General features: G+C 46.7%; 1 protein-coding gene across 1 annotated transcript; it reads left to right on the forward strand.

The window, feature by feature from the left end:
• The first annotated feature begins 62,545 nt into the window (after positions 1-62,545).
• Positions 62,546-113,404, forward strand: LOC144823711 (nuclear receptor subfamily 5 group A member 2-like). The gene is made up of 7 exons (XM_078682463.1): positions 62,546-63,200; positions 65,687-65,802; positions 70,140-70,281; positions 72,939-73,558; positions 105,658-105,777; positions 110,725-110,872; positions 112,098-113,404. The coding sequence occupies exons 1-7, from the start codon at positions 63,116-63,118 to the stop codon at positions 112,340-112,342; spliced, it is 1,476 nt and encodes a 491-aa protein (XP_078538589.1). The 5' UTR covers positions 62,546-63,115; the 3' UTR covers positions 112,343-113,404.
• Positions 113,405-144,179: the final 30,775 nt, after the last annotated feature.

The raw sequence follows: 144,179 nt of genomic DNA on the forward strand, positions 1-144,179 counted from the left end.
TAAACAACAACGGTAGATTTTTGGTTTCAAGAAATTACTTGTATATTGGCAATGGCCCAGCAGGTCCCACAACAATGACGTTTAGCATAAGCCATGACAAATGTATGCTGTAGTATTGGGTATGTGGCAAGGTGAAGTAATACTGTATTTTTTTGTTTAGTGTCGTTGAAGAGCCTGCAGATTCAGGAAACCAGATAAGTAATTTTGAGTTTGTTTACTGTTGCACACATCTCACATGCACACACCCACTGACTGATTTAGAAAAAATATTTCTGCCTTTCACGTTGGAGAATGTTTTAGAAGGAAGGATTTAGCCGTTCAGCAGAGATTGCATCTCAGTGAATGACTGCTACCCAGGCTCTAACTAGGGTTATGGAGGACAGCTATGAGACGAGATCAGATACTGAGACAGCCGACACTGAGACAACATATGACGAAGAGGAAAATGGAGCAATATCTGGAAGTGATTTTTCAGTCAGCGGATTTATATCCGATGACTCATCTTCCAGCAATTCTGAGCGACATTATGATGGCAGTTGTGCGACCCCTACACAACCACAGTCTGCAGTAGAGCAACAGACGAAGTGCTCTTTTGACAGCTTCCCAATTTAGTTCAGCCCCAAATTCTGCCTTTCATTGGCGATGCTAGATGTAAAGTCGATATGGCCAAGTTTTTGCCAATTGACTACGTCCACCTCTTTTTGGACGATGACTTTCTTGAGCAAATTATACAGAAAATATATTTGTGTGCTGAACAATTTCTGAGGGAACATGGAGGTGTTCTAGGGCCTCATTCTAGGGCACACCAATGGACTTAACTTGAGAAGTTGAAGATGTTTTTGGGCTTTCCACTCAATATGGGGTTCACACACAAACCAAGCTTGCAGTCCTACTGGTCTACTGACACAGTTTGGGTAACCCCCATCTTTGCACCACACATGGGCAGAGATTGTGTTTTGCTATTGCAGTGTACTCTGCAATTCAATAACCATCCAGGCCATTACAGGTTGTTTTAAAATCCAGCCTGTAGTGGAAAATTTATCAGCCAGTTTTCCAGGCATGTATACTTGTGGAAAGAATTTACCAATCCATGAGTCTTGATCCAATACAAAGGGCAGCTGCTGTTCAGGAACTACATTGCGAGCAAAAGAGCTCACTATAGCATCAGTGTATACAGGCTGTGTGAGAGCTCGACTGGCTATGTGTACAGCTTGAGAGTGTATACAGGGCAGGACTCCACTTTAAACCCTGCAGATTGCTCTCCTATACTAAGAGTCACAGGAAAGATTCGAAGGTAGCTTGTTCAGCCTCTCCCTCACAATGGTTATAACATTTATGTGGACAACTTCTATACAGGAGTAGAGCTGTTAAGGGAGCTGTGCAAAGATGGCACTGTGGCATGGGGTACAGTTTGTTGTTGCCACAAAGGATACCTGCAGAAGCTTGTTTGTAAGAAGCTCCTAAAATCTCAGAGCACTGCACTGCAGTCCAACAAACTACCTGCGCTCAGTCAAGTTCTCTAAGAGGCTTGATGTGTACATGCTCATTACAATTCATGATGAGAGCACTTCTCTCATCACAGTTTGGGGTCACATGGTCAAAGTTCACAAGCCCACCTGTTTACTTGATTACAACAAATACACGGGCAGAGTGAAAAAGAATGGCCAGGTTGTTTAGCCATACAATGCGAGTTGGCAAACTTGCACTAGATGTAAGCTGTTTATTTACCTGATCCAGATGACAATATAAAATGCTTATGTTGTTTATTGTCAGATCACCACAGGGAGACTCATATCTTTCCTTGACTTTCAATTGACCATCATTGAAAGTCTTACTGCTACAGAAGCAGCAACATCCACTTCATATGCTCTGCTGGGCGTGGCAAGGCTGCAGAATCAACACTTTGCTGCTCGCATTCCTGAAACAGCTAAAAAGACTCGACCATGTTGTCGTTGTACAGTCTGCTCTAAGCAAGGAAAGAAGCTGAAGAGTTGTATTGCTGTCTCCAGTGACCATCTCAGCCAGTCCTGTATTGTTCTACTTGCTTTATGTTGTACCATACAAAAGCAAAGTATTGGGAAATTGACCAAGGTGGAGCTGCTGTAAGGTAAACCTATCTATGGCAGTGCATGAATAACTACCTTCCATGGGTCACTACTTCATTAGGCAAGCATCAGCAGAATTTGTGTTTCTTTACTTGAGGAAATCATGGTCTTGCTTATAGCCTGCTCGGCACCTTTATCTGCCACTAGAATGTAGTATGTTTTCAATTTGCCGATTGACAAGTCTATTATAGTCCCCACACTGCACATAATGGTGGATAGAACATAAGCCACATTGCCCTGGACACTTCTTAGCCTAATAGACCTGCCGGCTCTATGTATTTTAATATCACCGGGGGCATTCCTAGTCTACGGGCGCACCCTGCAATTAAGCTGCCATGACCCCCACGCCCCTAATTGTTTGGCTCCTTAACGATCACACCCAATTTCACAATCCGGCTGCCGGCACGTTTACTCTAATGGCATCCCCGGTTCTTGTTTGCATCACCCCAAACGTGAAATTGTACTGCATGTTGATCGTCTCACCCAAGTAATTCACCTCGCAGGGACCACACACACTGATGCGATCGCCATGTATCAGGACTTACAGTGCTTCAAAAAGCAGCTCACCACCCCGGCATGACAGGCCGGCCCTGGCATTTATCCACATTTGCCCGCTCCGGCCCTGGCATTTATTCATATTTGCCTGCGCATGCCAACCGGCACCCCAATCGTGTGATATTACCACTCTGCATGACCATACCCCCACCGGTTTGTGCAACTCGGTACCCTCCTTGCGCCGAGTACTCAATCCCTCCTTCCCCCCTGCAGGTACACAAGCCCCTAAAGGATCATGCAGAAATGCTCCGGCCATGATTCCTAAGTGAGTATAAACAACCCCCCCCCCCCTTCTTGGGCGTAATGACTAGAGCTCCCACTGCCTCTCTGATACACGGCATTTATTTAATTTCAGACTGCCCTCCCCTCCACTGTCTTGATAAAGACCCGCCGTGACCACCGACTGCGGCACCACAGGGTCGAAACGTCGACGCTTTTCTTGGGGTCCAGCACAGCCAGGATTCCAAAAAAGAAACATAGGAAACCTTGGTCTAAAACTAATAGCTGGCCGCTTAAATTCTTGTATATATCTGTATATTTGACACTGTACATATCTTTCACCATCTTGAGCACTAAAACACAATTGTCACTAAATTACACCTATGCCACATATGTTGACAGTCTACTTATGTACTGTTGAAATATCATTGAATGACTTAATTCTGATAAAGTGATACAGTACAGCCAAAGGGACTAGCTTTTGATTTATTCTGTTAAATTATTATTTTACTTTGAAAATAATGTGTATCTGAGAGCATCCTTCCCACTGTGCATTTTTAAGCAGTCCAAAAGCAATTTTGTTTTACCCAACAGAACCAATTTCTTGTTTAACCACATTGCCCTATGTGGCAACAATTTTAAGTCTTGGCTGGTTTTTTAAGTGCTTTTTAGGGAACTTATGTATTTAACACAAGGACCACCCTGCTTGCCCCCAAGAAGCAGAGTAAGTGTAGTAAGACAAACAAATGTCCCATGGGACTCTTTCACCAATACTTCTACTTGATTTGGAAGAGAGCAAACTCAATTAGTAACTTGTATCATAATAAATGTTATTGAAAGAGGATACAGGACACAGTTTCTTGCATGATGATGAATTTCATATGTTTACTATTAAGACAATATACATTTCAGTATATATCTAAATTAGTGCAGATGACGCAGAGCTCAGAAACTGAACAAATATATATTCAACAACATAGAACAAGACAGTGAACAGATTCCAAGGTTATATATGATTTTATACTGATGAAACATAAGTGCAGATCTTGTCTGTCCATATATGGTATCTCCTGGCGATCCATAACATGTTTTGAAAGCATCTTAAGGAGGGGATGTTGAAGATTCGACCTGTAGTTAGTCTTCAGGTCTCATCAGAGCAAACGTCATCTGACTAAAGTTCACCTGGGAACTACAATAAGGCATCATGTAAGCAATATGTGCAAGAATACCTGAAGACTGAGTCTACAATGTATATCAGGCTGCTCGACTAGTTGGACAGTTCCGGTGGGGTAAACAAATTATTCAGCAGGAATACACCTTTGTATTCTGTGGAGAAAGTGGTCACACCTACACATACAGGAGTACTCCTAAACAATCCAACAATGCAATATGGGCCATTTGGTTTCTTAGATAGTCTTCTAGAGATAAATGGATCACTCGGGACAAGCACACCTTTGTATTGTGTCACACTACCAACATGATTGCAGATCCTTGCCAGGGAACTCTCATTGACCTTGGTTTGATCTGTTTCTGTAGCGGGCACTAGGCTCATCCACACAAGTGGGGCAGAGTTTTTATTACGCTAGTGGGGTAATGCTTGGTGGTAGATATTTTTCTTAGGATTCCAGAAGTTTGCATCACAGAAATGTAGGGAAAAAGCACCATTTCAGGCAATGTTTGAGGTTAGCAGGGCATTGTGGAAGAAGAAAAACTTGTGGGATCCATGTACAGCACACCACCTTGGACTCCCCTCATTGTCTATTTTTTTTAAATGCCAGTGATTTGTAGATTTGCATCGGTGACACACCAGCACAGCCCAAAAAACAGCAGCTACTCCTATTGCTTATCTCTCAATGTTGCCTTTTGTGCCGTGCTCTCTTGGCTCACCCACACAAGCGGGTTCCTATTTTTATCAGGCTATGTGTGGGAACTCAGAGTGGTAGAAAATGCATGGCTCCCTGCAGATTCCAGAAGTTTTCCACATAGAAATGTTTGGAAAATGTATGTTTTTAGTAGTTTTTCAAGGTTTGCAAGTTCTTCTGGATAAGATGACCTGATATAAGCTATGCAAATCACACACCCCTGCACTTCACTGGTTGTCTAGGTTTAAAAAATGTGCAGGTTTACTAGGTTTGCCTAGGTCCTGGCTAACCTAGGGCCTAAAATCCACAGCTACCCACTACGCAAATAACATCACAAAAATGTTATGTGTCCAGGTTGTGTTTTGGGATGTTTCATGTTGTGGGCACTCGGCCTACCCACACAAGTGAGGTACCATCTTTATCGGGAGACTCAGGGAATGCTGGGTGGAAGGAAATGTGTGGCTCCCTGCAGATTCCAGAACTTTCCGTAACAGAAATGTGAGGAAATTTTGTTTTTTCAGTCAAGGTTTGAGGTTTGCAAGGGATTCTGTGTAAAAAAAACTGTTATGAGCCACACAAGTTAAACCACCCCAGATTTCCCTAGGTCTCTAGTTTTCAAAAATGTGCACATTTGCTATGTTCCTCTAGTGGCCAGCTGAGCTAGGGCCCAATATACATAGCTACCCAATTTTCCAAAAGAGGGTCCGCTTTTGAGTGGGGAAATGTGATATCTCCATGCTGTGTTTTGGGACGTTTACTGTTGCGGGCACTAGGTTTATTCACACAAGTAAGGTACCATTTTTATTGAGAGACTTTAAGGATTGCTGGGTGGAAGAAAGTTTGTGGCTCCCCACAGATTCCATACCGTTACATCACAGAAATGTGAGGAATATATATTTTTAGTCAATATTTGGGGTTTGCAAGGGATTCTGGGAAAAAAGAACAGTCAAGAGCCACACAAGTCACTCCCCCTGGATTTCCCCATGTGTCTAATTTTAAAAAATGGGCAAGTTTGCCATATGACCCTAGGTGCCGGCTGAGCTAGGACCCAAAAGGTGGCAAAAAAAGAGTCAGTTTTGAGTGGGAAAATGTGATGTATCAATGTTAAATTTTGGGCCGTTTCCTGTTACGGGGTCTTGGACTACCACACCTATGAGGTACCATTTTTATCAGGAGACTTGGGGAAAGGCTTGGTGGAAGGAAATTTGTGGCACCCCATGAATTCCAGACTTTTCCATCACAAAACTGTGAGGAAAATTTGATGTTTTAGTCCAAGTTTGAAGTTAGCAAGGATTATGGCTAAACATACCTGGCGAGAGCCACACAAGTCACCCCACCCTGAATTTTCTCAGGTGTCTAGTTTTCAAAAATATGCAAGCTTGCTAGGTTTCCCTAGGTTCCAGTTCAGCTAGGGCCCAAAATCCACAGCTACCCACTTTGCAAAAAAGGTTCAGCTTTGAGTGAGGACGTGTGATGTATCCATGTTGCGTTTTGGGATTTTCGTGACCTGGGCACTAGGCCTACCCACACATGGTGGGGTACCATTTTCAGCAGGAGACATGGGGAAATGTTTGGTGGAAGGAAATGTGTTGCTCCCTTAAGATTCCAGACCTTAACATCACAGGAATGTGAGGGATGTGTTCTTAGTCAATACTTCAGGAGTCATTGAGATTTTCACCCACGCCGCGTTGCACTTTGAAAAGTGCTGCTGCTCCACCATGGCACGGGAAGGCTTGCAGACTTTGTTGCTGGCTGGTGGCAGGACCCCATGTCCCAGGAACCATCGAAGTAAGTGGAAAGTAAGTGGAGGAAGAGCCTAGTTTTCAACGCACTGTGTCGTGCTTTGAAAAGCACAGCTGCCCACAGCGGAGTGGGTCGCACCCGGGCAAAGCCCAGGCGAAGGGCAGGCCCGTCAAATACAGGAGGAGGCCAGGCTCGGTTCACTCTCTTGGTCTCTTGGTCCAACCCTCCCTCGACACTCACAGCGGACATTTCGTTTTTGGAGAACTGTCATTGGAGTGCTTGGAAAGCGGGCGACCATCATCCTTTTGAGGACACAAGGTGGGCCAAGCACAATTTTCAGCTATAGGAATGGGCATCTAGCACTTGACACTGTTCATGCTGTGTAGATATTGTCCCCCCCTTGCACCACGTTGCCCCAGGCAAGTTTAGTTAAGCTAAAGTTAGGCTCAAAACTAAAGTCAAGTTCACCATCCTACCTTGACACTTCACGGTTTCAACTATTGATACTGGCCTGAAAGGTATTGTGATAACTGTTCTTGGCCTCATGGGGAAGCAAAAGGTGGTAGTATCAGCTCCTGTGGCCTCTGTGGTCCCTACAATAATGACAATGGACTCTTTTCTGCAGCGCGGGTCTTAGATAAGGAGACCGAACTTGTGGCATGCTGGCTCTCTCTTTCACCAGGAAACCAACTGCTCCCCTGCTTATCCAGTCAACCAAGGGACCTAGACTTCATTTTGCGTAGCCCAGAGCCGGTGGGTCCAGTGGAGTCTGCTGAGGGGTCCCCTCATGTATCATCTGTGGGGAGGGGTCTTTTGATTGCCCTGGGCATCATGGACAACGACAGAAGGACAAACCTAGCAACACTTCAGGTTTCCAAGGAATACTGGGTAAAAAACCTGACGCCACACAAGGCACCCAGGCCTGATTTTCCCCGTGTGTCTAGTTTTCAAAATTGTGCACATTTGCTAGGTTTCCCTAGATTTTTTCTGAGCTAGGAATCAAAATACACAACTACCCACATTGCAAAAAAAGAATCAGTTTTGAGTGGGAAAATGTGATGTATCCATGTTGCGTTTTGGGCCTTTTCCTGCTGCGGGGACTAGGTCTACCCACATATGTGAGGTAACATTTTTATCGGGAGACCCTGTTGATTTCTGGGTGGAAGGACGTTTGTGGCTCCCCACAGATTCAGAATTTTTCATTACAGAAATGTGAGGAAAATTTGTGTTTTTGGTTAATGTTTGAGGTTTACAAGGGATTCTGGGTAAATAAAACCTGGTAAGAGCCACATGTCACCTCACTCTGGATTCCCCCAGGTGTCTAGTTTTAAAAATGGGAACATTTTCTCGGTTTCCCTAGGTGCCGGCTAAGCTAGGGCCCAAAATCCACAGCTAACCACTTTGCAAAAAAGGGTCAGTTTTGAGTGAAAAATGTGATGTATCCATGTTCCATTTTGGGCTGATTCTTGTCTCGGACACTAGGTCTACCCACACAAGTGAGGTGCCATTTTGATCAGAAGACTTGGAGGAATGCTGAGTGGAAGGACATTTGTGGCTCCCCATATATTCCAGACCATTCCATCACAGAAATGTGAGGAAAATCTGTTTTTTACTCAAAATTTGAGGTTTGCAAGGAATTCTGGGTACAAAAATTCTAGTGAGATCCATGCAAGAAACCCCTCCCTGTATTATCCAGGGTGTTCAATTTCAAAATTGTATAGCTTTATTAGGCTGCTCTAGGGGCCGGATGAGCAATAGTCCAAAATCCACAGCTACCCACATTGGGGAAAAAGGGACCATTTTCAGTAGAAAACATTTGATGCGTCCATGTTGTGTTTTGGGCCCTTTCCTGTCACGGGCACTAAGACTACCCACACAAGTGAGGTACTATTTTTATCAGAAGATGTGGGAGCATTGAATAGTAGAACATTTGTTATTACTGATTGGATTTCACTGCATCTCTGCCTTCCAAATATAAACCAGTGTGTAAAAAGGAAGGTATTTTGAAAAATATCCTCTAAATCATATTCTAGTACAGGTACCCACAAATTCCAAGATGTACAGATAGCACCGCTCCTAAACTCTATATCCTGTGCCCATTTCTGAAATACATAGGTTTCCTTGATACACATTTTTCACTCTACATATTTTAACTTATTAATTTGTCTATACTCGGTACACAGTGAAAAAACATTTAAAGTGCCACTCAGTTGTTGACTCTGGGCAAGGCCAGCTTTAGGGCCGTGTGACTGGTTCAGCTGCACCTCATGTTGACTTTGGTGAGGGGCACTGTATTTAAAATAACTTATGTGTATAAAAGCAGTGAACTTCCTTGTGCATCCAGCAGTTTCAGACAACAATAAAAATGTCAAGATAACTGGTGATTAATGTTACAGATGGTGAGAGATCAGAATGTTTTCTAGTGGCAGTTTTGACTCATCATAAAGTAGCAAGATGAATAATGTGCCTGCTGCAAAGAGTGTGTACTATGCAGATCACAAAACTGAGTGTGTGTCAACCATGAGTAGCGCTTTAAAATAAATAAATGTATGTCAGAGAGGGACAATGGAGAGATGAGGGGCACTTTTGGAGAATGGTAGTGAGGGAATTTGTGAAGAACTAAGACATAGGGAGGTGGGTGCTAACAAGGACTGTGACACTGGGCGCCACTAGCACTAATGCCAGCCCTGGCTCTGGGCACTTTGGGTTCTTGGAAAACATATAAACCAACTCCAAAACAAGAATGGTCTAGTGGAGGCAATGGTATATTGCTTTTGTAAATCGGCCATCGTGACAAAAAGTTACTAATAAAAACGTGACAAACAGCAGTTTTTTCCTACTCATTTTTAGGTCTCGACCTGCCAATGCGCATGCGCATTGCAGCTGTTGAGACATATAGAGGTGCAACAGGAAAGCTTACCAAGGGGCTTTTTCAATGTGGATTACGTCCAGTTCATGTGATCCAGTCGTGTGAGACGCGCGTGCACATTAAACACCATCTGCCTCGTATCAGACTTCAGAGGAATCCGCTCTCAAGCCGCTCTCCGACCCCCGCCATCAGACTTCAAAGAAAAGCGCTCCAGCTCCCCCGCACCCCTTAGCAATGCTGATAATGTTTACAAGCCCCTCTGCCGCCATCAGAGTTCAAAGAAAGTGCTCCAGCTTCCCCGCCCTCCTCCAGCAATGCCGACAATGTTTACATTGTGTTGCCATCTCATTAGGGACACAGCTTGAAAACACTCGACTTGTCTTTTCTGGCTACTGACCATTAATATGCGTTTGCAGACACCACAATAACGTGGGACATCCAGTGTAACACACCATGAAACGTTCAAAATAAATATGCACCGAACATTTCTTGTGTTACCAGTAAACATGCCCGAGGCGCTAGCCGATCACAAGCCACATGGAGACATCCTCCTAAGTTGTTGTTTCCCCTCTAACCTGAATCATGCTGACAATGTTTACATTGTGTTGCCATCTCTATTGGGACACAGCTTGAAAACACTCGACTTGCTAGCTGCAATGCTACATCTACTGTGCTTTGCCTCTAGACACTTGATCCCTCGCAAGCTGTGGTGACTCACTCACCCTAACTCACCCTCACACCCTCACCCTCTCACCCTCTCACCCTCACACACCCTCACACATCCTCACCCTCACACCGTCACCCTCCTCACCCTCACAACCCTCTCAGCCTCACTCACCCTCAACCCCTCACACACTCACACCCTCTCACACCCTCTCACACCCTCTCACACCCTCACACACCCTCACTCATCCTCACCCACCCTCACCCACCCTCACACCCCCTCACCCCCTCACACCCCCTCACCCCCCTCACCCTCACATCCCCTCACCCTCACACACCCCCTCACCTCACACACTCCCCCACCCTCACACACCCCATCACCCTCACCCACCCTCTCACCCTCACACACCCTTTCATCCTCACACACCCTCTCACCCTCAAACACACTCTCACCCAGCCGCACCCACCCTCTCACCCCCTCACACCCCCACACACCCTCAGAACCCACACCCCCTCACCCTCACACCCTCGCCATCACACCCTCTTACCCTCACACACCCTCACCCTCACTCACTCACCCTCACTCACCCTCACACCCTCACCTTCTCACCCTCACACACCCTCACTCACCCTCACACACTCACCTTCACCCTCCTCACCCTCCTCACCCTCACAGCCCTCTAAGCCTCACTCACCCTCACCCCCTCACCCCTTCACACCCTCACACACCCTCACTCACCCACCCTCACCCACCCTCACTCACCCTCACACCCTCACCCCCTCACCCTCACAACCCTCTCACCCACCTCACCCCCTCACACCCCCACCCCCTCACCCCCTCACACCCCCTCACACCCCCTCACCCTCACCCCCTCATCCTCACACACACCCTCACCCTCACACACTCCCCCACCCTCACACACACCCTCACCCTCACCCACCCTCTCACCCTCACACACCCTTTCACCCTTTCACCCTCACACACCCTCTCACCCTCACACACACTCTCACCCACCCGCACCCACCCTCACCCTCACACCCCCTCACCCTCATACCCCCTCACCCTCATACCCCCTCACCCTCACACCCCCTCACCCTCACACACCCACACACCCTCAGAACTCACACCCCTCACCCTCACACTCTCACCCTCACACTCCCTCACCCTCACACACCCTTACACACCCTCACCCTCTCACCCTCACACACCCTCACTCACCTTCTCACCCTCACACACCCTCTCACCCTCACACCCCCTCACCTCATGCCTCACACTGCTGCACGCCACACACTGCTGCATGCCTCACACTGCTGCACGCCTCACACTGCTGCACGCCTCACACTGCTGCATGCCTCACACTGCTGCATTACTCATACTGCTGCCCGCCTCACACTGTTGCCCGCCTCACACTACTGCACGCCTCACACTGCTGCACACTGCTGCATTACTCACACTGCTGCATGCTGCACACTGCTGCACGCCACACACTGCTGCACGCCTCACACTGCTGCACGCCTCACACTGCTGCATGCCTCACACTGCTGCACGCCGCACACTGCTGCATGCTGCACACTACCGCACAACTCACACTGATGCACGCCTAACACTGCTGCACACCTCACACTGCTGCACGCTGCACACTGCTGCATTACTCACACTGCTGCATGCTACACACTGCTGCTTGCCACACACTGCTGCAAGCCACACACTGCTGCATGCCTCACACTGCTGCACGCCTCACACTGCTGCACACTGCACACTGCTGCACGCCGCACACTGCTACACACTGCTGCACGCTGCACACTGCTGCACGCTGCTGCATTACTCACACTGCTGCATGCTGCACACTGCTGCATTACTCACACTGCTGCATGCTGCACACTACCGCACAACTCACAATGCTGCACGCCTCACATTGCTGCACGCCTCATACTGCTGCACGCCACCCACTGCTGCACGTCTCACACTGCTGCATACTGCTGCATTACTCACACTGCTGCACGCTGCACACTGCTGCACGCCTCACACTGCTGCACGCCTCACACTGCTGCACGCCACACACTGCTGCACACCACACACTGCTGCATGCCACACACTGCTGCACGCCACACACTGCTGCACGCCTCACACTGCTGCACGCCTCACACTGCTGCACGCCTCACACTGCTGCACGCCTCCCACTGCTGCACGCCTCACAACACCACCACATCACTCAGGGACACCACCACATCACTCAGGGACACCCCCATATCACTGTAGGACACCACCACATCACTCTGGGACACCACCACATCCCTCTGGGACACCACCACATTACTCACGGACACCACCACATCACTTTGGGGCACAACCACATCACTCTGGGACGCCACCACATCACTCTGGGACACCACCACATCACTCAGGGGCACCACCACATCACTCAGGGGCACCACCACATCACTCTGGGACACCACCACATCACTCTGGGACACCACCACATCACTCTGGGACACCACCACATCACTCAGCACCACAACAGCATCACTCAGCACCACAACAGCACTGTCCTTGCTTGCTACCAACAAGCATTGCCATAGCCAATAGGACTCGCATTAGGAAAGATTAAGGTATTGGCTTTTGTAAATAACAATGCTATTAATTTATATATTTTCAAAGCCAACACATATTTAAAAAAATTGTCATTTACAATACCAATAGCTCACACTTTCCTAATGTGAGACCTATTGCATTGCAAATGCTTGTTAATATTTCTTTAGTTCAACATTTAGTTTCTTTGGGAAATCCTTGCAGGATCTCCAAATATGACCCCTTGCTGGATTTGTACTTTTGTCTACTTTTTAGAAATCTATACCTTTTCTGGGTCACTAACAGATTTCACCCTGGTTTTTATCACAAACCAGAAGTAGTTAGAGAGCACAAAAATAGAAAAAAAGGGCTACTTCTTTAAAAAATGCCGAAACTGTGGAAAAAATATTTCTTTTTTTTACTTCACCGCTGCAAGTTCCTGAAAGCCATGAAGTTGGTGACTTTCCATGGCAAACCGTTCATTGATGCCATTTTTAGGGGAAAAACAGACACTTTTAAGAAGCGCCTATTTCCTATTTCCCCAACAAACTAAAAATGTAGCTATATTTTGCCTATTTTCTCTGTCTCCTCTTGGGAATCAGCAAACCCTGGGTACCTTTAGAATCCCCACAATGTTTGGAAAAAAAGGATGCAAATTTGGGGTGGATACCTTATACGGAAAAAAAAAGGTTAAGCAGTCTTAAGCATGAACTACCCCAAATAACCTAACAGGGCTCAGCACTTAGGGGGAGCGGAAAAAGGCCCAGAAGTTATGGGGTTAAATTGGAATTTTAAAACAGAAACATATTGCTATTGATATTTCCACCCAGGTAGTATTTATGTGGCACTTCCATTTTGTTGTTGTCATTGACATAGTGGAAAAGATGCGGTTAAAGAAACGTAAACTCTATGGTATGGTATGCACATCGGAGGGGGCTTTTTTTATCATCTGTTTGGTTCAGTATCTACCTCCCACTGTTTTGTCCATGCTGTTTTAGGTCGGTGGTGTATGCAAATATTGTTATGTTTTCAGTAACATTTGTATAGTGCCTCATACACCTGACAAAATCGTGAAGCACATCTTGGTTTATGGGCAGGTTGGTAGAGTGTGGGTTCATATTGAGTTCTGTGTGGGAACAATTTTATTGCTATGTGTGATGGTCGGAGTGGTGCTCTTATAATGTTGTGGCTCAATAGTAGCTGTCTAAGACAAAAAGAAGTGAAATATGTAACTAAACGTTGTGTTAAAATGTACTATCTTTGTGCTGGCATCTCATACATTTGTGTGACCAAGGTAGGTGCCATGTATGACGGAATTTTGTAAATAAAGATATCTCAGCCCTGCCATGTATTCCGCATCAAGGGTTACACTAACGTATTTTAGGGTGCACAGTCAAAATATCGATTCCTAATTATCGACCTACAGTAATATCGAGTTGAAAATATCGAAGGTGAAGAATATCGAGGTCAAGAATATCGTTGGACAGAATATCGACCCTAAGGTAAGTAATATCGATTTTTTGTTATATCGATGTAAGTAATATCGAAGTTAGTAATATCGATATCAAATATATCGATGTTACTAATTTCAATGTTACTAATATCGATATTTGTGTGTTGTTATGTATTTTATTATGTATTTTATATGTATGTGTTATATGTTTTTTGTTAAGTATTTTATTTGTTTTAAATTATATGTGTACTATTTTTTATATATTAAAAAATATATTTTTAATTTAATTTTATGTTTTAGTACTGGAGCAGGTTGTGGGTTTAGAGGGGAATAAAGTGGGAAGTAATTTAATGATAGTAAATGAATTATTAATTTTTAGTAATTGTAAATTAATTTTAATAAATTTTTGTGTTTAAGTTCCTCTAGCAGGTTGTGGGTTTATAGGGGAATTGGGTGGGAAGTAATTTAATCATAAATAAGTAATTATTTATTTGTTATTGGTATTGATAATTATTTTATTTCTAATTAATAATTAATTGGTAATTAATTATTTTAATTGGTAATTAAATTTTTTAATTGGTAATTAAGGTTCGTAATTGGTAATTAATTTTTTTATTTGGCAATTAATGTTTTTAATTGTTAATTAAGATTTGTAATTGGTAATTGATATTTTTAATTGTTAATTACTTTTTATTCATTGGAAATGTCTTTTATTAATTGGTAATTATTTTTTCATAAAATATATTTTTTATTTAAAAATAAATGTCTTGTTTGCCATTTTTTTATTGTTAATCAATTTTTAATTAATAATATTTTTGTTGAAAAATATTTTAGTGTTCAATATTATTTGGTAATTTATATTTATTAATTAATATTTACTGGTATTTATTGTTAATTTATTGTTAATTAATTATTCAATTGTAATTATGTTTTTAGTAATTATTAATGGGTATTTGCAAATGATGTAGTTATTTAAAAATTAAAATTGTAATTATTTTTTTTACAACAATTATTTATAACTATGTTATATTTAACTTCTACGCTATCCAATGCTTTCCCTACTGTTGCACTCTCTGGAGTGGGAATAGTAATTTTTATCCCTACGCTATCCAATGCTTTCCCTACTGTTGCACTCTCTGGAGTGGGAATAGTAATTGTTACCCCTACGCTATCCAACGCTTTCCCTACTGTTGCACTCTCTGGAGTGGGAATAGTCATTTTTACCCTTACGCTATCCAACGCTTTCCCTACTGTTGCACTCTCTGGAGTGGGAATAGTAATTTTTACCCCTACGCTATCCAACGCTTTCCCTACTGTTGCACTCTCTGGAGTGGGAATAGTAATTTTTACCCCTACGCTATCCAACGCTTTCCTTACTGTTGCACTCTCTGGAGTGGGAATAGTAATTTTTACCCCTACGCTATCCAACGCTTTCCTTACTGTTGCACTCTCTGGAGTTGGAATAGTAATTTTTACCCCTACGCTAGCCAACGCTTTCCCTACTGTTGCACTGTTTGGAGTTTGTATAGTAATTTTTACCCCTACGCTATCCAACGTTTTCCCTACTGTTGCACTCTCTGGAGTTGGAACAGTAATTTTTACCCATACGCTATCCAACGATATCCGTACTGTTGCACTCTCTGGAGTGGGAATAGTAATTTTTACCTCTACGCTATCCAACGTTTTCCCTACTGTTGCACTCTCTAGAGTTGGAATAGTCATTTTTACCCCTACGCTATCCAACGTTTTCCCTACTGTTGCACTCTCTAGAGTTGAAATAGTAATTTGTACCCCTGCGCTATCCAACGCTTTCCCTACTGTTGCACTTTTTGGAGTTGGAATAGTAATTTTTACCCCTACCTATCCAATGTTTTCCCTACTGTTGCACTCTCTGGAGTTGGAATAGTAATTATTACCCCTACGCTATCCAACGGTTTCTCTACTGTTGCGCTCTCTGGAGTGGGAATGGTAATACTAAGTTCTATGCTATCCAACATTTTAGTATTTTTATTTATTTAGCTACTTAATTTTTTTTGTATACATTTAGATAAAGTAGTATATAATTAATTTAAAAAATATTAAAATTATATTACATTTTTTTAATTTATTAAACATAATTCTTTACTTTTTATTTTTTTTGTTTTTGTTTTATGTTTGTACATGTATTTGTAATTTATAATATTTTTTATTAATTTTTAAATTAAAATAATTATTACAATTTATTGTTAAGTATGTATATATTATATATTTTCTGTATATGTTTAATTAATGTATTAATATTATATGTGTATTATTTATTAATTTTAAACATTATTAGATATTTTCAACTACGTGTATTTTATTTATTAGTGTTATTTACTTTATTTTACATTTATATTTTTACAGAAAAAAAACTATATTTTTAACATCGATGTTTTTAAAATCTATATATTTTTTCTATATATTTTTGTACTTACCATGTTGTAGATAGGATGTCGATATTCTTGCCTTCGATATTTCTACATCGATATTCCTGTAGGTCGATATTTTCTAGGTCAATATTTTGTCAGTGATCCGTATTTTAGTGCTGGTGTCAGCATCAAAGCACTAAAATAAGATAGTCATGCAAAATAGCTACGGGACCTTGAACGAGGCTCTCAATGGGGCTGCATAACAAAAGCAACTAGAGCAATTAGCTTGCTCTGGCTGACTTTGCTGCTGCTGGCTGCACAGAGCTTTAATTATCATCTCACAGCAGGCCAGGTCAGCCAAGTGCCAGAGAGTAACGTGCTGCTTCGATTTTTACTCGAGGTTTCTTCCATGATGTGCACCTAGCCTGGCCTTTGTCTCGGTGTGGACCACGTGGCCATCCAGCGACGCAACAGCTGAGTATTCAGTGCACATACATTTATTGATTTATGGATTTATCTGCACATAAACCTTCACAGAAGTCGGTTAATTACAATTTAGGGCCCTATTACGATGTCGGTGGAGTTTCCTCTGCCCGACATCGTCTCGGTCAGGGAGTGACCGACACCCGGTCGGCGATTCGACTGACTAACTAGGATGTGACCGAACACCGTTCAGTCACATGCCTATACTTTACAATGGGAGTGTTGGACCCGGCCTCGTGGCGTGGTCCCCCTCCTCCCACATGGCGGGCCCTGGACGGCATCGACCCCTGTCCTCCCCCCTGAAGCTACCCTCTCCAACCTTCAACGAGAGCCGCCACTCCTGGAGACCCCTACTCGCCCCACTCTGCTGGTCCGGTCCCTACCCCGGGCCGCCATCTCAGGCCCCGACTCCATCTTGGGCCCTCCACGTCCGGACCACGTGGCCTCGGCCCGACCTCGGCCGCGGCCCCAGCGAAGCCCCGACATCGAGGCACCAAGATCCGACCAGGTGGTAAAGCGGCCACTTGACGGATCAAGGAGAGGGGAGTTTTGATGGCCCTCCAGCCGTCCCCGGACGCCTGGTTTCGATCGCCCTCCGGCCTCCCTGGGTGCTGGCTCCACCCCCTGCTGGGTGTCTAGACCCTCTCATCCCGGCCCCTCTGACCCCCAGGCGCGAGGGTCCGGACTTTAAAGGACTCCAGACCTATATCTGGGGCTGATAAAGACTCTAAGAATCTACCCTCTTGTGTGGTGTCCCTTTGTAGTGGTGTGATTGCTCGGCTATTCCGATTCTAGGAGAGGAGCCTCGCCAAGGAGGCCTCTCGACGGCGCTTGGCCAACTCCAGAAGGAGAGGTGGGTCTCGGGGTGGTCAGTCAGACATCTTCTGCCTCCCCTGGGATCGCCTTTCTAACATTGGTGGCAGGCGGTGCGATCCGAGCCGACGCAAATCATACAGAGAGTAACTCACCCACTACTGACAGAAACACACCACAACCATGAGTACCAAAGAAACCAGACCGACCGCGGAGTTCCAGAAGGAACGGTTGGAAGAATATACCCACAAAGAATTGAAACAATTCTGCAAGGACCTGGGCATCGCTACCACTGGACTAAGCACCAAGGACGATTTCCAGCAGACCCTACAAACATGGGTGGAGGCAGGAGCGACGCCACCCCAGATCGAAGATGACACGGTCCCAGACATGCACCCGGAAACCCTCGCAACCCCAGCGGAGGAAAGAAATGCCAACGTAGACACGGGCCCCTCCCACGAAGACGACCGAGAGCGAGAAAGGAGCCGGCTCCACGAATTGGAGTTCGCCCGACTCCGTCTGGACGGAGAACTACAGCTGGCCGAGAAAAAGATAGCCCTTGAGCAACTACGGCTGCAAGGAGACCTGGAGGAGAAACGAAGGCAGAGGGACTTAGAGGAGAAGAAGCTCACGTTCGAGCACGAGCGTGGCTTAAAAGAACTTGAGATCAAGGCCAAACATGGTGAGGCCAGCGCCTCTGGGAACCGAAGCCCACCTCCTCCTGCGGACATGAAGGTCCACATCCCCAAAGATGTTGTCAAAGAATACTATAAAAACGACGACATCCAACAATGGTTTAAGGCCTACGAGGTAGCCATGGCCTCGCATCGAATACCCCAAAAAGACTGGGGTGCCTACTTGTGGGGGAAGTTCATCAGCGAAGGGAGAGACACCCTGCTAGAGCTCCCAGATGCCGAGATGACCTCTTACGAACATATGAAAGACGCCCTACTTACTCGCTATGGACTCACCCCCGAGATGTACCGGCAGAGATTTTGAGACTGTAAGAAAATCCCCGGTACTACATGGGTGGAGTACGTGAACTTCTATAGCAGAGCCCTAGAGGGGTGGATCAAAGGCAGCCAGGTCATCACCTACGAGCAGCTGTTCAACCTCATTGTATGGAAGCACCTCTCCAACAACTGTTTTGTCGAACTCAGACAGCATCTCCTCGACAGCAAGCTGACCGAGCCACATAAATTTGCCGTCGAGGCCGATCGATGGGTGAGCACCCGGGTCCCCCGGAACTCGATGGGAGACTACGGCCAAAACCCCTAGGGGCTCCCCCCGCCAGCGAGGCAGCGGAGGAGGCCAGAACAGGAACCGAGACTCCCCCGTGGTGCCGCCCCGGAGTCCACCCCGGGGGCCGCCCCCGACCCACACTTCGCCATCCCTGGCATGGCCGGGGCCCCACTCGGAAGCTACCTGCTACAAATGCCAGCGGCCCGGTCACTATGCCAGTGACCCCCACTGCCCGATGAACCAACGACCCGGCACCACCGGTCCTCCAAACCGCCAGATCGCTGCCACCGCCCTGGGAGAAGAAAGGGGCGAAGAAGAGAACTATGACGAAGACCAGACCGAGTGGGAGCCCGCCGCCATGTCCCTGGTGTGTCTAGACGAAAGAGACATGATCCCCCGGGCCCCGATCCCGGGCAACACTCAGAAGTACCACCAGTGGGTCACCATTAATGGGCGCCGGGCCGAAGCCCTCCGCGACACCGGAGCCAGCGTGATGGCCGTCCGTTGCCACTTGGTGACCCCCGACCAGATCCTGCCCAATGTGCTGTGCCCAGTACGGTCGGCGGACAATTCAGAGAGCCTATGCCAGATGGCCCGAATCCCCTTCGAGTGGGGGGGTGTCGGGCATGCTGAAAGTGACCGTCTGGGACGATGCACCCGTGGACTGCCTCCTCGGGAACGACCTACAAAGTTCGCCCTGGGCCCACGTCGAGCGGAGAGAGCATCTGGGGATGCTAGGCCTTCCCGAGTGGGTCTGTGCGATCACCCGATCCATGGCCGCCCGGGCCACCGCCCCGACTGAATCCACCCCGACCGAAGAACCGGAGTGGCCCGCGCCTCCGCCGCCCTCCGTCCCCGAAGACGTCGACCCTGAGCCCGGCCCACCCGTGAAGAAATTGCCGAGCTCGGCGACCTCCCGGAACTAGCCCCATGGCGCCAAGAAGGTGGCCCCACACGAGAGCAGTTCCATCAAGAACAGAAAGCGTGTCCCTCCCTCGAGGGAACCTGACAGCAAGCCACCGCTCAAGCCGCAGGAGACCCATCGGGGACCCACTGGGTCTATTGGGACAACGATCTCCTCTACAGCGAACAGAAGATTGCCGAACTGGGGGCCAGCCGGGTGCTGGTGGTCCCCCTCCGATTCAGAGACTTCCTCCTGAACCTGGCGCATGATGTGCCCCTTGCCGGGCACCTGGGGCAGGACAAAACCTACAGCCGCCTGGTGACCCATTTCTACTGGCCAAAAATGAGAAATGATGTGAACAATCACTGCCGGACTTGCCCAACCTGCCAAGCCAGCGGGAAGAGCGGAGGGAAGCACAAGGCCCCCCTTCAACCCTTCCCAGTCGTCAACACCCCATTCGAGCGGGTGGGGATCGACATTGTGGGGCCTCTGGAGCCCCGAACCTCTCAAGGTCACCGTTATATTCTCGTCCTGGTAGACCATGCCACCCGCTATCCCAAAGCCATCCCTTTCTGGACCGTTACGGCCCCCGTGGTGGGCCGGGCGCTGATGGGGATCTTCTCCCGGGTGGGCTTCCCCCGAGAGGTCGTCGGTGACCGGGGAACGAACTTCATTTCTCGATACATGAAGTCCCTGTGGCAACAGTGCGGGGTCACGTACAAGTTTACGACCCCCTACCACCCCCAAGGGAATGGACTGGTAGAACGTTTCAATTGAACCATCAAGGGGATGATCATGGCCCTGGAAGAGCCCTTGCGACGCCAATGGGACGTGTTGCTGCCCTGCCTCCTCTTCGCCTATCGGGAGGTCCCTCAGAAGTCCTTGGGGTTCAGCCCCTTCGAACTATTGTACGGACACCCCGTCCGGGGTCCCCTCAGCCTGGTCAAAGAAGGTTGGGAGGTTGCAGTCCGAGATGCTCCCCCCGACGTCTACCGGTACCTCGTGACCCTCCGAAACCAGACTCGGAAGTTCCGGGAACTTGCCGAGGCCAACCTCGAGGCCAGCCAAGAGGAGATGAAACACTGGTATGACCAGAACGCCTCTTCCATCGAGTTCGAGCCGGGCCAACAGGTCTGGGTCATGTCCCCGGTCGAACCCTGTGCCCTCCAGGACAAGTGGACTGGGCCCTTCAAAGTGGTGGAGCGCAAGAGCCCTGTCACCTACCTGGTGGACATGGAGTCCCCCAGGAACCCCCTCCGGGTCCTCCACACCAACAGGCTCAAGCCTCACTTTGTCCGAACGGAACTTAGCCTGCTGATGGCAACTGATGGCGGGGCCGAAGACCGACTCCGAGCCCCTACCGGACCTACTGAGCGCCTCCGAGAAAGACGGCTCCGTAGAGGGGGTCACCCTCTCCTCCGCCCTGACCCCAGAACAGCGCCAGGACTGCCAAAAGCTGCTGGGTCAATTCACAGACTTGTTTTCTCTCACCCCCGGAGTCACCCAGTGGTGCGTCCACGATGTCGACACCGGGGACAGCCCGCCTGTGCGACACCGGGCCTACCGAGTTCCCGACCGAGTAAGGACCTGCATTCAATCGGAGGTCTCCAAGATGCTGGCCCTGGGGTGGTCGAACCCTCTGACAGTCCATGGGCCAGTCCCGTCGTCCTGGTCCCAAAAGCCGCCGCCCCTGGCGCCACTCCCGAACTGCGATTTTGTGTAGACTACCGGGGGCTGATCGTCGTCACCCGGACCGATGCCCACCCCATTCCCCGGGCCGATGAACTGATCGACCGCCTGGGGGCGGCTCGCTACCTGAGCACATTCGACCTAACCTCCGGCTACTGGCAGATCGGACTCACCCCCGTCGCCCAAGAGCGCTCCGCGTTCTCAACCCCCGATGGCCATTACCACTTTAGGGTGATGCCCTTCGGGATGAAAAACACCCCCGCAACCTTCCAGAGGCTGGTGAATAAGGTGCTGGCAGGGCTAGAAGAGTTCAGCGCCGCATATCATGTGGCTCCCCTTCAACCCAAGATCGACGCCATCATGGCCTGGGAGCCCCTGGTCACCCAGACAGCAGTCAGAGCCTTCCTAGGGCTCACTGGGTATTACCGGCGCTTCGTGAAGAATTATGGGAGCATTGTGGGCCCCCTCACCGAACTCACTTCTAAGAAGCAGCCACAGAAGGTGCACTGGACACCCGAGTGTCAGGCCGCCTTTGAGACTCCGAAGACAGCGATGTGTACCGCCCCCATGCTCCAAGCCCCCGACTACGGCCGGGAATTCGTAGTCCAAACCGATGCCTTGGAGCACGGTGTCGGGGCGGTCCTTTCCCAAATCAACCCAGAAGGAGTTGATCAACCTGTGGCCTTCATCAGCCGACATCTGCTGGCCCGAGAGCAACGCTCGAGCACCATTGAACGAGAGGCCTTCGCCGTGGTGTGGGCCCTCAAGAAACTCCGACCCTATCTCTTTGGCACCCACTTCCGGGTGCAAACTGACCACCGGCCTTTGCGGTGGTTGATGCAGATGTGAGGAGAGAACCCAAAGTTGCTGCGATGGTCCATCTCCCTACAAGGGATGGACTTCACTGTGGAACATCGCCCCGGCAACGACCACGCCAACGCCGACGGCCTGTCCCGCTTCTTCCGCCTCGGCGAGGAGAACCCCCAAGAAGATGGGTGACTCTCCCTGCCTTCAGCTGGGGGGGACGTGCGTTGGACCCTGCCTCGTGGCGTGGTCCCTCTCCTCCCGCATGGCGGGCCCTGGACGGCATCGACCCCTGTCCTTCCCCCTGAAGCTAACCTCTCCAACCTTCAACGAGAGCCGCCACTCCTGGCGACCCCTACTTGCCCCACTCTGCTGGTCCGGCCCCTACCCCGGGCCGCCATCTCAGGCCCCGACTCCATCTGGGCCCTCCACGTCCGGACCACGTGGCCTCGGCCCGACCTCGGCCGCGGCCCCAGCGAAGCCCCGACATCGAAGCACCAAGATCCGACCAGGTGGTAAAGCGGCCACTTGACGGATCAAGGAGGAGGGGAGTTTCGATGGCCCTCCAGCCGTCCCCGGACGCCAGGTTTCGATCGCCCTCCGGCCTCCCTGGGCGCTGGCTCCACCCCCCTGCTGGGTTTCTGGACCCTCTCATCCCGGCCCCTCTGACCCCCAGGCGCGAGGGTCCGGACATCAAAGGACTCCAGACCTATATCTGGGGCAGCTCTGGAATGGGTCAGGAGTTGTATCCTGGAGTCGAGAGCCCTGCTGATTGAATCGCGGCTGACCCTGAGAAGAACTCGCTACTTTGGACCCTGGAACCTCGGAGCCCTGCTGACCTGGTCGCGGCCCCCCCTACTTGCTGAGAAGAAGATCCTCACGGAACCTCGGAGCCCTGCTGACTCTGTCGCGGCCCGACCTCGCTGAACCATCCTCGGAGCCCTGCTGACGCTGTCGCAGCCCGACCTCGCTGAACCATCCTCGGAGCCCTGCTGACGCTGTCGCGGCCCGACCTCGCTGAACCATCCTCGGAGCCCTGCTGACGCTGTCGCGGCCTGACCACGCTGAACCATCTTCGGAGCCCTGCTGACGCTGTCGCGGCCCGACCACGCTGAACCATCTTCGGAGCCCTGCTGACTACGTCGCGGCTCGACCTTGCGGAACCCCCCAGCTCGAGGATTGAGAGCTGTGCGTAGGGTATCCCTGTGCCAGGCTGGTACTAAGACTGTCCCGCTACCCCCTTCCCACAGTTACCGAGACATTAAGGATCCCTCGATCCGTTTGTACATATTGCTGAGAGAACCTACCTTTATTGCTGATAAAGACTCTAAGAATCTACCCTCTTGTGTGGTGTCCCTTTGTAGTAGTGTGATTGCTCGGCTATTCCGATTCTAGGAGAGGAGCATCGCCAAGGAGGCCTCTCGACGGCGCTCGGCCAACTCCAGAAGGAGAGGTGGGTCTAGGGGTGATCAGTCAGACATCTTCTGCCTCCCCTGGGATCGCCTTTCTAACAGGGAGCATGCATCCCGACTGGAATGCATGCTACCATTGTAAAAATGCGAGGTGCAGTTCATCCCTGCACCCCGTTGCAGGCACCTCAAGGTTACCGTGGCTCATGACGGCGTGGTTCCATCATGAGCAGGGAAGGGGTTTAATGCCTCCGACTAAAATAAGGGTTGCAAGATATGGTGCAATTCTTGTTTATACAATGGATTAAAATAGTACTTCCAATCAAGGGTCAATAATTAAAGTAGACGTTTAGTGGCAGACTAACCTCAGCTCTGAAGAGAATATTGCATTATTGTAGTTTTCCGGAAAATTAGCATTTTGCCCTATTTAAGCTTGATGCAGTGGAGATGGTGGTTAAGTGCTATGCCACATCTTTTACAGGTCATTAAAATGCACAAAACGCTCTAGTTTCTGAAACGTACTGCATGGTCATACCTGTTATTTGTTGCGTGCGATAATGTCTCTCAAAACGGTCACACATTGGTCATAAAAATATCACACATAAGCACACTGAACACACAGTACTATTCGTTGTCGTCACTTGCGTCATGCAGGTGCTGAAGTCCAGAGAAGACCACTGCGTCACAGATGACCATAGAGAAGCTTTGTCTCTGGACTGGAAGGCGGTTTTTACACCTTCAGAATCTAAACTCCGGCTTTTGTTGACTGCTTCTGGCGTCCATAATGCGAGTGAGGTTGGGGAATGAATGATCTTTCTATCTATTTCGCTCCTTTCCTTCTTTTGGGTCCAAAATGTTTATTTTTAATGTATCTCACAAGACTTCCAGCTCGTCCTTCTCGCTGGCTCTCAGTTCTAAAATAGCTTCTGTATTTATCTTTTTAAGTCTATTGGAAACTGGTCGCCTGACCACTAGAGGACACTGGCGGCTCGTGCTAAATATTGTTGTAAAACTATTTTCATGTTTTCATATACTTTTCTAAACATAGATTGTAAATTAATCCAATTATAATAATTGGACATGAATAGTCGGTTTCCTTTTCTAGAGACCAATTAAAAAAAGCTGATCGTCTGTTTCTAGGTCTTGTGATACACCTTTTTCAGAAATGTTTGCTTTTGTCGAGTTTCAATTCTCAAAATACGTTCATTCCTATCAATTGTCTTACTATATATAACAAGAATGTACTGTAGCATTTTCTTACTTAGAAAAAAAACTTTTCTTCAGGACTTCATTTAGAGGATGGTGTTAATGAGCTATCTCCCAAATTGAGACAGAGTGCAAGGGAATGTGATTTTCCCCACGATGGAAGGCATTGCCCGTTCCGACATCAGGAAATGCTTGTGGTGAGCTAAACGCCTGTGCAAAATGGGGTCAATGGAGCTACCTAATTTAGGGGCGAGTCTTTGACATGCCCACCGATTTTGTTTCTGTCTGGGCTCCCCAGATCTACTAAGGAGTAAGCCTGAGCGGTGAACTCTGCTCCATTCGCAGACTTTTTTGCTCTCCGCAGAGCTCGCGGAGTTCTGAAAAACTCCGCTCCCAATAGCAGAGTTTTTTCCACGCTCACGCTCGCTAATGGTAAGTTGGTGAGCGCAAGCGAGGAAAATACAACGCTAGTCCACTTCCCAGCGAGATTTCTCGGCGTGGGCGGTCGCGGATGGTCGCTATAGCTCGCTTTGAGAACTTTCCGTTCGCGTTGAGGAAGCTGCCGCTTGAGTAGAACTTCTACTCAAGCTGCAAAAAGAAGTAGCGCCCTCTTGCCCTGTGCGAGTTGCCGTTTGTGCTGGACAAACATCCAGCACTAAAAATCAGTGCGAACGGCGCAAAGTAACCCACTCTGCCACTTGCAGAACTCCGCTTAGCTTGGCAGAGTTTTTTTGTCAGTTCGCAGAGTTCCACGCAAACTCTGCCCAGGCTTACTAAGGAGGTCTCAAACAGAAACAAATCTATACATTTCCCATACTATGGGAGAAAGCTCAGAAATAACGTAGCTGAACAAAGATTTTCCTTGCTCACACAGCATGGCATACCTGCCAGTGTGCTTTTTGCTATGAAGCTGCTCCCATCATGGGTGCACTTATGATTTTAGTTTTAATAATTGTGGCTGACGAGTAAGCCAAGTCTACATTTGATGGGCTGCCTATGGCTAGTCTGACACACTAGCCATGTCACAGATATTCACCAAACTCTATATGACCCTGCTTTGTATTTAAAAAGTTCTAACTACAGCAAACTAGGAAAATAATGTATGGTATCAGTTTGTTAATTGAAATTGGGACCTGATTTAGCGCTTGGCAGACAGGGTACACGGTCACAAATATGATGACTACCCTGTCTGCCCGCTCTGTTCGGAATCAGGAAGATCATCATTTGCTGATAATGGTTGCCCACTAGAAGAAAACTTACTCTAACAGCCCGACTGAGTAGGGGTTGTCAGAAATACTCAGACCAACGCCCACCCGCCAGCTACGATCGACCAGCCTCGCCCTCGCCACCATACCACGCATCCGCAGAGCCGCCGCCGGAAGAAGATCCTTCTCCTACCTGGCAGCCAAGACCTGGAACTCCCTCCCCATCCACCGTCGACTGACCCAGGACCATCTTTTCTTCAGGAAGCAACTCAAGCCCTGGCTGTTCGTGCAGTAACGTATCCCTCCCCCCCCAAGCGCCTTGAGACCCTTCCGGGTGAGTAGCGCTCTATACAAATGTCTAGATTGATTGATTGATTGACCAATCATAACGCTGCATTACAGCATTGTGGTCGGCTCAGGAGAACCTGTGTGCTTCCTGACTCTTCAGTAACGACAGAGAAGGCCGCAGCGCAAGGAGGTAAGTGTTTTGTTTAAAAAAAAAAAAATTGTTCCCCCAAATTTCTGGCAGCCACCACTGACTTGGCCTCTGCGGGATAATTTTATTGAGGAAAGATTCAAGTTGCGGGAACATGTATGATTTAGGAATTTATCAACCAGCCCTCCAGTCCTCGTTTCGCGCCATGTCGAAAGCACACACCGACTGAAAGTTAAGGTCTTTCTGTCCTTTGTAGCTGAAGTAGCTGAAGGCGCCCTTGTGGCCCTCACAATATTTAAAGGGTGAACATTTATTACTTTCACAAATTCTTTAAAATATGCATCTACTAAATTGACCCATGAAAAAGTACAGCTTTTTTCACTTGATATAAACTGAATGTTATTTGCCAACTGAGTTAGTTTCTATCTGAGGATGGGTTTTGCAAGGTCCAGAAAGCTTAAACATATATCCATAACAAATTAACTTCCTGATTTGGTTCAAAGAAAAACTTCTAATTATCTGAAGTCAAAAAAATATACTACAATGAATAATCATAGGTGTTAAATTGTGTTGATCTTGCTAGATTTTTTCCACAAAGAATGGCTTATTAATTTCATAAAAAGGTTTTAGCCTCTGCACATTTCCGGTACAGATCCTTCAGCAGCAGACCATTTTTTTAAAGAATATGTTTGTAATAACAAACATAAAACTAAGCAACAATTACGAGCAGCATGCGAAACAGAGGGGTTGAAATGCTTAGCTTAAAGTTCATGGTATACCACGTATATGCCAATTCAAGTATGTAAACTATCGGGATCCGAATTTAAAGTATCACTCCACTGATTGTCTGGAAGATCGTATTATCCTTCAAGGTATCATCTCATGAAACAGTGTTAATCAAACTACCCATAAGCGCTGACCATATGTGCAATTTAAATGACTACAAATGAATGAAGAAATCATTGACATTATTAGAACAGGAGCCTCGTTGCCAAACAACAGAAAATGCTGTAGTTTATATATGAAGTTTATATTACATGTTTCACTGCAAATCTATCTCCTGAGGCGGAAGCCGGGAGAACGCTAGGATAATATTTTTAAAATTGAATGTTATTTTGTGTTTTTATTTACTCACTCCCTTCTCCCTGGGCACTTGTACTTACCACCTTCACGTACTGGGCATTCCCGCGCAGCGGATCGTATTGCTGCCGCGGGTCACACCATTCTTGCCGCCATTGCCCAGAGGCCACTGGCCACACCCACTACCAACAGGCCACGCCCCCCCGCCGAAGGTATTTAAACGCGCTGACTGATAGCGCAAGCCAGAGGCAAATTTATCTCCTGAGGCGGAAGCCGGGAGAACGCTAGCATAATATTTTTAAAATTGAATGTTATTTTGTGTTTTTATTTACTCACTCCCTTCTCCCTGGGCACTTGTACTTACCACCTTCACGTACTGGGCATTCCTGCGCAGCGGATCGTATCGCTGCCCCGGGTCACAACATTCTTGCCGCCATTCCCCAGAGGCCACTGGCCACGCCCACTACCAACAGGTCACGCCCCCGCCTCCATTCCATATAAACAATGTGTTTCCCCGGGACGCGCAGCGGACGGGCGCAGTGGGCGCGCCATCAGCGCGCCGAAGGCGCGCCAAAGGAAAGCCCGTCTGCGCCCGTCCGCGACCGGCAGGGACCAGGGGCCATGCACCCTGCTCCCGCTCTCACTTACACCTCTGCACAATTGCTTTCTTTTAATACAACTCAGTCCATCGCCCCCTCCCTGCTTCAGCGCATAGTCGCTCTGGGCATCTCAATCCCTTTGTCCCCTTCGCTTGGACCTACGCTACTCACTCCCCGGCCACACGTTCCTCCCCCCCTGTCTCTCCTCCCCTTCCTCCACCTACCACGGCTACTGCCTACCTGCTAAACACTAGATCGGCAGGTAAGCATCAGCTTGAGCTCTTTAACTTACTGGACACTGACGCCCCTGATTTTCTGTTTCTCACAGAGACTTGGTTCTTGGCCGATTCCCTCCCCGATCTATTGTCCACCCTCCCCGACTCTTACTACGCTCTTCGGGCAGATCGCCCTCTTGGTAAAGCCGGTGGGGGTGTGGCGATGATCACCCGCTCTAATTTTCAGTTCCAGCTTCTTCCCCACCCTCCTATATCTGGTGTTGATTTCTTAGTTGCCCGTTCAGTCAACCTCTCGGCCCCCCTCACAATAGTTCTTATGTATCGTCCCCCGAGAACATGCCCTCCTTTGTGCCTGCTCTGCAGGATCTCTTGGCTATGCTTGTGGTCAATAACTCATCTGTGCTCCTCTTGGGAGACCTTAATTATTGGCCGGGCGACCCCAGGGAAGACCAGTTCTCTAAGGATTTCTAGGCCACCCTTCAGTGCCTCAACTTTCTCCCCCACGTTCACTCCCCTACTCACGTTCAGGGTCATATTTTAGACCAAATATGGTCAGCCAGTTGCACTATCCCCTCCCTCACTGTCCTCCCTTGCACTTGGTCCGATCATTTCCTGATCTCATTCCCCATTGAGCTTGTAGCTCCAGAGAAACTCCCCCTACCCAAGAATATCTCGACTCGCAACTGGAATCGGGTTGATGTTAACTCTCTCTGTGCCTCTCTTGCTTCCTCTCCCCCCGACCTTCTCAACCTTCCCCTTGATCTTCAAGTAGTTGCCGTGAACCATTGGCTGTCTTCTTCTTGTGACCTGGTTGCCCCCCTTAGGAAAGTCAAGGCCTGCCGTCCCCACGATGCCCAAAAGTGGTTTACGGACGAGTTGAAAATCCTTAAACTGGACCTTAGGCGCTCTGAACGCCACTGGAGGCGTAACTACTGTCCTCTCTTGCAAGCTAAATATAAGTCTCTCCTAGCTAACTATAAAAGGGCTATCCTTTCAGCTAAAACCACTTATTTTTCGGAGAAAATCACTTCGTCAGCCAATAAGCCCAAAGAGATTTTCTCCATAGTTCGCAATCTTGTTGCTGTTGATAGGGCCAACCCTAACCTCATTCCCTCCCAAGCTCTCTGTCTGTCCCTGAATGACTTCTTTCTGGAGAAGATCGCGAAGATCAAATCTAACATCCCTTCCGTATCTTCGCCACCCCCTTCCCCTGCTCTCCTTCCGTTTTCTTTTTTTCTTGATCAGTTTCCCCCTTTTTCTTTGGATTCCTTTCTCGCTCTTCTCCAGAAAGTGAAGTCAGGATCTCCGGCTGGCTGTGCTCCAGCTCGCATTCTGAGAGAGCTCTTCACCCACTGCCCTGGTCCCCCCCTTTCCCTTCTTAATGCCTCCATTTCTTTAGGCCTAGTCCCGAAAGCTTTCAAATCAGCCATAGTCTTTCCCATTTTAAAAAAGTCTGGTTTAGACCCCTCCCTTCCGTCCAACTTCAGACCCATTTCCCTTCTTCCTTACCTTGGGAAGATGTTGGAGAGCTATATTACAACCGGTCTCTCCACCTTCATCGAGGATAACCATCGTTAGGCCTCCCACCAAGCGGGATTCCGCCCGGCCCACTCTACTGAGTCAGTGGTCCTGTCCGTTCTAGACGAGCTAAAGAGCAAGGCTGATTCCAACTTACCCCAAGCCTTGGTGCTCCTTGATCTGTCCGCTGCGTTTGACACGGTCGACCACTGCATTCTTCTCGGCCGTGTCCGTGCAGCGGGCGTTCGGGGCACTGCCCTCTCTTGGCTCGCCTCCTTTCTTAAAGAACGGACTCAGGCGGTCCATCTTTCTGGTTTCACTGCCCCCACCCGCTTGGTTCCTTGTGGGGTCCCCCAAGGCTCCTCCCTGTCCCCTCTTCTTTTTAACCTTTACATCCAGCCCCTTATTCTTTCTCTTCTTGACATGGTCGTCTCCGTTTATAATTACGCGGATGACCTCCAGTTAGTATTTTACCTTTCCTCTCCTTTACACTCCTTACCTGAATTCCACTCTACCCTAGTTTTCATCTCTGAGTGGATGAACCACAATCAACTGAAACTCAATCTGGACAAGACTGAGTTGGTCCTGACTGGCCCTACCACCTCCCCTTGGTCGGCCGCCTACTGGCCCTCCACCTTCGGCCCCCCGCCCGTTCCGGCGGCCTCTGCAAAGACCTTGGGCATTAAAGTCAGTCGGGACCTCTCTATGCACGCCCAGATTAGTTCAGTTGTTTCTTCCTGCTTCCTCTCCCTCCGGATCATCCGGAAAGTGTCCCGTTTCTTTTCTTCCGATGCCCTTAAACTTAATATTTCGGCTACGATTCTCTCCCGTCTGGATTACGGGACTAGCCTCTACGTGGGCATTCCGGCCTACGAGCTACGCCGCCTTCAGGCTATTCAGAATAAGGCCGCCCGTCTTATCCATCACCTTCCTAAGTCCCTTCACATCACTCCTGTTTTGAAATCCCTTCACTGGCTCCCCATCTGCCAGAGATCCCTTTTTAAGATGGGTTGTCTGGCCATCATGGCTCGCGCCCGCACTGCCCCGGTTTTTATTAATTCCCTCATTAGTCCCTACACTCCCAACCGTGCCCTCCGTTCCTCCAATCAGTCTCTTCCTAATGTTCCGCGCTTCCGTAGATCCAAAACTGGAGGCACTAGATTCTCGGTATTAGCTCCTCGCTTTTGGAACAGCCTTCCACTGTCCATCAGATCTATCCCAGTTTACTTACAATTCCGTAAGGCCCTTAAGACCCTCCTGTTCTCCCAAGCGTACTCCGGCTGATGTCCTCACGGCAGAACTCCATTCTCCCTAGCCCTCTACTTTAGCGCCAGGAAGCCGTTTGGTCGCAGTGCGCTTTATCAAGAACTTTTCAACTTTCAACTGCTTTTATTTAATAAAATCCATATTTCACAGAGATCGATATGGTAAATATTTGACCGTTGTCTAGAAAATAAAGATGTTATCATAATGACACCCCCCAATCCACTCTTCAGAGGCCTGGGCCACCAGAATTATGTGGCATGGTGCCCAAATTATGCTGCATAGTTTTCTAAGTTATATGGCAAATAAATGCTAATTATTTAGCTCATTCTTTGGTAGTGTTATTTTCATCCATTTTAGCAAGTTAGAACATACTTGCAAGTGCAGTTAATTGATAATTATGGTGTAAACTCTACAGCTAAAGATAGCATAAATCTCTTGGCCCTCGCCATTGTCCATTGTTTTATCAACAGTTTATTCATGAACAGTAAGCCTAAACTTTCTAATACCAATCAATTCCCATTATTAGCCACTCATTTAAAAAAACATCTTTTTACACCTAACCACAACAAAAATAAACAAGTGATATAAAAAACTACATAATGGGTGTCAGTACAGACCCGTTTGCGCCTACGCAATGCCCTATGTAAGTTAGCATTCGCTGTACCATTTTCTTTTCAGGCGCCATTTTAAGCTGTTCGAAACTGATCTTGTTCAACTCTGAGAAAATGCCCCTTCCTGAGTTTCGTTTCTGAAAAGTTATGTTTTGTTTCAGTAATGAGTACACTGTTTAAGTAAGCGCATAGCTTTTTCACTAGATAGAGGCCCGCTCCTACTTGTCTGGTGGTGGGCTCAGGATGGAACGACCTTGGACTATGCTAGTTTGTGTAAGATATGAGTGCTGAAACCTTTTTTTTGTATTTCACTGTCTAGCTGCACCTGCTTGAAAATTCCACGGTGGGCGTGTTTTTGCCCAGCTATGAAACATACATAATGTATCTTTATGCTTGTTGATTTCAATTCCCTCTCTACCACTCCTTGAGACTGTGCAGACGGGGCTCCACTCTGAGTGAATCTGAATAAAACAATTATTGGTATATTCTCCACTGTTCTTCCCACTCTTAACTTGGTATGGAAGGCTGAAAGGTGGTCAGAGGAGACCCTGGTGACCCCAAGCGGGTCACTACCTTCAGTTGGCGCCTGAACAGGGACTCCTTTGGGTGATTAATCCACCCCCTTTCCGCAGACAGGGGGGTCGAGGACATCGTCGGATCAGACTGATGGCTCAGGGATCCCAGCACGAAGAGTTTCTGTTACTCGCAGCTGCTCCTTCTGTCCCGCCGCATGGTGCCTTGTCCAGTGGTCATCCCAACTGGAGTCCTGAACGGCAAAACCCTTGATTTAACTGTTTGATCTGAGGAGTTGGCAGTGGAGAATGGGTTTGTTTGTACTTCTGATATCAGGTGAGTCTATTTTGGGTCTATGTGGATATGGTGCCATTGTGGTCTGAGTTTGGCATGTTCTGAGCACTGTCTCGATAAAAAGTGTTTGCAAAACCTTTGCCAGCTAAAAATAACACTTTTGTTTTTCTTTTACAATGCCTGGCCTTAGTACATTTTGGAATTTGTGTTGTTGTTGTTCTGCAGATGCTTGGTTGCAAGAAGCTCAGCCTGCGCCTCCTGAAGGCAGCCCTAATTTTAATATGTATGTGAAACATGGTCTTGGCCCTGTTATGTTTAATACATTATGGCACAAATATACGAGGGACAATGCTGAGTTACAGTGGCCTTTGACAGGCTCTTTCGACGATCAGAAGATTGGCTTTTTACAGGAACAGTTGTTTAAGAGACGAAGTAGACAGGTGATATTTGACTCTCTTCTAACTTGGCAGAAGGAGGCTAAGCAAAGGAGGTTAGAAAAGGAGAAGGAGGCACAGAAAGGGAGAATGCAGACAAACAGGAGACAGGAATTGAATGTGAGGATAGGAGATTTTGGTTGCATATTGACAAGTCCTATCTGGCCAAACAAGAAAATTACACTTTTGTAGAGGAGTTGTTAGATACTTGACCCTCGGCTCATTGTGCCCCGCAGAGGATCTATCCTACTGTTCCTTTACAGTCACAGCAGCCTGGTTCATCTGGTCCGATTTCCCCCATATCCACGGCTGTTATTTTAACAGCTCTGGCTATGGCACCCCCGTCCTTTTTCTTTCCTCACCATCTTTGACGACTGTGACCTCTGGTACATCTACTGTTCTGAATCCTGTGTCCTCTGTTCTTTCTCCTCCGGTGAAAATATTGGTTGCTGCCGTACCCACTACTTTTATTACTCCTCCTTGGGTGTTAAAACGCCTGTACGAGCGTTTGAAGTCAGGGATTGGGCAAGATTTAGGGAACGAGTTGGTCCGTTGGTGTGCTCTGGAGTAGGTAAGGATGAAAAGGAGGTATTAGTAAGACAGGCTATGGAGTAGGCTATTAATGTGGGTTATAGCACTGAGGATATTTGGTAAGTTGTGCGTGAGTTTGAGCATTTTCTATAGCAGCACGTTCTTCGACATATACCTGCTACATTGATAGATCTTTGGCACCCGCACATCAAAATGGAGGCCCCACAAGTATTATTTGATGTTAGAGATCGTGTTTATGTTGCTAATTTAGAGCCAGGACAGGTGCTCACAAATCTTGCCACTATAGTCTCTAATAGAGGTTGATTGTATGATAAGAGTCCCACTAAAATGACTCAGTTTCCTATGCGTGAAGTCCACCCAGTTTATCATCCAGAAATACCTGAGTTGATGGATCTGAATGGAGCGGTCACTCGACCGGCCGTGGCTGCTTGCTTCCAGGAGCAATGGGTTTATACTCCATGGAAAAGAAGTGAGATTTTAGCCCTTAAGGCTACACCGCCTGATCCTAGAAAAATTCCCACTGCCTGTTATAAGGAATTAACAGAGGCTGCCTCTTCTACTGTAATGACTGTTGCTGATATTGAAATGTTTTTTGGTCTACTTGATCCGGTCGATATTTGGCGGCAGGTGCATACTGAAGATCATATTGCTGAGTTGGGTGGCACATGGGATGTGATTAAGGGATGGGATCAAGAAATGAAGCCAGGAGATAAGCCATGTGCGGAGATATCTGCCTTGCCTGGTCGTATTATTACATATATGCATACATACCCTTATTCCACCGAAGAAAGTAAGTTGGGATATATTGACAGCTTGTCAACAGAAGAAGGATGAAAGTCTACCTAATTTCTTCACTAGGTTTGAAGATACGTTTTTGGATCACAGTGGGCAGGATATGTCCACGGAGGGAGGAGTTTGTTGACAGGTTTGTTTCTAATCTTCCTGAAATAATCACTAGTTTGCAGGCATCTGAAAGTACTTGGTCTATGTCTTCTTCCTCTGTTATCTTGAATATGGCTGAAAATTATGAGCATCGAGATCAGGAGGAGTAGGATAAAACAGATAAAAAACACAAGGACTTAAAGACAAAAGTGTTATTGCAACAGGCATTTCGGGAAAATAATAGGGAGCTTGAAGTCCTTCTCTCACGTACTAGGCAGCCTTAAAAGACACCTTTGGGACGAAATCAGTGTGCGTATTTTAAGGAGGAAGGACATTGGCATAGCCAGTGCCCTGTGCTTTTACAGAAGATTGCATCCCCTATCAGGATGGGGTTCTGGTGGCAGAGGCCGTGGTACTGATCGAAATCAGAATGCCATGGCTGCTGGGGGCCACTCTGATAATAATTATTTCAATGACCATAGAGATGGGCAGTATTATTATTATGATTAAGATGTGGATGATGTGACAGATACGTCTTATAATTAGGACAGCCAAGTACAGGGTGGGGGACCAGTTCAGACACCTGTGGATCAGCGTGTTCCTTATGTTCTAGCTGATTTGCAGGGTTCGAATAAGGAATTTTTGGTGGACACAGGTGCGATAAAGAGTTCTGTTGCTCGACATATACTCCCTCGGGCGGCCCTGTCTGGCCAAAATATTGTTCCGGTAGGTTTTTCAGGTTTACCGGTTCTCAGCCCCATTTCACACCCCCTTGCACATACTGTTGGTCCTTTCACTGTGGAGTCTCCATTCTTGTTATCATCTAATTGTGGTAAATATGATGGGTTTGGATTTATTGAAGAAGTTACATGCTAATATTTATTTCCCCATGCTGGTGTTTATATTACCATGGGTCCAGATGTAAGTGTTAGACAGTGTTTGTCTCAGGATGAGCCCCTCCCAGCTAAATTTGCTGAGGTACCACCCACACTATGGGCCACAAGTGATACAAATGTGTGTGTTGATGCATATTCCACCAGTTTCTATACAGGTTAAAGATAACACTATTCTGCCTTGTATTCCCAAATATAAAATACCGCAGGAAGGTGAACGGGCCCCTCTTCAGATTATTCAGGATTTGATACAAAAGGAGTGGATGAAGAAACGTCTGCCAACATTTGCAATATTTCTATTCTTCCGGTCCTTAAGAGGGCACCCTTGGGTTCCTCTGAGGCTATTGATGATGTCTATTGCTTCATGATTGATTTGCAAGAGGTTAATAAAATTGTAGTTCTGCAGTTTCCGGTGGCTCCTGACATAATTACGCTTTTAACGATGATCCCATCTACTGCTAAGTTCTTTTCTGTTATTGATTTGAAAAATGCATTCTTTAGTAATCCTCTCTACCCAGACAGTAGGTATTTGTTTGGATTTACACAGGCCAGCAGAAGCTTTAGATTCTGATGTGCTCCTCAAGGCTATACAGGGAGTCCTAGTATCTATAGTCAGGCATTAAAGAGTCAGTTGAATTCACTCTCACTTTCTCCAGGTAATGTATTGGTGCAGTATGTCGATGATTTGTTAATTGCTTGTAAGGTTGTAAGGATAGTACAGTGAAACTGATGTTGCATTTTGCACATCATGGATATATGGTCTCTCTTTTGAAATTTCAGACAGGAGGTTCTCTATTTAGGCCGCCTACTGTCGAAGGAGGGTAGGAGGGTGACCCCTGAGTGCCTCAGTACCATTAATGAAATGCCCATTCCAGAATCTCAGAAATATGTACGCGCTTTCATGATTATTAATTTCTACTGTCACTAATGTATCTCAAGTTATTCTTTACTAATCAAACCTTTGTTTGCATTAACAATGAAAGCTATGCAGGAGCCTTTGCCTTGGACGCCACAATGTCAGCAGTCTTTTGAGCAATTAAAAACTGCACTTTGTTCTGCTCCGGTGCTTGGCACACCTAATTATAGAAAGCTGTTTGTGCTCTATGTTCATGAGATGGCTGGTTGCACACTTTCGGTCTTTACACAAAAATTTGGGGATAAACAGAGGCCTTGCGCTTAATTTCCTGTTATGCTTTACCCTGTTGCTAGGGCCCTTCCAAATTGTCTGAGAGCAGTTGCGGCTGGGGCCACTTTAATCAGGCAATCGGCTGGACTCGTACTTGATACAGACCTCACAGTAATGGTACCCCATGCTGTGGATACACTTTTGAATAAGACAAAAACACAACACCTCACTAGTGCACGTCTTACTGGATATGAATTGACATTGTTTGCTAAACATATTATGATGAACAGATATGCCGCTCTGAACCCAGCCTTGTTACTACCTCTCCCTTCTGAGAACGATACAGTTGACAAACATGACAACATTTTCCAGGCAGAAGAAAAGATGAAAGGATGGGTAGGCCTGACTGATGTTCTCTTATCTGACCCTCAAAGGGAACTATATGTTGATGGCTTCTGTTGTCAATTACTAGATGGCACCACCACTACACCTTATGCTATCACTACGTTGCTTACAGTGATAGAGACATCACAAGTCCCTTATCAGTCGGCTCAGGCCGCTGAGCTTGCTGTCCTTATCCGAGCTTGTGAATTGAGTGAAGGACCGATTGTCAATGGTTATAATGACAGCCAGTATGCATTTGGGGTTGGCATAATTTGGGGCGAATGTGGGCGGAGAAAGGGTTCCTTACCTCTCATGGTACCAAGATTTAACATAGACACCTTATATTGCGGCTTTTGGCAGCTTTAGTGCTCCCCAAGTGATTAGCAATAATTAAGTGCAGTGCACATAGGAATGTTACTGACAACGTGGGTAGAGGAAATGCATTTGTAGATCGGGTAGCCAAGGAGACAGTCCGAAAACAAATGAAACGCATGTTTGTTTCAGGTCCAGCTAGGTGGGTTCCTGAAGTTGTTATGTTTGAGAACACTGTTGAAAGTGTGAAGGAGATACCAAGTGAAGCCACAATAGAGGAATTAGCAGGAGAGTACAGTGTAGTTAAATAAGGAAGGGTGTTGGATTGATAAATCTGGACAACAGAAATGGATATTGCCTGATGCATATGTACTTCCTGTGGTTACAATGGCTCAAAATTCTGCTCATATCAGTGCGAAAGGCATTTGTAAATTGTTAACCCCTGTATGGCATACAATAACATCTCTAAGATAGCAGCACATTTGGTGAAACATTGCATGGTCTGTATGATACATAATCCAGGGAAGGGTACCCCTACACCACCTGGTAATTGTGCACCACCTACTTTTCCTTTTGAAGTCCTCCAGATGGATTACATTGAACTAGAGAGATGTAATAGTCTTAAGTATGTTTTAGTGGTTATTTGTGCATTCAGCAAGTGGGTTGAGGCTTATCCCACTGAGGATTATACAGCCATTACCACTGCGAAGGTACTCCTTAAGAAGTACTTTCCTCGGTTCAGCATGCCCCAAATTATCTGGAGTGACAAAAGGAGTCATTTTAATGAGAAAGTGATTACATTGTTTTGTGAAGGTTTGCATATTAGACAGAAATTTCATTCTGCCAATCATCCGCAGTCAGCAGGTTTGGTTGAGAAGTACAATGGCACTCTCAAACTGAAATTCTCAAAAATTCAGGAGACGTTAGGGTTCAAATGGCCAGATGCTCTACCGTTAGCTCTTCTGTCAACAAGAACTACAGCCCATTCTAGAACTGGATTATCACCTTATGAGGTCATGTTCGGATGCCCGGCAAATGTATGGGGCGTCCCACATCCTCGTAAACATTCTGATATTGAATATCCCATGTTGCTTGATTATCTAGGCCAATAGGTGCTGGAGTCCCTACCTCCTATACCAGAGGTACCTGGCCACGACATTCAGTCTGGTTACTACATGCTGGTGCGGGACTTCCAGGAGCCCCACTAGAAAGCTCCTGAGCAGGCTTTGTTGGTGACACGGACTGCTGTACAGGTTGCTGGTCGAAAGAGCTGGGTGCATGCCACCCACTGTCGGAGGATTCCTTTACCGTTGACATATGACCAGTGGGTCAAAGAGGGAATAGGCAACACCGAATGTGATAAAGTGCCCAGGTTTGTCCTTTCAGTGATGCCAAGTTGACCTGGACACAGACAGATGAGGAGAACGAGGATGTTTTGAATGAAGCTGTTCCACCAGAAATAGGAGCTATTCAGGAGCCTTTGTTCACTGATCATACTGTGCCTGGGGCTGCCAAATACAATTTTTGCCCTCGGCTAGGGGCTAATGATTCCAAGGAAACGAAAGATTAGGGATGGACTGTAAAGATAGGTAGTGCTGAGTAACAGTACCAACGAAATAATTGAAAAGAGTGGAAATTCTGTGCTTACTTTGCCTTTGTTGTTTGAACATTAGTTAGGGAAAGTAAAAGTATACTTTGAAGGTATACCACCTGCATCGGTGTTGGACAGATTAGAAGAGCTTAGGACAGAGCAAGCCCCCTCGCCGGTGCTCAAAAGCGTTAACTTATTGATGGACAACAGGAGAATGTACCAGTGAGGCTCTGACAGACACTGGGAACTTAATTCTTTCTTGTATTTTACTCCTTAGAATTTATTATGCACCCTTTTGGCAGAAATATCATAGAGGAGAAGCAGCCAATGGTCCCTACTGCACAGCATAGTATGATGTGGTCAAGAAAAAGCAAAATAATATGTGTTGTTTTTTTGATTTTGCTGATAATAATACTGTTAGTAGCATCATGGGTTTTGGAAGATGTTCAGTAAGGGTAAGGTCATTTCCCTGGGGCTAAGTTTAAGAACAGTTCTGAATAATGTATTTTTGGTAAAACTTAAGAGATTCTTTGGCGAAGGGATCGCTTGTTACTCCACTCAATCTGTCACCAGTCTGTGGACTGCATATCCATTGTCACTCGTAGATTACATATATACTCGACCACCCCAATTTACGGAAGTGAAAGGAGTGTTTGGTTTTGGACCATGTTTATACTATAGAAAACCACTGGGGATGGGTTATCCGGGTTGTGATAACAATACATATTGCAATCATATTTATATGGAAGAACAGAATGTACCATTAGTAGGTTGGCATTATAAGGAGTTGACAGTCCTTCAAGAAGCTGGTTATTACCCAGCTTGTTGTCCTATTATGAACAGTACGGATACTTCATTGTATATAAATTGTTTTGGAATAGTGCTGCACAAACACACGATCCCTTTAGTGAATAAAGAGGATCCAAGTACATTTGGAATGAATTCTAGGTATGCTGCTAGTGGATTATGAGGGACAGATTTATGCACACCTAGGGTTTTTATTTCTTTTTGTCTAATTCGACATATTCCAATGTCTATATTGGTACAGATGATATAGCTCTTGGAATGCTATTGCCTTTGGCATGCCTTGTAAATACGTCAAGCCTAAAATACGATGGGTTAAAAGGACACTAACGAAAGATTTCTGTGAGGGAATGACTGATATAGAGGTCAATAATTACAGTAATGGTATCACTTTTGGATACATCCTTTCCTCTATTTTCTATTTTCACATTGAGTGACACTTCCATGACTTGGGGTGAGTAAGCTAGAGAATACTTTGGAGGCAAGCTGCAAATTCTATCTAATACTACAGTGGCAGCTTTGCACGACATGACCACTCAGTTGGAAACTATGCGACTATATTCAGTACAGACTAGATATGCAGTGGATTTTATCCTAGCCAAAATTGGTGGTGTACGCGTGGTAGTTGGTGATCAATGTGTTGTCGGGATCAAGAATATGGAAAAGAATATTACCAAACACATTCTGGGTATTCTTGAAAATGATAAGGGAATGGAGAGTGGGAACTGGAGTTGGTCCTTTTTTGGAACCTGGGGCTGGATTCTCAAAAAGGCGATTTATGTTATTATGGTATTGGTGCTTTGCTGTGTTTTTGTTCAGTGTCTTCCTTTTTGCTGTTCCTATTGCACCACTATTCTCACACCTAAAAAGAAGATATCAATTCATGATACAAATGCCGCAATAATGCTTCAAAAGGATGTTGATGATCTGATGAATATCGATGAGGGAATATTTGAGAATTCATCCCTCCTTGCTGTTTCGCTTTCTGATGCTGATGATATGGAGTGCTCATAACTGAGCAATATGCACTAAAATGAAAAGATGCAATTAATAAACTACCAAGCAGAGACATAAATGAGTATTTCTTATTTTAAACATGAGCAATACAAACTGATTAAGCACAACAGTGGACTAAACGTTCTAGTAAGCTAAGACAAAAGATATTACCTATAACGTAAAAGTAACCTTATATGCCTTTTTCTACAACCCAAAGCAACCTAGTATCCCTCTTACCTATATCTCAAAGGCAACCTTATTTACCCTCCACTTTTTCTAACCAGTTGAGGAGATACATCTCAACTGGAGAAAACTTGTTTGGGTTTGGCCTACCCCCATTTACAGTTCTTGTTTCATGGAGTCCTTCAATTAACATGTTTAATCAACTTTTACAACGTGGTCCCTATTCCACCAGTTACATCCATTGACACACACAGCACTACCACAAATCTTGTCAATTTGCATATACTGGGAATATTTTAATTCACCCTTTCATACAAATGTCATCTTCTGAATCTGTACTGCATCTCCCAGGCCAAGATTTTTAACCGAGACACTTTTCTTTTCATCATAATACTTCTTTTGTTTACCATGCGCACTTTAAACTTTGTATGTAACAACCCTGTCCAACTCAGGACCAGACAAATTCTGTTTAAACCACTTTGACACCCAAGCTGGTTTGAACTCGGTTGTAGGTTTTCTACCCTTCAGAAGTTCAAATGGTGAAACACCAATAGTGAAATGTGGTATTGTTCTATAAAACCACAGCATGGTTCTCACAGCAACTGGTATTACAGAATTATGCATACTCGCCCAGTCTATACATTCACTTAAGACTCTCTTTAGGTGCTCAACCATTCTGTTGTTTTGGGGATGGTAGAGTGAACTCTTGAGATGGTTCATTCCACAATCTTTGAAAAATGTTTCTACTTCAGTAGGAACGAATTGGACCCCATTTTCCGAGACCATTGTTTCAGGATTGAAATCAGTCTCAACCACAAATTTTACCTCAGGCCATCTGGCGTAAGAATCAACCAGCGCTAAGGCAAAACGTGAGTGATGAGATAAGGAATGAAATGGTCCCATAAGATCAATTCCCAACTTTCGCCAAGGTTTTGAAGGAAGCGGAATAGGAGACAGGGGCGGAATAAACAGTTGTAATACCTTGTCACTGCTCGTACACATAACACATTTGTGTACCATGCTATCAATACCTCTGTCCATCAGTGGCTACCAAAAATGCTCACGTACTCTACGCTTTGTGAGGGTGTCTCCCAGATGCCCTTCATGAGCCTTTGTTGGAACAATATTTCGTACATTTCCAGAAGGAATTATTCTCCTTGATCTAATCACAAACCACTAACATTCATCCCAAACCTTGACATAAGGCTGTATGTTTTCATCAACGTTTCTCTCTCTTGGCCATCCTTCAACAATACATTTGGTTACACTTTTCAAAATACTATCATGTTCAATAGCTTCTCTCCATACTTCCTCTGAAACTGCACACATGTTTTTAGTTTCCAGTGCTGCAACTATGTAGTCATCAAAATCATCCTCATTACAGACAACAAAGTTTAATTTTTCACTCTCTGACTCTTCTAACTGTATTGGGAAACATGAGAGAAAGTCAAAGCTCAAATATTCTTCCCACTAGGAATGTGTTGGACGTTAAACTGGAATTATAGCAATTTGATGGACAATCTGGCTATGTGTGGAGTATTGTTCCTTTAGAAGTATCACATAGTATGGATACCAAAGGTTTATGATCCATTTTTAGGGTAAATTTCCAAACCCTAAGATAACATCTAAACTTCTCAATGCCCCCCCCCCCCAGAGGTAGAAGTTCCTTTTCAATGACAGAATAGTGTAATTCAGCATTTTTCAGTACTCTATTTGTAAACCTATTGTACGTTCTTCATTGTCAATGTTTTGAGTCAAACTGCACCTAGATTATGACTACTTGCAACAACCATCAGAGTGCAGGGTGCAGCAGGATCATATGGTTGTAAAGCCTTAACTTCATTCAGTTGTTTTTTTAAGCTATTCTAAAGCTGCCTCGCATACCACATCCCATTTGAATTCAGTTTTTTTTATGTATTAGAGAATGGTCTTACTCTTGTGGCATGATCAGTTATAAACTGCGAATAAAACTTGCTTAACCCAAGAAATGATTTAACCCCTATCTTATAAGGGAGCGGGGAGGCGGGTGCCTGAAAAAAAGGAGAGGGTGCAGCGGCGCCATCTGTTTGCAAATATCACGCCTTGCTGCTCGCTCCCGCAAGGACTTCTGGCTATGCTTGCTTTCACCCCTGCCCTCTCGTCCCCCTGGCAAACCTGTTAATTACCCTTTACACAGACCAATCTCACCACCTGGCCAACCAAACGCCTCTTTGTGCTCAGTGATTCATCGCACCAGCCCCCTGCTTGGAATTTGTGCCCCTCCCCTAGCAGGCACATTTAAATGCTTATTGTCGGTGAAGCTCGCGGCCATGACCGAACTCCTCACTAAAGTAAAACCCTCCCTAATACTTGAGAGGTCTCCAGTGTCGGTGCACCAACTCCCTGGTGAAGAATTGTAGTCCAAAATTGCATCCTAATCTTGACAGGAGTACACAATGAAAGTGAGTTTTAACACTGATGACACTGCCCACTGTTATAGCGCTCACCGCCCTCTTGGCGCTTGAATAATGCACGTCATTTGTGCCCGCTGGTATGTGCCTTGCAGTGATCTCAGAAGGATGAAAGCCAAGTTCAGTTCTGAGGGAGTCGCACCAACAGCACCTCTGAAGCAAGCACTCCAGCCCACCGAGCTATCTTCAGGTTTCACGGGTTGCCAGTATGACTCCTGTAAGACCCTGGGCTGTGTTTCTAAAAACCAGGGCCCAAACCTGTAAATCACGACTTTGAGACGCCTTGCCTTGTATGAAACCAATCCGCTGCTTTGAGGAGGCAAATAACAATTTGGACTACTGTTTTCAGCTGAATTGCTCCCCTCATTTGCCTTTGATACAAACAGCGTCCTATCACTTTTTCACTATGTGTGTGATCACCATGGGCGCCTGCCCTTGTAAATGTTATCTAGATTAAGACATGTTGTCTAGAATGCGTACGTTTGTTCAGGTTTTTGTTTACGTTTACCTACATTTGATTTCATCGGACTAGTTTGTTTATAAACTGCTGGTTAAATCGGCGGACACAACCTAGAGAGGAGGCTTTTACACCGCGCTGCAGACCTCAAGGCGAAACTGAGGCAGTGTGCAGGCCTGCTCTGATCCAGGACACACTAATGCAGTGTGCAAGCCTGCACCCATCACGAGACACTATGACAGACAGTGGTACACACCTTGGTGTGAAGTAGGGCAGGGATCCTGGCCGTTCTAGTTGCTGGAGGCCACGCTGACATAGTGCCAATATCGGCCCGCACACCATCCCCCCAATAATCATGTTGCACATCATAAATAAGTAGACAAGACAACTTGTTGTTGGGAAAAAGTAGCTGCAGGTTTATTAGCATAAAATGCCAAAACATGGTGGGTTAACTTACAGATGATCCAAAGGCAAGCTGCCCCTCGCAGCTTGCCACCTGATAGGCCAAGTAGCCCGCGGCCTTGGCCAGACAGTGCTTAGCGGTTGTGGTGAGAGGATAGCCCCTCACCTGTCCGGTGAACCATTGGTCCACCCTCTAGCTCACACCCCCCCCTACAAGGGGTGGAGCGTTCAAGCGACCCCCGGTTGTCCAGGTAACCAACCGCCCGTAGGATAAAGGGGCGCCGTCGCACCCCCAGGGTCCACCGCACAGATCTCCAAGGGATATTGGGCCTCAGCACCCTTTTTGCTTCTGCATAGGGTACTCCTGAGTACCTTTCGCCTCTGGATCATCCTGTAACTCCTCCACAGCCCTGGATGTGGCGACCGTCACAGACAGGGCCCCCACCTGAGCTAACCTCCTAGACGCAGCCTGCTGAGAGAAGGGCTTCCTGAATGTCCAACAGAAATAAATCCATGCCTACTTTGGAAAGGTGGACTCCTTCTTCGTCAAGGCAGCCAATGGCTTTGGTGTGAAGTTCCCCATGTCGAATGAAGCCGAAGCCCATCAGCTCTGCGAACTTACGCATTGCGCAGTTTATCTTCCTTCGCGCCTCTTCTATCGCTTGCCCAGAGCGAGCACCTAGCCGAACCCGGCGTGGTGTGATCTCAGACCACCATAGTTCGCAAGGTCCTAATAAATTGCTGATCTTGGTAATGTTCACTTTCATGTCCCTCAGGAGGAACCTTTTACCTAGGATAGGCAAATCATTCCCTCCCAGGTGCAGGATAAGCACGTCTGGGGGGTGGGCGTTCCCTTGTAATTCTCGTGTTAGCAAGCCCAGCACCCCGCTCCAACGCAAGCCAGCAATTCCTCGCCACACAAAATGAGTTTTGCTAAACCCATGATTCCACTTCCTGCTTTCTGCCCACAGGGCCAACTTGGAAACCCCCTCGTGGCCCAGCACCCAGACCGTTGTTCCTGGTAAAAAAAGAGAAGTGTTGTATGTAAATATTTATTAAAACATGCAATAAAACACACTGGTAATAAATACCACACTGCAAAACAAACACAGCAAAACACAGTTCGTGGGACAGGGCCAAGAATGCCGAAGATTCACAGTTGCTGCCTCACGTCCCAGAACAAAACTTAACACATATCCTGTGCTCACTGAGCACTACCTGCTGCTGTCTGGTCTGATGTACCTTTTGTAACAGTCAGATGACCATCTCCCTAATTGTTTGATGCCCTTTACGTGTACCCCTTCAGAGGATGCAGTTGTGGCTGCACCTATGCGGAAAGAGTGGGTGCTGTACTTTTTGCCTAGCGTTGAGACACCTGCCGAAAACAAGCAAGCGTGCATGACATGTTCCACTTGGTATTTAGTAAGCGGCATGCCATCTGAATGCAAGAGGAGATATCCCTCACTGGAAGGGCGGATGGCAAGGTAGGCATTCAGGAGGCTCACGGGGCAAAATTTGGGCGAGCCTAGGCTTTGTAACCAAAGTTCTATCCCCCTTCCCCTCTGATCAGTTTTGGATTGGCGTAGGGTGATCTTGAGCGTGTCCCCCAATACCACAACGTCCTGCAGAGACAATGCTACACCTGACGTGTCATTCTTGGATTTGGCAACCAGCTCAGAGATCCTGAAAGTGCCAAAGAAAGCTAAACTGAAAGCAGATGCAAACAAGGCAGTCTCGTGAGCAGAGGAAGTAACCTGAGGCAAACACAAGATCATTCTCTGGAGTGTTATAAAATCAATAGGTGATCTGTTGTCGGGCACTTTGGGTTCACCTCTAGCCCACCCTTTTAAAGCTGCCCTAATGACAAATGCCCTGGTAGGGTCCGCCTGTCCTTTCAACTTGGCCTTGTGACTAATTGCTGCTAGGTGGCCTGAAATCCAAGAATGGCTCTTTTTGTTACCTTTGGCCCACAAGATGAAGGCCTGGACTTTCAATTCTGCTGTCTCCCCAGAGTCTTCCCAAGGCCCCACAGTGGCACAATTTTTTTTTACACAAGCTTTGTATCTAATGTTAGTGTTCGGTACCAGAGACATCTCCCCCAGGGCCCTCATCCTGTTCACCACTTCAGAAGGTACCAGAGGTGCGCTGGGAAGGGGGTGGCTTCCTCTCTCGCTCTTGGCCAAGCTTCTCGGAATCGTTGCCACTGAAAACGAGAGAGAGCGTCAGCAGCGATGTTCTTGATACCCTGAATGTGACGCGCCCTGCATTCGACATTGTTATAAAGGCAAGTTCGCACCAGCTCGCGCAGCAGGCATAGCACCAGGGGGCAACTAGCAGAGTGAGAGTTGATGGCCTGTACTACTGCTAAGTTGTCTGACCACAGCAGGACCCTTTTGGCGGACAGGATAGCAGGCCATAAGTGGAAGGCCACCACGATGGGGAAGAGCTCAAGGACTGTGATCTTAGAAGTAACCTTTTTCTTAATCTAGGCGTTGGGCCATTTCTCTGCGCACCATTTCCTGTCTAAGATGGCCCCAAAACTGTGCTTGCCTGAGGAGTCCGTGTAAAGGGCAAGGTCAGGGCTGCCCGCCCAGGGAGCCCTCCAAATCACTGCCCCATTGAAATTGAGCAGAAACTCAGCCCACATGGCCAGATCGTGTTGAATACCTTTGCTCAGTTTCACCATGTGGTGCTTTTTGGCTATGTTAGCAGTGGCCCTGGCTAGTCTCCTGGCAAAGACCCTACCTGCTGGTATGATTCTGGCAGCAAAATTGAGCAGGCCTAGGATGCCCTGGATGCAGCCCAGGGAAGCTTTGTCCAGCCCTACCAGCGCTTGAATCTTGTTAGACAGGTCGCGCACCTTATCCTCTGGTAATCTGGACTCCCCTGCAACCGTGTCGATCTCTATTCCCAGAAATGTCAGGATTTGTGCTGGCCCCACTGTCTTACCGGGAGCAAGGGGGACCCCCAGGTGGTCTGTAAGGAGAACAAAATCTGCCAGGGCCTGTGAGCACAGCTGTGTCCCGTCACTCCCGATAAACAAAAAGTCATCCAAGTAATCAGTCACCCCCTCTACACCATATGTGTCTTGGAGTGCCCATTGCAGGAAACAACTGAAAGCTTCGAAGTACGCACAGGACACAGCACAACCCATGGGCATGCATTTGTCAAAGTAAAACATGCCGTTGAGCTTGAAACTTAGCAGGTGATAGCAGCTCGGGTGGACTGGTAGTAACCTAAAAGCTGATTCAATGTCTGCTTTGGCTAACCAGGCCCCTCTGCCCGCTCTCCTGACTAGATCCAATGCTATGTCCAGCTTGGCATAAGACACATAGCATGCTCCCTCTTCTAGCCCGTCGTTGACTGAAGTCCCTTTAGGGTAGGAAAGGTGGTGGATGAGTCTAAAGGCACCTGGTTCTTTTTTGGGCACGACCCCCAGGGGATATACAACAAAATTCTCTAGAGGTGGGTGCAGGAAAGGACCTCCTATTCTGTTCAACGATCTCTCTTTTTCCACCTTCACCCTCACCACTTCTGGTTGTTCCTTGGCAGATCTAAGGTTGTCAGCATCCTTGCTTCCCAGAGCACCTGTGAAGGGTATCCTAAAGCCTTCGTGGAAACCAAACAAAAGCAAGCGACTGTCTGCCTCTAAGGGATAACGCCTGAGCAAAGGAGTGATGTTGTCAAGGATAACAGGGGACCCTCCCAGTGGCGCTAAACGGTGAAAACTTGGTGGAGGAGAGGGTGAGACTGGAGAAAGGGAGTGCTCAGAAAGCTCGTTCAACTGCAACGGGGAAGGGTCTGAGAGCGTGTAAGTGGTAGCCAGAGATGGAGACCTGCTGCCTGTCCCCAACTTACTGTCCCCCCCTTACTTGCTGGCTGGGAGCTCTGTTTGGAGTGGCAATAGGCTGAGGTTGCGGGGTGGGCTCCCCCACAAGTGTTACAGGCATGTACGAATTTGCATGTCTTCCCCCAGGAGCATGACCCGTTGTTGAAGAGGCGACAAGTGCCAGGGGGGATCGCTTGAAGCCACCTCTATCCCCACCTCCTCTGCGGCCTCCTCGAAAGGAATGTTTACCCTTGCCCCGAGCATAGGAGGATCCCCCTGTTGAAGACTGCCCACTGGGAGGACTACCTGTTGCTCCGACTGCAAGCTGACCCCGAGCTCCCATGTGCTCCATCCAGAGCTGCACCTCCTTTTGATCCCAGTTCATCTCTGGGCACTGAGACATTTTCCTTCTGAACTCCCTATCGTAATTGATCCATCCATTACCACCCCATTTCAAGGCCTCATTGTGGATGATCCTAGTATATTGTACCAGGCCTGGGCCCTGTTCAGGAAAACGTTCCATGGTGACAGATGCTAAAATGGAGAAAGCTTCTAGCCAATTGGCAATGTTTTTTTCAGGCCATGGCTGATACTTTACCTTTTTTTCATCTTCCTTTGCCCCAAACTTTCTAGCATCCATGCCTTCCTGACCCAACATAAGTAGGGTAAAGATATCATTAAACTCCCTTCTCCAAATGCCCTCTTTGGCAGCTTGAGGTACCTGCCAAGCCAAGGAGCATCGCCCAGAAAGGAGTGGTGCAGTGGAGATCGTAGGGACAGGGGAAGGCGGGGGAACAAGCAAAGGGCTGGAAGCAGGAGGCACCCCTGAGGGATCGCTTGTGGTGGCAGAGGGCGTGTTAGGAACCAGTGCAATGGCCGCGGGATGAGCGGCTGGGGGGATTCCCCAGCGGCGCCGCGCTCTGCGCCCCATTCGTAATTTTGTTACCCACAGGTGTAGTTGCAACTTGCACTGAATCCCCTTGCTTAGCAGCCTGCACAGATGACCAAACCGTGGAGGCTGCCGGAACAGGACTCCCGCTAACCACGCTACTACCCCCAGCTTGTGCTGAGCTAGCAGCAGAGAACCCCCCTTGGAAACGTCCCATAAAATTTTTCAAAGTGTCCAATACTTTAGTCAGATCGTCTCTGGTGGCGAAATTACCTTGGGCAGCCTGATGTCCTTGGAGAGGACCGGGGGCGGTGGCGTAGCACTTGTCCCCTGTGATGGGACCTCACGGGGGCTCGCCACCGATTTGCTTCGCGTCAGCGGCAAAGAACCAGGGGGAAATCCCTAACAGTGGGCTTTCTGATCCGCTTGGGCCTGGAGGGAGCGGCATCGGTACTGTTCTGGGTATCGGACGAAGGGGATTCAGCCGGGAAACCAGAATCCTCCGGCTCTGGCGTGTTCAACAAGTTCTGTGCCCAAGCAAGGCCTTTCAGCTTTGCCAGCTCCATAAAGTCTGCCCACACTGCGTCCTGGGAGGTGCCCGGCAACGAGTCCTCCACCTGGGTATTTTCTCGAAAGAGGGGAGGGGTACTTTGACTGTCCATTCTAACTTCTGTTCGCCCACACGGGATCTGGGGATAAAAATTAGGATCAGCCACAGCACACACATGGAGAAAAGAACCTGGCCGTCTTGAGTAACAACAGGTGCGTGTCCCAGACTCTTCCATACTTACATCACAGTGGTGCGACAAAGCGGAATGAAAAATGTTGCGATCGATTCGGAGTGACTCCGCGAGGGAGAGTGAGAAGGGGCTATGGAGGGAAAAAGGTAACGTTAGTTGGCGCACTTGTAGGTGACAATTTTCTAGACAACACACTGTCGTGTTTCCTCTCCCTTTCTGTGTGTATGCGCCCCCCCTCTGTGTCCACACCAAAGACTGGTCCTTCGCCATATACCTGTCTCTGGCCCATCAATTGCCACCTGTGCCGCTTCCTAGTCTTTTGCGCTGATTACTTTGCTTTGTATCCTGAAAAATAAAAGAAATTGTCACAACGTTCCTCCCTCGCTTTAAAATTGAACTCTTTAATCTGCAGTGGTCCTTCAGCTTCCGGCTCATGCCACCGTATTTCCGCGTCCTCTCAGCTAGTCCTCGCCAGCCGTACAAGTACCATCCTGAAAGTACACGCATGTTAGTGCCACATATATGCAACATATAACAGCCCCGATTGCCCTTGTAATTACTCCCTAGACAAAACCACCAAGGGCAAATGGTGACAATACAAAAGCTCACAATAACTTACTGCAAGACCTATTGCATTGCAAAAGCTTGATTATTATAATGCGCTTCACGGGAAAGTGTACGAAAGCACAGGCTTACCTCCCGTGCCTGCCCCAAGGGTGATGCCACTTGCACTCCAAAGAGGGAGCAGCCACTGCGTTATAAATAGAGCGAACTAGACCCAAGTCGAATCGGGTATGAGAGCGCATAACATAGCACCAGTTACGTGCATAGGAACAGAAATAAATTATAGATATGCACGGAGAAAATAGGTGATATGCCCTGAATCACTGGACATTGAGCGTGGTAACCGAGACTCGAACCCGGAGCCTCAGAGTCCGAGGACGAGCGCTCCAGCAAAGGCCAACACTTCTCCCGGGTGACGCAGGCCTGACGAAAGACGTGATCTGAAAGCAGGCGTGACTCGCAGACCAACTGAGGAGTACAGAGCGAGGGGGGAGCCTCCTAGTACCAAGCACCAAACAGGGGGGGGGGGGATTTACCATGGAAAACTCTCCCGCAAGTGGAGTGTGCGCCGCATGGCCGCACTAAAACCCCGTATGCCGATCTGGGACGCCCCCTCAGCGCTGGCCAGCACGAGGCAAGCAGAGACGCAACTAAATCCTCCAGGGAGGAGGAGGGCCGACACAGGAGATCGCCGTGGCACAGGATCACCAGGACGGTACAGCACTGCATGCGGGAGGGGAGACCTAGACCCCAAGGGGAAAACCAGTGGTCGCCCCACACTGCAGGGCGAGGGGAAACGCAGGAGCGCGCAGACCCGTCCCGCAAGCCGCGCTGCACGTCCGGCAAGGGTTGGGCGAGGAGAAGGGGCACAACCAAAGTTCCCTGTGTCGCCCGGGAGAAACAGCCCTCAGGCCGAGCGGCACACCCCCAGGAGGTGAGGGAAGATCCCCGAGGGGTGAAAGAGTGTAGCCAGATGTGGTGATAACTCCCTGGACCGCCGCGTGGCGAGAGCCCCGCGAGCGCTGTGGAGCGAACGCTCGAAAAGGAACACGCATGACTAGCTGGAAAGTCTACTGCCCAAGACCCAAAGTGCTTGCAGAGAAGCGCCTTGCGCCCCGGCCCCTGCACCATAGTGGCGGCAATGAACAAAGCTGCCCCAAAATGGCCACCCGCCCACGCCCCTCCCCACTTGCCGAAGCGACCAACTGCCCCTGAAAATGGCCGCCAGGGTGTCCTACCCCTGAGGCCGAACAAAGGCGCCCCAGGGGATACCCGCAGCAGAGGGGTACGACCCCACGCCTTGAGAGAGGCTGGAAACTAGCTGCCGTGCCTGAGACTGCACGGCCACGAGGGAACAAAGGAAAGAACCACCTGGGGAAAATGGGCATGGTTTCGTTCATCCCGCATGCTAAAACCCCGAGAAAGGAGAGGGAAAGGGTGCTGGTCGCGAACCCGCTGCCTCTCTGAAGTGGAGCGAGACGCTACAAATGCTCGTGGAACACTCCAGTCCCGGGCAAAATCCCATGGGAACAACTCCGGCTAGCTATCAAACCGGACAAGGCAACATCCCAGGCCCAAAAACCCTAACCTAGAGAAGAACAGGCCAGGGACGGGAGGGGTGGGAGAGGGCGGCAGGCCCTAGACAACAATCGACCCCTGCATCCTCCCACTTCGATAAGCGCATGCTGCCCCCGGGCAGGGAAAGTATCTAAACCTAAAAGATCAAGCCCCGACCAGAAACCTGGAGCGAAGAACCCGGTAAAGGCCCAGCCCTGACGAAAACAAACTACACATAAACTTTAAAATTAAACGCATGTTGCCCCCGGGCATGGAAGGTACTTAAACATAAATAATCAAGCCCCGACTTGAAACCTGGAGCGGAGAACCCGGTAAAGTGCCCCAGCCCTGGCGAAAACCAACTACACAAATAATTAAAATAAACCTCATTACGACAATAAAACGCCCCAGCTTCAGCGGCCCGTTACTAAGCAGGCCGCCCGGCCCATCTCGACCCCCATAATGGGGGGAGCGAGCAGGAAGGGGGAAAGGACTCTCACCTCTAATCCAGCCGATCCAGGGAGGGCAACATCGAGGGCAGCAAGAGCAACAAAGAGGCTGCTCCAAGGGAGGGGGAAGCCTAAATACCCCGATCCCCCCCCTAGCGGAAGTGACGTCACAGCAGCGGCCCCAGCCGCTGAACACCAGAAGGCTGGTGCGCTTGCCATCTTGTGGCACTACGGTGTCCTCCCTCTTATGAGGGTCACCTGCGGCGACGAGTCGGGCGGCCTGCAGAGAAGCTGCAGGCCCCACCCTCTTTTCACCTCCACGAGACATGCGCCACCCCCCGCTCACTAGAGCCGCACTGCACACAATGCATCATCACTTCACCAATGCCCACCTGCTGTCCCACCTGCCACCTCCTAATAATCCCACCTTGTGACCCAGCCACTGCAGGGAACCTCACACAATGTATCCCTGCACTACACCAAAACCTGCCCTCCCCTTGTACACTAGACAATACCTCCTACCCCCACCCCCACCGCCCCACCTGCTCACCAACCACCCTCTACAGCTATGTTTCACATAAAGCATTTTTCCACCAGCCAGCCTCACAAACCCTCCTATCAGACACCAGACACCACTTTCCCCGTTTGTCTTTCGTTGTCTCTTCCCCAATCACTTTGTTTGCACTTTGACCTCTTCACCCATCTGCACCCTCCTCCCATCATTTAAAGGCGTCATCTAAAGGAGCGTTCCCCTCTGTCCTCTCATTTACTCGAGGAGAGGCTCCTACGTTATCTTCTCCTCGATTTGAGACCACGCCTCACTGTCCCATTTCAGGGGTGGTCCTCAATATCGACTTTCGTTTATTTGGACAGGGGCTTTTTTTCTCTCTTTTGGTTATTTGAGGAGTGGTCTCAGCGCAGCCCTAAATTATTTCCTGAGTGATCCCGGCTCACTTATTTTGCTCTCTTCCTAGCGTTCCCTTGCTCGTGTCCCTCTGCTCACTGCTCTCTTGCACCAAATTGAGGAGTTTTATCTTCTTTCTGGCCCTCACCCCACTCTAACTACCCCTGGCTCTTAACTGAAAGGCTTCAAAGCTGTCATTCCCTCTTGCTTGCCCCCATTTAGGTAGTTGTTCGTATTCCATTGACCCCCCCACTTCATTTCCCCCTCCCCATTAACCACCCTTTCCACCTCCCCCGCTCTCTCCTTCCCTGCTTTACCACCCCCGATTGTTTGCCCCTACCCCCTCCTCCTGCTGCCCTGCTCCACCGTCATAATGCCTCCTAAATACTGCTCCTCTCCTCTCATCTCCTCTCTCCTCTTCTCCTTCTCCCCCTCCTCCTCCTCCCCTACCCGTCCCCTTCCTTCTCAATCTTCTTAATCCTCTTCTCTTCTACCCCACTGCTACCATGCCCTCTCCACTCCCGCCCCACTTCTGCCTAGGGTGACCAACTGGAATGGGTGCAAATTCAGGACGGCGAGTGTAAAAATTCAGGACAAAAGGTCAAAATTCAGGACAAAAATTCAGGACAGGAGGTCGAAATTCAGGACAAACTTCGGGACAAAAGGTACGTTTTTCAGACACATCAGAGGAGGTCGGGCAATAGAATATAATTAAGCCCATCCATATCCAAACATATTCAATAATTTGCAAACCTATCCCTCATGTATCCTTCCATTCATCATTTCACTCATCCATCCCTCGATCTACCTTTTCACTCATCCATCCATTATCCATCCACCCTTTCACCCTATCCATCGGTACACTCATCCATCGACTCTTCCATCCAGCCATCCATCATTCATCCATACAGCCTTTTATCCTTTCACTCATCCATCCACCCAGTCACTCATCCTTCCACCCATTCACCCTTTCAGTTATCAATCCATCCTCCCTCTCTCTCCCCATGGACCCTTTCACTTAGTCAACATTGCTTCCTTCCACCCATCCATCTATTCATCCACTCATGAATCCATCCGTTGACCCTATCAGTCATCCATCCACCCACCCTTTCACTCCTTCACTCAACTATCCATCCTTTTGTCCATCTAGCCTCCCTTTCACTCACTCATCCATCCTTACATCCACCTGTTTACTCATCCGTCCATCCCTTCACCCTTTCTCCCATCAAATCATCAATCCATCCATCATTTCACTCATCCATCCACCCATTAACTCACCCATCATCCATCCGTTCACTCATCCATCCATCCTTAAACTCATCCATCCACCCTTTTAACCATTGATCTACCCTTCCACCCATACATACATTATTTTACCGTTTCTCTCATCCTTCCTTACACTCACTCATCCATCCATCCTTTCTCTCATTATCCATCCATTCACCCTTTCATTCATCCATTCACCCTTTCACTAATATATCCAGCCATCCACCCATACCTTCACTTACTCACTCGTCCACCTTTTCATATTAATTATGAGCTGTGCCTTTGTCTGCAGAGTTGCAGAAAGAAGAGGCCCATCAAGAATTTCACCCTTTCTGTAGTTCCTAAAGCAATGGGTGGGGCGGGGGAGGGCTCACTTTGCCCCTGTACATAGGCAATCTGAGTCATGAGCCATGCATGATGCACAGTGCCAGGCCATGAGGTGACTGTGACTTGGTTTGTTTCCAGGGCTTTAAGTGGGATGAAAATACCGGGGGGTCTCTCCAAAGGGGGTGTTCGATGTAATTAAAGGCATAGCTTAAAACACGTAAGCTAAAAATCTGTGCTTAGTATAGTGTGCTGCCTGACTGGTATTTACCTCTTCTGTCACTGTATCCAGCTATATATTATAACAAGTAACATCACACCTGCAACAAGCCAGAACTATTGGTTTTGTCAATGGTTGTTAGTTGCATAAAATAAAAAAAAGTAGCAATCCTGGCTTCCTTGAATATATTATAGAAAATGCATCAGTTCTAAAATGACGAGACTGTGAAAGAACTCTAGCCCCTTCTACTTAACTTCTTTCACCAGCTTCTTTTCTTGAACTGGATTCTCATGTTGCAAAATTGGTGTTTCTGCACCTTTCTTCTGTCTGACAGAAGGCCCTACCCTAGACAGGGGCTGGGGGAGACCCACCACATGCGATACCAGCCTAGACTGGACCATGTTCATTCTGCATGTGGCAATCAGCCAGCATACAGAACGACAAGGGGCGGGTGGGGCTGCTCTTATGCTCCGAGGAGGAGTGCAAGGCGGCCCCATTAGAGAGTTGAGGCTTCATGCAGGAAACAGTGCTGTTCTCTGCAATGCCCAAAATTACAGACAAAAGGTGCCCGTTAAGGGATCCTGACGGACAATGGATGTGAGGTCCAAATTGCGGACGGACCATGAAATTTATGGACAGTTGGTCACCCTACAACATACATAAACACATAAAGATGCACCCTCACATACACACACAGACCAACACGCACATATGCGACTCGGCTACGCACACGGAGTGGGCGTAGTGTTGCCGGCTACGCTGTCTACGCAAAATGCGTAGGAGGCAACACAACGCCTACTCCGTGGGCGTAGCCGAATCGGACGCCCAGGGTTAATATTATACCAATTTGGATTTGTTTTCATTTGTATATTTCTGAACCCTTCTAGGTTTTTTTCAGTTTACCTACTGGTGTGACATAGTAGAAGTATTTTCTGATAAATATCAGACGTCTTACGTTAATACCTTTGGACGCCTTCATCTATCACAAGTTTCAAAACAAAACCAGAATACCATGAGCACCTATTACATTACACAAGGTCACATTCGTTTGTAGGCACCGGAGATTAAGGGATTTGCTAGAATAACATGATATTTAAATTTGTTTGTTTTTTTCATTGTGTGTGGGTTACTTTTTTCCCTTTGTAACTGGATATGAAACAACAAATTCCTTACAGAATAGTTTGGTCTTCTCCGCCACCTCTTCGACCCTGTCAGGACACTCAATGACTCCAGCCCCATAGCACGATTTGTATACTGTACACTTCAAGTCTGTAAATGAAAACAGCCTGGAATTGCGCCTAATAAAAAAGGCCACACTTCCAGGCTGTCTTCATTTACACTTCTTTGCTATGGCATGTGCACTCCCCTGGGAATGCAGTCACTGACCCCCTAGGGGGGCGCGTCGCACAATATGAAGACCTCTGTCAAGAGGAAGCCCAGCAAATGCTGTATCTGTATGGAGGGGCCCATTATCATTCTGTGTTTGGCAATTAGGCAGTGAACAGAATGATAAAGGCCGATAGCAATCTGTGCCGAGAGGGGCTGTTGCAGGCCCTTCAGTTCACAGCAGTGCGAGCTGCCCCCCTGCAGTGAGAGTTAGAGAACTCTCAGGCTGCTTGCAGGGCGGACAGCTTGCACCAACGGCCAGAATTACGGACAAAAGGCGTCCGGGAAAGACTTCCCGACGGACAACGGACAAGAGGCCCAAATTACGGGCAGTCCATGAAATTTACGGACGGTTGGTCACCCTACTTCTGCCCTTCACTCTCCTCTTCCCTGGTAAACTCAACTGCCCTTAAGATCCCTCACCATCTGCCCCGATGTTGCTATGTCCTCAGGATAAGAGATCTACAGGGTCATTCTTGACACGCGAGGAGAAAGACGCATGGGCACCCACTACATACTGAAGGAAACTGCATGGTCTCAATTCTAAGGACCTCTTGGCAACAACATTTTTGGGATAATGATGATAGTAAGATATTGCTATGGAAGGAATATGATTAATGGGTAGAATAACTGAAGTAGTGAAGAGGTTTAGGGGAGTTTGTAGACATGAGAGGGCCTTCAAGCAACAAGCAACAAGGGTTATTTCCTTAGGACCTTCCCTGACTGTAAAAGACTTAAGAAAGCAGGGTCTTACTCTTCCCACAAGTTCCTGTCCAAAGGGATCTGAGTTATGTTACTAAACCTCTGCAAACTTCAGAGCTCCCAAAAACCTCCTGTGTTGCCAGAGGACGGTTTTATAAATTTACACATATGCATAAATATTTTTTTTCTAATAAAGGTAATTTGTATTTAGACAATCACTTTTTAAACAACACATACCACATATTACCCCCAGGTCCCTTATGTCCTCGGCCCATTCAGAACTTATGGAGATAACCATCTCCTGACAGAAAATAAAACAAGAGGAATGCTGGGATATCCCTACTGCCCCTCCCCCCGGGAGTACAAAGGTAGGATCTACCCAGCAGCCCTCCTGTTCTTTTTTTCTGTCTTCGACAGAATGGCTCATGGATGGATGCTGTTGGTGTTGGGGGCTGCACCGGCTCCTGCTGGGCTTGAGTGGCGTGCAGTCCTCTTCTGGCTCCTCCTGCCCGGCTGCCTGGCTTAACGGGCAGGGGTGTGGTTCCTGTGTGTCTCCCCCCCCGGCCTGCCGGGCTTGCTGGGGGAGGATTGACTTCTTCGCGGCCGTGGTTCCGGTTTTCCGGCCCTTTGCGGCTGGTGCGCCGCCTCCCGGTTACTTCCGGGTCGCTGTGCGCGTCTCCCCGAGCCTGGCCGGGTGGGAGACGCGCTGCGCTGGATGGTCGATCCCGGATCCGGCTGTTGGTGTGTGGGGGCCTTGCTGTTGCTGCTCAGGCCCCCGCTCCGGGTAAGTCCCGCTTTTGCGGTGTTTTTGTTCCCTCTGTCAGTGTTGTGCTGTTTGTTCCGGAGCGTTGACTTCCTGGTGCGCTTGTGTTTGCACTCCTGCCTCGAATATCTCGAGGCTGCCGCTGCTGCTGAGCCTGAACCTGGGAGCGTGGTGCTCGGTCTCCGGCTGCTGTTCCCTGGCTTCCCCCGGAGGGTGCTCGGATGCGGCATGGCTTGTTCCGGTGTGTTCCTTGTTGTGCCAGTGCAACATAGTTACGGCGGGTGCTGCCGGCTTGGGGCTGGTGTCCCATGTTCGGTCCTCGGCATTGGTTCTGCAGCCTGTGCTTTACTGTTTGCGATTGATGTTTTTCCCTCCGTCATGCGTTTTGCATTTTTGACAGGGTTGAATGTTGATGCCACTCTTCCCGACGTCAGTGTGTAGGGGCCTGTGGTTTTTTGTCAGGGGTGCGCACTGTACATATGACATGCTTTGCGCTGGCTGACTTGTGTGGCTATTCACTGTTGGGAGCGTGTTTGCTGCAGATGTTGCGTGTCAGCTGGGCCGCTGCTCTGTCCCTTCCTCTCATGGACCCGGGTCTGGGGGGGGGGGGTGTGCTACCTGCCTCTGTGGTGGGGCTGCTCTGTCCCTGACGCTCTGCCTGTCATGCCTTTCCGACTTGGACGGACGACTTAGCGGTGGGTGGTCCTGGTTCTAGTCTCGGCGGGGGCGCTCTTCCTCCGGTGTTTCTCGGCGGATCTCCTTTTCTCGCGGTTCCTTCCGACTTGGCAGGGTTCCTCGGTGTCTGGGAGTGGTTGTGTTCTGTAGGCTGCCTCTGCCGTCTTTGGTGCTGCCACCCTTGGTTCGTGCCTCCTGTCGACTCGCCACGCTTCTGAGTACAGCGCTGGGCTTTGGGTCTCGGTGTCTGGGCGCTGCGGCTGGGTGCCTTTCTCCTTGTTGTGGGCTCCTCGCTGCCGTGCTGCTGCTCGTCCGCCTCCTGGGTTGCATTGGCTGGCACTTCCTTTTGCTGTGTTGGTTGGCTGGCGCTTTGCCCTCTGTCGGTCCTCCGGTCCCCTGTGCGGCGTTTGGTTGGCCTCCGCTCGGCGGTTTTGCGCCTCTGTTTGGTGTCGGGGCTTGCTTGTGGGCTCTGTGCTGCCTTCCCTTTTGGGGGTTTCCTGCTGCTGCTGTTTCTGGGGTCCGCGCTGCCTTCGGCTGGCCCCGGTTCTCCGGTGGTGGACGTTCCGTGGGTCTGTTCCCTTGATTCTATTCTTCGGGGGTGCCCCTGCTCTTGGCGCCTCTGGGGGTGTTTGCCCTTTCTGTTTCTGGCTTGGGTTCCGGTCGCCTCTGTGGTGGCTGGTTCTTTTTGCTGCTCCTGCCTTTGCTTGCTCGTGGGTTCCCTGTGTGATTGGGGTTTCCCTGCCTGCTGGGTTGCACCGTGCCCTCTGGTGCTCTGGTGTCCGTGTCGCTTCTTTTCCTGCTTCGGCGGCCTGTTTGGGTTGCCTTCTGCTTCCGGCTCTCTGCACCGTCTGGTGGTGGGTCGTTGTTCCTGCTTCTTGGGCCGCTGCGCGGTGGATCCTTGGGCTCCCCTCGTTCAGGTTGGCCTGCCGTCCTGTTCTTCCTCGGTGGTCTTGCCTCCTCTGCGGGCTGGCTGTTGTGGCCTCTACCCTGCTTGGGGATCCTGGTTCTTCCCTTCCGGGTTCCTGGTCCTTTCCCTCCTTTGCAATGGCTGCGCCTGGTTCCTCTCGTGGGTGCCGATGGTTCTTTGGGGTGCTCTCTCCCCTCTGCCTCTGCTTGGGTGGCATATGCTGCCTTGGGTCCGGCTTTTCTGTTCCTCCCGGCCTGCGCCTGTTGTCGGGCGTGGTGCGTGGTGGGGGCCTGCTTGAGTCCTTCTGGTGCTATGGCCTTCCCTTTGCTGGGTTCTGCTGTTTCCTGGCATCCCCTCCTGTGTCTGCTGTGTGGTATGCCTGGGGCCTCCTGGCGGCTGCCGGGTCCTGTCTTGCCTCCTTTTCTCGGGGATGGTGTGTTGTTCCCACGCCCCGCTGTCTGCTCGGTAGCTTGGTCTGGCCTGGTTGGTTTCTGCCTGGCTGCCTGGAGCTGCGGGGTGCGATTGGCTTCTTCCTTTGGTTTTCTTCCCTGCCTCTTCTGGTTTTGGTGGTGGTGCGGGGTGGCCGTTGTTGTTGCCTCTCCTGGGCCTGTGGGTTTTTGTCTCCACGGATGTCTGCTGGGTCTGCCTCCCGGCCTGCCGGGCTTGCTGGGCTGCGTGGCTTCCTCCTGGCCGGTGTTCCGGCTTCTCGGCCCTTTGGGGCGGGGGCGCCGCCTCCCCGTTTCTTCCGGGTCGCTCTGCGCGTCTCCCCGTTGCTTGGCCGTGTGGGAGGAGCGCTGCGCTGGTTGCTGTGGCCTACGTTTGCTTCTGCTTGGCTTCGGCCGTGGCTTTCTGTGGTGGCCTGTTGCCTTGGGCTTCCTCCCTGTTAGCTCCTGTTCTGGGCTGGTCTGCCTTCTGTTTGTGCATCCTGCTCTGGGTTGCCTGGTTGTGCTCTTGCTGCGGTCCTGGGCTGCCTGGTTGAGTCTCTTCTGGGAGTTTCTTGGGTGGCTTGGCGCTTCTTTGCGGGTGCCCTGTCTGCCTTTGGGGTGGCTGGTCCCTGTGTCATGGGGTTCCGGTTGCTTGTGGGTGTGCTGTGTTCCGGTCTTCTTCTTGTTTCTGACCGTCACGCTGTTGCCTTCTTGTTTTCCCTTCTTGCCTCTTCTGGGGTTCGTTGGGGCGTCGGCGGGGCTGTTGGCTCTCGGGCCTGTGCTCTGTTGGGGTCTTTCCTTCTTTGTCCTTCCCTTGTTTTGGGTTGGTTCTGCGGGTTGCCTTTGGCTTCGGCTTTGGCTTCCTGTCTGTGTCCTAGGTTGCGGCTTCGCCGTACGGGGTTCGTCCCCTGTGCGTGCCCTGCCTTGGGTTTTGCCGGGCTGTGGGGTGTGGTTTGCTTGTGCTTTCCTCCCTGGCTGCGGTTGGTTCTGTGGGGTCCTCTGGGTTGGTTTTGCCTCAGTCTCTCTGGCCTCTGGGTTTCTGCCCCGGTCCTTTGCTTGGGCTGTTTGGGGTCTTTGTGCCTGGCCTGTCTCTGGTTTGGCTTGGCTGTGGTTGTTGTGTCCTTCGCGGTTCCCTTGCTGTCGTCTTGGGTCCTCCGGGTGCTTGGCCCGTCCGGTTGCTCTCCTGCTTTGGTGTTCGGGTTTGCCTTCCTCGGGCTGGGGCTTCCTGCTCCTGTTCCTCCGCTTTGGCTGGTGTTCTGTTTCGGGGTTCCTGGGGTTCCTTCGGTCCCCTTTTTTCTCTTTTCCGGGTCTCTTTGTCCTGGTTGGTTGCCCTTGTTGGTTGTTCCTGCTCGAGTTTCCTGGAGGTGCTGATTCCCTTTGCCTTGTGTCCTCGTCTTGCGGGACCTGGTGGCTTGGCTTCCTGGGGTTTGCTCTTCGTTCCCTGGTGTCTGGGGTTTCTCTCTTTCCCTGGCCTGGGGCTCAGTCTTGCCTTTCGGGTTGAGTTCTGGTGGGCTTCCGCTGTTATTCTTTGTTGGGCCTTTGGTTCCTCTGGTCCGCTTGTCTCCTGCCTGTTCTTGCCTGGGTTGTCTTCTTCTGCCCGCTTCTGGCTTGTTGGCCTGGTGGATCTTGGCCTTTCTCTTGTTTGGCCTCTCTTCTGCTGTTTGTCCTCTTGCCTGTGGTGGCTTGGGTGTCTGTGCTCCCCCTGTCGCTGGTTGGCTGTGGGGTGTTCCTGCGGTGGTCTGGTTGGCCTCTCTGGTGGCCGGTCTGGTCTTCTGGCTGTGCGCCCTTGCTCTTGTTGGGTGTGTGCTGGTCTGGTGGGGTTCCTCTTGTCGGGGGCTCTGCCTGGGGTTTCCCCGGTTCTTCCTTTTTCCTTCTGCGGTTGCTGCCTTGGTGTGGTTTCCTGGGTTGGCTTCTGTTGGGTTGGGAAGGCCGGCTTTTTCTGCTTTGGTATTTCTCCATAAGTTCTGAATGGGCCGAGGACATAAGGGACCTGGGGGTAATGCTCTATTACTTACCGGTAATCTTCATTACTCCTGGTCCCGTTGTCCTCGGCCCATTCATACGCCCCTCCCTCCCTCCCGGGTGGCCGGCCTTCCTGTCTGGGCTTGTTTGTACAGGAGGGCTGCTGGGTAGATCCTACCTTTGTACTCCCGGGGGGAGGGGCAGTAGGGATATCCCAGCATTCCTCTTGTTTTATTTTCTGTCAGGAGATGGTTATCTCCATAAGTTCTGAATGGGCCGAGGACAACGGGACCAGGAGTAATGAAGATTACCGGTAAGTAATAGAGCATTACTATACCTCCAGAGCTTTAAAAAAACGTTAATATATTGTACGTATAGAACTTTCAACTAATGTCACAAAAATGTTCCCCAAGTTCCTACTAATAACAAGTGTTTTTCCCAACTAGTTTGGGACTGGAATTTAAATAGTAATCCCCCAAAGCCCGAGAAACACATTTATAAGGTGCAGTTTACGTATGTGAGGTATATATGTATTTCCCTCACTTACTAGATGATATTCACTCTCCCCCCTACAGGTTTAATTCAATGCCAGATCTAGATAGAAATTGGACCCAATGTGCCCTTTAAACCCCCGGTGATGTGATAAGAAAGGAAGGCTCTGCCCTTTGATCCTCTTTGCACGTAATGCAGTGACATCATACAACCTTCGACCCTGCTAACGTAACAGGAAGTGGATATAGTAATTTTCCAAACAGCAAGAAGCTGTTATCGCTCAGAAGCTAGTAATAGCCTTGAAAAGGGCCGAAGGGAGCGAATGGGGCACGCGCCACTCTAGGTTACAGTGGCCTGTGATCAGTGGCAGTGCCAATGAATACCTGGCCGTCAAGTTATTGCTGTTCCTGGCGGGCGAGGGACTTTACAAATGTGCCAATAAGTCGGCCCCCATGGTAGAGACTTGGGGGATGTTTCATATGAAAGCTAAGAGTCTCGGGGGCATCACATGAGCAGAGCGCTTGAAACCGTGGTTCCTGGTGACTCCTAAATGACATCTGCGCTCAGCTTCCGGGTTGACAGGCCTGAGTGGCAGACAGGAGCACGGGGCGTCTCCCACAGGCCGGGAGATGTTTTAGCTGGCGCGAGCTACAGCAGGCCTGCCTCCACTTCATGGATTTTATGGCCCCACGCAGCAGGGCCAAAGTCCCCTTCTGATAATGCTGCTCTCTGTCTGCCCTGCGCCTCTTCTCGCTCGTGTTTCTTCCAAAGCTTGCGGATGTGAAATGGCCGGAGTTATGTTGGATATTTTAGGGGCTATTTTTCGCTCCCGTCCGCCTGCCTGCCTGTTTTTCGGATTATGACGGACCCCGGAGTTTTTAGGGCGCCAGGTCCGGGAGAGGAGACAGGAGCCCTGCAGGAAGCCATGTACCGGACGGGATTCTGTAAGTGGCAGCTGGTAGGGATGGGTCTGGAGGGAAATGGCAGCCCCATAGGCACAGGAAATGATTGCATCTGCCCGAGGCCTAAGTCTGGGCGATGGGCAGGTGATGGGGCCGGTCTGCCTTCTTCAAGGCTGGAATGGAGTGTTGCTCCCTGAGGCCAGCTGGCCTAGGGGGGAAATGAGAGGTCTTATGAGAGGTCCGAGAGAGACTTTGAGAATCAGGTGAGGCTGGGGAAGTATGGATGACTTGTGTGTCTCAGCCCTACCAGACTTTTCAAAAATCCTTATTGGTGGAACATCTGGTTTTGCTTGACACGTGAAAGGCTCTACCCGGTCTCAGGATGGATGAATGAATGAATGAACATAGCTTGCAATAAATGGAGTTACCCAAGGCATCCCCCAAAGAAATGTTATGAGTGCCTGAATGTGTACCAGCTTGAAAGCCTCCAGCATGTTGAGACATCTACAACTCTGAATACTAGGGGTCTCCTTACCCCCTTTCGAACCCCAGAGGTGCAAGGGGTATTTTTCTGGGAAGTTAAACATCTGGCCTACGAATGTTTGCTTTCAGGCGACTTTTGGGATAGAGTCACAGGTAAGGACTGTGGCCTCTGAACAACACTCAGAAATACAGGGGTGTGTGGGCAAACCCAACTCGTGGACTTGCAATTCAATCTTTGGCCTTTCTGTGGACGGCAATTAAAGCAGGAAGCAAACAGAGTTTAGTGTCCATGCTCATTCCGTCCTTGGCTTCTTTATGGAGGATTTGTTAAAAGTCGGTGAGCTGGACGTTCAGGGTCCAACTATCGCCCTAAAAACTTTCATCCAGAGGCAGGGTCAGACTGGTTTTTAAGGCAAGCAAGCAGTGAACGATGGGCTGGTCTGGCTGATCAATATGTGAGACAGTTTTAACAGGGCTTTAAGTGGGATGAAAAAACTGGGGGGTCTCTCAAGGGGGCGTGGCCAATGTAATTAAGGGCGTGGCTTAAACACGTAAGCTAAAAGTTTGTGCTTAGCATTGTGTGCCTCCCGGCAGGTATTTTGTTGTTTCTGTCATTGCATCCAGATATGATACAACAAGAAACATCATACTTGCAACAAGTCAGGACTATTGGCTTTGTCAATGGTTGTTAGTTGCCTAAGATAAAAAAGCAGCAACTGTGGCTAGTATATAATATTGATAAAGCTTCCACATAAAGCCCTGGTGACACCACGACAATGTTGCTGCCCCTTAGTTCCGAAAAGTGAAGAGGAATCCAGAGAGAAAATGACTCTCTCTAAAGGATTTCCCTTCCCCTATAACGCACGAAAAAAACGGACCTCCTGTGCCAGGGCACAAAACAGAGCCCGAAAGAGACCCGTTTCGAGGACTCCTTAAAAAAACTGCCGGTGCTCAGACCCGGAGAGACCCGGCCCACTTAAAGCCCTGAGTTTTAAGCAGTTTGTCGGCCTGTGTTATGGCCAGGCTGTCCGTTTTTACGGTTGATTTCTCTGATATTACAGCAAAGTTTGCCTGTAGCAAATACAAATGCATGCAGTCTTCCATACCTCACAACATCCCCATAGAGTGTGTCTTTACAAATACAGAACTGGTCTGATTTGAACATGTGGGCCACTTTCTTAGCTACCTGGGTCGCTAATGGGACCACTTTTATTTTGGTGCCCGGGCCTATTTTTTGTTCCAGGTCGAGCCTGTCTAGAGGTCCAGTACAGGTATAATCACAGCCAGTGTTCCTCAGGCATGCATCTCTCCTCTACAAGTGCAGAAAAACTCAGAAATCTGCTTCCAGAGCCTATGATCTCTCCCATATACACATGCAAACAAACACTTGGTTCCTCCCTCTCCACATGTGCACAAACGCTCAGTTGTCTCCCCTCTAAAAATGCAGTAAAAACTATGTAGACACAAATTCTCTACACACGTACACACATATTCAGATAACTTGCATCAACACATTTGCAAGAGAGCTCCCACTTCCCAGCTCGTTACGCGGAAACAAGTACTCATAGGGGCTTATTTACAAGCCCCTTTGCTCCGCTGGTGCCTCACTTTTAGGGGCTTATTTACAGCCCCTTGCGACACTTTTGCCTCACTTTTCCCATGTTAAAAATGATGCAAAAGTGATACAAGGGGCTTGTAAATCTGCCCCTTAATGTGGAAAAAAGTGACGTACCAACAGCGTAAATAGCTTGTAAATAAGCCCCAAAGTTTCTAATGTGTGCATGCACTGTACTCCAAAATCTCCCTTCTATTTGTGTACACACAGACACTCAGACGTCTCTGTTCAATGCATGTACTCAAAAATCTAACATTTACACATGTAAAAAAAAGCACACAGAGGTTTCCAATCTGTACATGTACATCACTGAGAAATCTCCCCTCTAAACATGTACACAAATGCTCAGTTGTCTCCGTACATCTATACACATGCGCATTCAGGGGTTTCACATTTTTACAAAATGGCATACACTTTTGCTTTTCTGCAGCACCTGGAATGAAAGAGGTGGATGTTAATGGCGAGGACTCAAGCGAGAGCTGTCCGATATGTGGGGACATGGTTTCGGGGTACCACTACGGCTTGTTGACCTGTGAAAGCTGCAAGGTAGGCCATTCATGTTTTCACTTCCTGGGTGGGCTGATTCAAGGGTCAGAGCCATTGAAGCCTGATGATGGACTGGTGCTCAAGTGCCTTGGCCTGCATGACAGACCACCTCTGTGATCACAAGTCAAACCGCATCTGTAGCTATGAGCTTACCTAATGATCTCCTGAGAAGCCATTTGGTCTCCTGAAGAGTAATTCCATCTCAGGGAGGTGAGGATGCATAAAGCAAGGTCAGAGTTCAGTCTCACACTGAGAGGCACAAGCTTGTCACCCAAGGCCTCTGAACCCACGGGTTGAAGTGCATTTTTATTTTTCAAAGAATGAAGTAAACATCTTGTTGCTTTGCCATAGAACAGATATGCTCGAGGTGGCAATGTGCATGAGACGCCCCCAATTTAACTCTAACTAACCCTCCCTTTTCCATCGATAAGATCTACTTGGCCATTATGTGCTGTCTTCATGTTTGTTTTTGCAGTTTTATATAGTGTGAACTTGGCCCAAGGGCGGTAGAGCGCTTTATGTGAGCAACAGATTATATTGCACAAAGGGGCATATTATCAAGGAACAGCGTTACAATTATTGCTGCTTTATCGACAGGAAACTGCAGCTAAAGGGCCGATAATGGGCTTGATAATACGCCCTTGAGAATTTCAATAGAAGCCCATGTTCTGGTGTTAACATGGGCTTCTATTGGTATTTTGTATGGCATATTATCAAGCCCATTATCGCAGTTTTAGCAGCAGATTCCTGCCGCTAAAGAGGTGATAATTTTAAGCCATTCCTTGATAACATGCCCCACAATGTTTTAAGCACAGCTTAGGTGATTTTCCCAGTATCACAGGATGTTAAGCCAAGACTGGGTCTCGACCTGCTTAAGGCAGCACCTCTGGCTATATCTCCTCTTCACGTGGTAGTACTTGCCCTGTGCTTAACTTGTGTGGTGGTTATAAGTGCTTGACATCGACCCTTATTTTGCAACTTGGATTTATTTTCAGGTTTTTACCCTGAGCAAAAGAGAAAAAGGGATAAAAAACAGAAAGAAGGCAGAAGAAAAATAGAAAAACCGTCACAAAGGCAGAAAGCAGGGCTGAAAAAGAACATGGAAGAGTGAGGTAGACAAGAAGTGTGTAATAGTGAAGAAATCAGACTGGAGGAGGAACTAAGACTAGGCAGCCTTGGTATTCAGCAACCTCTGCATTCAGCAACAACTGTGTCATGCTTCTAAGAAAAACTTTGAGAGCCTTCAGTTATTTGTTTACAAATTGAGCACTGTGACTTCCATGAACTATCAACGTGCCCGTATGTGGCTAATAAGCAAAATTAAAGAATATTGATTTGGGCTGCAATGTAGCATGATGAAACTTGTATTGCAGGGTTGAGACTGTTAAGTGGTCGTAACGTGTCCTTCTGGATCTTAGACAAGCGAGACATCTTGCAGCAGAGCAGACCCAAAAGATGTCTTCCCTGTAACTCATGGAACCCTGTGCCTTAGTGGTTGATACCATATTGGCACAGAAGGGCGCAGTGCCCTCTATTCTGCTGCCCAAGATTTCCAGCTGGACTAACCACATAAGGTTTAGGAGATCGTGTTAGCCTCACTGCTGGCTTCTGCAAAGAGATTCTGGAGCGACATTGCTAAAAACACTGAAAAACCTTTCTGTAAAAGCTAAAAGTACTTTAAATTACCTTGCCTGACGTATACATGTATGTATGTGGCTTTATATGGTGGGAACCTAGATAGAAAAACAACATAGGGGCACATAAATCAATCCTGTATTTTGCGATTTCGAAATAGCAAATTTTACTGATTCGCTAGAAAGCGCAAAATGCAATGCATGTAGGATTCGCATAAAAAATGTGATTCCTTAAAATTCCTTAATTGTGACTCACAAATTGTGAGTCGCAATTAAGGACTTGATTCCCATTCATTCCTGTGGGGCCTAGAGGCCCATATGAATCACTGGGAAATGCATGCGCAATCTGCGAGTACTCCATAGCTACTCGCAAATTGTGCATGCAGTTTCAAGGGTGCAAGGCTTCCAAAAGGATACCCTGTTGCACCTCTGAAATTCCAATTTTTACACATGTTGCGCACACACATGCCCCAAGGGCATGTGTGTGTAAAATATGACTTTGAAAAATGCAAATTAGTGCATTTTTCAAAGAAATCACAAATTGCCATTAACTTTAGTATGATGTTAATTTGTGATTCCTAAGGGCGAAATTGCAATATATTTTTTTAATGCATTGTATTTAAGGAATCGCAATTTGTGATTCCTTAAATGCAATCGCAATTAAAGTAATCGCAATTTGTGATTCCTTAAATGCAATCGCAATTAAAGTAATCGCGATTTGCAATTCCTTAAATGCATTCGCAATTAAAGTATTCGAAATTTTAGCATTCCTTCAGTTGCGATTTTTTCATTTGGGATGATGCATCCCAAATGCAAAAATTGCCGTCGCAAAAGGGCAGATTCTGAGAATCTGCCCCGTTGCGAGCGCAAAAAGCAATGATGCATGTGCCCCATAGTTATATAGGTCCATATTTATGGTAAAGTGATGCAGTGCAGAGCAGTAAGTCATCTTGCTGCGCTACATCACTAGGAAAGGGCAGGAATGCGCCGTATAAGGCATACGGCACATTCCTGTCCTTTCTCTCTGCGCTGGAGCACAATAGGCTGCATAGAGCCAATGCAGGCACCCTTACAGCATGGTGGAAGGGTGCTTGCATTGCATGCAGAATTATTTTTGTGCAGACTGGGGTACCTACCTACACGAAAACAATCATTAGAGGCATATTCCTCATACAAAGAGAAAGTAGCAAGGAAAAATAAAGATATTTCTCCTTGTTGCGCCTCTCCTGGGCAGGCGTGTCTATTTGGCGCAGTCCTAGGTTTGCCAGGTTTGGTCAAAAGTCATGGGAGTTGCATGGGTACACCCACGCAATGCCCATGGAAATCCTCCCTTGCGCGGAGTAATGCAACATAGCGATTTGCTCTGCATTGCATTACTTCAGACTTTTGAAGCTACGAAAAGTGGCTTTGCATGGCTTCAAAAATATGACTTAAGGTTTGTTCTCTCTTGCATCACATTGCTTGGTGTAAGAGCCATGCAAATCGGGTTATAAATATGGTCCATAGAATGAGAAGGGTTTAAACTGGAGTAGGATAATGGAGGGGAGCTAGAGAGGAGGTCGGCGGTAAGGTGAAGTTTATAATATGATGACTGACTAGATCAGAACAAGTTTGCACCAAAGGGCAGGAACCCCATTCTGGGCCCATTGTGTATCGCCTCCTTGCTGCACTGTACACATTGAATTGCTACTGCCTTCCCTGAGCCCTAAGAAAATAATCACCCCTCCTGACTCAACAGGTGCCCCTGATCTCATGCCATCCTAAAGTTGATCACCTAAACTTCTAGTGCGATGGCAGTTTAGCTGGATGCGTCAATACACCACATCCAACCTCTTCAAAAACATTTCACGCTATGTAAGATGTTCCCCAACTATCCCCCCCTTCAGAAAGGTACTTAAAGCCTCCTTTCTCAGAACCCTCTCTTCGGTGTAACTCTCGTCTGGCAAACGACCGGTACCCAGAAAAGACATGGGCCTAATTCACAAAGGTAAACGTACATTTTTATGTAAGTTTACGCTTTTTTTGGTATTCACAAACTACGAGATAGTAGTAAGTTTACGCCTGCGGGGACTCCACAGTCGGGACGAAGAACTCCGCACATAAAAAGATAGGATTGATCTAACTTTTTATGTGCGGAGTTCTCCGCCCTGACTGCAGAATCCCCACAGTCGTAAACTTATTATTAACTCATATTTTGTGAATACCCCAAAAAAACATAAACTTACACAAAAGTTTAAGCTTACCTTTGCGAATCAGGCTCATGGTCGGACACTCAGCTGCAAGTTTGAGTATCCACACCACGGAGACAAATAGTTTGATCATAGTAAATGTCAGAAATTGTACGGAGACTCACCAGATGGATGGGCCTTAGAGGCACAGTGAGGCATTGGATGAGGTACAGGGCTTTCATGATGCTGAAACTAGGGAGTCAAATAAAAGCAGGGGCCCACCTGGGTCCTCACTAGCTCAGCCATGGATTAGAGCAGCGCATTTAAAAATATTGGCATTTACATTGTCATCTTTTGTGGGTGCCTTGCATCTTAAAGACCCTGCTTACCAAGAGCTTGGAAGAAGTCTATGTTGGTTCCATCTTCTTCTTGAATAAAGCTAGAAGTGGGGATGTCTTCTGGCAGCCATATTGTTATAGCATTTAAAAGTCATCTGCCACCATCGCATACTGACCATTCCTCCTTGCCATTCTAGGGGTTTTTCAAGCGCACAGTGCAGAACAACAAGCAGTATGCCTGCCTGGAGAACCAGACCTGCTCCATTGACAAGATGCAGCGGAAGCGGTGCCCTGCGTGCCGCTTCCAAAAGTGCCTGAGCGTGGGCATGAAGCTCGAAGGTAGGTTATCAACTACTCTGTTAAATATGAGCATTCCTATCCTTCCCAGGAGTGGAGATGTTTGACAGAGATAGCATGTTGCCTGGTCATGCATGTCCCACTTTAGACAGTTTAGCCCACCTATACCGCTTGTGCTAGGCATGCACAACCCCAAAATGGAAGGCATGTGAGCACCGGGAACCAGGGTCATGTATATAGTTAACATGGGTCATGCCAAATTCCATGCCGACATGATGCTGGCTTAGGCGATGCCATGCTCTGAGTAGGGCGGAGATAAAAGACTTCCTACAGTCCCAACCTGTTTGATGAGGTTTGGACAGGGGAGATCAGAGGTCACGTACTCCGTTAACCTGTGTTGCACGAGTGCACATGATTGATACAGTGTGAACAGTTGAAATTGAGATATCCCTAATGAGTGGGTATTTGTTAGAAGATTTTAGGCACACTCATGGCGTCTCTCTTTGCATTACACAAAGGCGTTCTGGCTGTGGTGGATATAGTTGAGTGCATAGGTAAACAGGCTTATTTGTGACTAGTGAGTATTGCTGAGAATCTGGTCACTCTGGATAGCCAGTAGGGTGGGAGATGTACCTATGGGATGTTGGGCTATTGTCTGACCAGTAGCCCTTGGAGGTACTAGGACACAGATGTCCAGCATAGGTCCAGGATGGCCCAATATCACCAACATTTTTGTAATTACCATTGGGTCTGTAACTATCTCTTAATTACCTTCTGTGTATTACATATGCATCTTATGTGGCTATCCTAAAAATAAGGCGTAGATCCGACATTACAGGACTACATTGTTCTAAGTCAAGGAAAGTGGGCTACACAATGCTACAATCACTACGTCAAACACTGCCCAACAGAGATTAGCATGTGCCAAGACTGGGCCTGCAAAAATATCATTCTTTCTAGTATTGCAAAACATTTTGCCTGAACCTGCCTGTAGCTATCAGTGCCCCCTTTTTGTCTCTGCACCAGTCCATCTCTAATCAAATGTAGGCACATAAAGTAAAACACCAGGTGCATGTGTTCATTGGGAGGCAAGATTTGAGTCTTATCCTGGAGCTCTTTTAAGGGAACCATTAGCCCCAAGCTCAAGTACATAGCATGGAAGCCTACATTTCTGACACAAATGCAGCTAATGTACACAGCAATGCCATTTTCTTGCTGGTCAATCACTGTTATACACTTCTTGACATTTTGCAAACAATCAATTGAAAAGTGTGGGATTCTGCCCGCCCTGCTTTTGCAATTTTTCAATCGAACACATTGATGCAATTCCAAGCCCATTTCTTGCTGACGTCTAATCGACCTCAGGATCCTCAGCTGACACTGACCAGGTACTAGTACAAGTGCAGACTGAATGATCTTTAAACCAATAGGCTTGGATTTAATAGTAAATTGATCTAGAAATGATAAATTGATCCTGAAAGAGAAACGTGGTCAGGCAGTTGGGAATAGCTTAAATGATTCAGGTTGTATCAATTCTTATTTTTTTTAAAGTAGAAACAAATGTAAGAAGGAATTTAGCTAAGATCAAGCCCAACGGGCTTTATTTGACACTATTTATGGATGCCTATAGACTTAGGATGAAATATTTCAAACTCTGTAGGAGTTTTGGTATGAAATTAAGGAACACACTCACGGGTTTAGCAAATGTCCCAGAATGTCCTCTTTTTAAAAAGCAGTGTTGGTAATGATTCATTTTCCCCAATAGACTATAAAATTAATCCATGTCTGATCATACTAGGTTCTAATAAAATAACACTAGGAACATTAAGTGCATGTTTTTTTAGCAGGTTAGCATATGCCAAAAGGGACAGTGTTGGAATGTGAATAAGAAAATTGCAGAAGTACTATTCTAATATTTTATGTATTTATCCTACTCGTAAAGGGCTCGTGCAGGCGACCTACTAATATACAGAAATTTCATGAGATAGGGAGCAAAAGTATTGATCTACATGGCTCATAAAGTTAATTATTGTGTGCGCAGATTTTCCAATATTGGCCTCCACCCATGTCTTTACTTCCTACCATCTTTTCTACCATACTAGTAATTTTCTATATCTTCATTGTTTTAATATTTATGCCCTTCAGTTTATGATATTTTGTTATAGAACCTATTTTGCAAGCCAGTGCATCAAAGGTATTTTCATATGTTGTAACGGTACCAGTCTATGTTTGATGGCACACTTTTACTTGTATGTATAAATTCCCAAATTAGAAATAATTTGGTATGAAGCTGAGCTGAACGTAACAAAATCTTAACTCTGGAACTTGTTTCGGTGAAAAAACAGAGACCAAACTAGTGACAGAGTGGTACATTTTCAGAAAGCAAGTTCTCTCCCGGAATAAAATGGTGCTGCCGAGGAGGGCAATCTTATGTCTTGTGAGACTTCCTCTGCTGTAGCCCTCTGGTCTTTTTCAAAGGCATGTTAAAAAATCTCTCAAATTCACCATGGGCTAGTCTGCCCTTGAGGACAGGTCAAGATTCTCTGGTAAGAAGTTCTTGAGTAAGCAGAATTGGCTCGAGTTGATGTCTGTATTAAGAGCAAGACACCTGAGGGCATTTGCAGGCTGTACAGAAGCTGGTGTCACATGACTAACAGTTTGTTTTTTCCTGATTTCCTTCCTCACCTTCACTCCGCAAGCTGTTAGGGCGAACCGCATGAGGGGAGGCCGGAACAAGTTTGGACCCCTGTATAGGAAGGATCGGGAGCAGAAGAAGCTGAAGCAAGTCTGTGAGCGAACTAGCTGTCTGGTGAAGCAGGAAACAAATGTGCAGCTGGCCCTCAGTGAGCGAATACTCCCCACATGTTATGACCACCCGTCCCTCTCAATGGAGCATCTTGAGACTTCTTCCTTTGAAGAGTGTAAAAGAGGCAGTCTTGGTAGCATGCCAACTAACATGTCCCTCATGGCACATGCCTCCTCTACCACCTACCAAGTTCACAGCCCTTGCCCTTTCTATGTGGTCAAGACTGAATTTGCAGATGCTGGGAATTTTGGCCCAATGGACTGCTTAGCACTGAGCCCCTGTACATTGGTTTCACCATGTGGAATTCCCCCACTGATCCTGGAGCTACTACGGTGTGAGATGGAGGAGCACCATCTTCAGAGCCGTGTACTAAGCCATCTCCAACAAGAGCAGGCCAGCCGGGGATGGCACGACTGCCTCAACACTTTTGGTATCATGTGCAAGATGGTAGACCAAACCCTTTTCTGCCTGGTAGAGTGGGCACGAGGATGTATCTTCTTTAAAGAATTCCAGGTAAGAGGGCAGCAGAGTGGTAAAGAGGAGGTCTAAGTAAAAGTCAGGTTTCAAGAAAGACAGATCTGGGAGAGTAGTGGCCATCATAGCTGCTACCTGAGTGACCTGTGGGACTTTCAGGGATGGTACAGATGGTGGATTTGATGGGTGGCTGGAACATATCTGTGGGAAGTAGGATTGGTTGTGTAAGCATGGTTTCTAGGAAGAAGGGACAAGTACACATATCCAGCTTGGTATTTGCATGGGTCTTTCTCTTTGGGGCATGGGGATGTGAGGCAGTGATCACCCACACAGAGAGGAGTTACTCTCTGGGCTGAACTGGAAATGAAAATCAGCCCTTATAAAAAATTTCAAGACAGGCTCACACTGCAGGAGGCCATGCCTAGAATGGGCCGTGGGTGGTGGTTGGGTCAAGGCAGCCCATCCTGCTCTCAATAATCCCCCTAGCCAGCCGCCTATAAAGGTTCCAAAATGGCGCCTACTGTTCTAGTCACCCATCATTGTGAAAGTGTGAAAAGCCTATGGATAAAGCATCACTGCCAGCCAAAATAGGATAAACGTTTGAAAGGCAGGTAGCTAGAATGTTAAGCAGTAAACATATGGAAAAATATTTGGGAAAGGGAGTAGGGTAAGCGAGTCAATGAGTAGAGTGGAAAGAGAAACATGGAAAAGTCAGGAGAAGGGGTGAGAAGAGAAACACGCTGGTGAAAGGGAAGGAAACATAATATAGAGTGTTAGGGCTCAAAGGGAGAAAGGATATGGTCAGATTCTCAAGGCATTTAACCACAGCAGTGTCACAAAAAGTGATACAAACCAATGCAACATCTTGATGTAGGATTTACTTTCCAGCACACATCCTGATTTGCACTAGAAAGTAGTCCTAAAGTATCACACTTTGTACTGGTTTGTGCTACTTTGTGTCAAGGGGCATCCCATGAGTAGCACAAGGGTGTTCCCATGCAAACATCTGTGGATTTTGAAGCAAAACCCAACCTCCTTACAAAGGTAAATTAGGAATGTTGGCAAATATATATGCCTCTTGTAGGCAGGCATAATGTTTGAGAAAAGCATTCTTTTCACAATTTTCTTATCTAGCTTAGCATGCGTTCTGTAATGTACAGCACACAAACATGGTTAAGAAAGTTTTAAACTATTTCTAAGCATAGTGTTTTTGTCCCGGAAGGGTATCTTTCCAGGTATCCTTCCAGTACAAAATCTATGCTAGGCACCAGGCTGACACCCTTGCACTATAATGAAAGGGTATGTAAGTGGCGCAAGATAGAATAAATTGTGCCAGCTTAGGAGGAGGCACCAACAACACTATATCTTAATAGATATGGCACTGCCCTGTTCTCTCCCCTTCCATGCTTTGCAGCTTAATGTAGCAACGTGGTTGATGAGATGTATTGCATTACAATATAGTACATTTTACCCAGAGACCTTCAGACAAAGGGTAGGATGAATGCAAGAGAGGTGAAGAAGAATGTCAGGAGAGAAAAGGAACGATCCCGGTGATAGGAAGGATCATGAAGAAAAAGAGAGTCAGAAGAAGAGTAGATAGAAGAAGATATGCAACCAAGAGCGGAAAAAATAGGTAAAGAAATGAGAGAACGAGGCATAAGATGCAAAGTCGAAAGGGAGGGTAAGGTGGCATCTTTGTATTTTGATACAATTTAATTGCAATATTCTGCAAATACCTTGAAAGTCAAATTAAGTGTGACTGTGTGAAATTTACCCGGAAAGTATTTATGCACACTCATAAAAAATGTAGATTTCTAGACCTACCTAGGGTCTGATCATGAGTACTGCGGTAAATGAGGAAGGGGTGATAAATCCTCACATAGAATTACCAGTACTGTGTGGTATCTCCCCTCCACTCTTATGCCAATCCAAGAAAAGCACCCAGCAATGGGGCATAACATGCAGACACTGACTTACCTTACCAGTTTATTCATCTTTCCACTATACTGGGAAATTTCCACATATAAATTCTATCTTTTGAATAGAGATCACATCAATTACATTTTAAAGCTGCTTTGAACTGATGACTAGAGTTTTGAGAACCAACAAGTTAACAGGGAGAGCCAGGGCTGAGCCACGGGTCTAGTTTTGGTCTAAGATCTTGTGCCTGAGCTAAGTCATGAAAATCTTTGGCATGTAAATAATGCAACAAACATATGATTAGGCCTCTTCAAAATTCAAGAAATTGTATTTCTTTAACATATGAAAGAGTTTCACTTTAGTATATCAATTTATATCACTGCATTGAGAAGCATTTTCGAAAGTGATACTACTTAAGCTTGACCATAGAAACATTCCTGCGCAACACCCTCTCACCTTTAAAAAATGCCAGTAGTCAACGGAGAGGAAAGTGATTTGGCTGCTCTCTGTACATGGACTAGATTCTTATTGTACATGGAGCAACATTTTAGTCTATTAAATCAAATACAAGAATGGGTTTTGTACAGTGCACAACCTGAACTCACATATTTGAAGGTGCTCTTGTATGTGATAATGAAGAAAAAGGAGACTTGGTGAAATATAATGTTTCATGCTGCCATCAAAAGGGAACCTGTCTCTCAATAAAGGATTATTCTTCTCACTCTGGTTAGTTTGAAAAACAGACATTTTCCTTAGATAAGCCTCACCCACTAGGGTTTCCACTTGGTGGCCTGCTTCATCATTGGGTTCTTCCCGTTCCGCTGCGGAACGGGGCATGCTTCAACCTACGTAATACGTGAGAGCACTATGTTGGAAGTTTCAGTGAAACTCAGGTGCATAATTTCCATTGAGTTCCCAATCCCCCTTTTTTTTTCATTCCAGTTAAAGTCACAAAATTAGAGATTCTTTTTCTACTAGCCAGATATTTTGAATTCTCTATTCCCCCCACTCCCACCTTTATCCTTCACCTACCACATAGACTTCCAACAAAGCGCTCCCACGTATTACGTAGGTCTTAGCACGCCCTATTCCGCAGCGGAACGGGAAAAAACCCAGTGATGAAGCATGCGACTACGGGGAAACCCTGGTGGGTAAGGGTTATGTAAGGAAACTTTCCATTTTCTAAACTAATCCGAGTGGGAAGAAAAATGCTTCATTTGACATAAGGCCTCAATTTTGAATACAGCACGTTTACCTAGAGGACGAGCCTCTTTTGCTCTCTTTTCCTCTACCTCCCTCAGTTTCTCCGAAATAAAATATTTACCTGGGATTACACAATTTAAGCTGGGAAGCAGGAACGAAACCAGGTTTTCCTGTTTCATATTGTGCAATTCAGACACAGGATGTGTGTGTGTGTGTGTGTGTGTGTCTCTCTCTCTCCTTTTTTACTTCAAAGGGTAATGAGTATGATCTGCTTAGCATTTACTTCATGTGAGGCAGTGGACCCTGTTCTAGAATATGTGTATATTGGTGTTTTAAGGCCTCACAAAGAGTGGCTGAGCGAGGGTGAACTACTTTCAATTGTCGATAAACACCTCCAATTCCGAATTTAAAAATGAAGAATTACATGTAAAATTGGCCCGTTCTGAGTTGAATTCTGCATGCCTCAGTATTAGCTCTGCATGTTTTCCTCTGTGAAGTTTGTCAGCTTTCACCTGCTGAAATTTACCTGTGGAAAATTGTAGGACTGCAGTTATGTTCATGCATCGAGGAATGAAGAGCTCACCTTGAAAAGGGGAATGCCAGGCAATCCTTGTTTAATGGCACACTCATAATCAGGGCCTTAGGGTCCTGCAATAGCCTTTCTATTTGTGCTGCCAGTGCATAACACTAGTCACAAAGCTTGCTGTATCTTTGCAGGCAGGTTGTCAGTTGATCACCAGGCTTGAGTATTTGCTCAAAGTTAAACATCAAACATTAGACAAAGTCAATATTTGGCATGCAAGAGGGCACCACTGTCTGCTGCTTACTGGAAGCCCTAACAAGCAGGGTCCAGAGAGATAAAAGGGGCGGTTGCCCGTCAATAACTGTGCTGAGGTATGGGTGCCACGTTTCAAATCATTCTGGCTGTAAATGAGTAACAAACGTACGAGAAGCAACTCACAGAACTGCCGACACCGCCTTACCCGTTGCTTATATGTACCATGTGACGTGTGAGTGAACTCCCATACACGCTACATCACCTGATGCAAGCTAACACATGGTGTGGGTGGAGACCCATAAATGAAAGCATGAGTGTTGGTGCTTAGAAGTAGACAGAACCAAGCACAAGCCAAATATTGGTCAACTACTCCCATTGTAGGAACATTTAATTTGGCTGGTTTTTAACAGTATCATAGAAATCATACAACCCAGAAGATATGTTTTATACCCTAAATCATATAAAAGTATGCAGTCTAAAAGCAATATCGTAGGTGTCACTTTCGTCCATAGTTGATCATTGTGAACAATCTTGGCTTCTATAGGTCTAATACAACGCGCTGAGTATACTCTGATATTCTCATCATTTTTCTTCCTACGCGTATAGTTCTCGCGATAGTTTGATTATTGGTTGGCGTTCATAAAAAGTTCAGGTAACGAATGTCGAGGGCAACAGGGAGGCAATGCGGTGATCAGAGGGAATATAGATGGAGGCAGGGAAGAGAATAAAAAGGGCAACATCTCCCATTACTGTTTTGTTGGACATTCATTAGAGGTAAATGTTTGGTCCAGCTACAAACATAACTGAGAGTTAAGCATATTCTAATTAATTTATAAAACATAGGCTATTGACATTGAAACACTCCCACATAGGTGAGAAGCCTGCATTTTTTAATCACCATAGCCTTCCGGACAAGCGAAGAAATGGTGGATAAATGCTGCCAGGCCCTACGGAAGGATAGGTCTGGCCTGGAATAGTTCACACGGAAACACACAGAAGGAAGTGTAGAGTCAGATACACGCAGTTACTATAAAAACATGTAGATCTGGGAGTCCTAGGGGAACGTGGGGTAGGTATAATCGCCAACCCTCCCGATTCATGTGGGAGACTATCGATTTCAAGGCTAGTCTCCCGCCTCCCTATTCAGACTTCAAAAACCTGATTCCTCGCGGGGCTACTGCCAACTTGGACTGGTCTAGTGAGACTGATAGTATTCACTGCCAGTAACCAGCTCCTGCAGGCCAGTGCACAGCATTTTTGTCACATGCTCTCTGCATGCCATAGCACTTTCGCCGTGCTCCTGACAGGTAAAGGGGAACAAACACGTACCTACATTTCTGATATGCGGTCTGGTAGCAGCACACTTTCAAGTCCCATCCATGACAACAGACCTGATTCAGGCCTCGATATATCAATGGGAGAAATACATTGGTCCTATTATTTTTCTAAATTCACTCACTTTCCTCTTCTAAAATGTTGGCATGTATGGGTAGGGGAGCGCCGGAATTTGAAACAGTGAGAAAGAAGAGAGCGGAACAATAAGATATGGAGCAGAGGGAAAGGAATGTGGCTTAAGGGCTGGATTTGAAACTGGCCTGCCAGGTTCGAATCCCGGCGTGAGCTCAACATCTTGTGATTCTAGGCAAATCACTTGATTTGCATGTAAATTAACATGTAATGTACTCGGGTGCTCATGTAAAGGGCTCCAGTGCCCTTGGACCGAGTTCGCACTATATAAAACTGCAAAAATAGAAAAAGGGTGGAGCAAGAAACATAATCGTGAGGAAATAAACGTGAGACAGAAATGAGAAGAGATGGTCTGATAAGGAGCTGCTGACTGGGCGACAGAAGAATATGTTGGGCAGCCGGCCAAATTTAGGTGAGGTGCCCATTTCAGGTATGAGTTATTGTAAGGGTGTCGAAACCTGGGATTTGCAATTAATTTACATATACTTCCCACGCAAAAGCATTGCACGCGGAGGAAGAGAAAATAAGTGAAGACTTGCAGCTTACATGTTCATTACCATTCATATAGCACCACCCTGGTATAGCTCGGGGCAAAGAGAGAAATACAGCCAACCTCTGCTTACAAGCTACTCATTCACAAAAAAATAGAGGCAACATTGCATACCAAATCAGTTTCGTGGCCGTGGAGGAATTTGGGGAAGGCGCTTACAATAATTCCAGTGCAAATGCTTTTTGGGAAGGTTAAACGATCACTTTTTGGAAGATGCCCATTTTGGACAAACTGGAACAAGGGCCCACAGTTCTTAACAGGTAAGCTGCACTTTTGCTTCCGGAACAAATATGGATTAGGCATCACTTTGATGTTATTCCACTCACACCACATGGAAGCAGTGTCTCTTACTCAACACTACTGAGGCTTTCAGAGTTCCCTTCTGCCAAAGGGGGCCCTTTCAATGGAGATGAACCCTAACATTAGTCAGAGGTTAGAAAATTCCCTTAAAACAGTAGAACATGCCAAAGCAGCATCTCACTAAACGTTTCCACTAACAAATATCTGACCTAGAAAAACATTGCATTCATTCATTATTTGGAAAGTTCCTCTCAGTCATCCTGAAGCTTCACGGAGCATCAATGTAGCCTTAGGGCTAGAGCAGTCTACCTCAAACCTGGGGAACTGGGTTTGAGTCTCACTAACGACGCTCAACCTCCTGTGATTCTGGGCAATTCACTTAGGGCTAGATGTAGGTAATTTAAATTTACTGATTCGAAAATACCGAATTTTACCGATTCAGTATTTTTGAATCGGTAAATGCTATGTGGGTAAAAAAATCGGTAAAAAATACTGAATCGTTAAGATTCGGTATTGGCCTGGAGGCCCATAGGAATGAATGTCAATTACCGAATCGGTAATTACCGATTTGGTAAAATTGGAAAAAAAGGGGGGTGGCAGGGTGTCACTTCGACACCCTGTTGCACCCCTGATTAGTGCTTAGTGCTTGTGTGCACATGTGGCACACATACATGCCCTGAGGGCATGTATGTCTGTCACATGGCACAGGTGTAAATGCACAGATTTGCATTTACATAGGAATTCGTTATTTACCACCAACTAATAGTTGGTGGTAAATAGCGAATCCTTAAAGCCCAGAAGCACTCTTTGAAGTGCTTCCTACATTTCATTTACCAATTCGGTAAATACCGAATCGGTAAATGATAATTTGGTAAATACCGAATCGGTAAATACCGATTCGTTATTTACCGAATCGGTAAATGTGCCTCCTACATAGGAAAAGTCTATTTCGGCCGTTATCGACCGGTAATAGCCTTCCTACATCTGGCCCTTAGTCTCCCCGTGCTTCACAAAAACGAATGTGTCCATCTGTAACGAAACTGGTGCTCACGTAAAGTGCTCCGATACCCGATGTCTCTGGTCTAGTTTGTGCTATATAAAGCTCTAAAAAAAAATCTGAATCCTTAAGGTGTCTCACAAGCTGCCTTTTGCTTTACTAATTAACCTATTTCTCACATTTACATTTATTATAAAAATAAAATCTTAGTTTTTTTTCTTTGACATAACGTGTATTTGTAAAGCACACATTCACTTAGGCTTGCGTTTCTTGGTGCTGAAATAACATATGTTTATTTTTACCCAAAACAATGGTGCTGGCTTTATCGACCCAGGAGTTGATCAGTTGGAACTTGAACTCATGACTATGAGTTCAAACACTGATTCCTAGAGTGGATGCATTAGTCTACTGAGCCACCAACCCAGTCGTCCCTCCTATTCGCTCATAGGACAGGATACCACTTCAGACCCTTCGGTCTTTGGAAAGTGACTGGCATGATTAACTGTTCAAGAAAAGATTTTTTTAAGGAAAAGTATAGGACTGTAGTTGCAACATATAAATGCTGGGAAAAGTGGTCCAGACTGTTCTCACCCACTTTGATTCTTACGAGGATGGATGACAAAGGGATCTGGTGGGCATTGGCAAACTCAGACACTGCCCCACAGCACCGTTCATCATCCATTCTCGTCAGACAGTAATAAGCTTTCTTGATGTTAACAGTGAATCAGGTTTTTTTTTTTTTTTTTGCAGAGTTTTATATAGCGCGAACTAGACCCGAACCGAATCAGGTATCAGAGCGCTTTACATAGCACCAGTTACGTTACATGAGGACACACTTTCATTTTAGGCACAGGGAGATTAAGTGATTTGCCCAGAATCACAGAAGGTTTTTGGCGTCGTTACCGAGACTCGAACCCAGATCCCCAGGTCCGAGGTCGAGCGCCTGAGCAGTTATTATGTCTTGAGAGCAATCAGTAGAGGTGGGCGAGCCAGTGAAACCTCGAGCCAGGCTGTTGGTTCTGGCTCAGCTTGAGGGTGTCTTGGACCCTCGACCCCAAACCAAGATGGACTTTTTTGTGGCTTTCGCCTGCAACACGCATTTTAACCTCATGCACCAAAACAAAACATTACTCAGGGTGGCAGATATAGCACAGTGGCTCTACGGCAATGTGCTGGTGGCTCCAGTTTGCTATGAAAAATATTACTGGCTGTTCGAGCAGTAGCAGATCCCCCGGGGTGAGTAGTGCGCTATATAAATTCGATGATTGATTGATTGATTGACTTTACAACACATGGAATTACCATGCATGCCTTTTTCAAGCCGCATTTACCATACAGATACCTTTACCATACGTGCCTTTACCAAGCATAGTAAGTATATCTAAGATGATTACATATAATTGTTATTTTTTAAATAACTTAATTTATATTCTTCAACAAACCCTATATGTGTGTGTGTTTGTGTGTATTAATATTTCTTTTTATGGGGGGAAGACCCCAAATCCCCCATGTTTTGAATTTATTTCTAACCCTTCTAAAATACCTTTACCTCCTTTTTCCACAACCCACACCTAAACCCTACAATTACCCTTGCCTCCCTTTACCTCTAGCCACCCCCTAATTCTAAAATCACCCCTCCCTCCCTTTATCTCTACCCACCTATAAAGTCTAAAATGATATTACCTCTCTTTACCTCTGTCCCCCGTAAATCCTAAAATTACTCTTTCTTCCTTTTACCTCTACCCACCCCTTAATCCTAAAATGGTCATTTCCTTCCTTTACCCCTACCTACCCTAACGCTATAATTGCCTTTACCTCCCTTTAACATTACCCACGCCAAATCCCTAAAATGACACTTACCCTTTTACCTCTACCTACCCCTAAATCCTATAATTACCAATACCTCACTTTACCACTAATCACTCTAAAACCTAAAATTACACTTACCTCCCTTTAGAACTACCCCTACCTAAACCCTTTTTTAAATACCATAATAATTATGTTATTTAAAGAAAAAAATATGCTTACCTAGTGGGTAATGTCATTGCTATAAGCATCTCTTTGCCTAACGTCCTTTAAAGAGATTCCTCAACAGGCAGATTGATAAGTTCACACTTGATCTCATACAAAATAAGTAGATCTTTTCTCCCTCCCATATACTTTAATTTGTCTAGGGTAGAGATCCTCTTCCTGTGACCATTCCAACAATTGTGCCCTCTCCCTATATAAGGTCCTCCCTCACTTTATCCCAGAGCACCCGCTGTTTGAAAGAGTTCACATTCTTCGAACTAGACTCCACTTTACCACAGGGCCCTATTGAAGGGGCTCTTTCACACAGAGGTACTGCTTTTCCATTTGTGGGGTTTGCTTTTTCTGATCATTCCTATCAGGTTTGTCGGTACTGGCGCTACCATTGAAGTAATGCACTGATTCGTAAAATCAAACCTCAAGATGTTTATCTGGTCACCATACCCCCATCGTGTCCGACGGTTGCTCACTCAGTGCCAGAGACTGCCATACTATCCCAGTTTTCCAGATTTGCCACTGGGACCTCACTTATTCTGGGGTTCTATCCCATGCAAAGGTCCACATTCTTAACTTAGATAATTAGACTCTCTGTAGAACTCCATTGTATCTTAATACTCTACGCTGTTGTCTCCACTATTACTCAGAGCACCAATTTGATCTCAGTTTTCCCTCTGGAGCCGACTCCCCATTTCAGAGATCACACTCAATTCCTGGATCCCATATCTATCCTTGAGTCCTAAAATTATCCCTAGGATCTGACTCAAATTCTGAGTCCTGAGGCCCTCCGCATCCCATGGCCCTCCCTCAGTTCCTATGCTCATATTATCCTGAGCAGTATTCCAAGTTTGGTGTAAGATATACCACCAAACACGGGTTACAGAGTGGGTACTTTGCATACTACACATAGCACGAGTCACAGGGAAAGGTAACTTGAAATTTATGTTTTCTTCTCATTTATGAATGGACACATAAGATGAGAGGATGAATATATTCTGAAAAGAGGGAAAACTCCGTTCTAAGTCAATAGTTTTTGACATTTGTCAGCCCTGTGGCTGCCAGGGTGCATGCAATAAGGTGTGACAGGTTATTTCTTTCTGATGACAGAACAAACTTAATATATGACAGGTATTATACTGAGTTTGTCACAACTTGGGTAAAAATGCCTCTTACTGCAGTAGGATATTTACTGTAGGTTGTATATTATGATTATTTCATTCGGATTGTCTAAACATTCTTTCTGTTTCTATGCAATTTTCAAAACAGAAGCCATTTACAGTGGAGCGCATTTAAGGATTACTTTAGGTCACTGTGGTCTCGCTCGATCAAGGTGTTGAGGCAGAGTAGGCCAAACCTCCTGGGGAATTTTCCCTCAAAGTGCTCCTGCTAACTTGGCCGGAGCTCTTTTGAGAAAAATATAATGCCAGGTGGGTCGTGGCCATTCGTCAGCCTTTTTTTTGGTTTTACAGACACAAACCCCTAAAGTGAAGGGTTGTTTCTGTTTTTTAAAAAAAAATGTTTCTGTGATGCTGGTAATTCTATACCTGAGCTTAGGTGTCATTGTTGCATTTTTTTTCCTGTTCCTGAACATCATGGTGAAAAAGAAAAAAGGCCGGAAGGCTCTGGTCTATATTCAGCAGTCCTTCCAAGATTCTGACGCTTTAGATTCAGCGGCCAGGACACGCGCTGATATTTGGGAGATGACCCACCTTGCTCAACTCTAAATAATCAACTAAGGACCTTCCCAGATTTTTCATATTCTGTAAATATTTAAATCATGTTTCAACATGCTATTTGTTATGTTATGTTATGTTATTAGCACTTATAACGCGCACAGTACTCAAAGAGTGTCCCGGCGCGAGTCAAGTAGGGCGGAAGTGAATGGACCATTAGATGAAAAGCAGTCTTCAGTCTTTTCCTGAAGAGCTTTGGATCCTGGATACTGCTTGGGTCCAGAGGAAGAAAATTCCAGGCTAAAGCTGCCTTGTATGCCAAAGAACTTCCATCAATTCTCTTGAGGCGAAAACGTGGAATAACAGCAAGAAGATGCGTTGCTGGGATCAGCTGTCACGCAGGGACGTAGAACCTGAAACGATTCCTTAGGTAGACTTACTCATATTTCCTGAGCAATAATAGAAGCCGGGCTGTGTTTGCAATGGGCCTTAACCTACAGTTAATGAGTTGTGCTTTGCTTAAATAAAACGTCCATCTGTTCCCACACCTCATCAGCTAGATGGTATAGATAAGTAAGAGCGGTGAGATCGTACATAGGAGTGGCTGACGACATGCGTGAACTAAATCATTAATCATTAAAAATGTAAATTAAATTACATTTTTGGGTTGGACACTTCCATCTGTGAATCACAGGGGAAGAGCTAGGTGTGCCATAATGCAGACTTGTAAAGTGCACGTTCACCCAACGGTATCGTGGCTCTGAATAACAGAGGTTTATTGTTCCCCAACTCAATGGTACTCATTTTATCGACCTCAGAAGGATGAAAGGCCGAGTGGGCCCACCAGGATTTAAACCTGTGACCATGAGGTCAAACACAGGTCCTTAGAGTGGACGCATTAATCCACTAGACACGGCTTTCAGATCATTCAATGTCTCTGCTGGGTAAGCTCTTCTTCTTCATGGAAGTCCTGCCCTGTGTGATCCTTGGCACTCGCCGCATCTGAGCCGTAAAGTAAATAAACGAAGACCTGCCAGAAGCCAAACCAGTGACTCATTTGAACCAAAGTATTTTGGTGCAGTACTGGATCATAGAGGTGGGATTAATGCTCACAAAATCTCAGTTGCCTTGATCCTTCTGTGAAGATGAGAGGTGTGTCTTGAGCCATAAAAAGGACTGGGTTTGATGCATATGCCCTTAGACAAGAGACTTATACAACACAGGACTGCTCATAGGTGCCATAACGATGGACAGGTTGCAGACAACCTCTAAAATGGCAAAATCAGACTCTGGGTACAGCTTCTTCCAAAATGGGGGCCGCAGGTGGGATGTGGAGACACTCTTACCTCTTCCAAAATGCCAGGTTGTAAACACTTCAGCATGATGTAGTCAATGTAGCAGGTTATGTTCAGGGAGAGTGTTATATGGAAGGAGATGTTGGTCCCGCAACTGGCACGGTCATAGAGCACGGTGCGGTCAAGAACAGGCATTGACTGATGGGCATCTGTTAAGGCTTAGACTGAAAGTGGTCAAGCCGCTTGTCACTTTGAAATATGGCAGATGCTCCATACCCTGACTGACCTGCCTCCTTCAGGAGGCAAGGAGGGGGCTTTACTATAACCAATGGAGAGAATTTCAAATCACAAGACCTATGTGCGGGAAATCCCTCTTCTTCAATGAAATGAGAATACATTTTAAAATGAACATGAAATACTGTTCTGATGGACTTGGAGATCTTGCAGGGTGATGATTTATTAATCTCTCTTTTAGGTACAAGAGAATGGCATTCAAGAGCATTTATTGGCCAGGCAGGTTATTTTGAAGGAATGCCTGGAAGCTACAGCCGATGATGCAGGCGGCCTTGAGACAGAAGACTCGTCTCATATACCTCGTCTACCACAGCATTCCAGCCCCTGCAAGACATGTGAAGTGACTGGGTGGGTGCCTAGCCTTACGTCATTTCTAATAATCAAGATAGCAGTTTACTCAGGATCCCACCACATCATCTCTGTTATGTTATTAAGATTTGTAGAGCACATGGCTGCCCCTGCAGGGAGGCTTCCCAATGCATCCCACAGGAAAAAGCATCACAGAACAGAGAAAGGCAGAGAGAAGGGACACGATGAGAAGTCAAGGAAGTTACCTAATTTGCAATAAGCCAAGTTTTAAGCTGTTTACCTAAAGCAAAAAGGGTTCTGGGGGCATCCTCTTCCAAAGGGCCGGAGCCAGGACCCGAAAGGAACGACCTCCTAGTCTCTTTCTTTGAAACCGAGAAATCACCACCAGGGTTAAGTCGGTTAAGCGAAGAGCTCTGGTAGGAAGGTAGGGTTGTATGAGTCCAGAGAGAATGGGGGTTCCTGAAGCAGTCATGATCTTATGCGCTGTACTTAGGACTTTAAACTTCTTGCACTTCACTTTGGGCAGCCAGTAGAGTTTCCAAAGGAGCCCAGAGGTGGAGCAGAACCTGAGGAGAGAGAACAGTAATCTAGCAGTGGTATTTTGGACTGACGGCAGCCGCTTAATAGCCGGTTTCTTGCCACCTAGATACAAGATTTTGTAGTAACCAGGCGTGACAGTAATCAGGGTTTGAATAATCAGCTGTTGAATGTGAGGTTGAAAGAAGCTGATAATGACTGTGAGTCCCCTCAGTAGGCCAAAATAAGTACCTGCAAGAGTTCTATCTTGGTTCTCACATGCAAGGGTATCGCATTACCAAAAGTCCAATTTATTTTATAGATGATTTGGGTTTTGGAGGAAGCCCAAGGATTTACAGCCACAAGTGGTCTCCCCAGCCTGGGGTTGCTTTCCAAACAACAGGATCTCGGTTTTACTGGTACTAAGCTTATAGCAGTTTTTCCATCCAACTGGCCACTGTAAGCATACACTTCTGGAATTTAACTGTGGCTTTGCATTCATCTGAAGAAAAAGTGACAATAGATTGTGTATCATCCGCTTAATAAAGTCTAGAGACCCCAAAGTGCTTCTAAATCTATGCCAGTGGCCTGATATAGATATTGAAAAGAGTGGGGCTCAGCATGGAACGTTGCGGGACCCCATGCTCCAAGGGTCTCTGCGAGGATGAAAAGGGGGTGTGAGAAAGTGGCTCTATATATACTGGACCAGGATGAGGTACAGTGTGTATAGAGTCCACAAACCCCAGAGGTATAACAGAGGTTAAAGTCAGGACTGACCTTACTCTCAAAAGTGGTAGCTTGGTCGAGCAGTAAGGCAGTACCAGAGTACAGTGTAAAGCATTTGTTGTGCACACTCAGTCAGCAAAGGATTTCACACACTCAAGGACTGACCTCCAGGCCAATTGTTTTAATATCAAAAGACATAGTTGTTTTATTTTTGGAACCAACAGGTATCAAAATATACTTTTTTCAATATGAGTACTCTCATGTAATTACTTTGCAAGGAAGCAAGAAGTTTGTGAACACAAGAGATACAGGGGTTGCAGTAGGCAACACGATTCTAAACACACTTTAGCATTGGGCTCAATGGATTGTCATCATAGAAGTACAGTTGATTATAATACAGATTACTTTAGTAGTTCCAGGACTAGATCCTAGATTCAGTTCTGGGGTCTAAGCTGAAACTAGATTAGCAAAAACATTTTAGTTACTGTAGTGAATTTTCATGAATGTAAAGCTGTTTTAAAAGTTCACACTTAGAAACTTTTCAATGAAAATCTGGCAATGTTATCCAATGGGAGAAAATTCAGGTTGCAGGTAAAGTACGATTGCGCTACTTTTGTAATCCAGTACTGGGCTCCTAGGGCCAGCACTGGGGTCTTAACTCAAAACAGGCAGGTAATTGCGTTTCAGTATTTCGTATGATTTTTAAAGAAGATTTCAAGTTTTCAAAAGTAGACAGAAGAAATTTCATAGAAAAGCAGACAATGGGTTCCTATGGAGAAAATACAGATTACTACTAAACCCGGTAAGGATTACTTTTTGCGGTTCAGTACTGGGCTACAAGGTACAGTACTGGCTTCTGCCCTGATCACAGGTGAGTACTTCGGAATTCGGGTGATTTTATATGAATATTTTCAGTTTCCAAAACTTCACACTTAGAAGATTTTTCGAGTCAAACCAGTCAATGTTATCCAATGGCAGGTAGGTGAGTTATCGGTTTCCAGGTGAGTACTTGCCTGGTTAAGTTAGGGTTCTGGGCATAGACTCAGGGGTCCCCCAGGGTCAGGTAAGTACAGTTGGTTCACCCCTGGCGGCTCATGGGCGGCTGGGTGCAGGGTGCTTTTGAGCCGTCGGGCGCTCAGTGTTATTCAACGAGGAACTTGAAAAGGGAACAAAGACTGCAGGCTCGGGGAAGAAGGATCTTCTGGAGCGACCAACACTTCGAGGGGTAAGTTGGGATCTTGGAGGATAGATAGGCACCCAGGAGTTGGGCACAGGGGGCCGTGGGGCGCCGGGGGAACGGGTGTCTTTTGAGGTGGGGAAATCTTACCCCCTTCTGGTCGCGGTCGGAGGGGTCCTCTGTCCTGAGGCTGCTGGCGTCGTCGGGGTTGTCGAGGAGGGTCTTTGGGCACTGGACTTCAGGTCCCAGTCACCGGGGGTCCGGAGCTTCCTGGCTGGCACCAGGGGTGTTGTTGCAGCAGAGCCTCTGCTGTTGGGAGTCCCAGGCTTTAAGATGGTCAGGGCAGGCAGGTCCTCTGGGCGTCCCATGGTTGCTATCCGCAGGAGTCGCCAGGATTAGGCAGGAGCAGGTTTCAGGATTGACAGGCCGGTAGGGCTGGGGCCAAGTCAGTTGTTGTCATCCTGTTGTTAGCAGCTGCACGGCGGGTCTTCTTCTTCTTGATCTTCTTTCTTTTTTTCTTATCAGGATCTGAGGAAGGAAGGTTCAGGGAACCCCTAAATACTGAATTTAGGGGCATTTCAGGTAGGGCAAGGACAGGGACCAATAGGTCCCTGTCCTGGGGTGGGTACACCCCCTAGCCTGCTCCTCTCCTGTGGGAGGGGGGCAGGAGCCTAGCTGTGATTGGGCAGGGCCCCCATCTACACGATGGCCAGGGCCCGGGGTCGTGCTTCACTTCGTCTCCCCCACCTGAGGGTTGGGGTTGGCACAGGCTGGCACACCCCCCTTCCTGACGTGGTTTTTCCCGCCAGTCTTCTCACCAGAGTGGGGGTCAGGACTGGTGGGGGACAGTTGCCGGGTACAGCAAATGGTCTGGAGAAGCTTACAGAGGCGGCATGCCTTTGAAGCTTCCCCTGCCCATCCTGGGGTAGGGGACCTAGCACCTCGCCCAGGATGTGCATTGTTGCAGGCCCAGGAGAGCGGGGGGGGCTCTCCACCCAGGGGTCCAGCAACAGGTCTGCTGTGTAGCAGCCTCTGCAGCCACTCAGCCCAGACGTGGATTGAAGGTTAGGTTTTCAGAGGCTATCTCTAAGATGCCCTCTAGTGCATTTTACATTACATCCCACACTGGCATCAGTGTGGGTTTAATGTGCTGAGAAGTTTGATACCAAACTTGTCAGTCTTCAGTGTAGCCATTATGGTGCTGTGGAGTTCGTAATGACAACCTCCCAGCACCATATACTCTAAATGGCACCGCTGCACTTACAGTGCCCAGGAATGGCCCTGGGTACTGTAGGGGCACAGGGCTCATGCACCTGTGCCCACACCTCTGGCATAGGGTGCCCAGCTAGAGGGGTGACCGAAGTATGCCAGGGCAGTGGGCTCTGTGGGCATGGCACACAGGAATGTGTGCCATGTCGACTCTTTGTTTAGTCCTGTACCTAGACACTCAGCATGCAAAGGCAGTGTGTGGGTGTTAGGGTAGAGGGCCCCTGAGGGTGGCACACTAAGTGCTGCAGCCCTCAGGGGTCTTCTCTGGTCACCATGCCCTGGGTACCTAGGGTGCCATTTACTAGGGGCTGACAGGTGGCCAGAGATGCCAATTGGGTTTTAGTTTCAACACAGATTTAGGCAAGGAACACGGGTACCTGGTTGACAGGAACCCAGGGCACACTCAGTCAAAGCACATCAAGAGTTCAGAAAAAAGTGGGGGCATACCAATGCAAGAAATATGGCACTTTCTCACAGGAGGGGGGGGATTACCTGAAATGAGTGATTGTTAAGGAAAGATTCAAACCATGTCAAGGATTTGCCTTGTATAAGAATATCATAATGGTTTTGGAGAAGCACCTTATGCAATATGGTATCAAAGTAAACACTTAGATCCAAGAGAATAAGGGCAAAGGAACCGCCTTCACCCGCAGCTCTATGGAGCACTTCCGTCAACACCAAAAGAGCAGATTCCATACTATGGGAGGGCCTGAAGCCGTTTTGGTATCTATCCAAAATATAGTCGAACTTTAAGAACTTGGTCAGGAGAATGCTGACGGGATTTTCCACAATTCTGGGTAAAAAGTAAAGTAGGGAGATGGAACGATAATTTTCAGGTTTAGTTAGATCCCGATTCACTTTCTTCAAAAGGGGGATCACTTTTGCATGCTTCCAAGCCCGAGGTATGATGCCCAAGGTCAGAGAGAGGTTGGCAACCTCTAGGAATCATGGGCTCAATAAGTTTTAAAGTTTCAGTTTGAGGAGGTCTTCGGGACAGCCAGATTTCACTTTATTGCTTAAGAGTCGTTAGAGAAGCAAAACCAAGTGAAGCAAATTCATTAAGTTCTGCCACATTTAGCTCTGTCATATTTAATCCATGAATGAGAGATTGACCATAAATCGCATTTCTTAGTCCTGAAGGAAACAACCTGGATTTATAACATGTTTGCAAAAATCATTATGGTGAACTGAAGCCGAGTACTCTCAGGTGTGGCCCTTACTTCGTAATAAAAAGCACTCAGGCTCACTAGCATTTAGCTGTAGCCGATTCAGGTTCACTGTGTAATATCTTTGTTGTGAGATAGAATGACATGTGCTGGCCCTAGTGGTAAAGAATATCTGCTCTTATGCTATTTGAAGTCTCAAAGGTTTTAACATAAAGACAAATTAATAGGGTTGGAGCATACTTGCTATGCAAATGCAAGACACTAATTTATATTTTATTAACAGTTCTGCAATAGAGAACAGAACACATGATAGAGTTAAACAATGCTCATGTATAGTTGTCTGAAGACTCAATCATGAGAAAGCAACAAGATGACCATCAGTTTGTAGCAAGAATGTAAAGATTTTGGATATGCAAGCTAACCAACACACACTCATCTTAAGAGCCAAGAGGTGAAAGAAGCTCACACATCAGAGGCTAGACTACAAAAACGTGGAGAAGAACATCAAAGTTCTGGTAATAAAAAAAAGATTAATTCCCTGGCTCTCCCCTCTTGCGTTATTTATTATGCAATTATTATGAAATTGCAATAGAAGTTAGACTGTTCACTTTAGGTTCCTATTTTGTTCCTATCATTCCATACAAAATAATCAGGCTGCCCATCCTCCTAATCATCTTTATTATCATGCATTCTCAATGGGTACAATGGGGGCATACCTTTGCCACTTGTAAGACTTGAGATGGATGCAATACAGACTGGTACAAGCAATATAAATAAGCAAAAGGATGATGAAAATGACCCGTGTATACTTAATCTTCATCTTGCCAACCTCTAAAAATACTTTCCAATCACGACTAAGCACTTTCAAATGATGTAGCATCTTTAAGATATGCAATTGTGCCCAACTCTCATGTAGTTGATCAATCTGTTATTGTATACCTAAAGAGGCATTTTGAATGACATTACAACATTCTGCACCTATGATAGCACAAACCCCACCTCGGGCAAGTAGGATAAACTCAAGAGATATTCTGTTCTGTAACATCACAGTTCATCGTGCTTCCAAATGATCAGAGAACAAACCAGCATCAATCACAGTTTTGTTCCCTACCTCTTCTAAAAATGTGGCTACTTGTTGCACTTTGTAGAACATAGATGTACTGCTTGTACTGCTTGTACTGGTGCAGAAAGTTGTTGGTATTGATAGAGCATTTGTTCCAGCGTAGGGCTCAGTATGGTTAAATGATTCACACCAACTGCATGCTCCTTCCAGACACAGCCACACAGTGATCCAAGCAAGCAGGATTGCAGCGCAAATGGCCAGCCAGACCCACCAAGGATTTGGTAGCTCACAGACTTCCAACAACCAAGTTTGCAGGATGTAGCTCTGATAATGTCGGTATAGTGCAGATGCAGGGGCACTTTAATAGGCTGATGCAAGAGAACTGTGGCTCATTGGAGTAAATGCAGGGTTAGGAATGACTCAAATTCCAAGAGCTCTGTTGCATCTTACAGCAGGTGAAGGAGCTCTTCGCGTTGCAGGTTCAGGAGTGCTTCCGTTTGCTAGTTTGGTGTCTCTCTTGGTTCAGTGGTCCTCTTGCAGTTCCATGGATGCATCCTAGCAGGCAATCCATAGCACTTCACAATGGTGTTTGTGGTGAGCAGAATGTAGTAGAGGCCTTGTCGCCAGGGTAGGAGTGTAATGTTTGTTGATGGATTTTTACAGGTATTCAGTCTCCGGGCTGAAGATCATGGCAGGTCTCTGCCAGGCTGGGTAACAAGATAGCTCTGACCTGAGACAGAAGCTGTTGAGACAGTGATCCAGTAGACTGCAGTTCACTAGAGTCACATTATCATTTAAATGCTTGTCAGATAGGGGTGGCAGGAAGTAGAATGGAGAACCCTGAAATGATCTCATAATAAATCAGCTCAGTCTTTTGGATAGGGGCACTCAAATTGACCAGAATGTGAAAGGTTGAGCGATGGCTCACTTAAGCCCAGCTTCAGCACAAATCTTAGATATTTTGCTTCTTGCGTTATCTTTGTAAATCAACCTTCCCAGGGGACTCTTTTTGATAAGTACAATGAAAATGTTGTTTAATCCCTAGGGGGTTACAGGGTCCCTGAACTACATATGACATAATGTGGGTATCTTTGCCTCTTCTAAACTGAAGAGGGATTTTATAAACTTTGATATGAAGTCTTAGATCAGCTTCTTAGCTACAGTGTCAGCCCAAGAAGATTGGTAGGCTCAATCTATCCTGATCATGTGCCCATTAGAACTAGAACATGAACATAAGAACAACATCTAGGTGTTTAAATCCTGTCTTTTTGCGCATGTACAAAGTGACCCTGCATGGGTGGATGGGCTTTGGGTGTGGTTTTGACACCCTTACCCACTTTGAAGGTTTGGCACAAGCCACAGGTATGACAATACTGTTGGGCAATTGAATGAAGCAGGGAGCAAACTAGTGGGAACCTGTGGTGCGAACCATGCAGTGTTTACTAATATGGGCAATGGCATGGTATAATTGGACTAAATTAGGAAGCAGTACTCTGAGCGTGACCATTCTCCCTTGCTTGTTTGTCCCTTCCACACTCCATCAGATTCTCTTATGTCTTTTTATCTTATCCCTATATTATTTTCACTATCAAAGGCACTTTCCTGTAAATTAGTAAGAGCCTTTAGGATGGTCATAAGAGGTTCAGCAACCTGGGATACACATAAAGTGAATTCAGCATTGGGAGACAAAAAAGCCTTTGTAGCAATTTGATCAGCAAAATCATTACCCTTGCACACTTCGTCCTGAGTAGATTGCTGTGCAGCACGATTGACAATAGCAACGAGTCCTGAAGGAACACAGTCCCTGACCTGACAGCCTACATTTGATTTTCCCCCAAGTATATTATCTTCCTAGGGAGCCTACCTCATGTTTAGTATTCCATTGCACTCAAGCTAGGTTCACGCTCTACCTATATCAACATATACATACAAACATACCAGCAAACTTTTTACATGAGTACCAATTTTGGAAGGGGCTCCCAAAGAAGAGTCTGAAATCCTGGCCACCCCAAAATGAATATTTAGATTCAGGGAAAATAGTTAAAGTTTTCTGTGCAGCTAGGACACAAGCATAAGTGAGGTCTACCACACCCACCTACTTCAGCAAAATGTGCATTCAGTAAGCATCAACTCTCTCTTATTTTATGTAGGGTATACTTGGCATAACCAGCAACCAAAGTTCCCTTTCCTAAACATGAACCATCAACATAATATGCATGATCGCAATAGGGCAAATGTGCATTAGTGTGGTCAATAAGACATTTGGTAATGTGGGCCGCTGTCAGGGGGAAATATCCTTTACAACGAAACTTTTACAACGCAGTGCTTTTACAACGCAGGTTTTACAACGAAAACCATTACAACGCATTGCGCTGGGGGGCGCTCTAGGTTAGGGAATAGATTTAATTTACTATCCAACACCTTCCCTAGTGTTCACGGGGACTGGAGTTGGAATAGTAAATTAAACTATTCACTATCCAGCACCCCAAAGCGCTATGCGTTGTAAAGGTTTGCATTGTAAAAACCGCGTTGTAACAGCATGCGTGGTAAAAGCATGCGTTGTAACGTCATACATCCGCTGTCAGGATACCATCATGAGGTTCCCTATCAGTAGTCAAAGAAAAGAGGGAAGCATGGTTCAAAAAAGGACCTCATATTAATGGTATATGAGAGCAGATAGCAATAATATTTCATATCTTGACAACCTTGACATGGACAGGTTCTGCGTTTTGGTAATCAACAATAAGCAGCCACACACGATGAAATATGACAACAGTGGAAGGTGATCCTAATAGTTTTGACATTTCAACTAGATAGGCAGCATAACTATGATAAGCCGGTAAGATGGCGTTGTGCTGTTATGGTATCAAGGGCTGTCAGATCCAGTTTGGGTGGCCACAGGGCCAGTGGCGGCTCCTCCACTATGGCGGAGGAGCTTTGTCGCCCCTGACAGCTGCGTAAAAAATAAATGAAAATAAAACAATAATAACCCCGGGTTTATTATTGTTATATTATGTTTCCTGGCCGAGTCTTTGGGGCTTGGCCAGGGGAATGACAGGCACCAATGGGGAGTGGTATGCACTGCTATCAGTGCGCATGTTGGTTTGGCCGGCTGTCTAAGGACTATGTAATTGCATGAAGTTTAAGTAAACTTATGCAAAACTCTGCATCATAAATCAAAAATCAGATCATTCATTCAGCACTATATTTTGGTATGAAATGCATCCTTGCATCAATGATAGACATGAGGACACATTTCACAGTTAAAATATAGCAAGAAAAACAGAAGCGATGCGAGCAACTGCCATTTGCGTTATTTATGAGCGCTTGCAGCAAATTTTGCCTCACAAAGCACCACATTACATGACATGGTTTAATCGCGTAATTTCAGAAATGTTATGGAACAAATGTAACATGAAGCACCAACATTTACTCAAAATTACGTCAGCATAATTAGTATCTAGTTGGCAGGTGAGGCAGGGCTGAAGGGAAAAGTGTGTTGGTTTGTAACTGGATCCAAAGAGAAGGACACAGGTTCAGTGCTGTAGTAAGAAACAGGCGTTTTATAATTGCCTACTGCAGCAGATGTTTCGTCTGAGACAGGTAATTTCAGATGATTTCAATGCAGACCTCGTAGTACCAGTATCAATATGATACAAGGTGGGCTTTCCATTAATAACACATTATACGTGCAGTCCCTATTGATATAATGGGGTTACATTTACAAGTAGTAAGCAGTTTGCTCTCATTTGGTTGTCCTAAGAAATAGAGGGCCTGATTTAGAGTCTGGTCCTGGGAAGCTTGATTTCGGTCCAGGGAAGACATGGCTTGGCAGTTCGGGCTGGACTGTTCCCATGAGGCACAGGGTCAGACTGATTTGCATATGGCCATGTCTGAACAGGGATGGCGGAGTGAGCTAAAGAACGGTGATGGATTAAACCCAGATCAGTTGACTGGGGGTGAGTGCTTGTATTGTCATCGCTCCGTCCATCACCACCTTTGGTTTTTCTTTGACGGGTATTCAGTTACAAATGTGATGGATATCCTGTCTGCCATCTTGCAAGTGCCACAGGAGATAGGGTATTTGTAGTAAGGCGAACAAGATATCTGTGTGTCATGTTTGTGAAGGAGTAACAAATCGGCCAAACTCCGAATCAGGCTCAGAGTATCAATTTGTGGGCGTGAGGTGAACTCAGTTTGCTCAGGGGGATCATGTGAGGTAGGGGCACATTTGGATAATCTCGTTTACAGTCCCCGAAATGACCACAGTTGAAACACGAAGAACCACTAGGCAGGCCAGAGTCTCTCCTTCCCCACTTTATACCTCCAGCAAAAGCCCTTGAATGAATGCAGCCTCAACAGCTTCTTCATCGGTTTCCATAGCATTTATAGTATCAGAATAATGATCACACCCATCTTTCAAGCGATCAAGTCAATCAGCAGCGGTTTTCCCTATGTACCGTTTGCAATTATTTATCTTGGTACAAACAGCTTTAACAGGACACACTTCAGCAACACTATGCATCCATGTATCTCGAGCACGAATAGAAGCAGCTTCATCAGTGGGTCCTTGACATGGCAAATTAGCTTTGACTTACTATCAGTGTTTTGAGTTTTCTGCCAAAATACCACGTAGCAATTAGCTAACCAAAGCCAATTGGGTTTATAGTTTTCACAACATGATTGTAATCCTTCTTGAAGCTTATGTGGGTTATTGTGTGTTCTAGGAAATTGTAAGGTGCTGTTTAGGAGATCAGATGGGGACCATTGATTAAGAATGGTCATGATTAGTCTACTAGTGGTAGGAGGACATCTGGTTGGATGTGCAAAAGTCATTTTTGTCACCCCTGTTTTTCTGACTAGTTGAGGGAGTGTGCCAACGAGTCGGGATACTCTAACAAGCTCTCGCCCCTTTTCTACATCCCTTGAGGACCACAAGATCAGCCACTCAAATGCACTGCTTCAGAACAGTGTGGACCTGAAAGAGATAGCATCCAAAGTGTCAAGTGGGGTTTCATAGTGTCAGCTTTCTCTCATGAGCTAGTCGCAGTATTGCTTGCCACATTTGTCACCCCTCCATAGCCCCTTACCCCGTTCCCAAATGCTCCTTGTGGCATACCCTCTTTGTAGTTTGCCAGTATGGGGAAACTCAAAACTGTTAGAAAGTCCTTCTACAGTTTGGCGGGTTTCAGTGGGTGGTGCAGTCTGGGCACAAGCCCTAGCTCTGTGCCTCAAATGACTAATTTGGTATCTCATTGTCTTGTGGATGTTTTTCGATCCCTGCACCTGAGATTCCTTTTTCACACCTGAATAGCCTATGAATTGCAGGTTCAGTCAGCCAGAGAGACCCCTAGAGAACTGGATTAGACACAACACGTATCACAGTAATTCATAAACTGTTGTCAAATTGAGAGTATGTGATAGAGTTAAGGAAAGGGGTCATGCAGGTGGTTGAAGACTGGGATTTTGATGATAGAAAAAGGCAGCCTTCAGTATGTAACATGAATGTAAACATTGCAGCTGAGTAAACTAAACAGTACTTTCTCGTGAGGGAGCCAATCGAATGCCAGCACCCCCTGGTGTGCCAAAGCCTAGCTACATCAGTGGAGTGTTGCTGAGTTTGTGGCCGGACTGCAGAGCAGTACACTGTGTATGTGTGGCTGCAAGAACAATCTGGCCACAAACTCAAAACCTTTCTACGCCACAGACTGGAGTGTATGCAGAGTTTGTGGCTGAACTGCATAGCCCATAACGGTTGGGGTCTCTTCCTTTTTACTGGACGAGACAAGGACAGTGTCCACTTCTGCCTCCGCCCCCTCTTTCTTCCTCTTCTTCCCTCTCTTTCTATTGCGCTCCTCCTCACTTGTAGAAAACCGTGATTGGTCTTTCCTCTCCTTGATGTACTGTCCGAAGACACGGTCTAGTGTCTCAGTTCTTGTGTAATCATACATCTAACACCCACCCACCACCAGGCGTCACAGGTCATGTGACACTGGCCAATAAAGGGGCCGAGCGCACGTGCTCTGGGCCCATTACCTATCCCCATACTACGATGTTCGTGTCTCATTCAGCTATCTACAGAATGAGGGCCTAGCGCCCTCACCAAACCCTACAATGGCAATGAGGCGGTAACGCAATGCCATGCGTGCCAGCTGAAAGGAAAACATCGTGGGGGAAGAGGAGAGAGCTGAGAGGCGACGTCGCGCGCCCCCCCTCCCCCACAGGATCGGCGCCGGCCTGCAGTGAGGCCCGCGGGGCGTGTGCCGTGCCCCGGGCCTGGATGCCACACGAGGTGACCGGGAGCTCACCCCGCACCTCACGTCTGCCAGACGATAAGCAGACTGACCGGTGCCCACCCGAGTCTGCTGCGCTGAGAGGCGACCACCGCAGAGCCCACCTGCGTGGTAGAACAGGCTGGCTGAAAGTGAGCCCCAGCGCTGGAGAAGCGGACCGGGCAGTGCCCACCTGCGCCGGCCGCACCCGAGGAAAGCCAGCGGAGCCCACCCGCCACGGACGTAGATATTGAAAAGGCCCGTGGGCCTGAGGTGAGCCCGGACGCTGTGGGGTGCCTGCAAGGGCCGCGCGAGCCAGACGCGACCCCCCCTCATGAAGTTATGTTGAGCGGAGCCCACCCGCGTGGCAAGAGTAGCCGTTGGCCGAGGGAGGCGACACGCAATGAAGCACGGCCAGCGGAGCCCACCCGCGGCCTGCTAGGAGCGTCCCCAGTTCCCGCCGCGCAGCGTGTGTAGTGTGAAGCTGCGGCGGCGAGAGAACAGTGAAAGCGGAGCCCGCCCGCTGTGGCAGAAAGTAAATTGATAATAAATCAGGACTCGCGGAGCCCACCCGCGGCCAGCCTACAGCGACCCCCGCCGCGCAGCGTATAACGAAGCTGCTGCGGCGGTGGGGTGAAGAAAGAGTGAGGAGACTCGGAGCATTGCCCGCAGCATGAGGTGAGCTGCCGGGCACCAAGACATAAAGCGGAGCCCACCCGCATATGGCCGTAGCAGCGCCAGCCAGGAGAGACGGCTCAGGACGGAGCCAACAGACCCCCAACAGCACCGACCTTTCTGCCCCCCCCCCCCCCCCCCCGCAGATTGTAAGCTAAAGGGCTGCTGCGGGCGGGGAGAGGCGAGAGAATGCAGCGGCTGGAGCAGCGAGTGAGAAAATGGGAAGGCACCTACCTCGGTTGAGTGCCCGTGTGAGTGGGGAGTCCCGATGAGTTGCTGCAGCCAGGCCAGGACCTCGCGCTGGCGCCAGAGAAGAGTTCCAGCAGCAACGGCCATGACCCTTTTCCCTGCAGAGACTGAAAACACTGCCACTCAGTGGCCAGCAGGCAACACTGCAGCCAGCAGAACACTCAAGCACAGAGATGTGTGCAGGAGAAAAGACAGCTTCCAGATAGGCCTGCAGCATGGCGAGTGATCACTACAGCTGTACCCTAGCAGCCCCAAGTGTGCCACAGGACAGCAGACTCCCAAAGAGGACACTCGACAAGCAGAGAGCTCACCGCTCGACAAGGAGAATCACCCAATCCCTGGAGGATGGTGTGACAAGGCGCAGAAGCGCGCCAGGAGTGAAGGAACTTCACACACCATCACAGCACTGCGATGTGCAGGACGGCGCAAGGAGTGACGAAACTCCCAGCACCAGGAGCAGGAGACAGAGCAGAGGCGCAGACCACCTGACGCACAGGGGACAAGCAGAGACCAACTGCAAGCGGAGCGGCACCTGATGGCCACAGGTTGTCGTTGCAACCGCAGGGAAGAAACTGCAGCACCACCACCACGGGAAGAGACAGAGGTCCCAAGACTCCCCAACAAGCAAGTGCAACACAGGGAGGAAGCGCGACGACCGCCAACACTGCTCCAGGATCCCAGAAGAAAAGCAAGCACACCCGTGACATAACGGAAGCAACCTGAACACGAAGAAGCGCGGAGTGGTGACGTAACCCTCCGCACAAGAAGAGCGCTGACAAAAGCGCGCCAACGCTACAGCACCGGAACGGAGCGAACAGGGACCAAACCCAAAGTCAGCAAAGCGTGAGGACTCACGCCGAAGACCACTCCGCTGGTCACCCAAGAAAGCCGACCCCTCAAACGGTCGCACGAAGTATCCTGGACGGTCACACGATGTGACGCACCCAAGAAGCCGGCCAGCCAGATGGCCGCACCAAAAGCCGACCGACTGGGGGTCGCAGAGGGAGGTGACCGAAGCAAGGGTCAACGAACCGTAACACAGCAAGTATCCCGCAAGAGGACCGAAGATAGCCTGCCAGCATCGGCAGAGTGGACCAGCCAGAGGTCCCAGAAGTTCGAACACCAAGACACAGTCCACGATCAGCGACTAACGTACTTCAACTACCACAATGCAACATGTAACGTCTAAAGAGCGGGAGAAGATCGCAACGCCCGGTCCAGTCACAGATGAGTAGAGACAGTGTCCGTGAACCAGGACAAGACCGGATGGAAGCAGGCGGAGTGCACGCTGCCTGGAGAAGTCTGGCCAGGAAGAGGAAGACAGCAAGGTGACCAGACCGCGTTGCGAAAAGGAAGGAGGAAGAAGATGTCCAAGTGGCACGTTTGCCACCACAGAAGAGAAGAGAAGAGAAGGAGAAGAGGTCTGAGTGGCACGTCTGCCACCACCGAAGAGAAGGAAAGGAGAAGAGGTCTGAGAAGCACGACGACAGGAAGACAATGAGAATGGAGTAGAGCAAAGAGGAGTGTGGACCAAGACACTACGACACACAAAAAGGGGAAACACCGAGGAGAACGTGAGAGGTGCACGACAGTCCACACGCACGACCGGGATAAGTAACATCACTGAAAGCAAGCATCCACGTGCGAACCCGACAGTCATCCAGGAATGACGGAAGCGAGCAGGCCGGTCTGTTGGCAACACCCACCTCTGGGATGGAACGGACACAAGGGCCGCGGAAATCCAGGGGCAGAGGCCTCAGGGACACAGGTGGCAGCGGGTCCCCAACGAGAGACGGACTGTTGAAGCTCGCGCTGAAGATCCTGGAAGACCGAAGGTCGCACAAGACGGAACCAGTGCCAACAACACCCTTTCAGGTGGAACTCGGACACGGAGAAGAGGACCCGTAGCGACGTCCTTCAACATGTTGAAGAGGCAAGGCGGCATGTCCACCGGTCCAGTGGAAGCCTGGCAGAAGGGCCTCCGGGTCGTCCAGTGAGAGGGGACACCCACGAGAGAGGGGTATCCGTGAGAGGGATAACCTGCAACTGAAGATCCCGTCAAGGACAGACACCAGTTTAAACCGAGCACTTTGACCAGGACGGTCCAGCGAAAAGTAACACACTTGGGACTCAATATATATGTATACTTCTGCACGTTCACAGGATGTGGAACAGAGCGAGAGAGACTGTAAAGCCCACTTACAAGCTGCAAGTCTGCCAAGGCAAGAAGAGACATCATCGGCAGCAATTGAAGTGACAGGCGGTAAAGAAGACTATGTGGGAGTCGTCGTGATTTGAATTATGGGTTTTGTGTGAACTCTATTTTCATTCCCACAGGTTGGACTTTAGTTAGTGTAATTTTATTTACTACGGTTGGGAGGGATGTACTGTCGGAAGACACTGTCTAGTATCTCAGTTCTTGTGTAATCATACACCTAACACCCACCCACCACCAGGCGTCACAGGTCATGTGACACTGGCCAATAAAGGGGCCGAGCGCACGTGCTCTGGGCCCATTACCTATCCCCATACTACGGTGTTCGTGTCTCATTCAGCTATCTACAGAATGAGGGCCTAGCGCCCTCACCAAACCCTACACTTTCCATCATTCATTTCTTTGTGAAATGGATCCAAAAAAGGAGAAACACTTTTGCAGCAAATGTCTTTGTCTGACATTTTTCTACACCGAAATGCAGCCTCATGAGGAGAGAAAAAGCTTTTAAGATGCAAGCAATAAATACATAACTAAATAAATCAAGACAGAGTAGTCGCAAAGTGGCCAGTTTGGTTTTATTTACACCCAAAAACATTAGCACCACCTTTCAGAGTTTGCCAGTGAAGCGCTACTTTTATTTTCATGTCGTTAGCTTTTCAAGCAAATACACTCATTGATTTCTGAATAATGAGTGTAAAAGCATGATGGTGTATTCCCTGTGAATGTTTGCTTTTTTCCAGTACACTTTTACTTTTTTTCAGACAGCATATTACTCTAGTCTAGTGCATAATTTAAATTGAGTTGCTTCCAGGTGTTTATAGCAGGGCACAATTGAGTTGTAGCTGAAGGCAGTGTGTTTCTCTCAGTGGGGCAGGATGGTGTTCAGTGAGGAAGAGGATCTGGCACTCTGTGCCGATGACAGAAACTGCAAGTCTCTGACACAAATGGCTTGTGATAGCACTTTTAAGCGTATTTGGGACATTCAGCAAATGGCAAAATTTTCAGATGAATGTAATGTGTTGGCCAATAACAACTGAGTGCATGTGTGCATTGTCAATTTAAATAAATGTGGAAAAATATTAGCAGCAGCGTCAACTTTTGCTTGTGGCAAAAATAAATGTGGATAAATACAGATAAAATGCCCAAAAAAGAAATATGGATAAATACAGATGGAAATGGCAAAAAAATAAAAAAAATACCATAAAACTGGAAGCCCTAATTATGACACATAAATTGGTTAATGCAATCATTGCAGATCTGTTTGTGAGACCAGAGAGTCACAATATTGAATCCTGCTTGGTACTGTGCAGAATAGTAACTTGAGTATTTCAGTGCAATGATGACCCAGCAACTAACCGAAAGCACTGCAGTGGCGTAGGAAAGGTGCGGGGGGTGGGAGGGCAGTCCACCCCGGGTGTCCTCCTCCTGCTCCTCCCTGCTGTCTCAGGGGGCGGCATTCGCGGCCATAGGGATAGCTACACCACTGCAGCACTGTAAATATTTAAGAAATTCTTTTAAAATTTTATTACACACAGTGTAAGATAGGCTGCCACTCAATGATTTAGTGCATATGATAAAACAAGTTCTTTCCTACAATACATATTAGTAATAGCTAACTAGATTGTACAAGTGCAGACAATTTCACTAAAATGACACTTCCCAAACCTCAGCATCCTTACATTATCTATCAAAAACAATAGATGTTTCTCATCATGATACTTCAAGTGACTCCTTAAATTAAAGCACTTTAAAGATCCCTCCCTGTCAACACCATCCAAGAATCCAAATGCCCATTAACAATTCAGGAATGGTTGTTTTTAACCCCACATCACAAGGCACCTGGCCAACTTTGACCTATGTTAAGATGCTGATGTCCTCTAGAAGAGTTGATGGGGTGTCAAGGAGAAGGCCAAAAGGGTCATATTCAGAGTACTGATCACGCTGACCCCTTAGGCCTGAGATCAATGGCCTTCGAGAAAGCTAACCGGGGCAAAATTCATGGAAATCACCAAAGAGATGGTCTTTAGAAGGGGGCTCAATGTGGAGTCTAATCTTTTTCTTTACAAATGTACAGAGACAGCTTCCTCACATCCTCAAAGAAATGCCCTGAAGAAGGTGTTGAGAAATGCAGACAGTTTTTTTAAGTGCCTCTTCTTTCATTAGTGCCGTAGGTGTATTGGCACTGGGGCAATGGTCTGAGTGACCACTGCACCACAATTAAGGAAATGTTAGAAGCAAAAGGGGGTGGTAAGCCATTTTCCTTGTTAGCATTGGGGTCCAAGTGCCCCCTTTCTGGACAGGGAACAGGTCCCAAGCAACATGGGGTGAGATATGGCCCAGTAGTGTGGCCAGAAGAGTAGGAATTATTGGTACTGCAGAGTCAGTGGTACCAGGGGTGTGAGGGCCCAACTAAACTCCTATTTTGGCTGTTGTACCATCATCCCTTGCCTGTATTAGGGTTCCATGCACCGTCGCTATGCCAGTGTTGCTTTGGGCATTGAACCAACGGCCCAAGAGAGGTGAACAATGAAGAAGAGGAGACGCTTTACCTTGAGCTTCAGAGAGATGGCAGTAAGGAAGCTGGGGTAGTTTAACAAGGGGCATAAGAGACCGCCTGCTTCACAAGGCATTAACTCTCATTAGTGAGGCAGGTGCAGTGGACCTGGGGCCAGGAGTTTGAAGGGCCCATTGCATCACAATTACATCTGTCTTATTTTATAATTGAGGCATGGTGGAGAGCATTAGGGCTGACAGCATCTTTGCTGCAAAGAGACGGGCAACATTTTTTCTGAATGCTGATTTAAAAAAAAGTCAGACTCTGTTTTATGATCGGAGTGATGGCCATGCTTGGTGGGGAAGGGGTGAAAGAGGCAGAGGGGATAGCTTGCTACTCTGGGCTGCGGCTATCATAAGTGCATTTGGTGCAGTTGCATTGGGGCCTAGGAGTGTGAGGGTAGTGTTCTGTCTACTTCAGAATATTTAATGCACTTATTCATTTTTATGTCTCATATTTAGTGTGGGTTTTGAGATACAGATTTTTTTTACCCTTGAATTGATATCATATCCCCTGCCCCCTGCACTCAGCCCTGCCCTTTCTGCCTCCCCCCCACCAAGTCTTTCCATAAAGTTTTGAAGGGGACCGATTCCAAAATATTTTGGGTAGGCAGGCTCACAGTAAAAAAGTTTAAGGTCCTCTGCTTTAGAAAAAAATATTATTCCACACTATAAATATGAGAAGGTTTATTGGCTTTCTAAATAGATATTAAGGACTATCGATCTAAATATCTAGAAATTATCTAGAGACGTTGATTTCATATCTGAGGCCAAAGGTTGAAAGAGCTGTTTCACCTGAGGATCAGGCATCATTTCCACCTAAGGGTAGCTGTATGATCTCTGTAACCTGAGGTATAGCCCTGCTGCAATGCTTAATTTGTAAAATCAAAAAAGAGTTCTGGTGTCCAAAGCTCTAATCAGAAGCCCTCAGCCGGCACTATTAAATGTCAGCATGCTGAATACCAGGCTGCGCAACCTTGAATCCACCTCAGGCCTCTTTAATCCATGGCCAGACTCTGCCTTCCAATTAATCTCAGTCTTGCAGGTTTCTGCTTGTTCTATTTGTGACGTTTTTTTTCTTCATTTTTTTGTCTTCATCCTTCTTTTCTGTTTGTTGTTTTTTATCTTTCTTGGTATGTCTGATGAGGAAAACTAAGTGCTCGTCCCCTAAAGTGAGTGCCAGTGCCCCCCACCTGCAACCACCAGCTCAAATTAAGCATCGCCCTTCCTTCTAAATCTCTGAAATATATATTTAAAGAAGAAATGCCCCGATTTCTGAGGCTGTACTTGTACTGTTTGGATAAACTGAGGCATAGCTCCTCAGCCAATGCCGTTATCTTGGAAGCGAAACTAACTAACTAACTAACTAACTCTCTCTCTCTCTCTCTCTCTCTCTCTCTCTCTCTCTCTCTCTCTCTTTCTCTCCCCCCATCACTCTCTCTCCAGGTGGAGGACCAGATGAGGCTTCTTCAGAACTGCTGGACAGAGCTGCTCATGCTTGATCACATCTACCGCCAGGTGCTTCACGGGAAGGAGGGCAGCGTCCTTCTGGTCACCGGGCAACAGGTGACTGGCTTGGCATTGATGGGCTGTCAGGGGAAAATGTCCTGTAGGAGGATAGTGATTTTGGAAAAGGGGGGTGGTGATGGACAGAGTTTCTGAATGATGCAGAATACTCTTACCAAGTCAAGAGATCATGGTTTTAATCCATCACCGTTTTTTAGCTCACTGCACCATCCCAGCTCAGAACCTGGCTATACGCAAATTAGTCTGTTCCTGTTCCAGTGCATGATGGGAACAGGGCAAACCAAACTACCAAGCCAATTCTTATACTGGGAAGGAAACAAGCTTCCGGGGACCGGTTTCTGGCATCACAGCCTTCTTCGGCCCGGCTTGCTTGAATCCTGATGGTGCAATGAGCAAGGGACTCACGTCTGAGTATACCCTCCCACACATAGTGTGGATAAAACCGATTTTGGAAAAGGGGGGTGGTGATGGACAGAGTTTCTGAATGATGCAGAATACTCTTACCAAGTCAAGAGATCATGGTTTTAATCCATCACCGTTTTTTAGCTCACTGCACCATCCCAGCTCAGAACCTGGCTATACGCAAATTAGTCTGTTCCTGTTCCAGTGCATGATGGGAACAGGGCAAACCAAACTACCAAGCCAATTCTTATACTGGGAAGGAAACAAGCTTCCGGGGACCGGTTTCTGGCATCACAGCCTTCTTCGGCCCGGCTTGCTTGAATCCTGATGGTGCAATGAGCAAGGGACTCACGTCTGAGTATACCCTCCCACACATAGTGTGGATAAAACCGATTTTGGAAAAGGGGGGTGGTGATGGACAGAGTTTCTGAATGATGCAGAATACTCTTACCAAGTCAAGAGATCATGGTTTTAATCCATCACCGTTTTTTAGCTCACTGCACCATCCCAGCTCAGAACCTGGCTATACGCAAATTAGTCTGTTCCTGTTCCAGTGCATGATGGGAACAGGGCAAACCAAACTACCAAGCCAATTCTTATACTGGGAAGGAAACAAGCTTCCGGGGACCGGTTTCTGGCATCACAGCCTTCTTCGGCCCGGCTTGCTTGAATCCTGATGGTGCAATGAGCAAGGGACTCACGTCTGAGTATACCCTCCCACACATAGTGTGGATAAAACCGATTTTGGAAAAGGGGGGTGGTGATGGACAGAGTTTCTGAATGATGCAGAATACTCTTACCAAGTCAAGAGATCATGGTTTTAATCCATCACCGTTTTTTAGCTCACTGCACCATCCCAGCTCAGAACCTGGCTATACGCAAATTAGTCTGTTCCTGTTCCAGTGCATGATGGGAACAGGGCAAACCAAACTACCAAGCCAATTCTTATACTGGGAAGGAAACAAGCTTCCGGGGACCGGTTTCTGGCATCACAGCCTTCTTCGGCCCGGCTTGCTTGAATCCTGATGGTGCAATGAGCAAGGGACTCACGTCTGAGTATACCCTCCCACACATAGTGTGGATAAAACCGATTTTGGAAAAGGGGGGTGGTGATGGACAGAGTTTCTGAATGATGCAGAATACTCTTACCAAGTCAAGAGATCATGGTTTTAATCCATCACCGTTTTTTAGCTCACTGCACCATCCCAGCTCAGAACCTGGCTATACGCAAATTAGTCTGTTCCTGTTCCAGTGCATGATGGGAACAGGGCAAACCAAACTACCAAGCCAATTCTTATACTGGGAAGGAAACAAGCTTCCGGGGACCGGTTTCTGGCATCACAGCCTTCTTCGGCCCGGCTTGCTTGAATCCTGATGGTGCAATGAGCAAGGGACTCACGTCTGAGTATACCCTCCCACACATAGTGTGGATAAAACCGATTTTGGAAAAGGGGGGTGGTGATGGACAGAGTTTCTGAATGATGCAGAATACTCTTACCAAGTCAAGAGATCATGGTTTTAATCCATCACCGTTTTTTAGCTCACTGCACCATCCCAGCTCAGAACCTGGCTATACGCAAATTAGTCTGTTCCTGTTCCAGTGCATGATGGGAACAGGGCAAACCAAACTACCAAGCCAATTCTTATACTGGGAAGGAAACAAGCTTCCGGGGACCGGTTTCTGGCATCACAGCCTTCTTCGGCCCGGCTTGCTTGAATCCTGATGGTGCAATGAGCAAGGGACTCACGTCTGAGTATACCCTCCCACACATAGTGTGGATAAAACCGATTTTGGAAAAGGGGGGTGGTGATGGACAGAGTTTCTGAATGATGCAGAATACTCTTACCAAGTCAAGAGATCATGGTTTTAATCCATCACCGTTTTTTAGCTCACTGCACCATCCCAGCTCAGAACCTGGCTATACGCAAATTAGTCTGTTCCTGTGCATGATGGGAACAGGGCAAACCAAACTACCAAGCCAATTCTTATACTGGGAAGGAAACAAGCCTCCGGGGACCGGTTTCTGGCATCACAGCCTTCTTCGGCCCGGCTTGCTTGAATCCTGATGGTGCAATGAGCAAGGGACTCACGTCTGAGTATACCCTCCCACACATAGTGTGGATAAAACCGATTTTGGAAAAGGGGGGTGGTGATGGACAGAGTTTCTGAATGATGCAGAGTACTCTTACCAAGTCAAGAGATCATGGTTTTAATCCATCACCGTTTTTTAGCTCACTGCACCATCCCAGCTCAGAACCTGGCTATACGCAAATTAGTCTGTTCCTGTTCCAGTGCATGATGGGAACAGGGCAAACCAAACTACCAAGCCAATTCTTATACTGGGAAGGAAACAAGCTTCCGGGGACCGGTTTCTGGCATCACAGCCTTCTTCGGCCCGGCTTGCTTGAATCCTGATGGTGCAATGAGCAAGGGACTCACGTCTGAGTATACCCTCCCACACATAGTGTGGATAAAACCGGTCCCCGGAAGCTTGTTTCCTTCCCAGTATAAGAATTGGCTTGGTAGTTTGGTTTGCCCTGTTCCCATCATGCACTGGGACAGGAACAGACTAATTTGCATATAGCCAGGTTCTGAGCTGGGATGGTGCAGTGAGCTAAAAAACGGTGATGGATTAAAACCATGATCTATTGACTTGGTAAGAGTATTCTGCATCATTCAGAAACTCTGTCCATCACCACCCCCCTTTTCCAAAATCGGTTTTATCCACACTATGTGTGGGAGGGTATACTCAGACGTGAGTCCCTTGCTCATTGCACCATCAGGATTCAAGCAAGCCGTGCCGAAGAAGGCTGTGATGCCAGAAACCGGTCCCCGGAAGCTTGTTTCCTTCCCAGTATAAGAATTGGCTTGGTAGTTTGGTTTGCCCTGTTCCCATCATGCACTGGGACAGGAACAGACTAATTTGCATATAGCCAGGTTCTGAGCTGGGATGGTGCAGTGAGCTAAAAAACGGTGATGGATTAAAACCATGATCTATTGACTTGGTAAGAGTATTCTGCATCATTCAGAAACTCTGTCCATCACCACCCCCCTTTTCCAAAATCGGTTTTATCCACACTATGTGTGGGAGGGTATACTCAGACGTGAGTCCCTTGCTCATTGCACCATCAGGATTCAAGCAAGCCGGGCCGAAGAAGGCTGTGATGCCAGAAACCGGTCCCCGGAAGCTTGTTTCCTTCCCAGTATAAGAATTGGCTTGGTAGTTTGGTTTGCCCTGTTCCCATCATGCACTGGGACAGGAACAGACTAATTTGCATATAGCCAGGTTCTGAGCTGGGATGGTGCAGTGAGCTAAAAAACGGTGATGGATTAAAACCATGATCTATTGACTTGGTAAGAGTATTCTGCATCATTCAGAAACTCTGTCCATCACCACCCCCCTTTTCCAAAATCGGTTTTATCCACACTATGTGTGGGAGGGTATACTCAGACGTGAGTCCCTTGCTCATTGCACCATCAGGATTCAAGCAAGCCGGGCCGAAGAAGGCTGTGATGCCAGAAACCGGTCCCCGGAAGCTTGTTTCCTTCCCAGTATAAGAATTGGCTTGGTAGTTTGGTTTGCCCTGTTCCCATCATGCACTGGGACAGGAACAGACTAATTTGCATATAGCCAGGTTCTGAGCTGGGATGGTGCAGTGAGCTAAAAAACGGTGATGGATTAAAACCATGATCTATTGACTTGGTAAGAGTATTCTGCATCATTCAGAAACTCTGTCCATCACCACCCCCCTTTTCCAAAATCGGTTTTATCCACACTATGTGTGGGAGGGTATACTCAGACGTGAGTCCCTTGCTCATTGCACCATCAGGATTCAAGCAAGCCGGGCCGAAGAAGGCTGTGATGCCAGAAACCGGTCCCCGGAAGCTTGTTTCCTTCCCAGTATAAGAATTGGCTTGGTAGTTTGGTTTGCCCTGTTCCCATCATGCACTGGGACAGGAACAGACTAATTTGCATATAGCCAGGTTCTGAGCTGGGATGGTGCAGTGAGCTAAAAAACGGTGATGGATTAAAACCATGATCTATTGACTTGGTAAGAGTATTCTGCATCATTCAGAAACTCTGTCCATCACCACCCCCCTTTTCCAAAATCTGTAGGAGGATAGTGCCTTGAAATTAACAATGGTGTGAGTAGACAATTGGATAAATGAATCAAGGGACAGCGGATAACTACAACATGATGGGGCCAGTAAAATATTATTTTTGGTTATCTAAGTATATCCTTCTCCAAATGTCCATCAATCCAACCACGGATTGGAATTCATCATCTTTCCAGTAAGCACCAGGTGATATCAGTTCCACAACTCTATTGTATTCACCATATATACTGAATAAACACTATACCAATGTGCCCTCCATTTCAGTGCACCAGTCAAGGGCATCGTCTGTGAGACAAAAATAAACAGAGAGCTCTGCCTTTGACAGAGCTGTGGGCCTATTTCAGTGCATCTGAAAGATACAATTCAGAGATTAATATCATACTGGAAAGGTGGTGCACCAACCAATAGAAAGTACTGCCATGATCAATACCTTTCATTGACCCTTGGTTCTCGGTTCCCTGCAGGTTGACCTGTCGACAATCATCTCCCAGGCTGGTGACACCCTGGCAAGTCTGGTGACACGGACGCATGAGCTGGTCTCCAAGTTTCAGGCCCTTCAGGTGGACCGACCAGAGATGGTGTGCCTCAGGTTCCTGGTTCTCTTCAGCTCAGGTGAGGGTGCTGTAGATGGGATTCCAGGCACCCAATCACACTTGTATTGTTATCATTCCTATCCCTTAACTCACCTGTCATGTGGTTGAAAACTCAAGGTCTCTAGATAATTGAAGAAGAAAATCGATTTCAGTCTGGTATCTTCCAACCACCAATCATATCTATAGACCATTTAAAAAAGACATCCATAAGCATGGCCACCTGGGTGTGTGAAATTTGCGGGGTTTAGTTCCATAAAATGTGCATACTATTTACGAAAATTGCATACTATGCTAAATACACATTAATGGTATCTAGAGTAAATTTTCCTGATGAGAGTATACTTTGCGGAAATAAGTAATGTGAGATATCAGCAGGACACTGGCTCAAGAACCAAATGTCTCATTAAAAGAGAAAATGTCTCATGGCTAACATTTTATCCTCGAACCAGTGCCCGGGAAGCAAAGATCATACACAATTTTGCGTTATGTGACTTGGCAAACATTGCACACATGTCATGTAACACAAAATTTGCGATTTGTGTGAGATTATTCTGGCATAATGAACCTATTACAAACACTCTTTGTTGATCTTCCCTTTTGTGAGTCTACTCAATACTCTCTTTGGGACTTTGGGACATCTCCAGCGTCGATAATTCGGCTTTCCATTGCTGGTCGTATTCTGGTTTTTCCTTCCAGCCATGTTTTGAGGCACCGACATTGGAACAATATGAAAAATCAATCTTGCTCATCTTGGATTTAGAAAACCTCACTTTTCCAGCTTCTGCTGGATTATTATAATCAAGATGGTTTCATGCCTTTGATGTTGTTATCTTGCCTAGTAGGGCCTCGTCCTACACAAGGGTTAATTGAAGCACAAAACCTTGTCTTCATGCGATTTAAAGTTGACATTTCTCCCTCTGCAAGACATAATATCTGACCTTTCTACTTTTTCATAAACCTAGAAAACATAGCAATGTCTATGCCAAGCTGTCCACTCCTCTGGGGTAAACAGGAAGGTTGCTAAATTAAGTAATTAATATTGTCCTACGTATTGTGTCCTACAGCTACAAAGTCTACAAGGAGCTGGCAATATAGCTCAGTTAATATATTAGTTATTGCTAAAATCTCCTGTGGGCTGCACATTAATTGCTTGATTCCCATGAAGGCTGTATAAACTGTCTATTTGCCCAAAGTTGGTAAAATAAAGAATTCACAGTCCACCCTTCCTTCCTCTTTTCCTTCAGATGCAAAAAACCTGTTGGGACTCCCTTTCCTGGAGCAGGTGCAGGAGCAGGTGAATCGCAGCTTGATGGAATATACCACCTGCCACAAGCACCAAGCCGACAAGTTTGGACAATTGCTCCTGCGGCTGCCGGAGATCCGGGCCATCAGTATGCAGGCCGAGGACTACCTGTACCAGAAACACCTCAGCGGAGACCTGCCCTGCAACAACCTACTGAACGAGATGCTGCATGCTAAGTTAGGCTAACACACGCTTCCACGATATGTGGTTAAATATCCATATCAACCTGTAGGACAGCCTTCAGCACTTGAACCGTGGGATGCTGAGAGGATAAACCCCTGCCAATAATGTCTCTATCACTGATGAACACATGCTCCAGCTCAGAGTCTCCCATCGCATGAGTAGGTATAATTGTATCCGTCTTCAAACTTGCATCCTTAGGAAGAAGGAGAGGGTAAAGCGCCCTTATCCACAGGCTGCCTAATCCCAGACTACACCACCATGCATTGTTCACAGTGGATTGATACAGACAAAACACAATCCAAATATTTCTCATATTTGTGCAATGAGCCTGTGCCAGGTTGCCCAGATTATCTGGGGTCATGACTCAGAGCGGGATTAGGGGAAACAATTGCCAGTTTAGATTTGACAAGAACTCCTGGCAAGCATGGCACCTTGTGATGTGACTCTGCATTCAGGACCTAAGACCCATCCACCAAATCATTAAAATGCACATTTCCAAGAAGTATTATTAGAATGTTAAAAAATGACTATATTTTAATGATGCCGAAAAATAAAAGTTGTGTGAATCAGCACAGGAGACCTGTACCTCATGGTATGGGCATGATGACTAGTCAACATGAACTCCCGGACTTGTTTCTTATGGCGGTTGAGCGGTCACTGGATGCTGGTTAAAGGCTGACATGAGCAGAAGGACCAGGGTCTGATGGTGTGTGAGTGGTCACTGCACGCTGATTAAAGGTTGACATGAGCAGCAGAACCTATGTCTTATGGGACGTGACAGGGCCTTGATTGTAGGCGAAGGCAGCGAGCAACTCGGTCTTATGGGAGGAGAGATGCCATCCTACGCTGACAATTATTTAATTAATACTGATGAAAGTGGTTCTTAATGGATTTCAGATATTGACTATGTATAGTATAAGTAGAGGTTTAATTAAAATGACAACAGCAAAGTTTTGTGGAGCTGAAAGAACTTAGAAGCTTTACAAAATGTGATATTTGTCACCTTTGTATAACTTCATACGCATAATTTACTACAAAATAAAGTGTTGCTGATTATTTTTTAAACCTTCTTTTTGATTTGAAAATTCTGTCTTAAAAATTAGAAGTTCTGTGTTTTTTTCTCCTGCGCAGTTACATTTTTGCTGGATTTTTTATCTGCTGTTATTTTCGAAGCTTTTAGAGTTGTAACATTTAATAACAAAACATCATACAAATGGCCAATTCTAACTTCCACTCTGCTAATTATAAGTTAATATTGTGACATGTATCATTCTGTATCCTATAGTATGTAAAATGTAATTTCAGACATGTTTCTTCTGCATCCAAGGAAGATAAGACTGGGGGTGCTTCGTTGTATCGGATGAAAAATGAAGGAATTTCAAACAGGGACTCGCCCAACGAAGCCTAACTGGGAATCCTTTGGAAGAGATGTGGCCTCTTAAATTAGGAGGATGTCCTAAAACAGGTACACTAGAATCCCTAGTGTGACACTGTGCTGACTGACTAGTGTTTGGGGGACTCTGGGTGTTTTCTAGTATGGCATCAAGACATATTGCATAGCAACAAACACATACCCCTGAAACAAGCCTCAGCAAAATGCGTTGCCAATGCTCCCTTTTACGGATTTTTCTTTGATATCAGATAATTAAGGATTGTTATGAATAATTAGAATATTTAAATCGTTTCAATTTTGAAAGCATGAGATTCTGAAAAATTCTAGAAATATGATATTGTAAATTAAACATTGCTAAGGTCTGTGAAGAGGTAAGTGTCCAGAGTGGCTCAATGTCCTACACATCACTTTCTTCTGCACTCTTCTCCTTTGCATTAGACACGTGTGCCCTTTCTACCCACATCTCTCTGTCTGAAGTCCCTCAATCTGCATTCCACATACTTCATCCTATTCCTCTCCGTTACAGTTTTTCACTCTCTCGTTCTTCATGTACTTTGTTTTGTCTCCTCCACTACTACTTCTCTCATACACACCTACACAGACCTTCCCCACCTACAAATGATGCATTTTCTTTTCTTTTGGCACTGCCAATTTTTCAACTTCTATATACTTCCTTTACACAATTTCCCCATAAATGTGTAATTTCAAGTTCTACATATGTGACCATCACTCTATGCATTCTGCAGAGTCCTAGGATTGGATGAGCCTGTCGTTTGAACATCTATTGAATCCAGTGATTTGCCCTGTAAGAAGCTCGACCTGCCTTCCCCCTTAGATCTAGAGCTCAATCATGCCCTGTCAGGAACACCCATCTAAAGCCTGAGCTCACCAGGCGTCTAGAGGCCACTCATTTTCCAGTGTGAACTATACAGGACTCATAAGTTGCATGAAAACAAATCAACAGAAAGCTTCTGCATATAGTAAATACTCCTGGTCAATTCAGACCAATATAACACACAACATGAAATAAAACGTGTAAAATGTAAACAGGGACTACATCCCTGACATGGACTGCCTATACTCATTATCCAAGAACAGGATCTGGATATTGCTGAAAAAGTAAAGGAAACAAATGTCTAGCCCACTAGGCACCCATTTTAACATCAGATTTGTATTACTGTTGCTGCTCAGCACAGAAAAAACGCGCCCCACTGAAAGCCCTGACTGGAAGAGACACAAAATGTCCAGGTCTTAGAACAAAGTCAGCCTCAGGTTGACTCAGCAGAAATAAACAGTCACTCCTTGAAGTCACAGAGGTTCTTGCTCCACTGATTTTGGGCTGAGCGCAAAGCTTCCCTTTAGAAGACTGGAGAGAAAACAGAAAATAGCAGCCCAGTGTATTGTGTGATCTGGCAAGCTATGACACTCGTTATGCTCAGGAAATTCTGATTCGGGCAGTAACTGGACTTACTCGCCAAATCAGAATTACATGGTGGGTGTGATTATCGCACCTTCTGGGTTTTTCGCAGGACACCCAAGTAAAACCAAGAGTAATTTATCTGGAGAAAAATGCTAAGAATGTGGAAAAAGCATGCAGAAATCAGCCCAGAAACACCAGTTACAGAAGTTATTCCGCATTCCAGGCTCAAACGCTTGTAATTATGCAGTGATAACACCCCTGAACCCCTGGACCTCAGCGCACCATTCAGTATTGTGAATACAATTTTTCTGTAGCCAGCGCATTTTGTTCTCCCTGAACTTATTTAGGGCTATATAACTTTCTAGATCAAACTCCAATCTCAGGTCGTTGAACAATAATTGTCACTCAAAATGCTGCCTGCAAACAAAAGTGGATATTAGTACGCCATTTGCTTACGTATTTAATTCAATATTCTGTGTTCAGAAATAGATGGTAGTACTTCTGTGTTCCCTCTGATATATAGTCGGATGGTCCCGTGCTTTCAGAGTGAGGGTGTCAAATATTGTTCAACAGCCTTAGAATGGACTTTGATCTAGAAGACCTGAAGAAGTTCAGAGAGAATGAAACACGTTGGCTACAGAAAAAGATTACTCTTCAGGCTACAAACAAGTTTTGGTTAAAATGCTCTTCCAATAAAATAACTTTAATAACTACATCAGTGGATCGTCTCACACTTTGTGTTATCATTGGTTGCAAAGACTCATTTGTATTTGTTCAATGCTGATTTGTATAACTTTGCTGAGTGCTGAATTGTGTTAAATAACCCAAGGTAACCCTTCAATAACCTCCTACAACAATGCAGCCATAACATGGTAGATTAGAACACAGTGCACTATGTGAAGGGTTTCCTAACAGAAGGTGTAACTGTCCTGCTTGGAAGGTCCAGCTCTAATCCAGGTTAATAGGAGACATCTGCCTCAGAAAGTGATGTGATGCACAGAAAATAACACATTCTTAGGATGGTTATTGCTTCTGGGTACAGAGAAAATCGAATAAGAGCAGAACTCCTAGAACCTGGTCAATGGTCAGGGGCTGCTTACACCATCTCCACCCTGGATGTGCTCTGTACCTTGCTAGCATGCCAAGATTAGTTTGAGGATTGGGGAAACTGGGAAGGCAGCACAGGTGAGTCTTAAGATCGCCATAACGTTATAACTCAGCCAGAATCCAGTAGTTATTATGACTCCATAACTCAGCCAGTATCCAGTAGGGAATTGGAATAATTAACTAGTCCCCTGTTGAAGTGGCATTTTTTAATACACTGAGATTATATTATATTATATTATATTATTTTATACATTTTTTAATATACATTTCCATTCTCTTTGAGTCTGTGTAAAGGCTCTATAAGTCATTCAGATCATAGGATGGCGAGACTTGGGTTGATCGCTGACAAATTCAAGAATAATGATCATCATACATCCATTCTGAACGTAGTACCTATTAGTCATGATCATAAGCTCTTCTTCTAGAAGTGCATGAATACATTTCTCCATATGCTGTAGGCGCTTTATTTGGCAGATGTGAATTCACATATGCGGCGAGTTGTGTCCTTTCTTAAGGAAAACAACATACAGTCACTTAGAAGACTAGATGTGTGCAGGGATTCTTATCTTTTCATTTGAGGGTATTGATTTGGAGATAATCTTATTTATTTTTAGAGTATTTTTAAATGTGTTCACTTATTGTAATGATCTCCAACATTCTAAGCATCCTTAACTTTTGACTTCATACTTTCGACAAAACTTTTCTGATGACTGAACTCGATCGTCCTCTGTCGCAGAAGGGGACATCTACATCTGAGACAGGCGCTGACCTTTTTGCATGAGATTCTCAAGTTCCTTGCCAAATCCCCATAGGAGAGGCAGTATGTTCTCAACCGGCAGAATCAAACAACAAATAGGATACTCCTAGGAAACTACATTCTACCAGTTTTCATCACAAAGTCTGTTCTTAGAAATGTCCACTCACATTCCGCCCTCGTCGGAGAAGTAACCTTCCCTGATGACCTCAAAACATGAGAGATTCTTCCTCTGTTAAAACACAAAAACAGCACCCCACCGATCTCATCAGCATCCTCCACATCAACACTTATTTTTCAATGGAAAAACCATTGGGAATGAAATCTTGATGCATATACAGGATCAGATCAAAAGGAATAACCTGCCACAAAACTACAAATCAAGCTTCAAACCCTGGTAAATCATGGAGACTTCTACCCTGCAAGTAGTCAATTGCACCCTCCTTATTTCTGACGATAAGAACCCCTGTCTCTGGATTCTGCTCAAGCCATTTGTAGCCTTCGGCACAGTCAACCAGGAAGCTCTGATCCACCCACAGGACAATGTCCAAGAAACCCTGCAATTGTTCTCCTCTCACGTGGCCTAGCCCTATCAGTTTGTCCAGATGGACACCTCAATATACCTGAAACTCCACATCACCCTCAGCGTTCTCAAGTGCTCCATCCGTCCCCTATCATCTTTAACCTCTAAATAGGTCCCTTTTGTTATGAGCTGTGCTTTCTGTGCAGTTTGTTTCCCGCATGTTTTATATGACACCTAGACCAATACCCTCCACTCCCAGTGTTGCAGTTTTTGCGATAGTGATCAGAATGTGTGCCTATTTGTTGCATTGTTGAGGGGGGCCTGGTGTTTAAGGATTATTGTGTTAGTGTCAGGTGTGCAACGCCCATAGGGCTCAAAGGGCTTCAGCCCCCTCCCGTCGTGTGTGTAAGCCCGAGCTGAGACTTCTTCCCCACACACACACATACAGTTCTTGAGCTACTGTGGGCTGGCTGGGCTGGCGTCTTATCACAGCCGCACCCGAGTATTTCACAGTTCTTTAAAAGACCATTTACTTGATAATGACTGACTGAAATTCTTGTAGAGCGCACGAATGCCGCGGCGTCTTGGCGCTGAGAATCACTCAAAGCACAGTGGGACAGGCCTAGGACTGAGTGAAGAGCCAGGTTTTTAAGGCCTTTCTAAAGCATATTTTGGACTTTTGCGCATGCAGCAGGGGGGGCAGGGAGTTCCACAACTTGGAGGCTTGGTGGGAAAAGGATTTGCCTCCCCACCGAGCTCTGTTTATTCTTGGCTGGCACACCAGATCCTGATTGGCTGACCTCAAAGTTCTGGAGGGTACATAGCGAGGTAGTAATGTGATGAATTCGTCAGGTCCTCTTCCATACAGTGATCTGTGTACCAAACAAAGTGCCTTGAATTGAACACGGCGCCTAACCGGGAGCCAGTGAAGCTCCCGATTGGATTTGGATGTAGGGTGCCGCTTGGGAAGATTTAGCAGCACTCTTGCCGCAGCATTTTGGATGGCTTGCAGCTTTGTGAGTTGTTTCTCTCCTGCTCCCAGCTAGAGTGAGTTGCAATAATCTACCGGGGACAGGACCAGGGCTCCCATCACCACCTTTCTTAGTGTAATCGGGATGTAGGGCAGAATCTTTCTAAGCACCTTAAGTTTAAAGAAGCAGGTCGAAGTCACTTGGTTGATCTGTGCCCTGCCTGAAAGGTCCTTGTCAAATACAAACCCAAGGTTCCTGACCTTGTCAACTGGGACCGGACAGGACCCTGCCTCTGGAGGCCACCATAGGTCACTCCAAACGGACGGTTTTTGACCAAACTCGATGATTTCCGTTTTGTCCGTATTTAGTCTTAGAAAATTGTGGCTCATCCACTCTCTCACTCCAGTGAGACAATTTCTAAAGTGCTCCGCTATGGTTTCAATAGATTGTGAGATTGACACTACAATTTGAGTGTCATCAGCGTAGGACACCAATTGTAGGCCATAGGATCTGATCAGTGCTGCCAGAGGGGTAACATATAAATTAAAAAGTGTGGGCGATAGGGCCGAACCCTGTGGGACTCCGCCAGGAAGGGAAAATTCAGCTGACTGTAGCCCATTCCAGTGTACCTGCTGAATTTGTGAGTCCAAAAAGGAGGTAATCAGGGTTAGAGCATTGCCTGTAAAACCCAGGGTGGCTAGTCTCTTTAGCAGGACGGAGTGGTTAACAGTGTCGAAGGCCGCCGTTAAGTCCAATAAAATCAGGGCTGTTCGGCCACCTTCGTCCATAGCCTTGCAAATGTTTTCTGTGGCCACATGAGAGCAGATTCCGTGGAATGGTATGGTCTGAAGCCGTGTTGTGAGGGGTCTAACAGTTTCTTTTCGTCTATATATTTCATGATCTCTTGGTTCATAGCCTTTTCCAGTATTTTTGCGGGCAGGGGTAAGCAAGAGATAGGACGGTAGTTCTTGGGCACGGAAGGGTCTAGATTCTCCTTTTTAGGTCTCGCTGGCGTTGCAGCGCGAAGCGCTGCCGCCAACGAGACTTATAGCCGCCTTCATCCCTGTCAAGGGAGTAACAGCTGTGAACGAGCCCGATACAGACCTGGGCACGAGCCGACCCAGGTCTGTGAACGCTCTTCAAGGTTGAGCAGCTTGTGCACGTTTGTTGGACGTCAGGCACCGCAAGCGCCGCCAGACCAATTATCCCAGCATGAAACTCTACATCCTGAGGCACCACAAGACTAATTATCCCAGCAGGAGTCTCCACTTCCTCAGGCGCTGCAACAATTATCACAGCATGAGACCCACTTATCACAGCATGTCAACAGGCGCCCCAGGCTGCTGGAGCACTCAACTATAATTAATGTGCAGTTGAGTGCTCCAGCAGTGTGGGGCGGCTCTCTGCATGCTGTGATAATTATCACTTTGGGGCCTCATGCTGTGATAATTAGGGCGGCATGCTCTATTTGCAGCACTGAACATTTTCAAAGAAGGCAAGCAGTGACATTCATTGGAGACACTCACCCTCACTAACCCTCACCCCCTAACACCCCCTGACCCCTCACACACCCGCGCAGAGCACAGCCCAACCAAGCACAGAGCAGAGCACAGCACAGAGCACAGCCCAACCAAGCGCAGAGCAGAGCACAGCCCAGCCAAGCACAGAGCACAGCACAGCACAGAGCACAGCCCAACCAAGCACAGAGCAGAGCACAGCACAGAGCACAGCCCAACCAAGCACAGAGCACAGCACAGCACAGAGCACAGCCCAACCAAGCACAGAGCAGAGCACAGCACAGAGCACAGCCCAACCAAGCACAGAGCAGAGCACAGCACAGAGCACAGCCCAACCAAGCACAGCCCAGAGCACAGCCCAGAGCACAGCACAGAGCACAGCCCAAGCACAGAGCACAGCACTGAGCACAGCACAGAGCACAGCACACAGCACAGAGCACAGCCCAAGCACAGAGCACAGCACAGAGCACAGCACAGAGCACAGCACAGAGCACAGCTCAACCAAGCACACAGCAGAGCACAGCACAGAGCACAGCCCAACCAAGCACAGAGCACAGCCCAACCAAGCACAGAGCACAGCACGACCAAGCACAGAGCACAGCACAGAGCAGAGCACAGCACAGAGCAGAGCACAGCACAGCCCAACCAAGCACAGAGCACAGCACAGAGCACAGCACAGAGCACAGCCCAACCAAGCACAGAGCACAGCACAGAGCAGAGCACAGCACAGAGCACAGCACACAGCACAGAGCACAGCACAGAGCACAGCCCACAGCACAGCGCAGAGCACAGCACAGCGCACAGCACAGCCCAACCAAGCACAGAGCACAGCACAGAGCAGAGCACAGCACAGAGCACAGCCCAACCAAGCACAGAGCACAGCCCAACCAAGCACAGAGCACAGCCCAACCAAGCACAGAGCAGAGCACAGCACACAGCACAGCACAGAGCACAGCCCAACTAAGCACAGAGCAGAGCACAGCACAGAGCACAGAGCACAGCACAGAGCAGCACAGCACATAGCAGCACAGAGCACAGCCCAACCAAGCACAGAGCACAGCCCAACCAAGCACACAGCACAGCACAGAGCACAGCGCACAGAGCACACAGCACAGCACACAGCACAGCGCACAGAGCACAGCACAGCACAGCACAGCACAGAGCACAGCCCAACCAAGCACACAGCACAGCACAGCACAGAGCACAGCCCAACCAAGCACAGAGCACAGAGCAGAGCACAGCACAGCCCAACCAAGCACAGAGCACAGCACAGAGCAGAGCACAGCCCAACCAAGCACAGAGCACAGCACAGAGCACAGCACAGAGCAGAGCACAGCACACAGCACAGAGCAGAGCACAGCGCAGAGCACAGCACAGCACAGAGCACAGCACAGCACAGCCCAACCAAGCACAGAGCACAGTGCAGAGCAGAGCACAGAGCACAGCCCAACCAAGCACAGAGCACAGCACAGATCACAGCCCAACCAAGCACAGAGCAGAGCACAGCACAGAGCACAGCACAGAGCACAGCACAGAGCACAGCACAGAGCACAGCACAGAGCACAGCCCAACCAAGCACAGCCCAACCAAGCACAGAGCACAGCACAGAGCACAGCCCAACCAAGCACAGCACAGAGCACAGCACAGAGCACAGCACAGAGCACAGCAGAGCACAGCACAGAGCACAGCCCAACCAAGCACAGAGCACAGCACAGAGCACAGCGCACAGCGCACAGCGCACAGCACAGCACAGAGCACAGCACAGAGCAGAGCACAGCGCAGAGCACAGCGCAGAGCACAGCGCAGAGCACAGCACAGAGCACAGCACAGAGCACAGCCCAAAGCACAGAGCAGAGCACAGCACAGCGCACAGCACAGCGCACAGCACAGAGCACAGCACAGCCCAACCAAGCACAGAGCACAGCACAGAGCACAGCACAGAGCAGAGCACAGCACAGCTCAGAGCAGAGCACAGCACAGAGCACAGCACAGAGCACAGCACAGAGCACAGCACAGAGCACAGCCCAACCAAGCACACAGCACAGAGCAGAGCACAGCACAGCACAGCGCACAGCCCAACCAAGCACAGAGCACAGCACAGAGCACAGCACAGCACAGAGCACAGCACAGCACAGAGCACAGCACAGAGCACAGCCCAAGCACAGAGCACAGCACAGAGCACAGCCCAACCAAGCACAGCACAGCACAAAGCACAGCCCAGCCAAGCACAGAGCACAGCCCAACCAAGCACAGAGCACAGAGCACAGCACAGCACAGCCCAACCAAGCACAGAGCACAGCACAGAGCACAGCGCACAGCCCAACCAAGCACAGAGCAGAGCACAGCACAGAGCACAGCACAGCACAGAGCAGAGCACAGCACAGAGCAGAGCACAGAGCAGAGCACAGCACAGAGCACAGCGCAGAGCACAGCACAGCGCAGAGCACAGCACAGCCCAATTAAGCACAGAGCACAGCACAGAGCAGAGCACAGCACAGAGCACAGCCCAACCAAGCACAGAGCACAGCACAGAGCACAGCACAGCACAGCACAGAGCACAGCCCAACCAAGCACAGAGCACAGCACAGAGCAGAGCACAGCACAGCACAGAGCACAGCCCAACTAAACACAGAGCACAGCACACAGCACAGAGCACAGCACAGAGCACAGCACAGAGCACAGCCCAGCACAGAGCACAGCACAGAGCACAGCACAGAGCACAGCACAGAGCAGCACAGCACAGAGCACAGCCCAGCACAGCACAGAGCACAGCCCAACCAAGCACACAGCACAGCACAGCGCACAGAGCACAGCACACAGCACAGCACAGAGCACAGTGCACAGAACAGCACAGCACAGAGCACAGCACAGAGCACAGCCCAACCAAGCACAGAGCACAGAGCAGAGCACAGCACAGCCCAACCAAGCACAGAGCACAGCACAGCACAGAGCACAGCACAGGGCACAGCCCAACCAAGCACAGAGCACAGCCCAACCAAGCACACAGCAGAGCACAGAGCACAGCACAGCACAGAGCACAGCCCAACCAAGCACAGAGCAGAGCACAGAGCAGAGCACAGAGCAGAGCACAGCACAGAGCACAGCACAGAGCACAGGACAGCACAGCCCAACCAAGCACAGAGCACAGCCCAACCAAGCACAGAGCACAGAGCAGAGCAGTGCACAGCACAGAGCACAGCACAGAGCACAGTCAAGAGCAGAGCACAGCACAGAGCACAGCGCAGAGCACAGCGCAGAGCACAGCGCAGAGCAGAGCACAGCACAGAGCAGAGCACAGCCCAACCAAGCACAGAGCACAGCACAGCACAGAGCACAGCCCAACCAAGCACAGCACAGAGCACAGCACAGCACAGAGCACAGCCCAACCAAGCACAGAGCACAGCACAGAGCACAGCACAGCGCACAGCACAGAGCACAGCACAGAGCACAGCACAGAGCACAGCCCAACCAAGCACACAGCACAGCACAGAGCACACAGCACAGAGCACAGCGCACAGCACAGCACAGCACAGAGCACAGCCCAACCAAGCACACAGCACAGCACAGAGCACAGCCCAACCAAGCACAGAGCAGAGCAAAGCACAGCACAGAGCAGAGCAAAGCACAGCACAGAGCAGAGCACAGCCCAACCAAGCACAGAGCACAGCACAGAGCAGAGCACAGCAGAGCACAGCCGCACAGAGCACAGCACAGAGCAGAGCAGAGCACAGCACAGAGCATAGCACAGAGCACAGCGCAGAGCACAGCGCACAGCACAGCGCACAGCACAGCACAGCCCAACCAAGCACAGAGCACAGCACAGCACAGAGCACAGCCCAACCAAGCACAGAGCACAGCACAGAGCACAGCACAGAGCACAGCACAGAGCACAGCCCAACCAAGCACAGAGCACAGCAAAGAGCACAGCACAGAGCACAACTCAACCAAGCACAGAGCACAGCACAGAGCACAGCACAGCACAGAGCACAGAGCACAGCACAGAGCACAGCAGAGCACAGCACAGAGCACAGCCCAACCAAGCACAGAGCACAGCAGAGCAGAGAGCACAGCACACAGCACAGCCCAACCAAGCACAGAGCACAGCACAGAGCACAGCGCACAGCACAGAGCACAGCGCACAGCACAGAGCACAGCACAGAGCACAGAGCACAGCCCAAAGCACAGCCCAAAGCACAGAGCACAGCACACAGCACAGCGCACAGCAGATTACAGAGCACAGCACAGAGCACAGCACAGCACACAGCACAGCACAGCACAGAGCACAGCCCAACCAAGCACAGAGCACAGCACAGAGCACAGCACAGAGCACAGCCCAACCAAGCACAGAGCACAGCCCAACCAAGCACAGAGCACAGCACAGCACAGAGCACAGCGCACAGCACAGAGCACAGCAGAGCACAGAGCACAGCACAGCACAGAGCATAGCACAGTGCACAGCACAGCGCACAGAGCACAGCACAGCACAGAGCACAGCACAGAGCACAGCACAGAGCACAGCCCAACCAAGCACAGAGCACAGCACAGAGCACAGCCCAACCAAGCACAGAGCACAGCACAGCACAGAGCACAGCACAGAGCACAGCCCAACCAAGCACAGAGCACAGCCCAACCAAGCACAGAGCACAGCCCAACCAAGCACAGAGCACAGCACAGAGCACAGCCCAACCAAGCACAGAGCACAGCACAGAGCACAGCCCAACCAAGCACAGCACAGAGCACAGCACAGCACAGAGCACAGCCCAACCAAGCACAGCACAGAGCACAGCACAGCGCACAGCACAGCGCACAGCACAGCACACAGCGCACAGCACAGTGCACAGCACAGAGCACAGCACAGAGCACAACACAGCACACAGCACAGCACAGAGCACAGCACAGAGCACAGAGCACAGCACAGAGCACAGCACAGAGCACAGCACACAGCCCAACCAAGCACAGAGCACAGCACAGCGCACAGCACAGAGCACAGCACAGAGCACAGCGCACAGCACAGAGCACAGCACAGAGCACAGCACAGAGCACAGCACAGAGCAGCGCGCAGCACAGAGCACAGCACAGCACAGAGCACAGCACAGCACAGAGCACAGCGCAGCACAGCACAGAGCACAGAGCACAGAGCAGCAGAGCACAGCACACAGCACAGAGCACAGAGCACAGCGCACAGCAGAGCACAGCACAGAGCACAGCACAGAGCACAGCACAGAGCACAGCACAGAGCCCAGCCCAGAGCCCAGCCCAGAGCCCAGCCCAGAGCCCAGAGCCCAGCACAGCACAGAGCCCAGAGTCCAGCCCAGAGCCCAGCCCGGAGCCCAGAGCCCAGCCCAGAGCCCAGCCCAGCACAGAGCCCAGAGCCCAGCACAGAGCCCAGCACAGCACAGAGCCCAGCACAGCACAGAGCCCAGAGCCCAGCACAGCACAGAGCCCAGAGCCCAGCACAGCACAGAGCCCAGAGCCCAGCACAGCACAGAGCCCAGAGCCCAGCACAGCACAGAGCCCAGAGCCCAACCAAGCACAGAGCCCAGAGCCCAACCAAGCACAGAGCCCAGAGCCCAACCAAGCACAGAGCCCAGAGCCCAACCAAGCACAGAGCCCAGAGCCCAACCAAGCACAGAGCCCAACCAAGCACAGAGCCCAGAGCCCAACCAAGCACAGCCCAACCAAGCACAGAGCACAGCCCAACCAAGCACAGAGCACAGCCCAACCAAGCACAGAGCGCAGCCCAACCAAGCACAGAGCACAGCCCAACCAAGCACAGAGCGCAGCCCAACCAAGCACAGGGCACAGCCCAACCAAGCACAGGGCACAGCCCAACCAAGCACAGGGCCCAGCACAGAGCCCAGAGCCCAGCACAGCACAGAGCCCAGCACAGCACAGAGACCAGAGACCAGCACAGCACAGAGCCCAGCACAGAGCCCAGAGCCCAGCACAGAGCCCAGAGCCCAGCACAGCACAGAGCCCAGAGCCCAGCACAGCACAGAGCCCAGAGCCCAGCACAGCACAGAGCCCAGCACAGCACAAAGCCCAGAGCCCAGCACAGAGCCCAGCACAGCACAGAGCCCAGCACAGCCCAGAGCCCAGCACAGCACAGAGCCCAGAGCCCAGCACAGCACAGAGCCCAGAGCCCAGCACAGCCCAGAGCCCAGCACAGCACAGAGCCCAGAACCCAGCACAGCACAGAGCCCAGAGCCCAGCACAGCACAGAGCCCAGAGCCCAACCAAGCACAGAGCCCAGAGCCCAACCAAGCACAGAGCCCAGAGCCCAACCAAGCACAGAGCCCAGAGCCCAACCAAGCCCAGAGCCCAGAGCCCAACCAAGCACAGAGCCCAGAGCCCAACCAAGCACAGAGCCCAGAGCCCAACCAAGCACAGAGCCCAGAGCCCAACCAAGCACAGAGCCCAGAGCCCAACCAAGCACAGAGCCCAGAGCCCAACCAAGCACAGAGCCCAGAGCCCAACCAAGCACAGAGCCCAGAGCCCAACCAAGCACAGAGCACAGCCCAACCAAGCACAGCCCAACCAAGCACAGAGCACAGCCCAACCAAGGATCACTGAAATATTATCGACGGTGACATTATCGACTTGCAAAAATATCGTTGAATAATTATCGACTACAAAAATATCGACTTTGTATACTCATTACAGCAACTACAAAAATATCGAGTACAAAATATCGAGTAATTACAATATCTACTACGTAAATATCGCATTAATAAATATCGACTCCAAATATATCGTAATTCATGAAATTACCCCTAACAAGACAAAAATATCGACTACAAAAATATAGAGTACACAAATATCGTACAAAAAAATTTATCGAGTTCATTTTTGTACCCTTTCATATCTAAAATACCATATTATTCGTCTATAAAAATCATTCCATTCTACAAAAAGCATTTCATCTATAATACCTGTAACTTTGGTAACATTCCTATTTATCTACATTTCCTATACATTCTATTAAATGTGTTCTATCATTAGAAAAATATTCTTTATATTTAAATAACATTTTCATGAGTTTTCCCCACTTACACATCTTTTTTATTTTAGAACTAACCTTGCTTTAATGCGAAAATCACCACATACCACCATTCTCACATCAACAAACACACCAATTAATTCAAAAAAAATTCAAACTAGCCTATTAAATCCTTCCTTTCATCCTACAACCAATCAAATCTAAGCACACTAAATACACATACTATAAAAGGGATACATGCATTCTACCATTTTCTGCTGCTAACTCTATAGAAGAAGATGCCAACACTCTGAATATTTGGTTCCTGAACAAACATCTTTACAGATCCAGCTCACAAGCTAATTATTCAAGTAAGTTACAGTGCTTTATTTCTAAATCTAAATTAGTAGTCTACTATTTTACTAATATCTCCTAACTCTTGCACTTATGTAATTTTTATCTCCCCCTACATTTCTGATAGAAACTACAACAAATAAATTCCTAATACATGCTCCTATTTCTTCACCTGAAAATCAGATAGTAAGTATATATTTATGCTCTGTTATACACCAACTGCTGTTTTTAAACCCTATTTCCCAAGATTTAATCTTTATTTTAAACATTTTATTCACAGATATTCTGAGATTTTCCTATATCAACACTACAAATGTATAAAAGTGCACTAATTAAATATTTAAGTCTATATGTTTGTGTTCATAAACACCCAATATTGTAAAAGCTATTTTCTCCAAAGAACATATCTTGCATATTACATCTTCCCTACAGATCCAATAAAAAGATCCTACATCAACTATACCAAAAGACAAGACTACCTTTGTAAAATAAAGTAAGTATACTTGTAATTTGTCTAAAACTTCCAAAAAATTTCAGAAAAATATGTTCTTAACACCATGTTATGTATTTCATATTTCCTCTACAGATATTGTGAATACATCCTACATCTATTCTACCTACAGCAAACCAAACTACTTATTTAGAAGTTAGTATACTTTTAAATATTTGCAATTTCCCAACAGTTCCAAATCGTTTGTAGAATATTTTACATGTATTTATTCTATCTTCTCTACAGATCTGAACTTTACTACCTTGATTTATTCCAGCAAATACTACAACTCAACTATTTAAACAAGTAAGTATATGTTATGCTCACATCAAATGTAGTACTAAGCAAAATAAAAAACTGCTTTTTCCTAGGAAAAACGTTTCTTATGTGTAAACCTAAACTTAGCATTTCTATATTTTTATACCAACAGTTAAAAAAGAAATACATACAAGAAAATCCTTCAAAATACAGTTCTGCATTTTAGTAACTGTAAGTATAAATACATCAGTAATTATGTTTGCACCACAAACTGAAATATATGTATTTTGATGTTGTATCTTTCTACTCTTTCCTAGAACAAATAAAACAAAATGACAGAAGGTGCAGAATTTGTGATGTCGCAGAAAAATAAATTACTATTATGTTATATGGGTTATATTTATAATCAGGAAAGACAAAGTGGTAGAAAAGTTTTCTGGAAATGTACAAAATATTACTCAAACAAATGTTATGGAAGGGCTACTACAGAGGAAACTAATGTGTTATCTACCAGGGAACACAATCATCCCCCCAATGTCACAGAAATTGAAGTAAGAGATGCTTTAGAAAGTATCAAAACTGCTAGCACACAAAGTAATAAACCAACAACACAAATCCTTAAAGAAGAACTGTTAAAAGTCCCAGCCCATGCTTCAGGTCAACTACCTTCTATAGAGTCCCTAAAACGCACTATTGCATACACTAAAAGACGCACTTCCACAACCCCACCCAACCCTACTACTTTTGATGAAATTATTATTTCACCAGAAATGTCCATCACACACAATAAAGACAAATTTATCCTTTTTGACAATGAAAGCAGTACAAACAGAATCATAATGTTTGCAACTGCAAGTAATTTAAGAAAAATCCAACAATGTCCCCAATGGATGATGGATGGAACATTTAAACCATGCCCAAAACCTTTTTATCAATTATATTCCATCCACGGTTTATACCATAACTATAACATCCCTTTCATTTACTGTTTGCTACCAAACAAACAGCAAAACACTTATACAGAAATACTAAATGTTCTCAAAAATGAAATCAATAATTATTTTCCTGACAAAATAATTATTGATTTCGAATTAGCTATGATTAATAGCATTTTGAGAACATTTCCCCACACAGCAATCCAGGGTTGCTACTACCATTTCAATCAGAGCATATGGAGACATCTCCAGAAATCAACTTTAAGTATTCTATACTCTACAGATAGCACCTTTGCCTATCAAATTAAAAAATTGATAGCACTGGCCTACGTTCCTGTTACCGATGTAGCGGAACACTATAATTTATTAATTGACAGCACATATTACAAGAGGAATGAAGATAAACTAACCCCATTACTAGACTATTTTGAAGATACTTGGGTGGGAAGGTTGCACAGATCTGGACATCGACGCCAACCCAAATTCCAAATCCCTTGGTGTAATGTCTATCTTAGTACTTTAAACCAAGAGGCTAAAACAAACAACAGCGTAGAAGGGTGGCATAATGCTTTCCAAGCTACCACAAGCAGAACCAGACCCACATTCCATAACCTACTAGAAGCTTTGAAAAAAGAACAAAGCTATCAAGAACTAAGAATGGAACAATCTGTGACCCAAATTGGTCCAAAACTAAGTAAACAAACTAAACAAATGTTCCGACTACTGCAAAGTCAAGTCACACTATATCCTACAACTAGAGGATTAGAATATCTGTCAATAATAGCTAAAAGCCTACTCTAAAAAATTACCAAAAATATACTAATGTCCACTGACAATAATTCTACATATACAAGTAATAAACATTTCTACACAATTATAAATAAAACATATTTGTGTAACAAACGTATGAAAAATGTGAGCATTATTTCTGAACAAATATGCAATATTTATAATTACATCACACATACACATTAAATAAAGATCAACATTTCCCACCCAATACAAAAAGTACTTTAAATACTTACAATTTGTGTAGATGGAAAAGACGTAATGAAGCAAAAAGCAATCCATACAATCCATTGCAAAGTAGTCCAATTCCAATAAGGGAAACCATCAAAAACCCGAAAATTGTGAAAAAATTTAAAAAAACGCTCCTGGAAATTCCGAAAACAGTAGTGTAGACACTTTACTATTTAAAGTGATATACACACAACTTTTATAAAACGGTCACGCATATCAATGTATCTATCCAAAACGAAAGGCTCCAAAAACCCGAAAAAATGTAAAAATAACATAAAATCCGCTCCTGGCAAACCCGAAAATAGGAGATACACGTCAAAATTAAAAACAAAATAAATCATACATTATTATTACGGAAAAAAACACGCTTCCTTCCATGTAGTTTTCATGCGAGGAACCGGAACCTGTAAAAAAACATACATTACGAAACCCACCCACAAATAGCCCATTACTTTTGTAAAGACACTAACAATGAACATTAAGCATGTAATAAGACATTTCCTAACACTTAAAATAACACTAGAACTAAAACATAGACGACGCATCTAGAACGACGACATTTCACCTAAACGCTACCTAAACAATTCATACATACACACAAAAACACTACACACTTCGAATATACTCTCAAACATTACCACTCAGTTATAAATTGTATATAAAATTCACCTTACCTCTCTCCACACGAAGCAACTCCCAACCGCGAGCTTCTCCAGTCCTGAATGAACCGCAATAACCTTACGCGGTAACAAAGTAGTCCCCTTAAACCATTTTAGAATAGGTATCATAGAAAATACAATGTAATAGTATAAAAATATAATACATACACATTGTTATTGTAACAAATTAATACATTATACTCATTATATTTTTAAATGTTTAAAAAATATAATTGTATTTAATATTAGTTAATATATAGTAATTATTATATATTAATAATATTAAAAAATAATGTAACAGTGGAAAAAATATATGTAAATATTTTCTTATTTTGTACATTTATAGGAATAAAATTGTGTTTATTTATTACTTTACTTAATAATTGTTTATGTAAAAAATTAATAATAATAAATAATAATATAAGTTATTTATTATTATTAATTTAAAAATTATAACCATTTACTATATAAATGATGCCCTAAAATAATCTTAATGTTTTTGTCTGAATGTATGTTTTTCTAAAAAGAAGCGATACATTTTAATTTTAATAATTAATAATAATAATAATAATAATAAAATTATTTGTTATTATTTTTATTAATTATTAAAAAATGTATTATTGTAATTTCTAAGTATTATAAAAGTATATAATTGCATAAATAATCTTTAGCCAATACAAGATATTATTATAAAACATTGTATTCCCCTTTACAGTTATAAAGTTAACAACATAATATATGTATATGTTTTATTTAAAAACAACATTGTGTGAAAAAGGTTGTAAAACATTTCTTCATTTGTATTTCCATATGTTGAGCTAATATAATATTAGTCATGTTTGAAAATAAAAAGGTCAATTTCCAAATAAAATATTTAATATTATTAATATCTAATATTAATATAATTAAATATAAATGGAAGAAGCACAAAAAAAACTTGTATTTTATTTTTTTAAATATAAATACTTGTTAGTCCAAGTTAATGTTGTGAAATATTTTTATTTACAGAAAAAACTGTTGTGTAATAATTTTTTTTGACAAATTAAAAGATGTACATAAATGTTAATGTGTTAATCAGCAAATAGTACATTTCCAAAAAATATTATATTATTTGTGATTAGGATTGTATTGTAGTACAAATAAAAAAATGTACAATTTGTAATAAAATATTGTGAAAACATCCATGTTGCATTATTTTGTAATATAATAACACAGTAATAAAAAATTATATTGAAATGTGCTGGACAGTGACCAATTAATAATTGCTATTCCTACTCCACTCAAACTATTATGAGAGTATTTGCAAAACAGTGAGCAATTATTATTTACAATTCCTACTCAACTGAAACTAATATCAGCAAAGGTGCTGGATACTGACCATGTATAAATTAGAATAGCTACTTTAGTATAATGTTATTCTTTAAAAAGGTGTCCAAAAAGTATATATATTGTATTATATTAATTAACATATATATTTAGGATATGTTGTGCTTAGTAGTACATAAATATATTATTTGCATTAAAATTAGCAACTTTGTGTCATTAAAATTAAATGAAATATTTTTAACAATTTTATAATATTTTAGCACACTTTATATACACAAAACTGACCCAGAACCCAAAAAATACCCCTTCACCCAAAAACTGAAAACTGACCCTGAACCCAAAAAATACCCCTTTACCCAATAACTGAAAACTGACCCTGAACCCAAAAAATACTCCTTAACCCAAAAACTGAAAACTGACCCTGAACCCAAAAAATACCCCTTTACCCAAGAACTGAAAACTGACCCTGAACCCAAAAAAAACTCCTTAACCCAAAAACTGAAAACTGACCCTGAACCCAAAAAATACCCCTTTACCCAAGAACTGAAAACTGACCCAGAACCCTAAAAAAACTCCTTAACCCAAAAACTGAAAACTGACCCTGAACCCAAAAAATACCCCTTTACCCAATAACTGAAAACTGACCCTGAACCCAAAAAATACTCCTTAACCCAAAAACTGAAAACTGACCCTGAACCCAAAAAATACCCCTTTACCCAAGAACTGAAAACTGACCCAGAACCCAAAAAAAACTCCTTAACCCAAAAACTGAAAACTGACCCTGAACCCCCAAAAAAAACCCTTTATCCAAAATCCCAAAACTGACCCTGAACCCTTAAAAAAACCCTTTACCCAAGAACTGAAAACTGACCCTGAACCCTAAAAAAACTCCTTAACCCAAGAACTTAAAACTGACCCTGAACCCCAAAAAAAACCTTTATCCAAAATCCCCAAACTGACCCTGAACCCTAAAAAAAACCCTTTACCCAAAAACTGAAAACTGACCCTGATCCCAAAAAATAACACTTTACCCAAGAACTGAAAACTGACCCTGAACCCAAAATAAACCCCTTAACCAAAGAACAGAAAACTGACCCAGAACTCTAAAAGAACTCCTTTACACATAAACTGAAAACTGACCCTGAACCCTATAAATACCCCTTTAGCAAAATACCCAAAATTGACCCTGAACCCTACAAATTGTCCTTGACAAAAAAATATTTATTATGATATAATTACCAATTAATTAATAAATATAAATATTTACAGAATTATACTAATTAATTTACTAATTAATATTTTATTGTAATTAATTAACTACTTATCCATAATTAATTACCAAATAAGTAATTATTCTAAATGATTTTCTAACATATATTAATTAAATAAATTTTTTTAATTACTCCCCACCCTTAGCCACTATTAACCCAACATCCCACTCCTAAACATTAACTACAATTTATTATTATATTAAATTAAAATTAATTATTAATAATTAGTTACCAATTAATTATTATGATCAAAAATATACAAAAGTATACTAATTATTTTACTAATTAATATTAATTAGTTAAATATTTAACTAATTATCCATAATTAATTACCAATTATTTATTTTTAAAATTAATGTTAAAACATATATTAATTAATTACTTATTTTAAATTACTCCCCACCCTTATCCCCTATTAACCCAACATCCCGCTCCTAAACATTAACTACAATGTATAATAATATTAATAAAAAATATATCTTTATACATTTTTTCTACATATTATCGATATTTTTGCCTTTAACTATATATCGATATTTATTCTTCTCGATATTTTTTAGTCGATATTTTTGTCCTCGATATTTTTTTGTGATTATTTATTTCGATATTTTTTCAAACTATATTTTTGTAATAGATATTTTCTTATTATCGATATTATTTACTCGATATTTTGTCTATTCGATATTGTTTAGTCGATATTATGTCTAGTTACCCCCAACCAAGCACAGAGCACAGCCCAACCAAGCACAGAGCACAGCCCAACCAAGCACAGAGCACAGCCCAACCAAGCACAGAGCACAGCCCAACCAAGCACAGGGCACAGCCCAAACCAAGCACAGGGCACAGCCCAACCAAGCACAGAGCACAGCCCAACAAAACAACACATATCATAGCCTAGCAAAACATAGCATAGTATACCAAACACAACAAAACATAGCATAGCATAACAAAACATAGCAAAACAAAGCATAACACACACCACACACACAAACAACCATCTATCTATCTAATCGCCCTCACTCTATCTAATCGCCCTCACTCTATCTATCGCCCTCACTCTATCTATCGCCCTCACTCTATCTATCGCCCTCACTCTATCGCCCACACTCTATCTATCGCCCACACTCTATCTATCGCCCACACTCTATCTATCGCCCACACTCTATCTATCGCCCACACTCTATCTATCGCCCTCACTCTATCTATCGCCCTCACTCTATCTATCGCCCTCACTCTATCTATCGCCCTCACTATATCTATCGCCCTCACTCTATCTATCGCCCTCACTCTATCTATCGCCCTCACTCTATCTATCGCCCTCACTATATCTATCGCCCTCACTCTATCTATCGCCCTCACTCTATCTATCGCCCTCACTCTATCTATCGCGATACTGATTGCCATCACTCCTATCTATCGCCCTCACTCTATCTATCTATCTAGATACTGATTGCCATCACTCCTATCTATCGCCCTCACTCTATCTATTTAGATACTGATTGCCATCACTCCCATCTATCGCCCTCACTCTATCTATCTATATACTGATTGCCATCACTCCTATCTATCGCCCTCACTCTATCGCCCTCACTCTATCTATCTATTTAGATACTGATTGCCATCACTCCTATCTATCGCCCTCACTCTATCTATCGCCCTCACTCTGTCTATCTAGATACTGATTGCCTTCACTCCTATCTATCGCCCTCACTCTATCGCCCTCACTCTATCTATCTATATACTGATTGCCATCCCTCCTATCTATCGCCCTCACTCTATCTATACATCGCCCTCACTCTATCTATCCCACTCACTCTATCGCATCACCACAGCATCACTCAGCACCACCACAGGATCATTGAATGCCACAGCATCACTAGTTGCCACCACAACATCACTCGTCGCCATCACAGCCTCAATCTGTGCAACCATTCAATAACAACTGGTTCAAATATGTTCTCTCAATGTTTCAAGCTTTATTACAAATGTCACAAAAAGAGGTTAGTATTTCACTTCTGTTCTTGGATTTTCGTCACAATAAAATACACTGAACATATTCTTCACAAAAGTTATTTACAAAAGTTTAAGCTATTGCCATTATAAATTACAATAACTTTTAATTAAGTATTAATTATTTAAAAAATTCAAAGCCATTGTTATTTGTAATATCAATACATCTAAGTCACGTGAATACAACACATATTGCATTACAAATGCTATAGGTGTCACAAGTTATAACTATTGGCATTGTAAATGACAAAGCTATTATTTTTGCTATTTTCAAAACCAACACATATATAAAAAATGTGTCATTTACAATACCAATAGCTCAAACTTTCCTAATGCGAGACCTTATGCATTGCAAATGCTTGTTAATAATGGGTCTGATACAGGCCTTTTTCCAACTGCACGGAAATTTGCCGGTGTCAATAATTTTGTTGAGTAGCGGTGTTAGCACCTTGGTAATGCTTTCTGGGACCAAATGCAGAGCATAGGGGGGGCAAGGGTCAAGGGGCGAGCCAGATTTCATCTGAATGAACAGATTATGTACTTGTTCTTCGTCAAGTACAGGAAAGTTGGGGAAAGTGGATGAGGTAATATTAGAAGGTTCAGTGTTATTATCAGCAGTGTCTATGGCCATAGTATTCAGTTCATCATACACTGTTTGTACCTTGGCTTGAAAGAACGTGGCGATACCATTGACGAAGTTTTGGTCCGGAGTGAAAATAACATCACGGGGAGTTTTTGCTAGACAGGCTACCGTCTTAAAAAGTTCTCTAGCAGAGTTAGAGGAGTTTTGGATTTTGTTTGTAAAGTGAACTGTTTTTGCCTGGGCGATTATAAGTTTGTACTCCTGGAGGCTTTTAACATAATTAAGCTTGCTTGCCTGACCATAATCCAAGCGCCAGGTGCGCTCCAGTCTGCAACACTTTATTTTGACTGCTTTTACCTCCGCGGTGTACCATAAAGCGGTAGCAGAACGGTTTCTGGATTTCTTGGTTTGAATTGGAACCAGCTCATCCATAGCCTCATTTATCCAATTATTGAAGTCGATGGCATCCTTATCGTTATTACTGCCCATAAAATCCGGAGGATTCCTGGCCAGTATTTTGGCTAGGGGCTCAGACTCAAGTTTTTTCCAAGGGCGAGTTTTTTCGGGGAGAGTGAAAGTTCTACGCCTCATTGTGGGGTTTTTGAGTTGTAGATTAAAAGAGACGGCGCTGTGGTCGGACCAAGGTACAGGGAGAATAGAAATCAGCTTGATGTGGTCATTGTTGGTAAAGATCCCATCAAGGGTGTGTCCTGCTATATGAGTGGGCCTATCAACTATTTGCCTCATTCCGAAACTGAGGAAATTGTCCAATAGCGCAACTGAGTCCAGATCCTTATTGGTCTCTAAATGAAAATTATTGTCACCCAAGATGGTGTAGGTGACTGAGTCCGAGGTTGTTTCCAAAAAGGTGTGGAGTGCTTTTATAAAGGGACCTCTGGGACCGGGGGGCGATATACAAGCAGTCCTTCAAAGATCAGACAATTATTGTCTTTAACCTTAAAGGTCATGGCCTCCGCCTCCAGATCCTGTTGGGAGCATGCATAGAGTTTCAGATGTGATTTATATATTATTGCAATTCCCCCGCCCACATTTTTAGTTCTGTTTACAAATTCCACAGAGTAGCCTTCTGGAGTGACCATGTTCCAATCCGGTCCAGAGGCCTCATGTGCCCATGTCTCTGTAAGTAACATGAGGTCGGCCTGATGGTCGATAATCAGGGCTGCGACCTCATGCTTATGTTTATGTATGGATCTGGCATTCAGCAGAATGCAGGTTAAATTTCTGTTCCTGCCGATCATACTCCTTAGACGGTTGCTCTGAGTAGAGGATGGGTGACTGGAATTTTTTACAATATTTGCCTTTGTAACAGAAAGAGGCATCGGGGTGAGGGGCAGAATGTTAAGGAGAAAAGTGGAGAAGCGAAAACCACAGGTGGGACAGGGGGGGGAGTAATATGATTACTCCCAAGATTTACTATTGCCGGCTGCTCACATTGATGAAGGTTGAGATTGCGGAGCTCGGAAATGAAGTAATGGGGCCCCTGAAAACGGCCAGTGTTTCCAGCGCTGAGCGCGGGTCCGGCGCGGACGGGCGCAGACGGGCTTGCCTTAGGCGCGCCTCTGGCGCGCTGCCGGCGCGCCCGCTGCGCTCGTCCGCTGCGCTTCCGGTAGAACATGGGACTTTGTATCCTCGTGTGCCTATCAGAACTAGAGTGCGTCCTGCACTCCCACCACACCTAAGATGGCGTCGAAATTCTAGGAGGTGGGGTGTCAGGTAGGAAACCGAGCAGATAGTATTTCTGAGGATGTAAAGTGCTATGTGCAAACAATTCAAAAATCAATTGTAAAATACACAGTTTAAAAAGGGGGACTTCACGCTAGGAGAGCAATTCTAAAATCAGCTGTCTCACACCCGTGACAAAGGGGGGCTTAGCGTAATTAAAAGTACAATATTTAAATCAGTAGGGAAAGTGCATTTTTAAATCAATTGAACACAAAGAGTTTAAAATAGCGCTAGCCGCTCCACTCGCTTATAGTGATATAATGAGGCTTTGTTGTTTTTTCACCCGTTCCTAGAGCCCCTGCATCTTCACTCTGCCTATTCCTTAAAGTTGCAAATTACTTTTGCTGCCACAGTGTGAGAATGCACTTCCTGAAAAGTAACCTTAGGCTTTGTTTTTGGCAGTTTTATGCAGCTCGAACACCATCCGAAGATATTGAGGCACTTTTGCATGAGCACCAGTTACATTATGCAAGGACACATTGCTGGAAGTATTACCCCCTCCCCCCCCAAATGTGTCTCTACATTGTTGGAATTATTAACCCCCCGAAATGTGGCTCTAGCTGCGTCCCTGGTTAGTATATTAGGGAGCAAATCACAGTCAAGGCCTCCATGTCCCCCGTTGTGGTTTTCTGTGTCTTTGCAATTTCTCGTGAGAACTCACACCGTCAGTACTGATAGCGGTCACGTGGGAGAAAGCGCAGTCTATTTAGAGCACGTCCTCTGTTACGATGACTCTTGGCTTACTTCACCAATCCCTGAGAAGGTTCTTAAGCCGCCAGTTTTCTGGAGATCCTGTTTTCTCCACTTGAGAGATTCTCGACGGCCCGCTGGAGTCTCTCTGCCCCACATTGTATTCACTGGTCCCTCACAGGCTGTTTTTTGCCTCCATTTCCTCCTTATTTTGCATCCAGTCGTCAAATTAGGTCAGTGCACTGTACCCAATCTTATACGTAAGTAGAGTAGTGTACTCTCCTTATGTGTTATTTTTGTCATGTTGACATGCCTATCATTCTCCCACCCATAGAACTGCGGGGATCCCTTGACTGTGCCATGTGTCCTTGGATTTACTTTGAGTTCAAAACTTTATATTTCATAGCGGGACCACTGAGAGAGAGACAGTGTTTGTTCCCTTATAATGGATTTGGCAACTTGGTATTTACTAAGATTAGAATAGGAATCCTTGGTATTTCCATATGAAGTCATTGGGATTCGATAACACCAGATTACCCCCTCAATAACTATAATACTGGTAAGTGTGATTACCTGAGTACTCAATTGAATGCGTGGTGTTGTGTGGTCTCAAGACTTACCTTATTGTATGTTTATTTATTTGACGGAAAGGATGGTCTGCAGATGTTTTTTTTTTTGGTTGTAGATATCGTGTTGAGTACATCACTGCGTGCCACTAAAGACGTCCAAGAGAGTTCATTCTCTCTATACATTGTCTCCCCCTTTCCCCTTAAGGCTAATCACTCACACATGTTATTTGTTTTTACTTGTGTTGGGCTAGTCTCGAGGTGAAAGGATGGACTATCGCTTTTCCTGCGGAACCTGGGCTAGAGGTGAGTGGGACTACGACACCTTTGGCTACATACTCCTGGACAACAGGAGATAAGACACAACTTTAACTCAAAATGTCCTTGGCTCATGACATTCAGTGACTCAAAACCGGGCTCAAGTTAACTCAGAGAGCACCCATCTAAAACTCAATCAGACTAACGCAGAAATCCGCTTGTTTGCCACAAATTCAGGCTTGTCTCTCGTATATGAACCTACTTGGCTTTACTCCCAAGCTGACAGTGAACACAAAATGACTTGGATTCACCCTCACCGTAGTCAACTCTTTCAAAGGGCACAGCACCAAGAAAACTAGGACAGCACAGTTCCGGCGGTACCAGCTCTCTCTGCTGAGGAAAGTGAAAACCCTTCTTAACCAGGAACAACTTTAGAACAGGAGTGTAAACACTGATTCTCTCCCAACAGCACAAAGGCAATGTTCTACTCAAAACCACACTGGAACCCATAAAAGGAATTTTGCTCACTGCATCACACCTCATCACTTGCCACTTGAATTTCAATCACAGCACCACAGCTCTGAAGGTGCAAACTTAATTTGCTCTCCTTCCAGGCTTGCAACATCATCATGTCGACTGTGCCACATAAAACCCATCAGAAACCCATTGCCTCATTCCTGGCTGAGAAACTAACTGCATCGAGCATCCATACCATAGCCACAGTAGGGACAAAGAAATGCAAGAAGGAAAAGACCAGAAGGCACCCACTGGGTAATGTGTCGAACAACATCCCATTGGCATTAGAATGCCTCCATTCCTCCTGAAATTCAATATGAAACTGAAAACACACCTCTTTGTGGAACACTAACCATCTTTTTTAAAAGAACATATTATTACCTGCCTCTTTGTAAAAAATCTTGAATCATAGCTTAGTGCTTACATCCATTGATCAGTCCTTCAGTCCTTCCCAGACAGATTTGTGCTAAGGACAATAAATAGCCCTGATGGCCACCCTCGTGGCTGGCAGGCCATTAATGATCCCAGCAGCCCATTACTGTGAATAACACACCAGTAATACCTTAGACCCTAATAATGAAAATCCTACCATCCATGTAATCAATATGACTAGCAATGTCTATGTTAACAACAGCCAGCCCTTCAGATTTATAATCCCAGCTTGGATCCACTGTCGGGGTTAGTTTCTAGGTTACTGGCTTGGCTATTAATGCTGGTCCTGTAATAGCAAGTCCAGTTCAGAAGAAATAAAGCAGAAAGGGCAGGAGGAAGCTTACTCCTTTGCCACCCACTATTAACAATGCTAAAAAATCTATCAATAATTATGGGTTCTTTAGAGTTTGGCAGAGATGGAGCTCCATCGGAAATCAGCGTATGTCCCACCAAACTTTTGTTTCAGGTGGTACCATCGGTGGTCTCGCTTGCAAATGGGACACCAGGCCACTGTGAGGCTCGCCTCGTCCCGTGTAGGACCTGGTGGACATAATTTGTTTTTTCTACTCAGGACCACCTTGCCAGGCTTAGTGGGCCCCAGGTAGGGAACATGTACAATGACCCCCAGGAGCAGGTAGAAAAATCAAGGCCATTGTGTTTTAATTTTTATTTCAGAAAAGAAAAAACAGTGTTTCTCAAGTGCATCAAGCCGGGCACCCATTTAGCAAAGGATCAGCGGCTTCAATGCAGCCTCAGCTCAGCCATAGCAGCTCTACTGAAGGTACAGAGATTCCATCCAGGTTGGTGGGTGTTGGACAGGCCCCATGAAGGGCTCGCTCCCTCCCCGCAGGACAGGGCCCGGGTCCCGGCCTTCCAGGTACTACCCACAGAACAAGCCCGCAACCCGTCCCCCATGGGACGCCTGCTCCCGGATGTCCCTGTGTCACGGGCCTGGGCCACCGTCAGCACCATTGCCCGGCCCAGCCGCCATCTTGGACACGGCACCACGCGGCCGCGCGGCCTCAGCCCGACCCCGACCCTGGGCCTGGCCAGGCCCCGACATCCCGGCACCACCATCCACCCAGGAGGTGAACGGACCACTTGGCAGGTCAATGGGAGTAAGAAGTGTCGATGGCTCTCCCCCGCCAGGTGCCGATCGCCCCCAGCCTCCTCGGGCGCTGGCTCCACCCCCCTGCTGGGTGTCTGGACTCCCTCATCCCAGACCTCCCGACCTCCAAGAGCGAGGGTCCGGACATCAAAGGGCGCCAGACCTATAACTGAGGCAGCCCCCGGACAGGAAGGCAGTTGTATCCTGGAGTCGAGAGACCCCGAGAAGAACTCATCCTTGACGGACTGCTGGCGCTGCCGCAGCCCTGCCTTGTGAACTATCGTCCTGCCTGCTGGCGCTGCCGCGGCCTTCTGCAACCTTCATCCTCGTGGGACCTGCTGGCGCTGCCGCGGCCCGTTGTAACCTCCATCCTCGTTGGGACCTGCTGGCGCTGCCGCGGCCCGTTGTAACCTCCATCCTCGTGGGACCTGCTGGCGCTGCCGCGGCCCGTTGTAACCTCCATCCTCGTTGGGACCTGCTGGCGCTGCCGCGGCCCGTTGCCACCTACGACCTCTTCGGGACCTGCCGGCGCTGCCGCGGTCTGACCCGTCCGAACACCGAGCTCGAGGATTGTGAGCTATCACAGTTACACCTCCGTACCCGTGGGTACCAAGACTGTCCCGCTACCCCCTTCCCTTCCTAGAGACTAGAATTGAGAGGATCATCGTGTCCTGATCGCCTTGTATCGTACCACTCTACTACAAGAATTGCCGATAAAAGGTGTTACCCTGATCTTTGTGTGGTGTCCATCTGAGGGGGGGAAGTTACCTGTCTGTACGATCGCTAGAGACGGTCCTCACCGGAGGCCTCTCCCTTGTGCTCGGCCGACCCTCCAGGTCCCCGTCTAACATTGGTGGCTAGCGGCGCGATCCGAACCAACGCGTACCGTACAGACAGTAACTCACCCTACGACTAAAACCACAATGACGACCAAAGAGAGCGGATCGGCGGAGAAGTTCCAGATGGAAAGGCTGGAAAAATACAACCACCGAGAGCTCAAACAATTTTGCATGGACTTAGGCATTGCTACCACCGGGCTAAGCACAAAAGAAGACTTCAAAAACGCTCTAGAGGCCTGGACAGAGACAAATACCGCAACCCCCGGGACCCCGCAGCCCCGGAAGTCAACACCACCCTGACGGAAGAACGGAGAACAGGCCCTTCCCGTGAAGAGATCCAAGAGCGGGAAAAAAATAGATTACACGAGTTAGACTTGGCACGACTCAGATTAGACGGAGAATTGAAGCTGGCGGAACAAAAAATAAACTTAGAACACTTACGGCTCAGAGAAGAGCGAGAGGAAAAACAGAGACAGAGGGATCTCGAAGAAAAAAGACTGGCATACGAGCACGAGTGCAAACTAGCTGAGATAGAAATACGCAAACTGAACAAAAACCTAGGGGTGCCCGAGCAACCGCACTCCCCGGGTCCTACCGAGCAGAAGGTCCACATCCCCAAGGATGTGGTCCGAGAATATCACCGGAACGACGACATACAGCAGTGGTTCAAGGCCTATGAGATTGCCATGACCGCCCACCGGATCGCTCGAAGTGACTGGGGAGCCGGTCTATGGGGGAGATTCGTCAACGAGGGTCGTGATGCCCTGCTGCAGCTTCCGGACCATCAAATGACGTCCTATGACCATATGAAGGCCGCCCTCCTCAGTCGATATGGGCTTACACCCGAAATGTACCGCCAGAGGTTCCGCAACTGCACCCGGATCCCAGGTACAACGTGGTTGGAATACGTGAACTATTTCAGCCGAGCCTTCGAGGGGTGGATCAAGGGTAACAACGTAACCACTTACGAACAACTCTTCAATCTCATTGTGTGGGAGCACCTCTCCAACAACTGCTTCGTCGAGCTCAGGCAGCACCTCCTCGACAGTAAATTGACTGAACCCCGGCAGCTCGCCACCGAGGCTGACCGGTGGGAAAGCACCCGAGTGGCCCGGAGTGGGCCGAATGAGCAGAACAGAACCAACCAAGGTCATCATCGTCCCCGAGGAGGAGGAGGAGGCCCGGGCCGGGGCAGAGACGCCGTCCCGGCCGCGCCCGCTAACGCCACCCCGGCTCCAGCAGGCCGGGGAAACTCCCCGATGCGCCCGGGGTTCCGAGCCAACGTGACGTGTCATCGATGCCAGCGAGTCGGCCACTATGCCAGTGACCCGACCTGCCCGAAGAACCAGGTCCCCGGGCCCCGCCAGGTGGCGGCCGCCGCCCTGGGAGAAGAACAAGTCTCCGAAGACACTGAGACCTATGAGTCGGAGCAGTTCGAGTGGGAACCCGCCGCCATGACCCTGGCATGCCTGGGAGGAAGAGACATGGTCCCGCGGACTCCCCTGCCCGCCAACACTCGGAAGTATAGCCAATGGGTGAGCATCAATGGGCGCAAGGCCGAGGCCCTGCGTGACACCGGGGCCAGTGTGACGGCCGTCCGTTGTCACCTGGTGACCCCAGAACAAATCCTACCAAACGTACTTTGCCCCGTCCGATCGGCAGATAACTCGGAGAGCCTGTGTCGGATGGCCTGCGTCCCCTTCGAATGGGGAGGAGTGTCCGGCATGCTGAAAGTAACTGTCCGCGACGATGCCCCCGTGGACTGCCTCCTGGGGAACGATCTCGAGAGCTCCCCGTGGGCCGCTGTGGAAAGAAGAGAGCATCTGGGGATGTTGGGTCTCCCGGACTGGGCGTGCGTGACCACCCGGTCCATGGCCACCCGCACCATCCCTAGACCAGAAGAACCAGAATGGGCAGCACCTCCGCCCTCGATCGCTCCAGAAGAAGACTTCCTCCAGACCGACCACCCGGACCCCACCACAGAGGGGTCCACACAGCCCCCCGAGCTTCCCGACCTGGCTCAGTGGCGTCAAGAAGGGGGGCCCACCCAGGAACAATTCCGGCAGGAGCAAAAGACCTGCCCCTCCCTCGAGGGATTGCGACAGCAAGCGCTCGCCC

This window comes from Lissotriton helveticus, chromosome 1_1 (assembly GCF_964261635.1).
Source record: "Lissotriton helveticus chromosome 1_1, aLisHel1.1, whole genome shotgun sequence".
NCBI lineage: Eukaryota > Metazoa > Chordata > Amphibia > Caudata > Salamandridae > Lissotriton > Lissotriton helveticus.

Excerpts from the sequence above, each read along its gene's own strand:
- LOC144823711 (XM_078682463.1), top strand. The coding sequence starts at position 63,116 with ATGACGGACCCCGGAGTTTTTAGGGCGCCAGGTCCGGGAGAGGAGACA. Across the intron at positions 65,803-70,139 it reads TGACCTGTGAAAGCTGCAAG|GGGTTTTTCAAGCGCACAGT; the intron begins GTAGGCCATTCA and ends TTGCCATTCTAG. Across the intron at positions 73,559-105,657 it reads TCTTCTTTAAAGAATTCCAG|GTGGAGGACCAGATGAGGCT; the intron begins GTAAGAGGGCAG and ends CTCTCTCTCCAG.